Source organism: Cydia amplana, chromosome 3 (assembly GCF_948474715.1).
Source record: "Cydia amplana chromosome 3, ilCydAmpl1.1, whole genome shotgun sequence".
Classification (NCBI taxonomy): Eukaryota; Metazoa; Arthropoda; class Insecta; order Lepidoptera; family Tortricidae; genus Cydia; species Cydia amplana.
This window is the reverse complement of record NC_086071.1, coordinates 882,073-1,026,251: the sequence shown is the minus strand read 5'-3', so window position 1 is coordinate 1,026,251 and position 144,179 is coordinate 882,073. Positions and strand designations below refer to the sequence as shown.

The 144,179-nt window shown below is 39.2% G+C and overlaps 6 protein-coding genes across 7 annotated transcripts; 3 read left to right on the top strand and 3 right to left on the bottom strand.

Moving 5' to 3' along the window:
• The first annotated feature begins 3,425 nt into the window (after positions 1 to 3,425).
• LOC134662338 (circadian clock-controlled protein daywake-like) lies at positions 3,426 to 20,322 on the top strand. Its single transcript, XM_063518528.1, has 5 exons — positions 3,426 to 3,580; positions 11,324 to 11,552; positions 14,554 to 14,684; positions 15,862 to 16,011; positions 20,122 to 20,322. The coding sequence occupies exons 1-5, from the start codon at positions 3,511 to 3,513 to the stop codon at positions 20,283 to 20,285; spliced, it is 744 nt and encodes a 247-aa protein (XP_063374598.1). The 5' UTR covers positions 3,426 to 3,510; the 3' UTR covers positions 20,286 to 20,322.
• A 1,362-nt stretch (positions 20,323 to 21,684) lies between these two features.
• On the bottom strand, positions 21,685 to 35,059 carry LOC134662597 (uncharacterized). Its single transcript, XM_063518869.1, has 10 exons — positions 35,048 to 35,059; positions 34,706 to 34,956; positions 33,745 to 33,875; positions 32,722 to 32,976; positions 31,217 to 31,382; positions 30,077 to 30,252; positions 28,900 to 29,068; positions 26,364 to 26,672; positions 23,491 to 23,660; positions 21,685 to 21,944 (listed from the first exon to the last, which is right to left on the bottom strand). The coding sequence occupies exons 1-10, from the start codon at positions 35,057 to 35,059 to the stop codon at positions 21,685 to 21,687; spliced, it is 1,899 nt and encodes a 632-aa protein (XP_063374939.1).
• A 1,606-nt stretch (positions 35,060 to 36,665) lies between these two features.
• On the bottom strand, positions 36,666 to 41,699 carry LOC134662337 (TIP41-like protein). Its single transcript, XM_063518527.1, has 6 exons — positions 41,567 to 41,699; positions 41,333 to 41,490; positions 40,782 to 40,961; positions 39,421 to 39,634; positions 38,185 to 38,343; positions 36,666 to 36,789 (listed from the first exon to the last, which is right to left on the bottom strand). The coding sequence occupies exons 1-6, from the start codon at positions 41,579 to 41,581 to the stop codon at positions 36,679 to 36,681; spliced, it is 837 nt and encodes a 278-aa protein (XP_063374597.1). The 5' UTR covers positions 41,582 to 41,699; the 3' UTR covers positions 36,666 to 36,678.
• A 1,549-nt stretch (positions 41,700 to 43,248) lies between these two features.
• On the top strand, positions 43,249 to 82,737 carry LOC134662342 (dynamin-1-like protein). Of its 2 annotated transcripts, XM_063518531.1 has the most exons (15): positions 43,249 to 43,486; positions 43,768 to 43,912; positions 47,485 to 47,693; positions 48,207 to 48,417; positions 49,168 to 49,277; positions 49,663 to 49,800; positions 54,738 to 54,978; positions 58,088 to 58,233; positions 60,918 to 61,061; positions 62,717 to 62,893; positions 67,036 to 67,110; positions 68,815 to 68,895; positions 71,200 to 71,326; positions 79,448 to 79,659; positions 82,580 to 82,737. In XM_063518531.1, exons 1-15 carry the CDS (start codon positions 43,385 to 43,387, stop codon positions 82,634 to 82,636), a joined length of 2,175 nt encoding a protein of 724 aa, XP_063374601.1. In that variant the 5' UTR covers positions 43,249 to 43,384; the 3' UTR covers positions 82,637 to 82,737. The 2 variants fall into 2 exon arrangements, with proteins under 2 accessions (XP_063374601.1, XP_063374602.1); XM_063518532.1 differs by lacking the exon at positions 67,036 to 67,110.
• A 6,423-nt stretch (positions 82,738 to 89,160) lies between these two features.
• Positions 89,161 to 129,956, bottom strand: LOC134662340 (gamma-tubulin complex component 2 homolog). Its single transcript, XM_063518530.1, has 16 exons — positions 129,804 to 129,956; positions 129,558 to 129,725; positions 129,257 to 129,401; positions 128,851 to 129,037; positions 128,061 to 128,356; positions 127,476 to 127,604; positions 125,189 to 125,362; positions 124,299 to 124,476; positions 121,701 to 121,989; positions 120,613 to 120,728; positions 120,086 to 120,257; positions 118,513 to 118,681; positions 97,428 to 97,571; positions 92,413 to 92,490; positions 90,154 to 90,338; positions 89,161 to 89,285 (listed from the first exon to the last, which is right to left on the bottom strand). The coding sequence occupies exons 1-16, from the start codon at positions 129,872 to 129,874 to the stop codon at positions 89,201 to 89,203; spliced, it is 2,586 nt and encodes an 861-aa protein (XP_063374600.1). The 5' UTR covers positions 129,875 to 129,956; the 3' UTR covers positions 89,161 to 89,200.
• On the top strand, positions 99,115 to 116,208 carry LOC134662331 (transient receptor potential cation channel protein painless). The gene is made up of 2 exons (XM_063518518.1): positions 99,115 to 99,271; positions 113,350 to 116,208. Exon 2 carries the CDS (start codon positions 113,374 to 113,376, stop codon positions 116,182 to 116,184), a length of 2,811 nt encoding a protein of 936 aa, XP_063374588.1. The 5' UTR covers positions 99,115 to 99,271; positions 113,350 to 113,373; the 3' UTR covers positions 116,185 to 116,208.
• Positions 129,957 to 144,179: the final 14,223 nt, after the last annotated feature.

Here is a 144,179-nt window from a genome sequence, read left to right as displayed (position 1 = left end):
GTTGATCTATGACCATAATACCATGATGTTATTTTCCGTGATTAGTTACATAGTTACAATACCTAGGAATTACCAAAGTATTGGTTAATACCTCTGTAAAATCACGAGGAACATTAATACAATAATATAATACAGATATAACTTGCAATAGTTTTGCACCGCACAACTACTTATACCGACTAAAAATAATATTAAAAATGAAAAAAATACTGCGATGTCATCAACATTTCAAATGAGACTGTTTTAAACACACAATAGGGTTCATAATAGTATTTTATGCAAGCGTTGTTTAAGAGAGGTCAAAAAAGGCGAGTGTCGTGAGTAACAATTTGAGGCGATGCCGAAAATTGTTAATAAAGACGCCACGAGTATTTTTTGACTCAGTTAAACAACGTTGCATACAATACTTTTTCTACGACTAAGCACTTACTTTGAAATAAAATTGTAAAAACAGTGGTAAAAACAAATATTTTTCATTCAAGAAGTAGCAAAGAATGGAGGGTACGGGCGGGAAAAGAATGAATGAAATTAAAAAAAAAAATACTTTTTTGGGGAATAGACTAAATACGTGTCTTGATAAGGTAGGGCTTTAAAGATGTGTGCACGACCCTTTAAATGACAAATAAAAGTACGGGAGTAGAAAAAAAGCTATTATGATTCAGTTTTTGAATACGTATAAGTACCTACCTTATGTACAGTAAGCTGCAGAGATAATTGCCCCCTCCCCCCTTACATACAAACTTGTTTGCAGGGGGTCCGTTATCTTAATATACCTCCCTGTAGAGAATGTACTACCTATACCTAATACCTACTCTACTAAGATATATATTATATTACGAATCTTGAGTTGTAACCTACGGCGAAGAAGGTAAGTAAATGCAACCACGTACAGCAATTGTTAGTAAGAAACTAAATCTTTGTTAGGGTTCCGTAGCCAAATGGCAAAAAACAGAACCCTCATAGATTCGTCATGTCTGTCTGTCCGTCCGTATGTCACAGCCACTTTTTTTCGAAACTATAAGAACTATACTATTGAAACTTGCTAAGTAGATGTATTCTGTGAACCGCATTAAGATTTTCACTCAAAAATAGAAAAAAAAAACATAAAATTTTGGGGGTTCCCCATACTTAGAACTGAAACTCAAAAAAAAATTTTTCATCAAACCCATACGTGTGGGGTATCTATGGATAGGTCTTCAAAAATGATATTGAGGTTTCTAATATCATTTGTTTCTAAACTGAATAGTTTGCGCGAGAGACACTTCCAAAGTGGTAAAATGTGTCCCCCCCCCCTGCAACTTCTAAAATAAGAGAATGATAAAACTAAAAAAAATATATGATGTACATTACCATGCAAACTTCCACCGAAAATTGGTTTGAACGAGATCTAGTAAGTAGTTTTTTTTTTGAATACGTCATAAATCGCCTAAATACGGAACCCTTCATGGGCGAGTCCGACTCGCACTTGGCTGCTTTTTTTTATTTCACATTTTTAGGGTTCCGTACCTCAAAAGGAAAAAACGGAACCCTTATAGGATCACTTCGTGCGTTGTGTCTGTCTGTCTGTCCGTCCGTCTGTCACAGCCTATTTTTTCCGAAACTACTGGACCAATTCAGTTGAAATTTGGCACACATATGTAAGTTTGTGACCCAAAGATGGACGTGTAACGTAAATAAATGAATTTTAAATATGGAGGCCATTTTTGTGGGGTAAATGAGAAAATTAAAAAATACACAAAAGAGTTCTTTACCTATAGATGACAGGAAAACCTATTAGAAATGTGCAGTCAAGAGTGAGTCGGACTTAATGTACGGAACCCCTGGAACGCGAGTCCGACTCGCACTTGGCCGGTTTTTATCAATCGTCATTCGTCGCTTATTAATTATTCCCACAAGTTGCCCATTCACTTGATGCGTTAATTGTTCGAACGGTTTATTGACGAAGGATCTTGGGAGAGTATTTAAAATGATCGCTATTTGCCATTTTACTCGTCCGACACGTGTGACGCATTCACTGTCCTCGCCTCAAGTTCTACGACCTGCGGACCTGCAGAGACCGTGACCTCCGAATTCGCAGGTATAATATATATTATACGCGTTCTCCCAAATTTCTGAACAATCGTCCCACTATTAAATTAACTGATAGCTCGTAATCTTATTGCAAAATCATTACGCCCGGCGATGATTCTGAAAGATGAAATAAGTTATTCCATTGGCAGAAATAAATGTCAATAAGTATTGGAATTTCCCAAGGTGATTTTTTGGGCTTACATCCCTAATCTGTTAAACAAAAGGTATTGTTTGTTTTATGCTGCGGTCGCTGCTGCTACTGATTCCTTCATAAGTGAACGATAAACCCGTTAAAAAGCAATTTTAATTAAATTCACGTTAACAGCTCATTCCAACTAGTGAAGCTTCCCTATATCAATTTGCATGACAACTTAAGTGTCAATTGAAGTTACTTATCCCCAGCGCGAGCGCGAGAATGACAAGTCTGTGTGTTATCCTGTAATATTCGGCGGCTGTTAGGTATGACAAATAATCAAATGTGACACATAAACATAGGTACCTAACACTGATTTAAACTTTCACGATTTTTAGACATTATGAAATTGTACAACAGGACATAATCGTGTATGTAAGTTTTAAGATTTACCTCCGACGTTTCGAATACGGCGTTGTGGGGACAACGGGGACCACGGGGGTGGTCTCGGAGAAGACCACGAGAACACGGGGACAACGCCGTCCTCGAAACGTCCCGCGATTAAAACCCGTTGTACAATTTAATAATAAAGATACCTAATGTAATAACTGTAATTTAAGTAACACTAACAAGAAAAATGTTTTAAGCACCCTAGACCCTAGTCTAGTCGAGTCTATTCATCTTATTGAAATAAGCTCTTAAAAATATAAGTGAGTTCGTTAACTTTCGATATATTTTTAACACGCTTTTATTAGGTCGACCTGTATGTAACTATGTAATGGAATCTTGCAAGTTAAATTTGATCCACTTCCCGGTTTCTGATTGAGCTGAAATTTTGCAAACACATGTAAGTCGGGTGACAATGTAATATTATGGTACCATCGAGCTGATCTGATGATGGAGACAGGAGCTGGCCATAGGAAGTAATATGGAGTAACAAACATAAAAAAATAAATAAATAAATAAAAAAAAAACATACAACCGAATTGATAACCTCCTTCTTTGAGATTTGGAAGTCGGTTAAAAAAAAATCATACGTTTATTTCTAGTGCCAAGGTATCTAACCACACAGTTTTCGTCGAGACGCCGGGCCAACCGGGGTGACCCTGGATTGTTTTGAAGGCTTGTCAAAAAAACATATTCCTAGCGTGTCAAAAAAAGCTTTTAGGTATTTGCTGCCTTCGCAGCTTGTTTGAAACTCGTCAGCCACAGCTACAGGTCCATACATAAAGGTGGATCATCGCGGTTGCGACACAGTCTTCGCACGGACATCATTCGTCGCCGTTGTTCCGAGTGACATTGCTACGATGATCGCGTACGGAATAGTGTTTTTGGTTGCGGCATTTTGCAATGCAAACGGCGAAGACGCGTATTTGCGTAAGTACCTAACTATAGTTCGTTTTTTTAGCATTAGAAAGAAGGTAAGCGATCTTGACATGTCTTTTAATTGAAAAACGCTTTTTAAAAACAGTAACTTATACTCATGTAATCTTATACAGTAATATAGATGATCGTATTAGATTCATAATTGTTACATATTTCCGTGACTTATTTTTAAAACATGTTTTTCAATTAAAAGACACATCAAGATTGTTTACCTTTTTACTAACGCTAAAAAAATGAACTATAATTTGGATACTTATTCAATGACAGATATGAGTTAGAAGTAACTTTAGTGTAGATAAGGCAAATAACATTTTACCTTGACTATAATCAAGTTTTAAGGCGTGCGCTAAATTGTGGTGTTGAAATCTCAAATCACGAACCTTATTACTTTACAATGAGGGCTAGCGTTTTTTTGCTCACCAGTTGGCGCCACTGTTGATGGTGGTCCAGAAAAACGGAACTCAAAATTCTTCTATGCTTATTTTTATACAATCAATACGTTGTTATACATATAATACACAAAGGTATTTTTTATATCTAAATTTGCCGTTATTTCAACCTGTTTAATTTTGCATATATTTAAGTTGGCACTTTTTTTAAACCACTAACATACATTGATTGTGGTATATCTGTTGTTTACCATGATTATAATCAAAGATGGACAAAGATTTACCACACTTATGAATTAGTAGTGAAAAAAGTGATAAAAAAGCTTTGAACCCCCAAAACTTCATTGCATTCAAAAATGCATTTGACATTTTGAAAGACCTCCAGGCTCCAACTACACTAGCGCCCCTAGCGGCGAAATTACGCGCGGTGGCCCTCTTTGATGGTTCATATTGCAAAGCATGTCTCTTCTGTAGACATATTATAGTAGGTACAAAGTTAAGGGCTGTTAAATCATTTTCTGATTGAACCCTTATCCCTTATAAGGGGTAAATACTTACTCATTTTGTGAATATCTTTAATATCTTGGGATCTTGGGTGGACCTGGGGATCCGACCCTTTGGGTCCCTTTTTGGGGGGTAGGCACGGTACGATCTCGTGGCTACCGGGCCAAATCAGTTTTGTTTGACCTTAGGAACAATCGTGCCTAGCGGCATCGCCTGAGACAAAAGTGCATAGGCACTGCACTCACTCAATTTCAAAAAATTATAAATTTTGAAAGCCTTTATCTATAAAAATATTATATCTATAGGGACAATTCTAATCTCGTATTGTAGCAAATTTAGTCTTCTTTAAAAACGTCTTAGGAAGGTACTATCAAAAACTAGTCCTTTAGGGTTAGAATCGCCCAAAACTAAAAAATAAAACCCGAAATTTTCGCGGTTTTTTTCGATTTTTTACAAAATTGCGTTCGGCGCTCGAAGTCTCAAACTTGGATTATTCATTGAGCCAACATCATAAACAAGACTGCAAAATATCAGAACCACCGGATTAGACGCAAACGCTAAATGTATAAATTTACTGTATTAGCAACGCATGTAATGTAGGTACGCATAATTATCTATCTTGACGACGTAGACGTTGACGAATTTTCGACAGTCAGTAGCGGAAACATTATATGATTTATAAAGTGAAATTGATTGTAGGTAGGTACTTAGTAATATAATTATAATAAAAAAATTGGTAATCTTTAAACAAAAAGTAAAACCGACTTCAAAAAGGATAAAATAAAATATTATCTCTTTTTACATGCGCTAGAAACTGAAACGTTTGAAGTCGGTGCCAAGTCAAATAGTTACAATACTGGTTACTTATATATTATTTAATATACCTACTTACTGCATATCTGTCTGGGAAGGGGCTGCTAAAAGCCGTTTCATAGAACTTGAACGTGCACAACGAGCACTTTTAAAGATTATGTACTTACCCATTTAAAAAAATACATTCCCACCTGATCTATTATACGAAATAAGTTGACTTTTATCGGCCGGGACAGGATAGCGATACGTCCTAAAACTGGAACAAAATTTGCTAGCTTACAGTTCAACATACGATCGGCTCGTCTTTATATCTCAGTGAACCCTAAAACTGTGAACATTAATACATCATATAATTTTAATATTCAACGGCTTACTCATAAAATAAAAATATATCCTCGAAATTGTAAACAATGAAACGACATTGAAATGACATACCGTAATTAAAAACCGGTCAGACCGAACGTAAGCTAGCTTCATCCTCACATTTTGATGGCGAACACTTTAGGCGGAATAGTCTGGTTTTATTTTATAACTCAGATAGGTACTAAAATAAACAGTTCCGTTGAGATAAAATTTCATGTATTTAGATTTACAGTTTTTGTTTATTAATTACCTAAAAAAACAAGCAACAACGGTTGCACTCCGGGAGTGCCGATAGAAGTGAAAACTCACTTCACTATATTATCGACGCCCGGTAACACGATACATACGTTTAGCGGAGGTATTCTATTTATTTAATATATATTTTTATCATTCTCAAATAAGATCACACTTTTTCATTGACGTGTTTATTTACATACTGCCATGACAACGTCAAATTATTTGAACATAGGTAAAGAGTCTTGAATAGGAGTCCGCAACATAAATGTCAAATAACATTGAGTTTTTCTTTATTGATTTAAATGCCATCTAAATTATGAGTGGCCATCTTACCAACCTTACGCCCCTTACGGTCACGTGATCGCCTTACGCTGTCTCGAGTTTATCATTTTTTCCCCACCTCAAAAAGTGCCCAGCGCCGCTAAAGAAGTTTTCACTTCAAAAACACGTTATATTTCCAATAAATAAATAATGCCTAATAGGTAATATGAAGAAGGTAAAGAATTGTTAATCCACGGCATTTAAATTCAATATTTTCTTTGTATTTGTGTATTCTTTGTTGTGTCGTGGGTTCAATTCAAACCTCGGTCGTGCCGTATAGACCAGAACAAATTTTATTGTTCTAGAGAAAAATACAAAAAGTTTGCTAATAATTTGGTCCAGCGGGCTCAGCACGGTTCCATTTTTATCGACTACTAGCGACCCGCCCCGGCTTCGCACGGGTTAACAGATGAATTTTGAAAAATCCTTTCTTAGTGGACCTTATAAGGAACCTACTTGCCAAATTTGGACTTTCTAGTCCCAGCGGTTTGGGCTGTGCGTTGATTTAAGTCAGTCAGTCAGGTCTTTCACGTTTATATATATAGACACTATGCCCGTCACATTCGCACTTACATACTTGTTAGAACGTGACAGGCATGGTGATAAACGATAAAAATGCGACCGTGGTACTAGGGCAGATCCGTTATCAATCTTATCATACACATAATAGAGGTTAATAAAACTGAACTAGCAGCTGGCCAATTCCAACGTACACTAACATCCAAATGTGCCTCTCGCTCGCGCCAATACATGTACGGACAAGTACGAGCACTTTGGCCTAAGGGTAATTTAAAAAAATTACACGTATCGTAACGCGATGAGTGATGGATGACAATGACATGGAAATGTATTTCCTTGTAGTCAGTCAAGGTTTCAGTTCCCGTCTCGTGGGGCTATATGGAACCCGTGGGGGTATTTAACATGTTACACACAACATAAATCCTCTATCAGGCAAAAACCGCAAATTACTTCCAGCATAAATATATATATATTTTGTTAGTACAAATTTCTAGTCTTTGATAATGTTAAGAGCCCGTTAACGATTTTAGAGCCAACATGTAAAATTGATAGATTTAGTTGTTGAAATTGTACACCTTTTGTTACGTAATACATATCTAAATAACAAGTATTGGCTTCTATTAGCACCTCTTCTCATCTTGCCTTTTAATAATGAGGTCCCGAGCGTGCATCACCGGCAATATAATTATGACGAGAAGGGGCAGTTTTTAAAAATTCATCAAAAAATTATAGTGGTAAATTATACAAAATGATGTATAAGAACAGTTTCAGATTATTGAAGTATCAAAATTACGTTGAAATTAAGTCGATTTTCACGAAAAATTCTCACTTGTTTTGAAGTAATTTCTGGTGAAAATTGATTTCGTCTAACTTTCATTTACTCTTGTTCAATAGGTATCATATAACAAAAATGTAGTCTATTAAAGATGGAGTACAGGATATGTGTAATACAAAATTACCATTTTTAACAGTCCAAACTTTTCGAAATGTACAAATAAGATCGACAGATTCAGTAGTTTACGCGCATCTACCTAAACGTTCATCAGAAAAAAAAATATTACTAATTTAGTGAGTCTGTTTTGAAAAAATTATTTGTAAAAGTGCAAGATAAGAAGACGTGCTAATAGATACCAGTACTTGTTATTTCTATATTACGTAACAAAAGGTGTACAATTTCATTGACTAAATCTATAAATTTTACATTTTTGCGACTAAAATCGATACCGGCCTCTTAAACTATTGCGTAACAATGACGTTGATATCGATTTTATTATAATGACATTTATTAAATTTCGAACGTCTCTGAAAAACAAAGGAATTCGATTTGACCTTATTTCTAGTATCAGTACTATCAGTAGATGTCGTCTCATTCGAATTTAAATGTCAAAATGACAGATTGTATTCGAATATAACTTAAAATTTAAATCTAACATTTGTACGAAGTTTGTTTTCATCGCAATATTAATATGTCCCATCACGCTCCGCGATTGTTACCCATCAGCTTCCTAGCGAAATTGGTTGTTCAATACTTGCGCTATGGAATGCCAATTTAACTATAACCCCCAATGGGTCAACAATCACGGAGCGTGACTGACCTTTGATTCAAATGGCCTAAATGGTAAAGAACAATCGTACCGACTTTCTTACTTTTAACACCATTTGTAGCATATTACTGAATTTCGGGGTGTACCGCTAGGACTAGTTCGAATATCGTAAAGTACCTAGTTACAGTATACGTGGCCGAATTTCCAGGCAAGAGCTTATAATATTGTGGGTGAATGTTTCTAATAGATAAATTTAATTTTGTCTAATAGAAACTTTCTATTAGACAAAATTAAATTTAAATTACCACCATAAGCAATAAGATTTAAGTTAACAATGAACTAGGCAATTAGCTAAGTCTACCCATCTATGTTTAAAGGGAGTCCCCTCTGCCAACAAACTGTAAGTACTGCAGTTTGGCAGAAGAAGAAACTGTACAAATAGCGTTTATTTTGCCTGAATAAATGATTTATTATTTATTTTATTTACTAGTATTACATATTTGCATGTAAATAAGTATAACTAAAACATTTCTCGGAAACTATTACACAGGTACTTTATTACAAGTAAATCGTAAAAACATATTTCCATACCACAAAGTTCAAGCAATGATCATAAATAGCAATTGCATGTGACCTTGTAGGTTGTTTAGTAAATAGGACTTATGATATATGTACCTACTTGAGATATACTCAGCTTGGTGTATTTCCTAATGTGGGTAGGTACTTACTTCTATTAAATAAGTTCTTAAATAAACTCCGTACGAACAACCCCGTGTTCCGTTACTTCATCCCTCAGCAACTACCGTGTACAGTCACCTGCAATAATATGCTACTCTTCGAAGGCCGCAAAAATAATGTGACACGCTCTTATGGCTCTAGAATTGAAATCATGTCAGATATTATTGCGGCCTTCGTTGTGTAATATATTATTGCCGGTGACTGTACCATAGGACTAATAAGGGTTCATTTAGACGGTGGCCCGTAGAAAAAAATGTTCTATCACATAAGTAATCTACATAAAATTTTCTACAAAAAACATTCAGTAATACACTTTTTCGCTAGGATCAATATTTTAAAATATATTAAGTCACGAATAATTTGTTCTAAGGTCGTTTTTTTTTTAGTTTTTCGTAGGTAAATAACTCGTAAACGGTAGCCCACAGCAAAAAAATCTCTTTTACGTAAATAATCTATTTGAGATTCCTTATAAAATAAACGCTACTTAGATTACTTATGTGATAGAACATTTTTTGCTAATACGAGCCACCGTTTGTTATTTACGAAAAACTATAAAAAAGGGACTTTAAACCCCTCCTACCCGTTAGCTTCACCCCCACCCCCCGGTACTTTTAGTATCTTGTTTAATACACCATTACCTACACCCATGCTAAAATTGGCTTACACATGTATTATTTCCCCCGATTGGCAATTTTTGGTGTTCGTTTGGTGTACTATGTCGCCTGTGGTATTTCCGGACCAATACGACAACCAATACCAACTAATTTTTATTTTTTTTTTAAATTATTTCAGTTTTATTATACCTACATGTAGTTTAGTTTTATTGTTTAGTTTGTCTTTTTGTCTCCATAAACGTGTAGAATGTTTTACAAGAGGAGCTGTATTTTTTTTTTCGGAACAATGCAACTCTGAGAACAATTGGAACAAGCTAGCATCTACATACAACGTGTGGCTACGTACCTACGTAGGTACCTAAGTCAAACGTAGCTTAGACGGACACATTTTAGCTACGGTTTTCCCAGTTTCAATGTAATTCTGTTATATTTTTACTCGTATGTTACAAAAAAAACTGGTTTGTTAATGAATTGTCATACTTTTTGCTTCATACTTATCATAAATGTATACGCAATTAAAATATGACGATAAGTATCTTATTCACTTTTAGTCTAATGACTTAATACCGGTTTGTGCAACAATAGCACCTATAAAATGATAATGGCAAACGCTTAGGATGTATTATTATTATCGGATATATTATACTTTTTTACGTCGACGTGATTAACTACTATAATGCTATGCTATACCTAAGCATTACGGCAAGTCACTTGACGTGCGTCCGAAATTCAAAGCAAGTTTTTATTTATTTATTAGTATTCAAGATAACAACAGCCGTAAAATAACTAACACATATTAAAGGATGACTCACGCTAGAACTCTCCGGGCCCGGGACGAGGCTTCTGACACTTCTTTTTCTATGACAGATGATCGGTGGTCACGGATGCTTCTTATAGAAAACTGAAGTGTCGGGCGCCCCGGCCCGGACCCGGACCGTTGTAGCGTGAGTCATCCTTAATACTTAAGTACATAAAAGAAGGCAAATATTAATCAATAATCATCCATTCAATAATTTATTAGTGCATACAAACTTAATATACAATACATACCTAGAAACGAAACATAATTAAATACATAACCTACAAAACTTAAAAACTAAATCTAACATGAACGCTGAAAACAATACACTCTTTTTTTTGGGCAGTCGTGTAAAAATAAATGAAACTAATCTTAAAATAAATTATTACAAACTATCCCCCTGCGGAATGGTGCCGTATAGATGCTGGCATGCTCCATTCAATTACAATAGGTAATAATACAAAAGAAACAAATGAAACCGAGTGTCATAGCTGTGGTTAAATACATCAAATTGCGCAAAAATATTTTCTTTAATGTTAATATCCAGAGAGGAAAATGGGTAGGGTGCATTGGGGTAATTCCGAAGACGGGGTAATTTTGAAAATTGCAAATATCTACTAAACTAGAAACACTTCATACTTTAGCAACACTTATACCACTGGCACGCTTACATGGCATCTTGCGTACTGTTGCTACACAGTAGAAAGCTTTTCTAGTTTAGTAGATATTTGCCATTTTCAAAATTACCCCGTCTTCGGATTTACCCCAATGCACCCTACTATATTTGTATGGAGAAGCGGACACGTGACTTCGTCCCCTTTCGTCTTAAACCAGAAACATTACATTGAATATCAGAAAATGAAGACTTAATGATTAATTATGTTTGTTTCCAGCATCATACATCAAACAATGCAGCTACAACGACGCCGAGTTCGCGTCGTGCGTGAAGCAGCAGGTGGTGCTGTCGCTCCCGCAGTTCACCAAGGGCATCCCGGAGCTGGGCGTGCCGTCGATAGACCCCATCGACCTGGACGACATCATTATAGACGGCAACGGCCTGAAGCTGTCCTTGAGAAAGGCGCAGATGCATGGTCTTAGCACCGTCCACGTAACAGATCTCAAGTAAGGATATATTTTAATACTTAATATACCTAACTATACATATGTATAACAGGTACTTTTGATACTTACTGGTAAACCCAACCCATTCATTAGAAAAATGGTTTACTATAACACCGAAAAGAGGCGCCCTAAACGCAATCAAAACTATTCAGAGGCTAAATTAACTGCACGAATCAACGAAGACCCATGCATTCCCACTAAGCCATTGACATATATCGCAGGACTGGCCTTACGGGCAATAAGAATGGGGCCAGTACAGTGGTATGACACCGTTACAACGCGATTGGTTGATGAACTCGCATCTCGCGCGCGTTTGGTCGCATCTAGTTGCGTTAGACTGCACGATTGGCTCGAATTCGTGAGTGACACACTGACACCGCTGAACTACCATGTACCATTTTTAGTGCCCGTAAGGCCCGTCCCGAGATATACGTCAGTGCACTAAGCGCTTCCCACATGGCATATCTTGCGAAGTTGCGACCGATGAGGAATTTGATTCAATTTCAAGAATGGGGCCTCTTCATGCCCCTTAATAAATTTACTTAAATTTACCTTAGTAAGTACTAGGTACTTACCTACTCTGTAGTTTGTATTTGGTATGGTTCACATCATAAGTATTATCTTGCAATTTAGCGAGGATCTGCTGCCAGTATCTTTGGTATGTACCTACCATGCCATAGATTTTTAGTTTTCCTTTTTAAGTAGTAGTTTTAGTCTTGCAGATAGTTTCATTTAGGTTACTTTATTGTTAATTTATACTTATATTGTTGTTCAATAAAGTATATCTGTGCAAATCAACATAAACCAAATAATTTAACAAGGGGCAGTTTCTAGCAGCATGATCATTAACTACAGTCTAGATACAGTGTACTAAATGGGGTAAAATTGATAATAATTAGGTACTTTAAAGGTGCACTGCGAAATTCCAAGTATTCTTCGTCTGTAAATATGTAGTATTATTATTTGGTGGCTCGCAATAAGTAGTCTGTAACCTTTAGATGATTATGTACCTTCAGATGTTCAGAACCTACTCAATTACGTTATAATTAGGGTGTATTTTCCTTGATACAACAGTGTTGTAGATTATAGAAAATTATTGAGCTCATGAGCAAGTAGGGATACTTATTAGGTACCTACTGTAAATTAGGTGCAGCAAACTGAACCCCTAGTGTAAATTTCAATCGATAAGTACCTAGCGTGCGTGACGTGCGTTCGCGTTGCGTTAATGTCTGTTTTTGTATGGGATTTAGAAAAGCGCGTCAAGCGGGACGTTTTGAAAACTCAAAGTCCTACATAAAATGACATTTGACGCAAACGCGACGTACGTCACGTGACACGTCACGCTATCGAATGAAATTTACACTAGAGCACAGAATAAATAATAGTACTAAGTACAGAAGACTCACTCTCTAACAAAACGCGTCTGTTACGATCAGCACAGATATGGCCGCTAGGCGGCGACAGCGCCACGCGCGGCTTATGGCTTTCCCCAAAATTGGGGCCGAACGGATGTACTTTTAGCTACCTGTAGCAAAGCGACGAAATCGCGGAGTGAGACACGCCTGACTAGAGGTACTTACTGAAAATTGATTTCGGTTCCAGTTAGTTATTCATGAAATATAAATAATTTAACGGATTAAGTCGCTTATAATGTATTTAAAAAATATCCTGACGTTTCGGACCCTTTACAGCGTTCTTGGTGAACGGATAGAAATGGTTTACTTACTTACTACAACAGTTTTTTTTTGTTAATTTTCTTGCCTTTCTTAGCCGTAGCACATGCTTGAATGATATAGGTACATTAGGTAAGTAACCGCAAAAATTAAAGATCTACATATAATGATAGCATGATTATAATTGTCGACTGTTTGTGTTCTTATCCTTGTTTGTGGTTGCGCAAACTATCGATTCCACATGATTCACAAACAATGAGTAACCAGTCAATCATATCGACGTAGATGCTCCACAGTCCACTCCAGTATACTTACTCATTGTATGCAAATAATTGCTCTGCAATATTGTTGTTACGTTATTAAGTAAGCATTAATGAGTAACTCGTGTACCTCGATCTGCAAGTGATCCAGTAGGCTTAAATTAAATGGAAACCATAGAGTAACTTATAAATATATAACTGTTGGAAACTCACTTGCGTTGAATGATTCCCGTATGAAAGTTTCTTTAAGTATCTTTTGGTTGGGCTTAATTTAAAAGATAATTTGAAGAAATATTATTATATGTGGAAAGGGAGGAGAGGGGACCCCAACAGCTAGACTCAAGTTAAAATAAAATAAACACGGCGGCATACCACCAGCTGACGTATTATCCACCACTTTTAGCCAGTAGACTTTTTTTAGGGTTCCCTACCTAAAAAGGAAAAAAATGGAACCCTTATCGGATCACCCGTGTCTGTCTGTCCGTCTGTCATAGCCTAGTATTTTCCTGAAACCTACTGGACCAATTAAGTTGATATTTGGTAGGTAGGTACTATGAAGGCCACTTTTTGGGGGTAAATGAGAAAGTTTAAAATAAAGTTTTTCAAACTATTTCGTGTTATATATATATCAAATGAAAGAGCTCATTTTGAGACTTTCAAATATATATATATTTTTTTAATTTTATAATATGTAGGTACATAGGTCAAAAGTTATTTAAGAAACAAGACAAAATTAAAAATTTTGAAAAAAATACACAAAATATTTCTTTACCAATAGATGACAGAAAAACCTATTAGAAATGTGCAGACAAGCGTGACTCGGACTTAATGTACCTACGGAATCCTTGGAACGCGAGTCCGACTCGCACTTGGCCGGTTTTCAGGAAATTTTGAGAAAATGTCATTTTTTTATTTCCTTAATATCTACCAACGGAGCGGTAGCGATGTTAGCGTAGTCCATAACCATATTAATAAACCACTTGGGAAGAACCTTATATGTAATAAAAATCTGTTGCTTTCTCGCGGTTCATTCGAGTAAATTCAAGATTTTTAACCCTTTTGTTTCAGAGTAAACTTAAAAGACGAGAGTTTTACCTTGAAATTTGTTGCCAATATGAGTGTCTCAGGAGTTTACAACATCGATGGGCGCATCCTCGTGCTGCCCATAAAGGGAGATGGGGATTGCTTGATATTAGTCGGTAAGAATATTTGTTAACATTCTCCTAACCCACAGATCTCTTTAGTGGAAGAGAAGAGAAGAGTCTTGGAATATAAGGGTACCGACACATTCTATGACCGTTCCCTTACCGCACAGACTCTATACCTAATAGCAACAAATATAAGTAAATATTTACGTTATATCACGTACCTACAAGCCTACCGGCTGGTGGTGGCTTAGCGGTAAGAGCGTGCGACTTGCAATCCGGAGGTCGCGGGTTCGAACCCCGGCTCGTACCAATGAGGTTTTTCGGAACTTATGTACGAAATATCATTTAATATTTACCAGTCGCTTTACTCGCTTTTCGGTGAAGGAAAACATCGTGAGGAAACCGGACTAATCTCAATACGGGCCTAGTTTACCCTCTGGGTTGGAAGGTCAGATGGCAGTCGATTTCGTAAGAACTAGTGCCCAAGCCAATTACCGGGATTAGTTGCCAAGCGGACCCCAGGCTCCCATGAGCCGTGGCAAAAATGCCGGGACAACGCGAGGAAGATGATGATATCACGTACCTACAAATATTTTCTGTGAGTACGTAATAAACGTGAAATGGCGAAATAAAATTATTTTACAGTACCTACATATGACCCTACTTTACCGCCCTAGGGCGGGATTAAGGACAATAAGTGCCTATGGCAAAAATTGAAAGGGCCATATGTACCTACTGTAGAACGTTGTACAATAACTACACATGCGAATTTCCTACTTTTCGTAATGTACTATAAAAATATAAGTAAGTTTATTTTTATCTAAACAAAGTTTTTGAACATACAAACTCTTTGGTGTGGACGTACTTATGATTACCTACGGTTAAAAAATTAATATCTGGGCGACCGAGCTTTGCTCGGAAAACGTACAAAAACTCAAAAATGCGCGTTTCCCCAGAGATAAGACCTAGCTAGATCGAGTTTTCGCCCCCCAAAACCCCTATATAGCAAATTTCATCAAAATCGTTAGAGCCGTTTCCGAGATCCCCGAAATATATATACATATAAATAAATAAATAAACAAGAATTGCTTGTTTAAAGGTATAAGATATGTATTCTTCGGTCTCTCTGTCTTTTGATAAACTGTCAATTCTTTTTAATTAGGTAGTTAAGTAATTTAAATTTATGGTTAACTGATGCTCTCAATCTAATCGTTTATTCCTCCCACAGATAACACTGAAGTAGAAATAAGCAGCAAATTGACTCCCGTAAAGGGCAAGACGGGGGAACACTTGAAACTAGTCACCCCGAACTACAAGTACCAGATAGAGAAGACCACCTTCCAGTTCAAGAACCTGTTTAACGGCAACAAGGAATTGTGTAAGTAAATTACAGTTTTATTGAGATATAATTGCTATTTTCTCGACTAATATGTCGCACGTGGCTAATTATAATCTGTGTAAGCCTCTGCTACAGTTGTACATACTAGTCTCTTCAAACAATTAAACAACGCAATAAACAAGTGAATTCACACGATACAGCGGCACAGGGAGCCTAGCCAAGATGACAATATATCTGTACAACACGAATATTATATCTGTACACATCGACATAAAAAAGTTAATTACCACTCGGTAGGTACTTTAGAGGTTAGAAAAAATCTAATCTAAAAAAAAACGGGGTATACTCCGTACCATCTGGCATGCCAATAGATTTATTTACATTTTTTCTTTTCGTTTGGCGTTTGTCGATATACGATTGTCATCTTGGCTATGCCCCCTAATTAAATAGCTTCGTAACCTAGATTAGTTAAGTGTGTATGAGCAGTCGTTGTTTCCTACACACGACTCGCCCGGTATATTATGTCCGAGCGAAGATTCGGTTTCGGTTTCGGCCAGTTTCGGCTATAAAATCATGTTTCGGCCGTAGTTTCGGTTTCGGCCAAAAACTGGCCGAACCTTTCGGCCGGGCCGAAACTTACGAAATAGTACTTCGTATTATGAAACTAAACTATGTGACAACGACCGAAAGTTGGGGAGCAAGTAGGGCAACAATATTTATGTATACAGAAATTAATTGGTTTATTAGAAAACACAATTCCCCTAATGAGGGCGCCTCTGGACGGTCGACGCTGTCATAATATGTGTTTAATGAAATTTTTTCAACGACTTTAATAAGTCTACAAAAGTTTCGGTTTCGGCCGAAACTAGAGCCAACCCCGAACCTTCGGTTTCGGTTTCGGCAAAAAAACATGTTTCGATCGGACACTAATTATGATTTACGAACGTAACATTTCTAAATGTTTAGAGATAATCGTCGTTATTTAAACTCTTTTACTGCGGGCTACAATGCTCGATTAACTTCTCAAAAGTAGAGGTAATTATTTATACCTAATCAGATTGTGGATTATAAACAATAATACTGCTAGTAGGAAAACGGTAATACAATGTACTTCCATTAGGAAACGTCATTCTTAAGTCTATTTATTAGGTAGTTACTGATCATTATTTCTATTGTGTAGTACAGGTACTAAAATTAATGATTGCACTTTAGGTTATCGACCGAGTGTGAGTCGGAGAGGGTAGCGTTACGATAAAGAAATCATCACAGTTTTTTTTTATGGAAATGTCCCTAATACGTATTCTGAATATGGGAATTGTATTTTATTTCTACTCAGGATTACGATTTTTTAAGTGAAAACTTCTTTAGCGGCGCTGGGCACTTTTTGAGGTGGGGAAAAAATGATAAACTCGAGACAGCATAAGGCGATCACGTGACCGTAAGGTTTAGATGGCCACTCATTTAGATGGCATTTAAATCAATAAAGAAAAACTCAATGACATAATTCAATAAAGCTACATCTTGATGAAATCGCTAATAAAAGTGATACTAGAGTTCAGTACTGGTGAATAAAACTCAAAATATCATGACCAAATATATTTAGATGCGAGGTCTGCAAGGTAACTTTACAATTTCTATTCGAATTTTAAACAATTAACGCTACAAATTTGAATTTCGAATTTTAAACAAGCTCACTGACCAGCAATTTCGGAACTAAAGTTTTTCAATAGAAAGGAGGATGGGTCAATTATACATAGTGCTGCAGACATTTTGGACTAGTCATTGAGTTTTCATTTCTGTCGGCACTCCCGGAGTGCAACCCGTTGTTTTTTTCGATCTATTCTCATGTTGTTGAGTTGAGTTACTTAATTTTTTTTCCAAATACTTGGTTCAGAATTCAACAAAATAGGTACCTACCTATACATATTTATTCAAGTAGGCCTTAGTAGCAACATGCACTTTTGAATAGTCCTATACATAAATCATCTTAATGAGATGTCAAATTAAATATCGGCAATATTAACTTATTATTAGCTCTTTCAATAAATGTTCTTAACCTAACGTTTAAATGCGTTTACTCGTATCATATAATTTGGTATAAATCGAATAATTTATACATAAAATATGAATTTAATGTAATTGTTTTCGAGGCTCTACTTCTATAGAAGTAGAGCCTCATTTTAAACTATAGTTTAAATGTTTTATTTGACCTTACAGTAGGTACGTCGCCAGACAGCGTTAATTATCAGTCCTTTAAGAATTAACAGTTTATTGCGATGAGACATAAAAATATTGACGCGGAAATCGTTTCGTATATAAGCCCAAGTACACAAAGAATCAAGGCAGCCTTGGTTATTGGTGCTTTATTATTTTTTTAAAGACAAATTAAAGTCGTGTTTGACTCTGACCGGTTGCTGATTCTGTTTTAATAATTTTAAATGGTTTTCTTCTCATTTTAATACGACCTTGAGGCGTGTTATCAACACAATTCAGGTTTTGGGTGCGGGAATGTTTTACACTAGTCAAAAAATAGATAAAAATTGTAAAAGCTGCATTTTAACATTACTAAGCACATTCGGAACTTACTACCTATTTTTAATTCATAGCTTGGTAACTATTTTACAATAAACAAAGTTATAAATAACTAGGTACCTACACGAAATAATTCCCGTACCCAAAACCCCGGGGTATGGTTAATTGGTTATTAAGCACCTCAAGCGTACCAATATAAGTGCGTGAGAAATGCCTTATGAGATACTAACTCCAGTACCTAGCTTTACCGTGAGATTTAGGTACGCGTCTTTAGACGCTATAGCGACTGCGTCAACCCAAACGTAGTGCATCTCGCTCGCTGAAATATATAACCTACAACTACATGAAAAAATAAATACCAAAGAGAACTGCAAAAGAATCCCTACCAGTAGGTACCACGATTGTAAGGAGATAATGATGGCTGTCCACAACCCTTCTAAATGAAATACAATAGGGAGCATGCATGAACTAGGTCTAGGGGGCAGCATAGGAGCCGTCAGATTTTTGGCGCGAGGCGTAAATGTGATGTTTATGCTTCCGATGTACACAAAGTCGCAGAACAAGATGGCAGAACCTATACTATGCACAAGAACGATAGATGATAGCCTACTTTGGCAATGTATTCTATTATGTTTCTGATTCAGGCCACAAGATGGCACACCCGCCTCCAATGCACACGGGCGCACGGTCCCTATACCTATATAGTACAAACCTAGTATAGAATTAACCCATCTTTTTGGATGGCGTTAAACACTATGTAGTATGTAGATAACTAATTGACAATTAAGCGTCTGAATGTTAAACTTTGTGACTAATGTGAAGGCTGCAAGAGCAATATTTATTACGTTATGTCGACCTTAGTTGCTCAAGGCCGGTCGAGGTCTATTCCTAGACTTGTTGACTACCGGTCCTGTCGAAGCTAGTGCTGTAAACGTACTCACCTCGAAAACCTATTTCGCCGTTATTTTGTAAATAACAGAGCAGAAATTCAGTACCTACAAGTACAGTCAGCAGCAATAGAAAGTAACTTATTTACCTTCGGTACTCGTTACTCGTGGGTACTTACTTTTAAAAGTATCCCGAACTAAGCATTCAATGGGTACAGTTGATAATTTGGACACAAAAAATTATGTTTTTTCGACGTTTATTTATCTGTCAGTGCCCAGTGGACTCTGTCGTGAACTCTTAAACTCAATACTTATTCATTTTGCCGCTAACTATAGTAGATGTCATTCACGAAAGAAAAAGTGACTAAGGCCTCCAGTGCCCAGGGTTAGAATCGAACCAGCGACTATGCATTATGTCGCAGGGAAATGATCAAAACAGAGATTTGAAAGGGATATGATCAAATCACGCAGGATGTTAAAATGGCGAATCCATATCATCATTTCCCTAGAAAAATTCAGTCGATTCACTAGTAGGTATATAGAAAATGATTATTTGGAGAGCCCGCGCTCGCTATTTGCTGTGCAAATGTAGTATATGAAACAACGTACAACCCTAGGTACATGGTTCTGATCCTGTCCTCGTCTTAATAGGTAGTTTGCTGTTTATAATTAGTTTTTTCTTTTCTTTCTTTATACTTCTTAGGTACTAAACTATTTGTCTTGTCAACAGCGGACTCCATGCATCAGTTTGCGAACGCGAACTGGAAGCAGCTCATGGACGACCTCGCGCCGCCGGTCATCAAGCAAATCGTGCGCACGGGCGTCAAGGCCATCAACAAATTCTTCAACAAAGTCACCGCTCAACAACTCATTAATGATTACCCGCTTGATTAATGATTAGGTATAAAAAGGAGGATCCGTCAGATGTTTCGTCTTCGCAGTGTCTACATTTTGTTGAGGACACTAACAAGAATAAGGGTAAAAGATGCAGTGTAACGGATGTAAAAAATCGTAATAGTCCAACAATTAAGTACTAATTAAAGTCTATTTTTTAATTCGGTAGGCTAAAATGACATTTCTTAGTATGAAATGACATTTTATGTTCATACTATGAACTGTCATTTCAGTCTACCGAATAAAAAAATAGATTTTAGGGTGTCCGCTTGCTGGCGTGGGTGCACATCACGGGGACGCACGCGGGGTCAATGTACCTAAATGTATATGGAAAGCGTCTCTTCTTTAGGCCTACTTATATCACATTAAGTAAAATAAAATTTAAATTAAGTTTAATTAGAACTGAGTTGCATTTGTTTTGTTTCGTTCAATTTTAAAACAAAACAAAACTAACTACATTTCCTACAATACTTATAGGTTCAAATTTCTCTAACTAATTTTAGATTTTGTACATTGCGGTATCACTCGCCTTTAACTCGATTATTACAATTAGGTGTGCAATAGCAATAGACAACAGACATAGTAGAGATTAAGTATTAATAACTATTACTAAAGTTCTAGACTTTAATATTCTGTGCTTACTATAGGTACGAGTACCTATTTATTGTAATATTGTGCAAGGAAAGGATACATCGTAATGTTTTATTTTGTTAATTATAATTAATTATTGTCGAATATACCTGCTTCTGCTGCTGAATATTGCGGCTGTTGTTGCTTTGCCCAAAGGTTGACTGATAGAGAAGTCCGCCTTTTTCTTTTGTGCATTAAGGATTAAATAAATAAATAATGTACCTACCTATAGATAACTTTAAGCGTTGTTTGGTTCCAATATCGATATCGATGTCATTATTTTATTTAAGAGGAAATATTAGCAAGGAATAAGCTTTTCAAAAAGATTGTGTTGGGGAATTATTTTGTATATAATGTAGATATTATATGTAAATACTTACTTATAACTAAACATGTGTATGTTTTTCAACCTTTCAAAATACCTATTATTAGGTAATTGATAAAATGACAATATAATAATAATACGCATAACTACGTAGTTTTTTGCAATATACCCTAAATCAAGAATTATACAACATGTAGGTGTACCTTGAGGAATTATGTGAGCAAATATGTGTTGAGAATTATTAATTGATCCATAAAATATAAATCTTAGGAGAGAAATTGATAGTGAGAGTTAAATGACTAGTACTTGTGAAGATATAGGGAAATAAGCCTAAAAAATTATTAAATAAAATAAATGAAAATATTGAAACAAAAATAAAAGTTGATCCATTTAATCCATTGGTAGGTACCAGCAATGTTTTAAATTCTTTATGCAACACGTGCACTATGTTCTTTGTGAGGTTATTGTAGGCAAATCAAAATGTTCTAACACACTGCTGTTCGATGACCCACCGCTGCTAGATGACATGTTACGGCGACTGAACGCGACTGTCGGGTCCGTGGATCTGTTGGACCTCTTGGGGGGGAAAAGGGAGTGCCGTTTGTACCACACGACCCCCCCTAATGCGGCGAGCACAGCTACTAGGCCTATCGCCATGCCCGCTATGCCGGCTTGAGAGAGGCTCCGAGCGTTGAGCGCTGAATCTGGTAAACAAAGATAAAGAAAAGTCAGAAACCGGCTAAGGGGTTTTCCATACCAGCCGTGCAAGCGCATTTTATTTCATGTATTGGCTATATCTTTTCAACGTTTCAACTCGATGATTATATTTACTGATCAGTTTTCACATCCATTGTGACAAAATAAAATCGTCAGTAAATTCGCGCTTGTACGGGACAACGAACGGTAGACTTATTCGTGGAATGCTCCCAACCCAAGTGTATGTTGGACTCGTGCCTTCCTTAGCTTATGCAATAACACATGTTTTTACGTTTCAATATAATGCAGGCGCGGCTCGCCTTAAGGAGCGCTTGTGCGGTGCACTCCCATAAATAATCAAAATGAAATTATACCACCTATTTAATATATTACTATTTAAGATCTATCGTAAAAAACTCAATACCAATTAAATAATAACCTTTATTCATTATAAGTTTATTTTATAGACAGCTCACCACTACCTACTCGGCGTAATTTCATAGAAATCAAAGGTAACGCGCGAAGCGGAGCGCTTTGGATTGCGCTCCTATGGAAAAAGATTTAGTACATTCGATCAATAGGAAATTCAATAAGAGCGAAAGAGAAGTTTCGCCAGAGCTCCCCACGTGAAACAGAAAATTTTCTATGAGGGAACAGGCAAAATCGGACATCATTAATTTATTTGGTAATAGGATTTAGAATAAAAGAAGATCCGGGAGGAACTATCTATTGCTAAGATAAGATAATAAAAGATTACTATCTAATGCTCTTCAATTTTCACGCAAATGTTATATCGTTGTATTAAGTAAATAGGAAATGAAATGAAATGAAATTTATTATTCGTAACATACAGGTAGGTATAGGTATCATGATTTGTGCGTGGTGGAGATGCCGATAAGACTGAAGGATTTTTTTACCTGATAAGTGTTTCAAATTATCTGCCAATAATTGTGTAGCAAAATAATTATAATTATAAATAATAATAAAAAACGTATAAGCAAGAAAAAAACCTAAAAATTAGCTGTCAACGTATTTTGCGCCATCCTATAAAAGAGTGAGTCCATTTTATGAACAAAAGGCCGGTTATTCATATCCCGGCTGAGGTCAGTATGGTGATAAAAAACTGCATGGAGATACAACCAATGAAAACCTTTAAATTCATTGATCGACGCTAGCAATGTTGTACGAAAATCCATTGCCAGCGCGCTCTGCTTATTAAGCGGGTGCAACACTATGTTTCGCACAAAGTACCTACGAACGTAATAAATATTTCCACGCATGTTTGCGAAAAAGCTAAGGGCTCATTTAGACGGTGCCAGAACTCGCATGTGAGTAGTAGTAGTAGTAGTAGTAGTAGTAGTAGTAAACACTTTATTGCACAAAACAAGTACATAACACAGCAGAGTTTCATTACATTGCGTCATTTGATGGGTCGGCTGAATTGATGTAACGTCAATGGTCCGCAATGTAACTAAAATCGTACACGAGTTCGCACGCCGCGCCGTCTACCGTCTATATGGGCCCTTATGAATGTCCAAAATGTTATAAACTCACCGCTAACATACAGAGTGAGTGTGTCCCTCGCTTCTTCGGTGTCCCCGTCGACGACCGCGGCGCATGTCCAGACTCCTAGGTCCTCGGCCCGCACCGAGCTGATGGTCAACGAGCAGTCCCCAAGGTTCAGCTCGCGGCCGGGGGTGAAGTAGAAGCGATTTAGTATCGGACTACAAGTAAAACAACTAATTTAGCTACTAATTTTCACCTACCGAAACTGTCTTCAGTCTTCACAGGAAAAAGCCGAACCCATATACAATCAAAGTTACGCTATACAGGGTGCTTCCTGTAACAGGAGCAATAAATTAAACTAATGATATATATGAATAAATTAAATTAAAATAAATAACAAATGTTGGTCAGTTTGAGGAGTACAGCTTACAGTTTAATTTATTGCACCTGTTACAGGAAGCACCCTGTATATCTCATTTTAAAACGATATGTTGAAATTATATACCACTGTCCACCATGTAGGTATTGACCACTATGTCTTCATTTTTCACCTATCAATAGAGTGATTCTTGAGGAAGGTTTAGGTGTATAATTTGTTAACCCGTGCGAAGTCAGGACGGGTCGCTAGTATTTTATAATTTGATGTAAGTATGTTAACCATATCTATGTCCTTTCATTTGAATATATCAATATTTAAATTGTGGCTTTCCAATACAGAAGGGTCCGTATGCCTCAAGTGCAATTATAAGGACGTTTCTAAAGTTAAATTCTATGGAACTTGCTAACTACACAAAACAAAAGTCGCTACTAAATTGACATTCAGAGACAACTTTACTCGTAATATGGCGGTTTGTTTACATAGTTAGCAATTTCCATAGAATGACACTTTATCTGAAATTCCATCAGAAATTTCTTAAATACAAATCGTCCTTATTGCAGATACAAAACAATAATGATACTCTGACTAAACAATTTTCTGAAGGGCGCTCATGTTTTACGTGACGCGTTATGAAAACGATCAGGGACCGATATCATTGCAATACAATCTGATAGGTAATCATGTATTATGTAAATCCTCATAAACTGATAAAGGCCGTTAGCTTATATAGGTACTTAGTTATTGTTGCATATAAATCAGGTGTTTCTTTTGTTATCGAATCATCATTCACACTTAATCATAATCAATTAATCAAATTTAACCTTTCTACTCGTAGCCTAAGGTCCTATATAAGGCCCAGCCGTAAGTCTATTGTAAACATTGGACAATACAAATATCAATCGTCTAAAATACTGAACATTGAGAAAACTCTTCCAAAATAATTATCGCCTAGCGGCTCGGGATCCATTCCAATAAAATAATCTGCTCTATGACCACAGGTACTTACTTCTCTTCCGTAACCGTTTCATCGACGCTGAGCCCGACAAAACTGGGCGTCATGAACCGACAATAGTCGAGCGGCCGGACGCCGTTCGACGTACGGCAATAAACAGTGACCGTCTCCCCTACTCCGGTCTCTATCTGCTGATAGTTGGCCGCCAGGGGCCCCGTGACCCTCACGTTGACTACAGGTACTTACTTCTCTTCCGTAACCGTTTCATCGACGCTGAGCCCGACAAAACTGGGCGTCATGAACCGACAATAGTCGAGCGGCCGCACGCCGTTCGACGTCCGGCAATAAACAGTGACCGTCTCGCCTACTCCGGTCTGTATCCGCTGATAGTCGGCCGCCAGGGGCCCCGTGACCCTCACGTTGACTACAGGTACTTACTTCTCTTCCGTAACCGTTTCATCGACGCTGAGCCCGACAAAACTGGGCGTCATGAACCGACAATAGTCGAGCGGCCGGACGCCGTTCGACGTCCGGCAATAAACAGTGACCGTCTCCCCTACTCCGGTCTGTATCCGCTGATAGTCGGCCGCCAGGGGCCCCGTGACCCTCACGTTGACTACAGGTACTTACTTCTCTTCCGTAACCGTTTCATCGACGCTGAGCCCGACAAAACTGGGCGTCATGAACCGACAATAGTCGAGCGGCCGGACGCCGTTCGAAGTACGGCAATAAACAGTGACCGTCTCCCCTAGTCCGGTCTTTATCCGCTGATAGTTGGCCGCCAGGGGCCCCGTGACCCTCACGTTGACTACAGGTACTTACTTCTCTTCCGTAACCGTTTCATCGACGCTGAGCCCGACAAAACTGGGCGTCATGAAACGACAATAGTCGAGCGGCCGGGCGCCGTTCGACGTACGGCAATAAACAGTGACCGTCTCCCCTACTCCGGTCTCTATCTGCTGATAGTTGGCCGCCAGGGGCCCCGTGACCCTCACGTTGACTACAGGTACTTACTTCTCTTCCGTAACCGTTTCATCGACGCTGAGCCCGACAAAACTGGGCGTCATGAACCGACAATAGTCGAGCGGCCGCACGCCGTTCGACGTCCGGCAATAAACAGTGACCGTCTCGCCTACTCCGGTCTGTATCCGCTGATAGTCGGCCGCCAGGGGCCCCGTGACCCTCACGTTGACTACAGGTACTTACTTCTCTTCCGTAACCGTTTCATCGACGCTGAGCCCGACAAAACTGGGCGTCATGAACCGACAATAGTCGAGCGGCCGGACGCCGTTCGACGTCCGGCAATAAACAGTGACCGTCTCCCCTACTCCGGTCTGTATCCGCTGATAGTCGGCCGCCAGGGGCCCCGTGACCCTCACGTTGACTACAGGTACTTACTTCTCTTCCGTAACCGTTTCATCGACGCTGAGCCCGACAAAACTGGGCGTCATGAACCGACAATAGTCGAGCGGCCGGACGCCGTTCGAAGTACGGCAATAAACAGTGACCGTCTCCCCTAGTCCGGTCTTTATCCGCTGATAGTTGGCCGCCAGGGGCCCCGTGACCCTCACGTTGACTACAGGTACTTACTTCTCTTCCGTAACCGTTTCATCGACGCTGAGCCCGACAAAACTGGGCGTCATGAAACGACAATAGTCGAGCGGCCGGGCGCCGTTCGACGTACGGCAATAAACAGTGACCGTCTCCCCTAGTCCGGTCTCTATCTGCTGATAGTTGGCCGCCAGGGGCCCCGTGACCCTCACGTTGAGCCGGTCGGTGACCTCCACGCCCACTTGTTCGCTGGGCCCCATGTGACACGTCCACACTCCGGCGTCTCCTTCTGTGGCGTGAGAGAACGTTATGCCGCAGTCGCCCGCTTGAAAGTTCTCGCCGGTGTACCTGTTGCGAAACAAATTATAAAGCGAAAAACGGAAAAAACCGGCCAAGTGCGAGTCGGACTCGCGCACCGAGGGTTCCGCACCATCAACAAGAAATAGAGCAAAACAAGCAAAAAAACGGTCACCCATCCAAGTACTGACCCCGCCCGACGTTGCTTAACTTCGGTCAAAAATCACGTTTGTTGTATGGGAGCCCCACTTAAATCATTATTTTATTCTGTTTTTAGTATTTGTTGTTATAGCGGCAACAGAAATACATCATCTGTGAAAATTTCAACTGTCTAGCTATCACGGTTCGTGAGATACAGCCTGGTGACAGACGGACGGACGGACGGACGGACGGACGGACAGCGGAGTCGTAGTAATAGGGTCCCGTTTTTACCCTTTGGGTACGGAACCCTAAAAATTGTTAAGGTGCAGTAGGTTCAGCCAGGAGAGTTTGTTAGATCACAGTGCTGTTGCCAAACATTTAACCAATAATCTTGAGGCCTACCTTTAGTAACTTCATCGATTCGATACCTGACTTCTTGACTTTCGCTCGATAGAAAAAAATCACGAAAATTAACATCAATTAAATATCAACTAAACGGCAAATTTGCATTTCAATAAATCACGATGGCGCGTAAACACAATAGGCATGGCGTTCAAAGGGTTAACCACTTTATGATAAATGTGGGGAAGACGTATAAAATGTATTGCAGGAAAACCGTCATATGGCAAGAACTCCCGTATTTGTATAGGTACGTAGCACTGCAGACGAATATTGGGTTTGCAGTCACTTGGGCGCACAAGCGGGCGGGCCAGCTCAGTTCCCGCTACTAGGTATAATATAAGAGAGAGACAGTTGTATACGTAGGTTTGCCATTTGTTATCCAGAAAAAGATAATTAGGACAATGGCGAGAGTTGCCCCAGATACACCTGCCCGCCAACTTTTTATTAATTTCCGCATTCTAACACTCCCCTCCTTGTATATACAACTTATATATACTCGAGGTGGCAAAGTACGTCCGAGCGAACTTGACTTTGTTCCCCAAAAAACAGTGGAACAGTAAAAGATTCCAGGACAGCCGTCAGCATGACTTGGTACAGCCCACTCATCGCCTTAGGAAGACTGGCAATTGTATACATGTGGTTGGAAGTAAGATTTACAATAATATTCCATGTGACATTAAAAACATGAACACCATTTCGGGTTTTAACTCGCGCTTAAAATGTTTATTGATTCGGAAGGCCTATTACTCCGTAAATGAGTTTATTAATGAGAACAATGAGACAAAAATATGAACATTCCATCACAATGCAAATTTAAATGTAAATTTTTATTTATTTCTAATTTCTATACCTTATAATATTATCCTTAGCTCACTAAATGAATTGTAAATAATAAATGACGATGTATGACTATTACTGAATAAATGATATGATATGATATCATATGATATGATACGTGAGGACGTATCATATCATATGATACAGAGCGAGTGAGGACTCACTCCTGCTCTACCGACCATCTGTAAGTGGAGTATGTGTACAAACGCAATACAAGAGTTAAAAGCGACGAAAGAGCTTGTAGACGGTTTTCTCCAATAATATTATATAACCATAGATAGGTTATACTCATACTTGAGGAGCACAAAAAATACTTCCATATTCATTTCTGTGCCTACGAAGAAATCTGTTATTTTTGATTAGTTTTCTCATTACATCCATCTTTGTCACACTCGTTGTTAAACATAAGGTCGTCTTCTCTTTCGGTGTGCGGGAGCTCGTTAGCACGTGAATATTTCTCGCTTGTCCAGCCGCGTCTAAAGGAAACTTGTCCAATTTGTCACAAGTTAAGCGCTTCAATTTTGGAACGCCTATAACCTATAACGAGGAAGTGCTGCGAATTGTTGGAGAGAAGAGAAACCTACTGAGGACCATAGAGAATAGACGAGGCAGAATGATAGGTCACTTGATAAGACACGACACTTTCTTTAAAACTATATTAGAAGGCAAAATCGAAGCTAGAAGAAGAAGGAAGACCACGAGCAAGCTACACACAACAACTAAAAACAAAGGCAAATGTCGTGTCTTACAGGGACCTAAAGAACCTAGCCGAGGACCGCGAAAACTGGCGCATACTCCACCGACAAGAGCCACGCTCTTAAATTATGATGATGATATAACCTATCTTGACTTATAAATCATTGGTCTTCTCCAGATTGAACTTATCTAGATAACTTACCAAAACTGTTGGGTGTCATCAGCAAGCGGCAGCGGCGTGTATTGCGTCCCGTTAGGGTGCTGAAACCAACAGTATCTGAGCGCGCGGTCCGCGCGGCACGTCACAGTAAACTCTTTGTCCACTTGTGTAAACACCGTCTGTATCTCTGTCTCCTCGAGAATACGTTGTGCTGCAAAAATATTGATAAATAATACAATAGTAGCGACATATCGTAATAAAGTGGAAACTTAAAAAAAAACCTCTGTTTCATAATTTGTAAAAAAAATGATTACATTTTATCAATAAATTAATTTATGAAAACTATATTTCAGTCAAAATAGGTATCATAATTATTTCTTGTTATTCCATACATTACAACGGCTGCAGTGCTGCATAGTTACAACAGGCGCATAGACTAGGAATCCTCTAGACGGAGTTTAGAGCAATTATTTCATGAAACCGATGCTGCCGAAAATACGGGGGTGCGGGGGGACGAGGTGAGCGAATCCCGTGCCGTGATTGGTCCGTTCAAAGACACGGACCAATCACGGCACGGGATTGACTCGAAGATGGAGTAAAACTACCGTATATAGTGGCAGAGGGGGTAGCGTTACTATGCTCAGTCTAGAGGATGTCTTGTCTGTGCAACAGGCGTCACGTCCCACCCAACCTATAGGTACCTACATCATTTAGTAAGCGTTTTGAGGATCGAGTTGGAATGCTCTCAGTTCTGAGGTTTGTATTGCATTAATACGAATTGGTCCCATAGAGACATTTGAACAACCATTATCAAAAGTCAACTAGCCGTCCTACCTACCTTTGTCCTGAGTCTTTGTATTTATTTATTTTATTTATTTATTATTAACCAACTTTGCATTGACAGTTAAACCAAACATGCAAGTTATGGGTTACAAACGTATGTATAGTTTGTAGCTTTCTAGTAGAGCCCGAAGGCTTATCCTATTGTCTATTGTTCAGTAAAACCTTATACTTAAAATTAATTACGATATGCTTATCACTAAAATTAATTAATGTTAATAGTTGTGGGCGTAGATATTGACTCTAGATAGCGGGCTGCTGTGGCTAGGAATTTCGGTTCTGTTTGTGAGAATATGTCAAGAGTGGGATTATGTAAAATAATGTTTGTATGTGTGTCGTCGGTGATACGATGGGTACAGTACCCTGCAAGATTACTTACAGAGTCTATTATTGGATGAGACACTGATGAGAGCCTGCAGAGGGGTCTGTGGCTCTATGAAGGCACCCACCCACGCTTGTACGCCCACAGAGCAGCGCCACGTGCCGAAGTCTTGAGCTGTCGGATCCTCAATGGTCATACCGCAGTGGCGTTGCTCGAATCCATCCCCGTAATAACTAAAAGACAGAACAGTTACATTATGACATTGTAATGTACTTTAAATCTGTTACTTTATTCCTCAAAGTTTTCTAACTCTCAGATTTAGAATAATTTTTGAAGATTTTTCAGTGAAAGATATTACTCCATATTTTATATATATATATATTGTACCAATAAAGCTAAAGCTAATTCATAATAATGGAAGTGCGGTGTCTCTTGACACAAGTATCTCGATACTTAAAAAGAGACACCAACTAGAACACTGTAAAACTGTTTGGTTTACTGAATAAAATATTTTTTTTTTATTTTTTTTTTATGACATACAATGATGGTCAATTTGAAAAGGTGCAATTTTTATGGAACTTTTAATAAGATAATAAGGCCAATTAAACTTAAATGATAAAGCTGGGATTGTGGCCTATATATTAGGTACGTCTACATACTCATAATGGGTCCACAGACTACTAATTCGTTTGATTGTCTGTGATTAAGTCCTGTCTTTGTGTTAAACACTTAAATAGGTAATTTACAGGATTTCTGGTTTACCTACGTTTCATTATTGGTGCCACTTCACAGACAAGACATCCTCTAGACTGAGCATAGTAACGCTACCCCCTCTGCCACTTATACGGTAGTTTTACTCCATCTTCGAGTCAATCCCGTGCCGTAATTGGTCCGTGTCTTTGAACGGACCAATCACGGCACGGGATTCGCTCACCTCGTCCCCCCGCACCCCCGTATTTTTGGCAGCATCGGTTTCATGAAATAATTGCTCTAAACTCAGTCTAGAGGATTCCTAGTCTATGTGCCACTTCCACTAGGTGCGTAGCCAATGTGCAATCGTTAACGCTCCGTAGCGAACGAAACGCAACTGTCACTGACGCACTTTTGGGGAAGATTAATAGAAAGAGATGCTTATGATACGCCACGGAGCGTTAACGATTGGCACGTTGGCTACGCGCCCTGGGATATATACGATACCTATGTACGCCATCACTCAGCCCATCCATAACGTTGTAGCCAGATGCAGCATTCGTTCTTTGGAAGCGACAGAATGTGATGTTTTTCTCGGTGACCAGGATGTTACAGTACAAATGGATCTTGTTAGCATTCGAGTCGTGAATAAAGCCGACATCTAGTCGCTCCGCTAAAAAACAACGTTTCATTAATACTGGCTGTTGCCCGCAACGTTATCCTAAAATGTGTTATTAGTAAGTAAGTATTTTGTCTAAAAACTAATATGATAATTGTTAGGTATATTATTTCCAAAATGTTACCTATTTTATTTTACTTCAAACACAATCTTGTATTGTTGATGAATAAATATGATATGATATGATATGATACGTCTTTCGCGTGGTATTTTATTATTATTATTAACAAGCTTTTATTAGGTCGACCTGTACCTATGTAACTATGTAATGGAATCTAAGGTAACTAATATAACCATCTTCCAAGGATCATAGCATGAAAATTGGCAGCTGTATGTAGTTCTGATGTCAATACGATAATATGGTACTGTCGAACTGATCTGATGATGTAGACAGGAGGTGGCCATAGGAACTCTGTGATGAAACAACGCAACCTAATTGTGTTAGGGGTTTTTAGAATTGTCTCGATGAGTATTAGTTGTCTGTCGTAAGAAAAGTACAGTCAGCGATAAAAGCTTGTACCAAAAATTAAATTTTTGCCAAAAACTTATTATGCTCTACCGACGTCTATGTTCTTAATAACTCATTGAGAAATATGTATAAGTACTTATAATATGAGAACCTACTTACATATTGTCAGCCGCTCGTAGCCGTATAAGGAGCGTTAATAGTCTGACGCAAACCATAAAGCGTGCAACTTTCAAACCGGAGGTCGGAGGTTTGAACCCAGGCAGGTAAATAATGAGTTTTTCAATATGACCCCACAGGCTTTTTAGGTGAGCCATGCCGGGACAATGAGGAAGATGACGTTCAATTGCTCCTGTTAAAACGGAGCCTTATCCTTGGTGGTTTTAGCCTGCCCAACACTCCCAACAGACACATTTTGTCATACCTACCAGGGATGTTGCGAACATCCGCATCCGCATCCGCAACCGCGGAACATCCGCATTATTTTCAACATCCGCATCCGCATCCGCATAAAATCGATGCGGAGCTTATGCGGATGCGGATGTTGAACAAGTCGGTACAGGAACGTCTTAGCGGCGGCGTAAGTGCTAGGTAATTTCGTCATTACCTATAACGAAATCGTCTAGATCCAGAAAAGTCGGCGAAGTTACTGTTTATTAAATATAACGCACCTATATTCTTGCTCAAATACTAAACGTTTGGTTTTTATAATAAAAAAATACTAAAAATGTAATATTTGACGTTTTCTAAGTACCTAATCTTGACATCCGCATCCGCATCCGCGGATGTGAGGCTTTAAAAATCCGCATCCGCATCCGCATCCGCGGATGTCAAAAAATCTGCATCCGCAACATCCCTGATACCTACCTTCAACAGCGACCTGTCTCTGCACATGCAGCTCGCTAATCTTCCCCGGCAGAGCCAGAAAAACGTCCCAGTTGCCGTTAACAGCGCGAGTTATCCGGTCTAACGTCACTTCACAATGGCCGGCGACTAGCGAGCTATCTGAAGCAGGCTGGGCCACCATACAGTACAGGTTGTCTAGCGTAGTGAGCTCGACGTTGGCGTGCGTTTGGCCGTCCTGCAGCGAAATTGGGGGCGCAGTGTAAGATGTTCTGTCATCTAAAACAAAACAAATGTAGTGGACGATACGATTTAAATCAAGTTAAACAATCTGCCCACAGACAAACCAACCTCTAGACATAGCATAGTCGCGCTACCCCCTCTGCCACACATACGGTAGCGTTACTCCATCTTCGAGTCAATCCCGTGCCGTGATTGGTCCGTGTCTTTGAACGGACCAATCACGGCACGGGATTCGCTCACCTCGTCCCCCCGCACCCCCGTATTTTTGGCAGCATCGGTTTCATGAAAGAATTGGCCTAAGCTCAGTCTAGAGGTTGGATTGTCAGTGAATCTGCCAAGTGTTTACTGTGTCGAATAGACGAATAACACGTTATGTAGAGTTTAACCAAAATAGCTGGTGCGATAGTGCACGACACCTTGCATGTTATGACTATGCGGTGAAACTTGGCACAGTTGTTTCTTAGCTGGTCTTGAGTAGATTCAGACCGGCAGCCATCGAGAGCCACCGCACATTTAGTGGGGGACGGGGGGAAATTCGACGCTGCCGCGCTTCTATTGAATCAACATTTCTCTAAAACTATAGGTATTAGGGCATGTGATATATCATTTTCGGATAACTAAATGTGCGGTGGCTCTCGATGGCTCCCGGTCTGAATCTGCTCAAGACCAGCTAAGAATCAACTATGCCAAGTTTCAGCACATAGTCAGAAAGTGCAAGGTTCCCATACAACGGCGTGCACTATCAAACCAGCTAAAAGGGCTTATCTTCGCAGCATTTCTTGTCGAAAACTCAAAAGGTCTTACCTTCGACGTAGACCTCGATCCACCCTGAGATGGAATCGTTCCCGGCGGTAGCGGTGAGCCTCCAGCGCCCTTCGTCGGCTAACACCACATTCCGGACTCGAACACCACAGTTATCACTCCAACTCTCAAATCTGATTAGGAAACATTTAGGTAATTTAAGCATTGTCATCGACTACTTTACGTCAGTTATTGATGGTAATACAGAGGTCAAATCTAATAAAAAACGTGGGGACTTGGCGGGGCACAGTAGTTTGACAGCCGAATCAGATGGCGCTGTACTTCGCTATAGATTTTGTGGTGACTGAATTGTCAAACATCGATTATTCTTGACAACCAGAGTTACCGTACAATGTTCGGAGCCGTACAAAGAGTATAATAACCTCTAGCCGCCCAGAGACCTATAAAAAGGTCTCCTGTTCCATTCTAATTTGAACTTTGTGTTGACGAAATAAAATTTCATTTTGCTTGGCAAGGTTTGACGTATGGGCGGCTAGAGGATAATATATGGAGCCGTACAACACCAGCTACATCACCTGGTAAATTCGAGTCATGAATTTGTCTTAGGCATTGATGTACTTAGGCCTCCAGTAATGCTTTGTAAAAACTTCCTGTTATAATTATAATCGTCTGGGAGGGCACCAAAATTGTAGGGAATTCCTATAGATATTAACATTATTGAAAATATTTTGACACAATTTGATGTAGAGGTATATCAACCACAGCTGTGCAGGTGCAATTTAAAATTTGATATCAAATTTTGAATTATTGTAAGAGTAGAGCATTTAAAAATTGTATGTAGGTACCTACAAGATAGTTACTACCTATTACTTATTCTGTGACTGTACGAAATTAAGTAAAAATATTTCTCATAATGTCAATAGGTATCCAAAGAGGAAAATGGGGACTACGTTTTTATGGAGAAGCGGTCGTCCCCTTATTTCCTCTTACCAGCAACACTTGCCTGTTGTCGGGTGGAGTCCGAACATCGAAAGTCACTCCCATAGGTGTAGTGACCGTACACGTGTATGGAGTAGGCAATACCCTGCGAAGTTTCATAAGTGCCTCGTGCCCTGTAGCCACCTGCAGCGAGTGCGGCGAACCCAGTCCTTGCTGCATCGATAGGAGATTATCCAAATGTATATCGATTACGTCCTGCGCGAATACATTTTGTATACTGAAAGCTGCAAATAAGTGAAAAATAAAGTACGTAGCCTGAACAATTCCCTGTTTGCATTTTAAAAGTCCTTCGTTCTGTCGCACCCGATTTATACATACCGCCAAAGAATAAGCTTAACACAAGTACTTTCGTAGTCATTGTAAAAGATAGTAAATGATTCAAAACACTAAAACATATCGTAATGCGAACTGCAGTCCTGATTATCGGGGTAGATGCGACAGACTGACTTAATTAATCATTTGATATCATTATCGAACATGAATTAGATTGATCGACTTACCTATTGTTCCTTTATCAATTGATGCAAGCAAGTATGTAGATACTAGGTAGGTATACCTACCTAATAGGAACTCAATAGTATTATTCAGGTATCGTTACAAGCGAGCCTTTTTTTTAACGATGTGGTAATGCTGTTACTCATCTGAGGCGTCGGGAGTTATATGGGACTAGGGTTGCCAGATCGACAGGCGCTATTATCGGGAAAAAATAACAATTTTTCGGGATTCTGAGACTTTAGTCGGAAAAAAAAAACATTCAAATTAATGTAATTGTATTCAAAACAACGATATTTTACATTATTGGCACTACGTCAGCTGCTCTGCCCATAGACGTTTTTATAACGCTGACGCGCTCGACACCGGTCGCTCGCTCGCTCGACGACAGTTCGGAACTTGAAATTGTTTTATAACGTGCAGCTGTTTTTCGGGACAATTTCCACTTTGTCGGGAATCGGGAACACGTGCTAAAAATCGGAAGAATCCCGCCAAATCCCGACCATCTGGCAACCCTATATGGGACTCCCATCTCCCATTCCTTTCTCTTTGCGAGAAGAGGGGGAGAAGTCCTACCCACTAAACCCACATCGGCTTTAGCCGCATTGCCACGTATCGCCGCTATACTTACTCAACCTCGTATCTGTAACACTCATTTGATGACAAAAACACCCGTATTCCGAATGAAAGCGACATTTCCATCAAATGTTTGTTGCAGATATGAGGTTGAGTAAGTATAGTGACGGTATGGGAGACGTCTTAGGATCTCGATCAGTCTGCCATGACGCCCGTTACAAGGGGGCCTAGCTAAGATGACAAAAAACTTCATTTAACTAATGAAAATAGTGAGTTTACGTAGTATCTGTCAGCCTATTCATCCCAATACGGCCCCTGCGCGTTGGAGGGTCTGCCACCCATTTAAATTTTACATTGACATTTCACGCAATGATTTATAACTCAAGATAGGTTATAGGCGTTCCAAAATTGAAGCACTTAACTTGTGACAAATTGGACAAGTTGCCTTTAGACGCGGCTGGACAAGCGACACCTTATTTTTAACGAGTGTGACAAAGACGGATGGATTGAGAAAATTAATCAAAAATAACAGGTTTCTTCGTAGGCACAGAAATAAATATGGAAGTATTTTTTTGTGCTCCTCAAGTATGAGTATAACCTATCTATGGTTATATAATATCATTGATTTCACGGCAAACAGCTCACGTATTTTATCTTGTGCATTCCATGCGTGCAAGCGGCACAAGCACACATAAGTACAAACATGCTTGTACCGCACAGTGCCACACACTGGTAGAATCTCTCCTTTACATTTACTTTTCGTAAACATAACGATCTAAATTCTACCATCGTCCAAATTATTTTCAAGCGAATTTACTTATTTATTGGGGAAAACAGATGTAAAAACGTTTTTATACAGACATACGCATGCACTTTATTAGGTAGGTACATAACTTATAATATATATTGTTATGAGCTACAACTGGAATCTGAATAAACTATTAGTTTGTGGAGAGTCTTCTCTCTAACTGGAAGAATTGGAATAACATCGTCTGCCTCCTTCATCTGTGATGCAGGAATCTGAAAATAAAATAAAAGTAATAAAAGTAGCGCCATCTCTCTCGCTAACTCGGTATCACCTGAGATGATCCAGTTATAGTTTGTAGCTTTCTAATAGACCCCGAAGGTTAATCCTATTGTCTATTGTTAAGAAAAACCGCTCGTGCCACGTGCCACAACCACCTGCATAAAAAATCGGTGCTTCGGTCACTGAGTGCCGGCGAGTCGAACGCTACAGAACCAGTCTAAAATGTGTCATCGAGATGCGTAACAAAGGCGCGTTATTGGAGAGCGCACCTACACTGGTTTTTTGAGCGTTGGACTAGCCCGCGCTCAGGTGCCAAATAGAATAATTAGGACCCTTTTTTGCAGGTAAGTAGCACGTGCGGTTTTACTGAACAATAGACAATAGGATAAGCCTTCGGGGTCTACTAGAAAGCTACAAACTATAGAAAGGTCGAACCATACTGTTCTACCTTAGAGGTGGCCAGGGGGCGCCATAAGCCTTCAGTAAGAAGTGCATATACTTGGAAAAATTCGACCTATGCCGCTGTGGCCCAGTGGCCGAATGGCACAGGCACCTGCCGCGATAGCAGAGGACGCTGGTTCGATTCCAGCCTGGGGCACTGGAGGCCTTGGTCACTTTTTCTTAGTATATGACATTTATTCAAAGTTTAAAAATAAAAGTACTTAAAATTTCATCTGCCTCGCACAAGTCGCACCCTTCAAACCTTCAAGAAAGTGCGAACTCCCATCTTTAACGCACTTACAACCCCAGAGGGGTTGCGGGTGTCAATGGGCAATGGTAAACGCGATTCGTCTGCTTCTTATATCATTAAAAAAGCGGCCAAGTGCGAGTCGGACTCGCCCATGAAGGGTTCCGTATTTAGGCGATTTATGACGTATTAAAAAAAAACTACTTACTAGATCTCGTTCAAACCAATTTTCGGTGGAAGTTTACATGATAATGTACATCATATATTTTTTTTAGTTTTATCATTCTCTTATTTTAGAAGTTACAGGGGGGGGACACACATTTTACCACTTTGGAAGTGTCTCTCGCGCAAACTATTCAGTTTAGAAAAAAATGATATTAGAAACCTCAATATCATTTTTGAAGACCTATCCATAGATACCCAACACGTATGGGTTTGATGAAAAAATTTTTTTTGAGTTTCAGTTCGAAGTATGGGGAACCCCAAAAATTTATTGTTTTTTTTCTATTTTCGTGTGAAAATCTTAATGCGGTTCACAGAATACATCTACTTACCAAGTTTCAACAGTATAGTTCTTATAGTTTCGGAGAAAAGTGACTGTGACATACACGGACAGACAGACAGACAGACATGACGAATCTATAAAGGTTCCGTTTTTTGCCATTTGGCTACGGAACCCTAAAAACCTTAGTAATGGTACCTGTATATCTTCAGCTTTCGATTCCTTTGCCGTGTACTCTCGTATGACATAGTTTGTGTTTGACATGTGAAACATTCTAGTTTCGTGAGATCTCACCATGACATCATCAACTCTTAGGAAGTATCTGAGTAGTACGAACCAGTAGCTCGGCATAACTCTCTGAAAAATATTAAATACTTTTTTATTTTTAAGTAGGAGAAACATTAGTGTCGACTTGTTTATACCAATTTTAAACACATGGAGCATTCAACAAGTCAGCCTGTTACAAGTGTAATAGTTATTTGTTTACAGGGGGGCAAAGTTGTTGTTTAACTCTACGCGAAAGCGAACGATTCCAAAAAAACAGACACCTACCCTACCCACTTACATGAAATTTGTTTTCTTTACGGCAAAATTTCAATGGAAATCTTACAAACAACATTGTACGAGTAATTAAAGTTTAATGACTATGAAACTATGTATCATCACAAAAGGATTGGAAATACAATTCTCATGACCAGCTGTATTTTATGATCGGTACTTGATTAACAAGTTTAATAACTGTAGATCCGGTCTTTTGATTATGATGCAAAAAAAATCTCATGTATCAAAATTGTCAAGTCTATTCTAGTTGTGCTAATAAAATCATTAGGTATTTTATTCATTATAAATATAGGATATAAAAAGCGGCCAAGTGCGAGTCGGACTCGCCCATGAAGGGTTCCGTATTTAGGCGATTTATGACGTATTAAAAAAACTACTCACTAGATCTCGTTCAAACCAATTTTCGGTGGAAGTTTACATGGTAATAATGTACATCATATATTTTTTTTAGTTTTATCATTCTGTTATTTTAGAAGTTACAGGGGGGGGGACACACATTTTACCACTTTGGAAGTGTCTCTCGCGCAAACTATTCAGTTTAGAAAAAAATGATATTAGAAACCTCAATATCATTTTTAAAGACCTATCCATAGATACCCCACACGTATGGGTCTGATGAAAAAAAAATTTTTGAGTTTCAGTTCTAAGTATGGGGAACCCCAAAAATTTATTGTTTTTTTTCTATTTTTGTGTGAAAATCTTAATGCGGTTCACAGAATACATCTACTTACCAAGTTTCAACAGTATAGTTCTTATAGTTTCGGAGAAAAGTGACTGTGACATACGGCGGACAGACGGACAGACAGACATGACGAATCTATAAGGGTTCCGTTTTTTGCCATTTGGCTACGGAACCCTAAAAAACATACTTACAATTTTGACAGATAGCTTGGATATGCCATGGTCGTGCAATTCATCCTCAAACAGCGTGAGGTCATGGTAGAACAGTATTTGGTCTTTCTGCTTCAACAACTCGTAGTTGATTTTCTCGTCGGTGGGTTCGATACTGATGTTGTCGGTGAGGGTGCCCTTGTAGTCAGTGGAGAAAGTCCAATCGAAATTTCTCTTTTTCTTTGTTGCATCTGGTCTGTAAAGAAAAAAAAAAAATACAAATATTAAATGTGGATTAGAGTCCGTCTAATAGTAGTTTATGCAACAGTGATATAATAAGGGTTCTTAAAATTCAAGGGTCGAAGTTACAAAACGAGACGTAGTCGAGTTTTGTAAAAAAAGACCCGAGAATTTTAAGAACCAATTATGAGCTGTTGCATACATTACTTTTTCTATGACAGCTGCAGCAAAAAAAAAGAGTTATTATTAAAAAAAAAGAGTTATTATTTAAAAAATATTGAGTTATTATTTAAAAAAAAAAGAGTTATTATTGTAAATGAAAACATACCTCTTTCAATCAAGATGATCGGAACTTGTATCTTTAAAAAAAATAAAGCAGTTGTATTATACTCATAAGATGACTGCTACCAGTCATCTTATGAGCCTATAGACAAATCATTCAAATGACATTGCTTTAGATATCACTGTCAGTCATTTAATTGACACATTTAAGTGCTGGAGTAGAAAAAATAACTTTGCGGCAATTTGAACAGAACAAATAAAAGGAATGTTGTAATATAGAAATTTGAAATTAATAAAGACATTGCCGCACTTTGACATTGCAAATGGTTTCGGTTTAAAATGGGATGACATAAAACAAAAGCATCTCTCTTCCATATAATAATGATTTTAATATACTAGACAAATACCAGTATGTAAAAAAGAAAAGACATGTAACAATTGTTATCAATAAAATTTTCATTTTCATTCATTTTCATTGGAGGTAATTTGTAGTAGTATTAGGGCGCCTGTACACGGTGCCGCCGCCGCACCTTCGCGCTATGTACAGGAGACGCGTAAAGCCCGCCGCGCGCCGGAATGGAATGGATTAGGAATGTCGGACTAGAAGTTAAGTGGACAAGCTCATAAAAACTATAAAAAAATGTGTATTTCGAATAGCTTAATTGGTATGCAAAGTTTACTCTGTAACTGGCAATAAAGTAGGGATGTTGAGCATGAAGAATTTTGTACATTGACCTGCTTGTTCCATAATGCCAACAGTCAATACCACTGAACGAGCGGGTCAGCAATATAATGTGTGTGCAATAGAGATAGGAACCGGCAGGTCAGTGTACGAACTTATCCGTGCTTAGCGACTTTACTTTAGGATACCTACAACCCACCTTGCAACTTGCCAAGCCTCTGCACAAGACACTTCTATAGCTTCAGTAGTACAGGCAACTAGTTTTAAAGCATCCAGAGGGTTAAAACTGATTTTAGCTCCATTATTATGTGTCAGTGTTAAAATATTCTTTGGAAACACCATATCAGGAAAATGTGGGATAGTCAGCTCTTTGCAGTATCTGAAATTAACATGATGGTATATAAGTAGTTATATTGAAAACTAATAGAAGTAAATGTAAAAAGTAAGATTTCGCCTGAGTGAATGGTATTTTTATATGCCTATTTTTTTTGTAAGGAGTAGGTACCAGCTACAAAAACATTATACAGATTTAGGTAACAACACAAAGCCAAATGCAGGTACTCACAGATAGAAATGAAATAAATAATACTACTTATATCAAACTTTGCTCACAATGCTATCAGCTATCACTATTTGTACATTTAAAAATACAAAAAACTCGATTTTATACAACTCAAAAGTTATCTAAAATATAGAACTGCATCCTATGCTACAATAACATGTATTATCCTGTTTACCCTATTTACTTACACGCAAAATTGACAAAACTGATCATCATTCCTCTCGCAAACAACCTTTGTAGAGCAGACGCTGGGTAAGATACAGCTTATATCGTAGGATATATGCCATGGTCCAAATTCTATAGACTTCGAGTTACTAGTGAATCGCCTGGCGTCGACGTGAGACTCCTGCAAACCAAGCGTTTACGTTATAGATTTGTAACATACCGTAGATTACCGCAAGGAGACAACTTTCAATACAAACCTCTAAAGTCAGCATTATTGGGATTTCAGAAACACAAAAATTATTGTGAACAAGTAATTATAAAGAGAAAATATAATAATGCTATAGATGTAAAACAAGAAATCGAAGTCAAGACCATTGACCTAAGGGCCAAGCCAAAGTTTGACACTTCATTGACATTGACATTAAATTACAGGTAACGTTCATAATTCACAATATACGATTCCATGTTGAGCGAAATATAAGGTACAAAAGAAAAAGTCGACTAAAATATATAACGCTTGACAGTATTTTATATGAATATGTGTTAAGTTTTTTTATTATTTAAATTTTTATCTTTTGATCACTTTGATTTAGTTAAAATATGCTATAAATATTAATAATTTTGAACGACCTTTATAAATTTCTCAAATGACAGTAATGTTTCAATTGACGCATAATGATACAATGAGAATATAAGTGAATGAATGTGTGAATCAAGCGTGAAAGTTATATTACAGGCCTCTACAGACCTTGCAACAAATATAATCGTCGTTAATTATATAATCGTCAACCAAATATTGTCAGTAAAAAAAGGCGCGAAATTCAAATTTTCCATGAGACGATATCCCTTCGCGCCTACATTTTTCTAATTTGCCGCCTTTTTCTACTTGTATACTTGGTCAACCAGATCTTGACAGTAGAAAAAGGCGGCAAATTAGAAAAATGTAGGCGCGAAGGGATATCGTCCCATAGAAAATTTGAATTTCGCGCCTTTTTTTACTGACAAGATTTGGTTGACCAGCTATATATACAATTTTAGATGATGGCCGGTTACCCCGGCTACACACGTTAACTATAAATCGTAGCGATTAATCTGCGCAAATCGGACTGCACAGATTAATCGCTACGATTTATTTAACCAGGTTAACACATCTTTGCGCAAGTGCGTAATACATAAAGTGGAGTCCAGACGAGAAAATTTTCGCCAATCTGATGAAATTGTGCGATCGAATCAGGCCGTGCGGACGCAAACGCCAATTTCATTCCCCGATCAAATCAGCAGGTGCGGACACAAAAATGCCAATTTTCGAAGTTAGTGTCTATGATGCAAATTGCTGATTAAATTTGTGTACGTGTGGACGCTAGATGAGATTGGCGCCAATTATTTTCCTGATCAAATCGGTCGATTTGCCCAGCTCGTGTGGACTCTACTTAATTCATTCGCTAATTTGATTTCCTAAGGCCTAAAGGCCCCAGTACACAATGGGCCATCGCCGACCACTCCAAGGGACGCATTTATGCGTTAGAGGGAGCAAGTGATATTGCTATCTGGGACTACTGCATGGCTGCGTCCCTTGGAGTGGCCGGCGATGGCCCATTGTGTACTGGGGCCTTAAAGAATCACGTTGTTCGCTCAATTTAGATTTTTAATATTCTCACTATAGCTGGTCAACCAAATCTTGTCAATAAAAAAAGGCGGGAAATTCAAATTTTCTATGGGACGATATCCCTTCGCACCCACGTTCGCACCTACATATTTCAAATTTGCCGCCTTTTTCTACTGTCAAGATCTGGTTGACCAACTATAGTAGGCCTACTAAACACGCGTTTTATAATTAAATTACTGAATTATCATTAAAATATGCGTCAGTCCCATAGTGTGAAATATTCTTAATAATACATATTTTTTGCAACAGCAACACTGACGTCAAATCCTGAAATCAATATGGCCGATTTTTACCGGTCGTGTATTATTGTATTTAGGTAAAAGTTCGTTATTAATAATTTCGGCCCGTAAAGTTCTTAAAATCACTCTATAATCGTATTTACTGTGTGTAATAGAGCTGATAGACAATTATGGAAGCACTTATACCAGTTATCAATAAATTGCAAGATGTATTTAATACGGTCGGAGCAGATGCCATCCAGTTACCACAAATCATAGTTTTAGGAACACAGGTAGATATTATTCTTATTGTTGCGTAACCATAAATTTGATGTTTTACTGAAGAAGTTATTGAAAAGAGCCATGTGCTACAGTGTCTAATAAATCGGTTGTTATGTCACGTAGAGTTCTTTGTCCCCATTTCATTTCTTTGAACTGGGTAACCTGTCATTGACCATTGTCCAGTCTCATTAGCGGACGTTTCTAACGTTACATGAAATTTGAACTTTCTCTGCATCTTATGTACAATAGTAGATTGTATTTAAAGATTGTAAACTTTATCTGTATCCTACAGAGTTCTGGCAAGAGTTCAGTGATAGAGAGTCTGGTCGGCCGTTCATTCCTCCCCCGCGGTCCCGGCATCGTGACCCGACGCCCGCTGATTCTGCAGCTTGTGTACAGCCCCAAAGATAGCAAGGAGCATCGGTCTGCTGAAGAAGGTATGATTGCTTTTCCTTTCACTTAATTAAAATTTAAATGTTCACCTTTTTTAAACAATGCTGCTCAGTATACAAATTCCAGAAAATTGTGCCACTGCCATTTATTGTTCTAAGTAAACTAACACTGTGCCCTTGAAAAGAATGCAAATCATGTTATACTTCACTAGTTTTGTTTACACTTTTTTATTAGCATGCAACATTGGTTTTTATCATTCCTTTGTAGTGAATCTTCAATGTTAGCAATGATTATGCATTGATCATGCTATTGTGTGTAACAGCTTGCAATTTAATTGACCTCAATCTGTTGTGGGAAGTCTGCATTTTAATTATTACTTGTTTTTTTCACTGACTAAATGATCTATTTCCTTGTCAAGTAATTCTACACACATTGATAAGTACTAAGAAAGGCTTTTACTAGGTGACTGGCACATGTATACCTAATATTGAACTGAAAATAAATCAAGGATTGAAAAAGTGATGTAGTCTGTTAGTACATTATGTTTTTATCTTTGAACATAGTTTATGAGCTATAATCATTGTATAAGAGGCCCTTTTAAATGTCATAGGTTTGATGGTAATATAACTTTCAAGTATATTACTCAATTTTTTTAGCATTGAAAATAGCTATCACTTATCAAATCAAAAGAATGTAATTGATCATTAATACTACATATATAATTTTTATATATTTGCTGTGGCTTATTTTTCAGAAGTGTCTTTTTTAATAAAAATACATGTCAAGTTTATTTTACCCTTTTTGTAACACAAAAAAGAAAACGAAGTATAGAGATAGTTAATTTATTTTTTTTAGATATCCACATGTATTTGCAAAGTGTCTATTGATTGCATGGCTAGAAATAGATGATTTACCATTATGTTTACTATTATATTTATACATAGAGCTAAGACAGCAGATACCAGTGCCAGCATCATGGAATCCAATATCTCAGCTATCCAAATCAATGTTTTCTTCAGGTTGGTATTAGATAAAGTAATGTTGATGCCACTTATGGCTTGTATCTGCTAATGTTATGTTTATTCAAATTCATTTTCATGTTACTAAATATTTGTTATCCTCTCCTATTGTTTACTCTTTGTAAATCTTACTGTTTACAGTTTTCTTAATGAGAACTTGAGTCTTTTCATATTACCATTATACATTCTGACTGTATAATTTACTTATGATCATCCTTCACATGCTTATGTAAACTGTGCCTGCGGCGCACTGGCTACAATTGACACATTAGTCTACTGGCGAGGATATTGCTGCACGAGACAGCTCGGGCCGTGTAGACTTGCCTTAGCCGTATTGCCTCGTAACTTAAGAGCAGCAGCTCGGTTAATAGAGACGTGCCTCGCGCGGCAATTACGTCGCGCCGCGGCTGGTTTGTATGGACGTGGCCTACTGACAAAAATGTTTTAGAGTTAAAATGGGCTTCTCACCAGTCAGATCAGCTACTCTTAAAGTTACTATAAAGACCAAGAAATGTACAGTCGGCTGCAGAGATAATTGGTCCCTCCAGCATAATTAGGAATTTGTTTGCATAGGGGTCAGTTATCTCTGCAGGTGACTGCTGTACTTCAAAGTACAATATTTCTTCTTCTTCCTCGCGTTATCCCGGCATTTTGCCACGGCTCATGGGAGCCTGGGGTCCGCTTGACAACTAATCCCAAGAATGCTTGACTTTAAAGTACAATATAGTTACTGAAATTAGTTGGTATGAGTAATGGAACCGTGATGCACTGTGATTCAGCTCATACATGTTAGTAGAATTTAATTGTTTTGTAGGAAACTAGCCTGTTTATAAATAGGTTGTTTACACAGACTTAAATATACCTAGATGACGCAAATGCATCTACTTTGCGTGTCCGAACCCCTACCAAGCGTCGAGGTTGGCCGTCGCTATTGACATTCCACGCGCGCCAGTTGTTGCAGCCGGTCCGTAAAAAATTAAAAAATGCTTCGTTGCGTGATAATTAACTGCAACAGCCCAAAAATTGCAAGCACCCAAGGGCAAGGAAATATTTCCTATCACAGGTAAGTAATCTTAAAATGATATTATGCGTAAATTCATTTTAAAACAATTTTTTAAGTATTCCAATAATATACCTAAGTAACTGTAGATTAACGTTACAAAACTATATTTACATTACATTGCGCGTTTGCTTTGAGCGTTGATCTGACGTTGTGAGTTAAGAGACGATGAATATCGGAACTAGCGATACTGTCGCGCATCGCTTCGACTTCGTGGTACAGGCCGCGTAGCCAACGTGCCAATCGCTAACGCTCCGTAGCGATCGAAACGCAACTGTCACTGTCGCACTAATATAGAAGAGTGACAGAGAGACACAAAGCGTTTCGTTATCGAAGCGATAGCGATTGTCAGCTTGGCTAGGCCGGCAGGCCGTTTATCATTCGTCCGTCAAATTTAGCGACTAGTTTTGTTCGTTCTACCGATCGCTTCTAATAATCGATTTTAATCGATATCGGACAGATTAATGATATTAACTATTAAAAAAAAACTATTAGTAGTTATTGATAAAAAAAAACATGTCCTAATTTTACACCACATTTTTAGAAAGAAAGGGTAATTTAACCACATACGATTATATGTTTGCCTATACGTTTAGTAGGGTTATAAATTTCTATTGTGTTAAAAAACTTTCATTATTTTTAAAAATTGTACAACGGGACTTAATTAATAAACGGGTCTTCTCCAAGACCACGGGGACAACGCCGTCCTCGAAACGTCGGAGGTAAATCTTAAAAAATTTAGATACGCGATTAAGTCCCGTTGTACAATTTAATAATGTGTAAAAATCGTGAAATTTTAAATCAGTTTCATTATTTTTGTTTTCCACACGATCCAGTCATAGATTTTGAAAATACCAGTTTCATTGAAGGGAAAAGTTGGGAAGAAAATCATTTGTCTGTTTTTATTATTTGTCTGTCAGAAAATCGATGTCATTCATGACAATCGATTCGTGATTTTTGGCGTGGTTCGCGGGGGAGCGGGGAGTGAGCGAGCGAGACAGCAGATATAAAATCTATGAGTATGAGCAAGACAGTTGAATCGTAGCGGGGCAGAGGGGCATCGGTGTCATTGAATCGGTTAGGATTTCCCATCACTAAATTGCGGCTGTGACGTCACAGTAGGTGGTAAAAAGTCGACACGCTTGGTTTCAATCAAATCGTGATATTTGCTTGATCTATGGTATATTTAAGTCTGTGGTTGTTTACCTGTTTGTAGGTGGCAATTGGGGAATATATTGCAGGGGCTTATTTTTGTTGGCAGGTTACAAATTTCACTTCTAAATATTAAGCCCTTGCTACACGGTCGCCGACAAGCCTTCTAACCGTCTGACCTTGGTCAGTTTTGGTCAAATTTTGTTGGAAACAACTGTCTACACGGTCCGTCCAGACCCAGGCCACGCGGTCTGAGGGGCTTGTCGGCGACCGTGTAGCAAGGGCTATATTTGTATTACTGTAACAGGCAAGCAGACTTGGCTAATAAATCGTGCTAACGTGCCTAGACTGAATATCCACCTATGTTGTTTTTCCATTGTTCCAGGGACTGTAAACTTAGAAGAATGGGGCAAGTTCCTGCACACAAAAGACAAGATTTACACAGATTTCGACCAAATCAGGCAAGAGATAGAGCGTGAGACGGACCGGATGGCTGGCAACAACAAGGGCATTTGCCCGGAGGCCATCAACCTCAAGATTTACTCCACCAAAGTTGTCAACCTTACCCTTGTGGATTTACCTGGTATCACCAAAGTGTGTTGCTCATTTATATTCAATCTTATATAGCTTAGCAAATTTATATAACCGACCGACGACCGGTCTGGCCTAGTGGGTAGTGACCCTGCCTGTAAAGCCGCGGTCCTGGGTTCGAATCCCAGTAAGGGCATTTATTTGTGTGATGAGCACAGATATTTGTTCCCGAGTCATGGTTGTTTTCAATGTATTTAAGTATTTGTATATTATATATATCGTTGTCTGAGTACCCACAACACAAGCTTTCTTGAGCTTACCGTGGGGCTTAGTCAATTTGTGTAATAATGTCCTATAATATTTATTTATTTATTTATTTTATATTTATATAAGCTACAAAACAGGCACTTCCTGCTTTGCACAGCTAAACTGTGGAATGAACTGTCGCCTGCGGCATTTCGTAAAATGTTTTTAGACATTTCGTGGAACTATTGTACATCTATTTATTTAGAATTATGTTACATTTAAGTAATATTAATATGTATGTTTAACTAATATTTCTTATTCTATTTTTAGGTACCTATCGGTGACCAACCAGAGGATATAGAAAACCAAATCCGAAACCTGATAGTTAAGTACATAGCTAATCCAAACTCTATAATTCTGGCCGTGACCGCAGCCAACACAGACATGGCAACCAGCGAGGCTATTAAAATGGCGAAGGATGTGGACCCGGATGGAAGACGGACCCTGGCTGTCGTAACTAAGCTTGATCTCATGGATGCCGGTGAGTATATAAAACAAGTTTTTTTTTTTCATTTCATTTCATCGCATTTATTCGTGATAAACTATAACATACACAAGTACACAACAAACAGAGAAAATTAAACATAATATAAATACATAGTTTACCACGAAATGGTCCCGCCTCAGCATAATGCTAACCCAGAAGTCAGCGCTGATCTTCCGGCGAGGCCATTTGTGGTACAAAGTACAGTCAAATGAAATTTTATGATGACGGGACTATTCCCAAACACAGTCATGCTAAAGTTTCTTAGTTCCATGACAAGTAAAAAACCTTAGAGATATATTAAGTTTTATTAATGGCTTCAAACACGGCAGAAGATACGGATTACAGATTACCTCAAAATAGAACTTCTCTGAACTGAATCATGTGGCTGTTTTGTTTGATTTTAAAAGAAAACAAATTTAATTCATTTTGTAACTCCAATGATTCAAAGTAGCCTGCCAAGTTTTCTTATATGGTGCGCTAGAGGTTAGATTAATTATAGAGTTACTTGAAATCATATCTTGCAAGGAGGAGGCACATTGATTGCTGGTGTAACATATTGTTGTATGTAATGTATGTTCCTGTATTGCCTATCAAGTGCATGATATAGTGTATTACGATCTCTCGCTTACTGAGCTTACTGTGGGACTAGATTGGTTTGTGTAAGATTGTCCTTTAATATTAATTTATTTATTTATTTATTACCTATTATTTAATCTTACTCGTAAAAATGTCCTCATGTTTCAGGAACGGACGCAATAGATATCTTATGCGGGCGTGTGATCCCCGTGAAACTCGGCATTATCGGGGTCGTTAACCGATCGCAACAAGACATTATCGACAAGAAGTCAATTACGGTAAAATTATCTTTTGATTTTACAATCTTTTAGTAGTTTTAATTAACTTGCAATATTTGTATGTCTGTATGTTCGGACCAAATCTGGCAAGCTAAATTGTACCCACTTCCCATTACTTGATTGAGCTGGAACATCACATATAATAATATGTAATTATAATGTAAGTTGCGTGACAATACAATATTATGGTACTATCAAGCTGGTCTGATGATGGACACAGGAGGTGACCGTAAGAACTCTGTGATAAAACAATGCAACCTGGTTGTATTTGAGTTTGTTAGAATTGTCTTGAAGAGTATTAGTTGCCTGTTGAAAAAAAAGTACAATCAGTGATTCATATATGTCAAAAAACGTATAATTAAATAATTTTAATATAATAACACAGGATGCTCTAAAAGACGAAGCCACGTATCTCCAAAGGAAGTACCCGACGATTGCGACGAGGAACGGAACGCCATACTTGGCCAAGACCCTGAACAGGCTGCTCATGCACCATATCAGAGATTGCCTGCCCGAACTCAAGGTAATCATACTAATAATTAGAGATGCACCGGATATCCGGTTACTATCCGGTATCCGGCCTATCCGGCCGTTATTTTAGTATCCGGCCGGATACCGGATAGTGACCTACTATCCGGCCGGATACCGGATAGTAAAATTAACACATTTTGGGGTAAAAAATGGAATCTAAAAAACAGTCACGGTCATAATCGAATCAGTTTATTCTTTTAAAAGTGATAAAACTCATTACGATCCTAGAAATGTGTCCGCGCGAACGATCACTGCGTAACAGGTCGAAACCTGCACGACGCGCACCTGCAAAACTCAAAATATAGGTATAGTTCCGCCGGCCGAATATCCGGCGGCCGGATACCGGATATTCGGCCAGTGTCCAGGCCGGATATCCGGTATCCGGCCAAACAACTATCCGTTGCATCTCTACTAATAATATATACTAATAAATAAACCGGTTACTGTTTTCTGTGCATCGCACGTGTCGTTATAGTAGTTTATGCAACAGTGATATAATAAGGGTTCTTAAAATTCAAGGGTCGAAGTTACAAAACGAGACGTAGTCGAGTTTTGTAAAAAAAGACCCGAGAATTTTAAGAACCAATTATGAGCTGTTGCATACATTACTTTTTCTATGACAGCTGCAGCAAAAAAAAAGAGTTATTATTAAAAAAAAAAGAGTTATTATTTAAAAAAAATTGAGTTATTATTAAAAAAAAAAGAGTTATTATTGTAAATGAAAACATACCTCTTTCAATCAAGATGATCGGAACTTGTATCTTTAAAAAAAATAAAGCAGTTGTATTATACTCATAAGATGACTGCTAGCAGTCATCTTATGAGCCTATAGACAAATCATTCAAATGACATTGCTTTAGATATCACTGTCAGTCATTTAATTGACACATTTAAGTGCTGGAGTAGAAAAATGTTATATATATAACTCGTAGTTTGTACCGACCATATAACTATCTTGTTTTATAGCGTTGACAACGATAAAACAAAAGTAGTATTGCCTTATTACCTGAACCTATAGTCCAAAGACGATTTAATTTATTTATTTTATTTTAATGGAATTGCCTATTGTTCTGAAATTAATTATTAGAGTCTATTATCCTTATAAAAAAACCGGGGACTAGGTTTATATGGAGAAGCGTCCTTTTAAAGGAACATCGTACGCTTAACGCTACACTTGATACTCATCTGCTTCATTTTGACATGGAGTGATGAAAGGGTCGGCAACGCGCATGTCACATCTATGGAGTCGTCGCAGGCGCCCATAGGCTACGGCGACTGCTTACCATCATTCGGGCCGTGTGCTCGTTTGCCACCGACGTGGTTAAAAAAAAAACAACGGTTGCACTCCGGGAGTGCCGATAGAAGTGAAAACTCACCTCACTATGTTACCGACGCCCGGTAACACGATACATACGTTTAGCGGAGGTATTCTATTTATTTGTTATATATTATTATCATTCTCAAATAAGATCACACTTTTTCATTGACATGTTTATTTACATACTGCCATGACAACGTCAAGTTATTTGAACATGGTAAAGAGTCTTGAAAAGGAGTCCGCAACATAAATGTCGAATAACATTGAGTTTTTCTTTATTGATTTAAATGCCATCTAAATTATGAGTGGCCACCTTACGCCCCTTACGGTCCTTACGCGGCCTTCCGCTGTCTCGAGTTTATCATTTTTTCCCCACATCAAAAAGTGCTCAGCGCCGCTAAAGAAGTTTTCACTTCAAAAAACCGGCCAAGTGCGAGTCGGACTCGCACACGGAGGGTTCCGCACCATCAACAAAAAATAGAGCAAAACAAGCAAAAAAACGGTCACCCATCCAAGTACTGACCCCGCCCGACGTTGCTTAACTTCGATCAAAAATCACGTTTGTTGTATGGGAGCCCCACTTAAATCTTTATTTTATTCTGTTTTTAGTATTTGTTGTTATAGCGGCAACAGAAATACATCATCTGTGAAAATTTCAACTGTCTAGCTATCACGGTTCGTGAGATACAGCCTGGTGAATACAGCCGGACGGACGGACGGCCGGACGGACGGACGGACGGACTGACAGCGGAGTCTTAGTAATAGGGTCCCGTTTTTACCCTTTGGGTACGGAACCCTAAAAAATGGTGTTAGTATCAGATCTTAGATCCCGTTTTCTAAGGGGACCTTGCATTTTGGAGACAAAGCAAACCGCTTGGAACAGGTGTTCCTGGGGGTGATCTGAGCTGATTAAGCCCGGTTGCCGAGAGGTCCCCCCCAGCAGGTGGGCAGGGGAGGGGGGGGAAAAGTGCCTCCGGCGCGCCTCACTCTAAATTTTATATCTGCATACATTTAGCAGCTATATCAAGTTTGGTGTCTTTTTCGTGTAATTCGAGGATAAGGAATTCATTTCTGTGACAAAATTTTCAACCATTTTCAATTTTCGGCAACCGGGCTAAATCAGCTCAGATCAACCCCAGGAACACCTGTTCCAAGCGGTTTGCTTTGTCTCCAAAATGCAAGGTGGTGGACCTAAGATCTCTTGCTATGTCGTCGTTCAGGTCCGCGTGAACGTGATGATCTCCCAGTTCCAAACGCTGCTGAACTCGTACGGCGAGGACGTGTCGGACAAGTACCAGACCAAGTACTGACCCCGCCCGACGTTGCTTAACTTCGGTCAAAAATCACGTTTGTTGTATGGGAGCCCCACTTAAATCTTTATTTTATTCTGTTTTTAGTATTTGTTGTTATAGCGGCAACAGAAATACATCATCTGTGAAAATTTCAACTGTCTAGCTATCACGGTTCGTGAGATACAGCCTGGTGACAGACGGACGGACGGACGGACAGCGGAGTCTTAGTAATAGGGTCCCGTTTTTACCCTTTGGGTACGGAACCCTAAAAATAAATAAAAATTAGACACGTTTTCGTTATTTTCTTCTATCGAATCAACTTTAACCTTTTAAGGATCTTGCAACTATAATCCTATAGGTTCCTTGTGAAATTTTTATGGCATTGGCCCTCGATTGAAACGTGTAACCATCCCTACAATTTGGTATGGAGTTAGTTTGAGGCTGGGGAAGGACGTAGGATAGTTTTTATCAATCATCATCATCATCCCATGCAGACGAAATCGCTGGCGGAAGCTAGTTCATATAAAAGCTGCAATGTAGCTAGGGTTGCCAGATCGAAAGGCGCTATTATCGGGAAAAAATATCAATTTTTCGGGATTTTGGGCCTTAAGTCGGGAAAATAAACCATTCAAATTAAATTAATTGTATTAAAAACAACGATATTTTACATTATTGGCACTACGTCAGCTGCTCTGCCCAATACCGCCACGCGCGCCCCGCGCGCGCGCTTACGGGCTCGACGCGGGTCGCTGGTTCGCTCGACGACAGTTCAGAACTTGAAATTATTGTTTTATAACGTGACTCAGTTGTTTTTCGGGACAATTTTCACTTTGTCGGGAATCGGGAGCACATCCTAAAAATCGGGAGAATCCCGCCGAATCCCGACCATCTGGCAACCCTAAATGTAGCCCCTTTGGGTACGGAACCCTAAAAAATGGTGTCGTCGTTCAGGTCCGCGTGAACGTGATGATCTCCCAGTTCCAAACGCTGCTGAACTCGTACGGCGAGGACGTGTCGGACAAGTACCAGACCAAGTACTGACCCCGCCCGACGTTGCTTAACTTCGGTCAAAAATCACGTTTGTTGTATGGGAGCCCCACTTAAATCTTTATTTTATTCTGTTTTTAGTATTTGTTGTTATAGCGGCAACAGAAATACATCATCTGTGAAAATTTCAACTGTCTAGCTATCACGGTACGTGAGATACAGCCTGGTGACAGACGGACGGACGGACGGACGGCCGGACGGACGGACGGACGGACGGACGGACGGACGGCCGGACGGACGGACAGCGGAGTCTTAGTAATAGGGTCCCGTTTTTACCCTTTGGCTACGGAACCCTAAAAAAATGGTGTCGTTCAGGTCCGCGTGAACGTGATGATCTCCCAGTTCCAAACGCTGCTGAACTCGTACGGCGATGACGTGTCGGACAAGTACCAGACCAAGTACTGACCCCGCCCGACGTTGCTTAACTTCGGTCAAAAATCACGTTTGTTGTATGGGAGCCCCACTTAAATCTTTATTTTATTCTGTTTTTAGTATTTGTTGTTATAGCGGCAACAGAAATACATCATCTGTGAAAATTTCAACTGTCTAGCTATCACGGTACGTGAGATACAGCCTGGTGACAGACGGACGGACAGCGGAGTCTTAGTAATAGGGTCCCGTTTTTACCCTTTGGGTACGGAACCCTAAAAATAAATAAAAATTAGACACGTTTTCGTTATTTTATCCTATAGGTTCCTTGTGAAATTTTTATGGCATTGGCCCTCGATTGAAACGTGTAACCATCCCTACAATTTGGTATGGAGTTAGTTTGAGGCTGGGGAAGGACGTAGGATAGTTTTTATCAATCATCATCATCATCCCATGCAGACGAAATCGCTGGCGGAAGCTAGTTCATATAAAAGCTGCAATGTAGCTAGGGTTGCCAGATCGAAAGGCGCTATTATCGGGAAAAAATATCAATTTTTCGGGATTTTGGGCCTTAAGTCGGGAAAATAAACCATTCAAATTAAATTAATTGTATTAAAAACAACGATATTTTACATTATTGGCACTACGTCAGCTGCTCTGCCCAATACCGCCACGCGCGCCGCTTACGGGCTCGACGCGGGTCGCTGGTTCGCTCGACGACAGTTCAGAACTTGAAATTATTGTTTTATAACGTGACTCAGTTGTTTTTCGGGACAATTTTCACTTTGTCGGGAATCGGGAGCACATCCTAAAAATCGGGAGAATCCCGCCGAATCCCGACCATCTGGCAACCCTAAATGTAGCCCCTTTGGGTACGGAACCCTAAAAAATGGTGTCGTTCAGGTCCGCGTGAACGTGATGATCTCCCAATTCCAAACGCTGCTGAACTCGTACGGCGAGGACGTGTCGGACAAGTACCAGACGCTTCTGCAGATCATCACTAAGTTCGCGAGCGCCTACTGCTCGACCATCGAGGGCACGGCGCGCAACATCGAGACCACAGAGCTGTGCGGCGGCGCGAGGATATGCTACATATTCCACGAGACCTTCGGTAGAACTCTGGATTCTATTCACCCGCTAGTAGGTAAGTTGCTTTTATTTATTTTTCTCGAAATGGACGGCAAAGTCACAGTACACTAAGAACAGTAGTGAATCTAAGGCCGCTCGGCAAGTTATTTACCTACTCTTGCGTTGGCGCTTAGGGTTGTCACTTTTATTTTTAGTTAAATATGATTTGCGTATTATGAGTAGCACTAGGTTTCTATTTATATAATATAATGAAATGTTCTATCAATTCATAAATTAGGTATAAATTAAGGCCGGTAAGAGCAGGCAAATGCGAGCGAAATCGAATGCGCGCGGTCACAGTCGCGGCACGGCCCACACTGCCGCCACCGTATTCCCCCGTATATGATGCGAATGTGTGCGTGGCAGCGCGTGCGTACACGGCGCCCGGCGCGCACGCACACATTCAAGCCGGCAGCGGCACATTTCTATGAAGATTCACTACTGTTCTTGTACTGTGGCAAAGTCGACGTTGCCGGTTAAAAAATAGGTCGCGAAGTGCGTAGTTTATCTATCTAATAAAACGAACAATTCTTGTTTATTTATTTATTTATATATATATTTCGGGGATCTCGGAAACGGCTCTAACGATTTCGATGAAATTTGCTATATGGGGGTTTTCGGGGGCGAAAAATCGATCTAGCTAGGTCTTATCTCTGGGAAAACGCGCATTTTCGAGTTTTCCGAGCGAAGCTCGGTCACCCAGATATTGATTATTAAAAAAATTAAAAAGTTAAAAACATTGCAGTCTCGATTTCGGGACTGCAATGTTGCATACAAATTCCATTATTTAACGAGTTCCAAACTTTTTAAAACTTTAAATGGCCATATCAAATGAAGGCATAGGTCCATTAAACAGCCAAACAGATGATCAGCACTTATTATTATAATGTTGGTAGCGCGACTATTTAGGTGTCTCAAATACGTTGGCGTATTTTCAGCAGAAAAATACACTTCTTTTTTTTTTAAAGGCGGCAAGCAAATCTTTTGAATGGTTTTACTTTTTTCTGTGAAAATTAGAACGTTGCTTCTGTAAAATATTTCTATTTCTTGCACCATTTTTGAGAAAAGCACTATATATGACTCGGCTGGAAGGCTACTTGCTGGCTTCGGATTCAATTAAACGGACTCCCAAGGTCGTCCGTTTAAAACGAACCCTCAGCCTGCAAGTAGCTACTTCCGAACCTCCACAATAATGTACTATGTATAACCCTGTACGTAGATAATAGTCTGTGCATAAAGTGAGTCGGCCATTTACTGAATGTCGGATTTACGGGAACGCCCACTTGCCATCTCCATCTTACTCCGTGGTCATAAGATGCAAGCTCGTATGCAAGTTAAAAACCGGCCAAGTGCGAGTCGGACTCGCGCACGGAGGGTTCCGCACCATCAACAAAAATAGAGCAAAACAAGCAAAAAAACGGTCACCCATCCAAGTACTGACCCCGCCCGACGTTGCTTAACTTCGGTCAAAAATCACGTTTGTTGTATGGGAGCCCCACTTAAATCTTTATTTTATTCTGTTTTTAGTATTTGTTGTTATAGCGGCAACAGAAAAAAAGCGCTGGTGGCCTAGCGGTAAGAGCGTGCGACTTGCAATCCGGAGGTCGCGGGTTCGAACCCCGGCTCGTACCAATGAGTTTTTCGGAACTTATGTACGAAATATCATTTGATATTTACCAGTCGCTTTTCGGTGAAGGAAAACATCGTGAGGAAACCGGACTAATCCCAATCGGGCCTAGTTTACCCTCTGGGTTGGAAGGTCAGATGGCAGTCGCTTTCGTAAAAACTAGTGCCCACGCCAATTACTGGGATTAGTTGCCAAGCGGACCCCAGGCTCCCATGAGCCGTGGCAAAATGCCGGGACAACGCGAGGAAGATGATGATAGCGGCAACAGAAATACATCATCTGTGAAAATTTCAACTGTCTAGCTATCACGGTTCGTGAGATACAGCCTGGTGACAGACGGACGGACGGACGGAGAGCGGAGTCTTAGTAATAGGGCCCCGTTTTTACCCTTTAAGTACGGAACCCTAAAAATAAATAAAAATTAGACACGTTTTCGTTATTTTCTTCTATCGAGTCAACTTTAACCTTTTAATGACCTTGCAACTATAATCCTATAGTTTCCTTGTGAAATTTTTATGGCATTGGCCCTCGATTGAAACGTGTAACCATCCCTATTAATATTATACATGAGATAGTTACTCTGTCCGTCACGCGTAAACCTAGTGATTTAGATGAAATTTGGTATGGAGTTAGTTTGAGGCTGGGGAAAGAGGTAGGATAGTTTTTATCAATCATCATCATCATCCCATGCAGACGAAATCGCTGGCTAAAAGGAAGCTAGTTCATATTAAAAGAAACCGGCCAAGTGCGAGTCGGACTCGCGTTTCAAGGGTTCCGTACATTAAGTCCGACTCACGCTTGACTGCACATTTCTGATAGGTTTTCCTGTCATCTATAGGTAAAGAACTATTTTGTGTATTTTTTCAAAATTTTAGACCCAGTAGTTTCGGAGATAGGGGGGGGGGGGGGGGATGGTCATTTTTTGCCTATTATCTTGAATAACTGCGAAACTATCAATCCTAAAATAATAAAAAAAAAATATTTGAGATTCTTACAATGAGCTCTTTCATTTGATATGTAACACGATATAGTTTGAAAAACTTTATTTTTTAATTTTCTCATTTACCCCCCAAAAATGGCCTCCATATTTAAAATTCATTTGTTTAGGTTACACGTCCATCTTTGGGTCATAAACTTAATGGGTCCAGTAGTTTAGTAGTTCAGTAGTTAGTAGAGTAGTTTAAAATAGTCTGTGACAGACGGACGGACAGACAGACAGACGCACGAGTGATTCTATTAGGGTTCCGTTTTTTCCTTTTGACGTACGGAACCCTAAAAAATTACAATGTAGCGTCAGCCCCCTGTTGAAATTTGTATTGTACTAATTGTTTTGTTTAGGCGCATGATTCGATTAGTTAAGTGAGCGCTTCATTCGCCAACAAACTGGTTACAGTTTGGCGATATCATAAATTTTGTTTGTGAGCATGTACCTTTAGTGTAAAAAAAAAAAAAAAAAAAAAAAAAAAAAAAAAAAAAAAAAAATGGTTGTGTATGTCAGGTTTGACGCGCATGGACATACTGACGGCGATCCGCAACGCGACCGGGCCCCGGCCCGCGCTGTTCGTGCCCGAGGTGTCGTTCGAGCTGCTCGTCAAGCGGCAGATCCGCCGCCTCGAGGAGCCGTCGCAGCGCTGCGTAGAACTGGTAAGTGAGGGGTGCATTACCTTTTTTTTTATAATTACTTTTCATATATTATAGTTTCAATTTTTCAATTTCAATTTCAATTTATTTTCTCATGTAGGTATACAAGATACACTTATGTCCGTCAGTTATTGCACATTTTTGCCTTAAAACTATTACATACTTAATTACCTACTTAACTAATACAATTATCCCATACATCTTTTTCATCCAAATAATCTGACACTTTATAGTACGATTTTTTCTATTAATTTATACTTGACAATTTTCTTAAATTTATAATCTGGCAAATTTATTATATAATTAGGAATCTTGTTGTAGAAATGTACTGCCTGACCAATAAATGATTTTCGAGCCTTAGCAAGACGTAAGCGGCGCACAGCAAGTTTGATATATCGTTATTTTGAATAACGTAATAAATGGCATACTACCGCAATACCTAATTAACGGTACACATAATGTTATTATTGGTATAATGGTCATAAGGTATATTTACACTTCGTCTAATATACATTGCCATAATTATTACATACTAAAAAGCATATTATTTGTTATAACAAGTGATATCACATAATTATTTGTGTGGCATAATAGTTGCATGACATAAATGGGTTAGGTTAGGTTAAAACTGCGACTCCGCACAAACGAATAACTAACTAGCAAAAGGAGGGTTAGGTTAGGTTAGAACTTTGAGGGGTGCGGGCTGAGTAACCTCCACGTTGGCCTGGGTGCTGCAGTTTCCTTGGACTTTGGTCTGTGGAAAGGGCAACATCTGGGCCCTTACAGCCCTGAGTCCCACATAACCGTCCGGGTTTCTCCCCGGCCCGGCGGTATGCGTAGAAGCATTCCCCATGTAAAAAAAAAGGTTAGAACTTTGACCCTCCGTAGAATAAAATACCTAGCAAAAAAATGGTTTAGGTTAAGTTTGAACTGCGGCCCTCGCAGAATTGAAAACCGTGAAAAAATAGGTTAGGTTAGAACTGCGACCTCCCTAGAATAAAAACTTAAAAAGTTTGTAAAACTTTACGTTATCATTAAATGAAATATGACAAAAAATGTTATACAATATATGTATTTATATTTGATAAAATTGTATGAAGTATTACGTTATACAAAAATATATTATAACAAATGTCATTATAAAACATGTATTTATACTAATTAATAATTATATTACAATAGGCATTATATCAATGACAGTTTAGATGAAATCACAATATAACAAAGGAAACGTATAATAAAAATTACATTATAACGTATAATAATATATCAAATGGCGTTATGACAAATGTATGATAGTTTTTTTATAATTATATTAAGCATTACACACCCCGACGTGAGAATGTCTCACTGTACATTGAAATAGATGTAAAATACTAAATAAAATACTAAAGAAAAAGTTGCGGAGGCCCGGAGGCCGCCGGATTCGAACCGGCGTCTTCGGCTAAAAAAAAAGTCAAGTCACAATATACTTTATTCATGTAGGCCTAGCAACAAGCACTTATGAATCGTAACATACTTATAAATTATCTTAAGGTAATTATCAGAGCAATTTATTGATGTTATTATTCCATAAGAATATTGGATTATTATACAAATCAAATTAAACACAAATTAAATTAAGAATTTCACAAAAGGATCGTCAAACATGAAAAAAAAATTGTATAAAAAATACTAGTCTAGAATGTTTCTAGAATAAAATCTAAATGTCAAATAAATAAATAAAAACACAAAAGAAGTATGTACATCGGAATACTATCGCGGCTAACGCCATGAACCTGTAGGTCGACCTGTAACGGCGGTGCTTATCCCGATTTCTCGATGCCATCTCAGTAAGACTAGGCGTCTCTGACCAACTCTGAGGGCTCCTAACGAATCCCTTCCCACTTCACTCCCTCAGTTACTCTTTAGCATATGAGATCTGTTTCAGTTTATTATTTACATATATTTGTTTAAAAAAAAAACACCACAAATCAAAACGTTTAATAAAATAATTTGATGGGTCCCAACGTCATATTTTGACTATCATCATAGAGAAATAAGTAAGACAAGAGTGCTCACTCCATACATCAGTTCAGACTATTAATTTCAGTGTCTACATCTAAATGTTGTAAGTATAGTAGGCACTAGTATTTTTGAGTATCTTCTCTTGTTCACTCATTTGTTATGTACAACTATAAGGTTACACTTTTTTATTATTTTTTTAATTGTACCTCGATACAATTTGTAGATAATTTATTTACAAACAAGATATATACAGTGTATTACTAAAATAAATTAAAAACTAGCTTAAATCTAAAATAGGGAACTATAGGTCTATAAATAAATCAATTTGTAGCTATTAGCTAAGTTGCTCTTATGTTTATTATAAGACTGTTTGTTTCTCAATAAAAAAAAAAAATCTAGCATCGAGTAGCGGAACTATCAGTACTGCTACTTGACAATAGATGTAGCACCGACCGGAAAGTCTTATGCTGTTGAGATAAGACTTTCCGGTCGGTGCTACATCTATTGTCAAGTAGCAGTACTGATAGTTCCGCTACTCGATGCTAGATGCTAATAGTCTTTTTGGTACTAAAACTGATGTATGGAGTGAGCACTCTGTGTATTTTTTTCTCTATGCTATCATGTACAAAACGGGGGCTCGAGTGGTTAATACAAATGAATGTAGGATTGTTGTGTTGCAGGTGCACGAGGAGATGCAGCGGATAGTGCAGCACTGCGGCACGGAGGTGCAGCAGGAGATGCTGCGCTTCCCGCGCCTGCACCAGCGCATCGTGGACGTGGTCACGCAGCTGCTGCGCACCAGGCTGCCCGCCACCAACGCCATGGTCAGTGCCGCATATTTAGTGCAGCACTGCGGCACGGATAGTGCAGCACTGCGGCACGGAGGTGCAGCAGGAGATGCTGCGCTTCCCGCGCCTGCACCAGCGCATCGTGGACGTGGTCACGCAGCTGCTGCGCACCAGGCTGCCCGCCACCAACGCCATGGTCAGTGCCGCATATTTAGTGCAGCACTGCGGCACGGATAGTGCAGCACTGCGGCACGGAGGTGCAGCAGGAGATGCTGCGCTTCCCGCGCCTGCACCAGCGCATCGTGGACGTGGTCACGCAGCTGCTGCGCACCAGGCTGCCCGCCACCAACGCCATGGTCAGTGCCGCATATTTAGTGCAGCACTGCGGCACGGATAGTGCAGCACTGCGGCACGGAGGTGCAGCAGGAGATGCTGCGCTTCCCGCGCCTGCACCAGCGCATCGTGGACGTGGTCACGCAGCTGCTGCGCACCAGGCTGCCCGCCACCAACGCCATGGTCAGTGCCGCATATTTAGTGCAGCACTGCGGCACGGATAGTGCAGCACTGCGGCACGGAGGTGCAGCAGGAGATGCTGCGCTTCCCGCGCCTGCACCAGCGCATCGTGGACGTGGTCACGCAGCTGCTGCGCACCAGGCTGCCCGCCACCAACGCCATGGTCAGTGCCGCATATTTAGTGCAGCACTGCGGCACGGATAGTGCAGCACTGCGGCACGGAGGTGCAGCAGGAGATGCTGCGCTTCCCGCGCCTGCACCAGCGCATCGTGGACGTGGTCACGCAGCTGCTGCGCACCAGGCTGCCCGCCACCAACGCCATGGTCAGTGCCGCATATTTAGTGCAGCACTGCGGCACGGATAGTGCAGCACTGCGGCACGGAGGTGCAGCAGGAGATGCTGCGCTTCCCGCGCCTGCACCAGCGCATCGTGGACGTGGTCACGCAGCTGCTGCGCACCAGGCTGCCCGCCACCAACGCCATGGTCAGTGCCGCATATTTAGTGCAGCACTGCGGCACGGATAGTGCAGCACTGCGGCACGGAGGTGCAGCAGGAGATGCTGCGCTTCCCGCGCCTGCACCAGCGCATCGTGGACGTGGTCACGCAGCTGCTGCGCACCAGGCTGCCCGCCACCAACGCCATGGTCAGTGCCGCATATTTAGTGCAGCACTGCGGCACGGATAGTGCAGCACTGCGGCACGGAGGTGCAGCAGGAGATGCTGCGCTTCCCGCGCCTGCACCAGCGCATCGTGGACGTGGTCACGCAGCTGCTGCGCACCAGGCTGCCCGCCACCAACGCCATGGTCAGTGCCGCATATTTAGTGCAGCACTGCGGCACGGATAGTGCAGCACTGCGGCACGGAGGTGCAGCAGGAGATGCTGCGCTTCCCGCGCCTGCACCAGCGCATCGTGGACGTGGTCACGCAGCTGCTGCGCACCAGGCTGCCCGCCACCAACGCCATGGTCAGTGCCGCATATTTAGTGCAGCACTGCGGCACGCGGTACGCTGTCTACAAGCACCACCATGAGAGCTGCTGCGAAAATTGCTAAGTGCTCCGGCTCCACTTTTCAGGGACGCTTAATAATAAGTCGGTCGTCCGTCTCATGTTTTACTAAAGTTTAAAGTTAGTTTCTCAAATAAAGTCACTTCTATTTTAAAATGTGACTCATTTTGACAGGTGGAAAACCTAGTAGCGATCGAACTGGCATACATCAACACCAAGCATCCAGACTTCCACCGCGAGGCGGCGCTAGTGTCGGGGTTGCTGCAGAGCACAGACTCCATCATGGACGACAGTCCCATGTTCCGGCACAAGGCAAGAGCCACGCCCTCGCCGGTATCCACGCTTTTCAAAGTAGATATACGCTTTTGATTTTTGCATGTGTGGCTAATTCACAAAGCTCATAGAGAAATATAGTAAGACAAGAGTGCTCACTCCATACATCAGTTCAGACTATTAATTTCAGTGTCTACATCTAGCATCGAGTAGCGGAACTATCAGTACTGCTACTTGACAATAGATGTAGCACCGACCGGAAAGTCTTATCTCGACAGCATAAGACTTTCCGGTCGGTGCTACATCTATTGTCAAGTAGCAGTACTGATAGTTCCGCTACTCGATGCTAGATGCTAATAGTCTTTTTGGTACTAAAACTGATGTATGGAGTGAGCAATCTATGTATTTTTTTCTCTATGCTAATGTAAAGTAAGTCGATTCGAGACTACATTCAAAGTGGATGCCTCGCGCGAGGCAAGTCTCCACCGGCCGAGTTGCCTCGCGCGGCAATATTCACGCGAGGCGGCTCGTTCTGTGTGGACCCGCCTGATGGTGTTGGCAACTGTCAAAGGTTTGCATGTATGGCGCCAGCATAGGTTTTACCTTTAGTTTTGTTCTATGACATTCGGCTTAAATACCAAAACTTCCGTGAGACAAAGACATAGTAAATATATTAAAAACGGGTCACTCGCGTATTTTAAGTCGAAAAACGCTCGACATGTTTCACTTCGTACCGAGAAGTGTCATCAGGAACTTGCGTTTACGGTGACGGACCGGCGCAGACTCACCGTAAACGCAAGCTCCTGATGATGACACTTCTCGGTACGAAGTGAAACATGTCGAGCGTTTTTCGACTTAAAATACGCGAGTGACCCGTTTTTAATATATTTACTACGGCTTAAATACATACAAAATAGACAAAAAAGACTAAGGATTCATATTAACTCACATTTATAGACGGGTCTAACGCGAAATTTATTCAATTACCTTTATATACCGACGTTTCGACACAGGTTTCACTGGTCATGGTCGCGGCCAACTAACTACTATTTTAATAGGGAGGATGGATTCAACTTATCGCCAACTTGGGAACCAGTGATACAGAAGTTAAAGCCAAAGGATCTATCTTCGGACGTGTGCGTGGATATTGTGAGTGTTGCGTGTCGGACTATTGACAATAATTAACATTATGTGTAGTGGGTGGTTTGAAAATGTGATGTCTACCCCAAACTTTTTCATACACTTTTCGTCGGGTAATTGCACAAATCTCTGTTTTGACATTTTGCTGAGACTTTAGTTGGCCGCGACCATGACCAGTGAAACCTGTGTCGAAACGTCGGTATATAAAGGTAATTGAATAAATTTCGCGTTAGACCCGTCTATAAATGTGAGTTAATATGTGTTCAAAACGCGAAGGTTTTAAATATTAGACTAAGGATTGACAAGAAAACCTAAGCTGATGAGTGGTGCCATCTGTAAATTACTTCGACCGGCCAACCCCACTGTCGCCTCTTTCTGCAGGCTGATTCTCTTGAACGTAGCTCTGACGTTGTATTCTTGAAGGCGACTGTTCGACTACTTTTAAGAAAATCACACAGAATGCAAAATGAGTGTGAGTTCATTCCAGGTTATGAGCTGGATATAGAAGACTAGAGATGCACCGGATATCCGGTTACTATCCGGTATCCGGCCTATCCGGCCGTTATTTTAGTATCCGGCCGGATACCGGATAGTGACCTACTATCCGGCCGGATACCGGATAGTAAAATTAACACATTTTGGGGTAAAAATGGAATCTAAAAAACAGTCACGGTCATAATGCTAACGACACAGTAGATAGAAATGACTACGTAACCAATGTCACACAATACACTTATTTGTTTACACAAAAATACGCGCGCGCACTTGTAACTATAAACGAACTTACTACGTATTTACGTAATGACGTGATAAAACTCGTTACGATCCTAGAAATGTGTCCGCGCGAACGTTCACTACGAAACAGGTCGAAACCTGCACGACGCGCACCTGCAAAACTCAAAAAATATGTATAGTTCCGGCGGCCGGATACCGGATATTCGGCCAGGGTCCAGGCCGGATATCCGGTATCCGGTATCCGGCCAAACAACTATCCGTTGCATCTCTAATATAGACCCTAAAATTGCCTAGACGCGTCCAGTTTGAGCGTAAGGTTCTTAGCAGCATAGAGAAATAAGTAAGACAAGAGTGCTCACTCCATACATCAGTTCAGACTATTAATTTCAGTGTCTACATCTAGCATCGAGTAGCGGAACTATCAGTACTGCTACATCTATTGTCAAGTAGCAGTACTGATAGTTCCGCTACTCGATGCTAGATGCTATTAGTCTTTTTGGTACTAAAACTGATGTATGGAGTGAGCACTCTATGAATTTTTTTCTCTATGTTAGCAGTGACTAAACATACTAGTTGGTGATGGGTTTTCAGAAGTGTATTACTCCCGGGTATGCTTTTTGCCACCGTTCCGTTTCGCTCAGCTACTGCCTATGCATTCGCTTAGTCGGCATGGTTAAGGCTCCGTTAACGATTTTAGAGCCAAAATGTAAAATTGATAGATTTAGTCGTTGAAATTGTACTCCTTTTGTTCCGTAATATCTAGTATTGGTTTCTATTAACACGTCTTCTCATCTTGCCTTTTAATAATAAGGTCCCGAGCGTGCGTCACCGGCAATATATGACGAGAAGGGGCAGTTTTTAAAAATTCATCAAAAAATTATAGTTATAAATTATAAAAAATGATGTATAAGAACAGTTTCGTGTTCTAGATTGTTTAAGCATCAAAATTACGCTGAAATTAAGTCGATTTTCACGAAAAATGTTCACTTGTTTTGAAGTAATTTCTGGTGAAAATTGATTTCGTCTAACTTTCATTTACTCTTGTACAATATCATATAACAAAAATGTAGTCTATGCAAGTTGGAGTACAGGATATGTGTAATACAAAATTACCATTTTTAGCAGTCCAAACTTTACGAAATTTACAAATAAGATCGACTAAATCAGTGCTTTACGCGCGTTTACCTAAAAGTCCATCAGAAAAAAAATCATTACTAATTTAGTGAGTCAGTTTTCAAAAAAATGATCTGTACAAATGCAAGATAAGAAGACGTCCTAATAGATACCAGTACTTGTTATTTCTATTACGTAACAAAAGGTGCACAATTTCATCGACTAAATCTATCAATTTTACTTTTTTGAGACTAAAATCGATACCGGCCTCTTAACTCCCAAAACGAAGGTGTGAGTTAGAACCTCGACTCATACAAATGAGATTAGGTACATTCGTTCCAGACCTAATTAGTGCACTAAAATTTGGTTACAAGTCGTAACTTACAACCCATTAGTTATTTTAGTTCGCAACGTAATTTTGCCTTCATGCATTTGTAAACAAATGATAAATTCCAGTTTTCTACAAATTGGTAACTTTGGTAGTTGTAGTCTTGCTTGGTAGTGCACATTTGCTTTAAAAGTCGTTGAGTGTTTGCTGTTTTTTTTTGCGAATCTTTTGAACGAAAAAGTGCTATTTATGTATGACATTACTTTCTAAGTACACGCGATTATTAAGTATATATAAATATATTGACTTACATGTTTATTTTTTAATTATTAAACCATTTTCGAAAAACAACATCATTTTCGCAATTGTTAATTTTCCTGCCTCTACAATAATGTTTGTCAAATTGATTCCTAAGCAGTAATTTATAATTTAAAGAATTATTAACATTTGTTTTTGTGGCTATACTATACTAATACTAACTATACAATAATAGTCTAGCCCTTTTAAATACCCATGAAAACTTTGTATTTTTTGTAATTGCAAGAAGGCTGAAAGTCAAAAAAAACTGTTAAGCCTTTTTACTGGCTACTCACGTCAGTCGATCCGAACAATGAACTATAATAATGTATTACGATTGAGATTGTGCGCTTTGGCAATCTTGCTGTTTGTCGTTGCAAATATTAAGGATGAAGTGACTGTCTTTTTACGGAAGATCTGCATCTTATAGTCGAAGAATGCCAAGGGTTAACCCTTTGAACGCCACGCCTATCGAGCGCGGCGCGTCACCGTGAACCTTGTCGGAATGCAGGGATATTGTGGGCTGTAACCGCGCGCGTCGGTTGGCATCTTTGGCGGTCAAAGGGTTAACTGAAAGTGTAGTACTGTAACTTTTGATTGTTTGTAGCTGCTTCTGCGCCAAATGGGTGAAAGAGGGTCCATCCTAGTATTCATGACGAATGTCTGGGATGCGTACAACCAGGTAAACTAGTGACCATAGCGTGTGAGCTAGGACATGTCCAAACTCATCATAGCAACACATCTCATACGCAAAGTGGCCATTGCTTGTGTATAAATACTATGTGGGCTCTCTTTCAACCAGCATCGGTATAAAAGATTCGATTGCTAAAATATCCAACATTTTCCTAAGATCAATCACCTAAATATAACACATACGTCGCTTTTATATTTCTGACGTACTCTGCACGTTTTATATACCGTCTCGATAAAGAGGAGGCCCTAAAGGTAAGTAAGTATACATGCACTCGCTTTTAAACTACCTCTTATGCTGTTACAGTCTACGGTAAATTAATATCATCTGCGTACTATATTAAACATTTAGTACCCCAGCAAACGGACCGTGGCCGTGGAGATACACGAGCGATTACGAAACGAAAACGACCTAGTGCTAAAATCATGCATTTCATAATTATAACATTCTTGATTAAATAAAAAAAATGTTTACAAGTTTTTGGAATTTGAGTTAAATACATACATAAATACTCAGACAACGATATATATATAATATACAAATACTTAAATACATTGAAAACACCCAAGACTCGGGAACAAATATCTGTGCTAATCACACAAATAAATGCCCTTACTGGGATTCGAACCCAGGACCGCGGCTTCACAGGCAAGGTCACTAACTAGGCCAGACCGGTCGGTCAAAAAAATAGTATTTAATGTATTTCTCAAAAAGCTATCCCGTTAGGAAATTGTGTTACTGAAGTTTTATTCACCAGAAACATAGTTTTGTGATAACAGGGTAACATTTTGATAACTACTTAAGTATTTATACATATATCCTGTCATGATATTGCAGTTTCAAAATTCAACATGAACTACAGTCGAATTTAACAAGTGACAACACGAGTAACAGTTTTAAGTGACTTAAAACAAGTGAGTCTAAACCGTAAAATTATTCAATGAACTACAGTGACAAAATTTACTCAGGGATTTGGCTATTATGAAAATAAGACATTGTATTTGGATATTAGGTAGGTTGATCTTCTATGTTTTGGATATTTTATTAAATGAATCATCGGGCCCGACCATGTGATTGCTAATAATTTCACTAGAAACCATATTACATTTTTTTTTATGTTTTTATGTATAGGTATCATTGCCTGAAATAAAAGATTTGATTGATTGATTGATTGATTACCTTTGTGGTAAAATGCATGCGCTTCGCCGTGTCTTGCTCTGGGCATAGAGCGGTATCTAAAGCAGGGATGTTGCGGATGCCGATTTTTTGATATCCGCGGATGCGGATGCGGATTTTTAAAGGCTCCCATCCGCGGATGCGGATGCGGATGCGGATGTCAAGATAGTACCATAAAAAACGTCAGTTATTACATTTTAGTAATTTTTATTTCAAAAAACCGGCCAAGTGTGAGTCGGACTCGCGTTCCAAGGGTTCCGTACATTAAGTCCCACTCACGCTTGACTGCTCATTTCTAATAGGTTTTTTTGGTTAACGACTAAATTACCTAGCAGTCTAGCACTTAGGCCGATGCTAAGACGTTCCTGTACCGACCTGTTCCACATCCGCATCCGCATTAAATCCGCATCGATTTTATGCGGATGCGGATGCGGATGTTGAAAATAATGCGGAAGTTCCGCGGTTGCGGATGCGGATATTCGCAACATCCCTGATCTAAAGTGGTATATGCGGTTTCAGCACGTACCGGCCATCACGGACGGCCAAGAGCACAAAACTCCGACACAAAATCATAACAGTGAATCTCCCGTCACAACTCAGGTAAACATTGGAACAAGTCTAACTACATTTTGACTGTTGTATGCCCTTTTAGATTAATACTAAAAAAATATCACGAAGTGATAATTATTAATTAGTTTATGTGTACAGTATATTTTTTAAGTTGTGACTTGACAAGCATTTCATTCGATAGTATCGTAGTTCATTTGGTTTTCTGTATTTATTTACTTAATTCATAATATGTATTGTGTGTCGATCACCGTTTGTTGTGTGTCTACATTAAGTTTTAATCATTTACAAGCAGCGAGCGCGCCTGTGAACAAAATACTCAATACATCATACTAAGCCATCAGTAAATACAATACAACTAGAAGTTTTCGCTTTGATAATTGTGCTTGCCTTGCAGAATGGCTTTCATTTTCGATTAGGCTACTAGTACTTATTTGAGTAGTGCTGGGTAGGGTGTTTCACTTTTGTATGGAGAAAAAAAAGTTGTGATATTTTTCCTGACTTTGCTCACCAATCGAGTCTCCCCACTCTAAAAACTATCTATTTCAATTTTCATAATAATCGATTAACGTTTAAAGGTTGCACAAATTGAAAATGTGGAGGGAGAACCCCATACATTGCGTGAAAATTAACTTTTTTTTAAATAACAAAATATAATGAACTGATACTAAATCTAATGAAAAAACTGAATTTTGCATCTAAAACACGATAAAACCACTTTTCCTTTGGAATCAGGTGGAAAAACTGAAAAAACTTAATTAGAACATTTATCGAGTAACCAAAATCCATGTTAACTACTAATTTTAAAATTGATTTATATGTAGAAGGTTCAGTATCACACTACTCACCGATTTGATGGTAGCCGCTTAAACCATTTTTTACCCTCCGATGTAGAGTCGTTGGTTATTTAAGAAAACTTTGTTGATGTGCACCGTAAATATTCACCGATTTTTTTTGGTATATACCTAATATTTTTTATTCAGGAAGAACCAGAATTCGAGCAAAGTCAGATGAAAATCGAAAATTCGGAAAAATTAAACACCCTAGTGCTGGGCTTGATAAAAAGCTTGTTTTCAGATAGACTTTGTGTGATGTGTCCAAGTTATTTTGGTTTGTAGTGGTTACCTATACTTAGGCATTGTTAAGCATGTGTAGTCTTAAATTGCTTACCTGAGCAACATTATGCTTATGTGCCGGTTAATTTTTGAATTCATATTCTTATAATTACTGAGATCAGTTCTAAAGTGAATCTGACCATAGAAATTTATATAGTATATAAAATAAGGCCATACAAAGTGACGCAGTTTTCTTAGCTGACGTAGAACGCGCTGTATGGTGTTTTGAAAGAACGATATATTCAAACGATAGCGTACGGCACCAAGATCCAAGCCTGTCATCGTTAAAGCATTTCCACATTTTTTGTGTGGGATATTTCATGGTTCGCTGCCGAAGGACTTTGATCAGCTATTTATGGTTGGTGCAACCGGACCTTAGTATTCCTTTGTACATGCTTATTAATAAGTACCATTAGATAGGTACCTGCTGATGTGTCGATGGAAAGTTAGAAAATTTGCGAAATTTTCCAACTGGTCAAGTTTCGGATACTTCTAACATTTTGGTATGAGGAATGAAATTGTATTTTCAAAATGTAAATTTCCTTTGTTTCGTACGAAATTTTGCAACGTTTTTTTAAGTTTGTGCAACTTGCAGGGTTATTCCCACTAGTTATCACCAAGTTCTTACCAGTGGTAACTACTGGGATTTTTTTTCCCATCTTTTACCACTGGTAACTACTGGGAAAAATAATTCCCAGTAGTTGGTGGTAACTAGTGGGAATTTTTATTCCCAGTAGTTACCACCAAAATTTTGTTAGAGTTAAATACTACTAAAAACAGTATAAAAAAATAAAAAGTAAATATAGAGTGATATAATAAATCATTATTTAGTCGATTTAGTAAACTGCCTTAAAAGTGACGAAAAAATATTGAAACAGTTTAACAGGTACTAGTACAAAAACTATAATATATGCAAGGATAAATTTAATAATCCATTTAGATTATTTTTAAGTGATTTTATTCGGTAATTCAAAAGCACTCTATATTTATACTATACTATTTTATACTGTTTTTATTAGTATTAACAAAATTTTGGTGGTAACTACTGGGAATAATTTTTCCCAGTAGTTACCAGTGGTAAAAGGTGGGAAAAAAATTCCCAGTAGTTACCACTGGTAACTAGTGGGAATAACCCAACTTGCACATTTTGTTGATAGGAACCGACACGTCCTCTGTGCGACTTGCACATGTGTTGTCAGTAACGGACATGTCCCTTGTGCAGGTGAACGGCGGGAGTCCGGCCGAGAAGGCGCCGACGCCGCAGAAGCCGGTGAACCTGCTGCCCGAGGTGCCGAGCCAGCAGTCGCGCAAGCTCTCCGACCGCGAGCAGCACGACTGTGACGTCATCGGTCAGTAAAGTTTGTAGCTTTCTAATAGACCCCGAAGGCTAATCCTATTGTCTATTGTTAAGAAAAAGCGGCCAAGTGCGAGTCGGACTCGCCCATGAAGGGTTCCGTATTTAGGCGATTTATGACGTATAAAAAAAAAACTACTTGCTAGATCTCGTTCAAACCAATTTTCGGTGGAAGTTTACATGGTAATGTACATCATATATTTTTTTTAGTTTTATCATTCTCTTATTTTAGAAGTTAGGGGGGGGGGGGACACACATTTTACCACTTTGGAAGTCTCTCTCGCGCAAACTATTCAGTTTAGAAAAAAATGATATTAGAAACCTCAATATCATTTTTGAAGACCTATCCATAGATACCTCACACGTATGGGTTTGATGAAAAAAAAATTTTTGAGTTTCAGTTCGAAGTATGGGGAACCCCAAAAATTTATTGTTTTTTTTCTATTTTTGTGTGAAAATCTTAATGCGGTTCACAGAATACATCTACTTACCAAGTTTCAACAGTATAGTTCTTATAGTTTCGGAGAAAAGTGGCTGTGACATACGGACGGACAGACAGACGGACAGACAGACGGACAGACAGACAGACATGACGAATCTATAAGGGTTCCGTTTTTTGCCATTTGGCTACGGAACCCTAAAAACCGCTCGTGCCACGTGCCACAACCACCTGCATAAAAAAATCGGTGCTTCGGTTACTGAGTGCCGGCGAGTCGAACGCTACAGAACCAGTCTAAAATGTGTCATCGAGATGCGTAACAAAGGCGCGTTATCGGAGAGCGCACCTACACTGGTTTTTTGAGCGTTGGACTAGCCCGCGCTCAGGTGCCAAATAGAATAATTAGGACCCTTTTTAGCACGTGCGGTTTTACTGAACAATACACAATAGGATTAGCCTTCGGGGTCTATTAGAAAGCTACAAACTATACTCTCTGTTATTACACACTCGAAATGACACATTCCTGATTACACCAGTTTAAAAACTCACGTTTCGTACACATTTATGAACGCCTGAATGGGTCTGCATGCGAAATTAAATCAGACGTTTCAACTGGGTTGCACCAGCTGTGGGCACGATGACTGATGTCCCAGCGAAATGTCAATGGAGATATAGGTAATAAAAGTACCCGAAATAACTATATAAAAATGTTTAGGGTAGACAAAGAAATTGAGTCTACCCGTTTATGTTTATTATCCACGGCACGACATATATACAACACTCAAAATATCTGTGCACTGGTCCGAAGATAAATCCCCACGTCAGTCATCCGTGACCACAGACAACCCAACTTCTAGACATAGCATAGTCGCGCTACCCCCTCTGCCACACATACGGTAGCGTTACTCCATCTTCGAGTCAATCCCGTGCCGTGATTGGTCCGTGTCTTTGAACGGACCAATCACGGCACGGGATTCGCTCACCTCGTCCCCCGCACCCCCGTATTTTTGGCAGCATCGGTTTCATGAAAGAATTGGCCTAAGCTCAGTCTAGAGGTTGGATTGTCAGTGTCCGTGACCATAGCGGGTGCAACCTAGTTGAAACGTTGGATTTAATGTAAAATAATGAAATGATATCGACCCGGTCATATCATTAAATACATTGCTGATTACTTGGAGCTAGAATTGAATAATGATTACTAATACTTGTCATGAAATTTGATTTTGAGTTACTATCAAGCATTCCTAATATATCTCCGTCATGGCTATCGTTTTGACAGTCCGAAAGAAGTTATTATCATACAAAATATTCTTAAATCCTTATGCATTGTTCATAAATTATAAATAATTGACAGTCTAGGAAAAAAACTATTGCTGTCGATGATTCCACTCAACAATGACTGATGCATTCATAGAGTCATGTTATTATTATATGTATTTTCAAATGTCTATATTTGCAATAGCAGTAGAATGAAGTGTTACTTAAAAAACTTTTTCTACTCCCGTACTTTTATTTGTCATTTAAAGGGTCGTGCACACACCTTTAAACCCCTATCTTATAGTTGTCAAGACAAGTCTTTAGTCCATTCCCCAAAAAAGAATTTGTGCATACACGCAGTATCTTTTTGGCGATTTTACGATACTTCGTGTAATAACCACTTAAAAAAAATTGAATGAAATACAGTGTTGCCAACCTTATTTTAAATGTCATCTCTGACAAATAAGTGAACCATAGACATGTTTTTTTTTTAATTTCATTCATTCATTCATTCTTTTCACGCCCGTACCCTCCATTTTTGCTACTTATTGAATTAAAAATATTTATTAAATTTACAATTTTATTTCAAAGTGCTTGGTCGTAGAAAAAGTATTGTATGCAACGTTGTTTAAAACGTTCGGCTTCGCCTCAAATTGTTACTCACGCCACTCGCCTTTTTTGACCTCTCTTAAACAACGGTTGCATAAAATACTATATCGTTTCTCCCCTAGTTTGTTTACGTGCTAAACATGTTTGTTGTTAAGCTTAGAATAAATTTAAAAGTGGAAAAATTACTGTCTTGGGTGAGACTTGAACTCACGGCCTCTGGATCGATACTCCAGCGCTCTGCCATCTGAGCCACCAAGACCTCATCCATGGCCAGCAAATCTTTCCACCATGTATCGATCCAGAGGCCGTGAGTTCAAGTCTCACCCAAGACAGTAATTTTTCCACTTTTAAATTTATTCTAAGCTTAATAGCATCGTTCGCAGACGTTTCTGCTTGTTAAAAAATTAAAATTATGTTTGTTGTTGTTTCACGGTGACAGGTGGACGGATCGACAAAACGGCTAACGATATATATTACTCAAAGGTTGAAAGCATCAGCATGATGCACTTGAACTCTATGGGTGACTTAGCTGAGTCGGTGAGGATAGCTGTAGACCATCAGTTTGTCACTGACATAAACGCCGTCGAGAACGTAATTTACTTTCTATACATCTCGCTCGCACTCGCATATTCGTGCAAACGGGATGTATAGAAAGTAAATTACGTTCTCGACGACGTTTATGTCAGTGACAAACTGATGGTAACCGTACTGTAGTGGCCATGTGCTGGCTGTTTCCTTTGCCACCTTTGCTATAGCTCGTTTGACACTTGGCTCGGGCAGGTTGCGTATGAGTCACACGAACCTAGCCGCCGCCATACAATCCAAGGTGCGCTCTCATTTTAAAACGACATTCTTGAATAACATGATATTATTAAACATGAGTGATGTTTTGTATGTAAAACTTCTACTCATTTTCTTTGTATATCTTTTTGAAGTGAAAACTTCTTTAGCGGCGCTGTGCACCTTTTGAGGTGGGGAAAAAATGTTAAACTCGCGACAGATCACGTGACCGTAAGACGGACGCGTGGCCTGATCGAAAAACTGTTACAATGTCATTGAGTTTTTCTTTATTGATTTAAATGCCATCTAGTGAGTTTCCCTCTAACTGGTAATAATATAACTCGAGTACTAACAGTGATGTGCTTAGGGGTTTCAAGTAATGCGACGAAATAACGCTAGATGGCGTTAACCTCAATTATACATAGTGCTGCAAACATTCTATGACTACATTGAGTTTTCACTTCTGCCGGCACTCCCGCAGTGCAACCGGTTTTTTTTTTTACCAGAGAGTATGTCACGTTAATGTTCGTGCACTTTAAGTTTCTTGTACTTTAAGCATGTCGTTTTAAATTTAGAGCGTGATTTCGATTATATGGGATCGGCTTTTTGGCGGAGGCTTCGTGTGACTCTTAACACGTTCACATGAGACTAAAAATGTTGTCTTACTATTTGATTATCATCGTGTATCGGTGCCATTGGCTGAATGGCCGATTGACGTGGTTTAGTTTCGCTGTACGATAATACAGACCAGGGATGTTGCGAATATCCGCATCCGCAACCGCGGAACTTCCGCATTATTTTCAACATCCGCATCCGCATAAAATCGATGCGGATTTAATGCGGATGCGGATGTGGAACAAGTCGGTACAGGAACGTCTTAGCATCGGCGTAAGTGCTAGATTGCTAGGTAATTTAGTCATTAACCAAAAAAACCTATTAGAAATGAGCAGTCAAGCGTGAGTGGGACTTAATGTACGGAACCCTTGGAACGCGAGTCCGACTCGCACTTGGCCCCGGTTTTTTGAAATAAAAATTACTAAAATGTAATATTTGACGTTTTTTATGGTACTATCTTGACATCCGCGTCCGCGGATGTGAGCCTTTAAAAATCCGCATCCGCGGATGTCAAAAAATCGGCATCCGCAACATCCCTGATTCATCACATCACAGACCACTGCCCAGACCAGGTGCCGAATAGAGCTAACTGTCGCTGAGCACATGCTTCACTCATCTTTCAGTAGTTTTCCGCCCACCTGCCATCTATCTGTTTGTGATCTGTGCCTTGACCTCTCGTATATTTTACTATACGTTTAAAGGAAATAATTGTTTTTGTAAGCGAACGGGCCCAACATAAATTGTGACCCATATTAAAGAAATGCGTTGTAATTTTCAAATTCACGATAACTAACGGAATATTCAGTAATTATAATTTAAAAGTTGCATTTGTTATTAAAATTAAAATATTTAATGTATATTTGCGAATGATATCTACACGGTCGATATTTGAACCATGGTATAAAATATAAATCAAGGAAGTAGATCGTGATACGATACTGCAAGATCCAAATACTCGCTCGATAAATGTTATGGTGAAATTATCCAGCGTTCAACATTCGTCACCGGCACACAGACTGTATAAAAAACTAATAAACAGCAAAACACGTAATTTACCATTTTTATGCCTTATTTCGTTGCAATAAGATATACGAATAGGTAATAAACCTTACCTAACGTAACGTTGCAGTTAATTTATTAAAATATTACTTATGAAGTAGTTGATAAGTTATGAATCATAACATTTGAACATCTTAAAAAATATGTCAATTAACAATAGGTACGAATTGATCTGCCTCTGCCTACAATGGTAACACAATAATGATTGGTAATACAACGGCACAACTCATCTAGAAGACAGCTAATTGCATGCAAGGCCTGTGTATTATATATCCCGTCAGGATTTATTTATCGCGTTCTTTAAAAATGGGTTTCATTTATTTAACAGCATGAATAATAAATATGCATCGTATTTTTGTAAGGGCCTTAACCTTTTCGACGCCGTGTCAAACAGAAAAGCTGTCACTCGGACGCCACGTCACCGAAATGTCAAAACTAAAATTGAACTTTATGCATATATGTACGTAGGTCTATGTTGCTCTGTGGTCTGTGACCGATTAATCCGTCTTTGGCGTTGGACCTGCGGTGCGGATATATTGGTCATTGGCGTCCAAAAGGTTAAGATTAACTCGTATATTTAAGACAATTTTAAAGGTAGTTGTATTGTTTTAAAGGTAGCAATAAATAGATGACAGTACGAATCTCGTCTTAACCCTCTGAACGCAAGGCCCATGTATACACGTCAGGACAGAACGGTTAAATTCTCCAATGAATAAACTATGCAAAATATCTGGGTTCTGCCAACACATACGTGACGTCTGGGCACGTTTATTGGGACCTGGGCTTGACGGTCAGCGGGTTTAATAAGCTTTCTACAATTTTACATAAGAAAATCGAAAACTCTCGTTTTAAATCATATGAACAGGCTGGTCGAAAATCTTCGTGCTTAGCCCCCTTACTTTAGTCATAGAGAAATATAGTAAGACAAGAGTGCTCACTCCATACATCAGTTAGACCAGCGGTCGGCAACCTTTTAGCAGCCAAGGGCCACATAGTAGTTAACGAAGTTGACGCGGGCCGCACTTTGTTAATATCTATGACTTTATCAGACATTGTCGTTTGTCAATATTACATATAAACTAGTAGTTTGCCCCGAACTGAGAACTCGCGGTTCGCCAAAATGTTAGATCATTATTTTAAAATTGTAAATTTAAAAACTATATTATAAATGTATAAGCCGAGCACTTTCATTTGATACCAAACTCGACCATACTTTCTTGCAAAAAAGATGACCAGAATAGCAAGACCCCTCACAAATAGCTTTTTAGCCTTCTAAGCTCTTCTAGCTCAATAACCCCTTGATCGAGCCTGCTCATAATTTAATGACGAAAATATAATGTCCTCAACTACACGTTTACCCAATTTAATTTAAATTAGAACAAATTTACTTAAGTTATTGTGTATCAAACTATCCTCTGATAGTTCAGCTTAAAAACATCGAAATGCCGGGACGTGCCCCTAGCCAGCCGTGTGCTCCAAGTTGAATGTAAGAACTTCACTTCGCTTCGCTCGCTCGTTCGATAAAATAGCCAGGGAGGCTCGCGGGCCGCAAGTGACAGGTACACGGGCCGCGGGTTGCCGACCGCTGAGTTAGACTATTAATTTCAGTGTCTACATCTAGCATCGAGTAGCGGAACTATCAGTACTGCTACTTGACAATAGATGTAGCAATACGGATAGTTCCGCTACTCGATGCTAGATGCTAACAGTCTTTTTGGTACTAAAACTGATGTATGGAGTGAGCAATCTATGTATTTTTTTTCTCTATGCTTTAGTGATGAGACGAGGGATGATGGTTTTAACTATTTGATTTAACTTTTGTAAAGTTGTATAAATGCGTGTTGTGTCTATCATATCATCAGTAAACATGTATTTGTTTTGCATGTATTTGTCAGTGGATTTGTAGAAAAAAACATAGCGCTGCTTACTCTATCTTATTCTTATCACATGCAATGTTGTAAAATGAAACTTTGCACACACCTTTCCAGCATTAATAGCATAGAAGGGGCCTTTGTTGTTTTTAACTGTGTCGTTGTGAGACAAAACAAACCGTCTAGTCAGTTGTCTGCAAGAGCGTTCGTTTCCACGACAATTTTCCTCGCTTATTGTACTAGGACTTTGTTATTTATTGTTGACGTTGACTACTTGGTTTGTTTACTTGCTTTAGGCTCTGGCGACAGTGCTGCCCACTACAAACCATTAACTTATTTTTAGAAATTATTTACTGATATTACTATATTAAATACACTGCTATTATATTGCACACAACTAACTGTATCAGAGCGGCCGAGGTGTTCAAAAATATCTAAACCAAGCTTCTATTATCAACACGTTAAATGCATGTTTAGATACCTTGGCCGCTCCGATATATGACAGCGACTGAACTTAAAACGGTAACGAGAAAAAAACCCGTTAAGCTTTGGTTTCCTCCGAAAGCGGTGCCGTCATATAGCGGCCGTTTCCATACAAATACTACGACATCCATATTTAGCTGTATTTAGTATGGAGACGGCCGCTATATGACGGCACCGCTATCCTAGGAAAACCGATCTTTACCAAAGAAACAACTTTGCTAGACGCTTGTCGCTACAAACACTAAGCGTCGGCGGTGGGACAGCTGCCTCACTTTTATTTATTTAGACGACCGGTCTGGCCTAGTGGGTAGTGACCCTGCCTGCTAAGCCGATGGTCCTGGGTTCGAATCCCGGTAAGGGCATTTATTTGTGTGATAAACACTAATATTTGTTCCGGAGTCATGGATGTTTTCTATGTATATAAGTATGTATTTATCTATATAAGTATGTATATCGTCGCCTAGTACCCATAGTACAAGCTTTGCTTAGTTTGGGGCTAGGTTGATCTGTGTAAGATGTCCCCCAATATTTATTTTATTTATTTATTTATTTATTCCATATTTGTTCCCAATCCGCTTTGGGCTAGCATGGGGACTATAGCCCGAGCCCTCTCGCGCATGAGAGGCCTGTGCCCAACAGTGGGACGTATACAGAGTGCTTCCTGTAACAGGAGCAATAAATTAAACAGTAGTCTGTACTCCTCAAACTGACCAACATTTGTTCAGCAACTTTTGAAAATAACTCATGTTTTGATTTTTATTACACTTTAAAGTTTATTCTAAGACGCAATGTATTGCAAATTTTGTTATGTTTAAAGCGTGACAAGCAACGTCAAACACACCGATGTCAGCGTACATTGAAGGCAATATTTATTTTGTATGAAAAAGAGGAAGTCTAAAGGATTCATAATTTTGGTCAGTTTGAGGAGTACAGCCTTTAGATTAATTTATTGCTCCTGTTACAGGAAGCACCCTGTATAGGCTTAATTTTTTTTTTATTCCAGAGCGTCTAATCAAGTCATACTTCTACATCGTGCGCAAATCGATCCAAGACTCTGTTCCCAAGGCGGTGATGCACTTCCTGGTGAACTACGTGAAAGACAACCTGCAGTCGGAGCTGGTGACGCACCTGTACAAGTCCGAGCAGGCCGACTCGTTGCTCGACGAGTCCGAGCACATCGCGCAGCGGCGGAAGGAGGCGGCCGACATGCTCCGGGTAACCACACACCACATTCTAATATAGTGATGGGTAGGACATCAATTTAAAATGAGTTTGTATGAGTACCTCATTTTCTAAAATGAGGTGTTACAATGTCTTACTTCAAATGAGGTGAGGTACTAGCATATTTTCAACGTCGACTATTCCATTAATTCCAACGGCGACAAAAATATTTAATGTATATACATATTTATGTATTCATCACTTCCTTTATAAATAAATAAATAGTAACATTTAATTGGAGTGCAATTCTGGAGGTTAAGAATAGAACTTTTAGGAGAAAGATAATTTTAGAATCAAGTAAAATGAATAGAGGAGTGAAGTAAGACATTTTTGCGGTACGAAGTACTGCGACAAATTAACAAAATGAGTGGTACAAATGAGGTGCCTCACGAGTGAGCGACTCAACACTATTCTAATAGGCTAAAGTTGCCGTCATTAGAACTTGAGAACTATGTAAACAAACAGTGTAACTTTGTTTTGTGACTGTCCTTGAATTTTCACACCCATCAAACACAATTCAAACTATACACATATACACTATTGAAACGGTCCGTTCCGTAAAATACATAAATATATAACTGTATCTTGGATATTTAATTAAAAGTTTAAAATGGTTTCATAAGTTAGGTTATTAGGACCTGATGGAATGACGTTTTTGTTTCTTTTAAATTGTACAATTGTCTATGATAGGTAGTGTTGTGACTAAAGTTTGTGATATAATCCCGTTACACACTACCCAACTCACGCTCTGTACCTACCGCCGCGGTTGTAAAATACATCAATACATCATTTTTAAGTACCAATTTGTCTTCTGATCGTGATTAAACAAATTAAAAATAAGTAACTACTTGTTTTTTAATTTTGGTATTTTATTACTCGATATGGTTTGACAGTGAGTAGTAAGTAAGAGTCTTGCCCATCACTAGTAAATTCATCATTCAGAGACAATTTCAATATGGCGGTTTGTTTACATAGTTTGCAAGTTCTAATGACGGCGAGTTTACATGACTAATTTTCATTTAGGGTATCAATCGATCGGGTTTGTTTTTAGGATCAAATGTCTATATGGGACACATTGCATTAAAGTAACACAAAAGTCAGAAATTGTAGTCAAAGGCCGACTGTCGCACTTCGCTCGCGAAACGCCCTAAACAAAACGGTAAAGGAACGTGACGTCAAGGTCGGGAGCCCATCTTGTAGTATGGACAAAACAAGAAAATTGCGTTTTTGTCGATGAAATATTGTGTTTATGTATGTAGTTGCTATACAATATTTTTTTAAATGAAATGTAAGGAATCGAATGGTACCCTTACTTTTATCGTTTTTGGAAGTTAAAAAAAAACTTAAATTTTGAAACTTTCAGGTCCTGTATTTTTGTAATTTTTCAATATTTTATTTTAATATCCACATTATTGTGATAAATTGCTCGTTTGCTATCTATTTTACTAGATTTTGTTATAAAATTCAACATGTATCATCATCCCTATTGCATATTTGGATCAAAAATGCCTTCGCTGGGTTTAACCAACTTAAGATCTGAAATGTTGAGTTGACAGGTAAAGTCAGCATCATATATATAGATAAGTGACGCACCAAAGTGACTAAAATATATAACGGCCTCCGAGCCTCGTCGGCAGTGACCCCGCCTACGAATCAGGAGGTCCCGGGTTTAAACCCCAGCAAGGGCTTATTTGTGTGTTCATCGCAAGTATTTGTTCCCGAGTTATGGATGTTTTCTATGTATTTAATTAAGTACCTATTATCTATTTATCCGAAACGGTGAAATTTTCCACTTTTAATTAATTAATATCGCAAAACACCTTTGTTACCATAGACATAAGGTTGTGTACCGATATATTTGGTCACTGGCTGTCAATATCTATTTGATGCTGACTGTACCTTTCCCAAGATTAAATAGTTTAATAGCATAGAAGGTAACATCCTATAGAAGTGGTCTACGCGTGCCTCCGTGAGGGACAAAACATACGCAATGCGACGCTGTAATTGGTCGAATTTATTTGTTATGGTAAGCAACAACTCAATTCGATCAATCATGCATCTAATTTACGGTGGGGAATAATAAACAAAGTGAGGATGTGACAAGGACAAACAATAATAGCGCTTTCGCTGCTACTCCTACTGAAAGATACATAAGACTATCCCGTTCTGTCAGTTATCCCCACCACTCATGCCCAATCCAGTTTAATACTAGATTCATGTTGGGTTATTCCCACTAGTTACCACCAAGTTGTTACCAGTGGTAACTACTGGGAATTTTTTTCCCACCTTTTACCACTGGTAACTACTGGGAAAAATAATTCCCAGTAGTTACCACCAACTCGGTTTGGTGGTAACTAGTGGGAATTTTTATTCCCAGTAGTTACCACCAAAATTTTGTTTGAGTTAAATACTAATAAAACAGTATAAATAGTATATAGTACAAATATAGGCTGATGTTAAATTACCTAATAAAATCACTTGAAAAATAATCTAAATGGATTATTACATTTATCCTTACATATATTCAAGTTTTTGTACTAGTACCGGTTAAACTGTTTCTATATTTTTGGTCACTTTTAAGGCAGTTTACTAAAACACTAATCGACTTATAATCATTTATTACATCACTCTATATTTATACTATACTATTTATACCCTTTTTTCATTAGTATTTAACTCTAAAAAATTTTTGGTGGTAACTACTGGGAATAAAAATTCCCAGTAGTTACCACTAAACTGAGTTGGTGGTAACTACTGGGAATATTTTTTCCCATTAGTTACCAGTGGTAAAAGGTGGGAAAAAAATTCCCAGTAGTTACCACTGATAACAACTTGGTGGTAACTAGTGGGAATAACCCTTCATGTTTAACAGTGACGGGGAATGAAATAGTAATAACGTATAAATGTTGTCCAGGCCCTGCAGCGAGCCGGGCAGATCATCAGCGAGATCCGCGAGACACACATGTGGTGATGTTTCGCCGACACAGAGGACTCTAGTCTGAATTAGTTAAATGAGCGTTGCTGGTGTTGTCCCGACAGTCCCCGCCGGCCACAGGTGGGAATGGCCCCATCTATGGTGGCGGTCACGTGGGCCGGGGACAAATGGGAATACACCGCGATCACAGTACAAGAACAGTAGTGAATCTTCATAGAAATGTGCCGCTGCCGGCTTGAATGTGTGCGTGCGCGCCGGGCGCCGTGTACGCACGCGCCGCCACGCACACATTCGCATAATATACGGGGGAATACGGTGGCGGCAGTGTGGGCCGTACCGCGACTGTGATCGCGCGCATTCGAGTACGCTCGCATTTACCTGCTCTTACCGGCCTTAATTTATACCTCATTTATGAATTGATAGAACATTTCATTGTATTATATAAATAGAAACCTAGTGCTACTCATAACACGCAAATAATATTTAACTAAAAATAAAAGTGACAACCCTAGGCGCCAACGCATGAGTAGGTAAATAACTTGCAGAGCGACCTTAGATTCACTACTGTTCTTAGTGTACTGTGCCGCGATGCTCCGTACTCTGTACATACTCCTAGCGTAGGTGACCACGTGACGTGCATTAGCCTTCATACTTACAGATGCTTTTACTACAATCACAATTTGTGTAGCTCTCTTTGCTAAATCATAAGCAGAGATCGGACAAATTTGCGTCATTGCTCGCAATAATGTGGACATGACTCCAAAATTGATTAAATAATTAATCATTTAAGTAATTTCTTACCTGAGGATTAATTTTGATTCCTAATCAATAAATAACACAAAGAGTTCTTATAATGTAAATGTATTAAAAAAAAACAGTATGTTTTCCAAATTTTCTGTAGGTACTCATTTTTTTATATCAAAAATATATTTAAGTGCTATTTATTGACTAGGGAACAAAATTAAATCTAAGGTAAAAAATTAATTAAAATAATTAAATGATTAATTATTTAATCAAATTTGGAGTCATGTCCACATTATTGCGAGCAATAACGCCAATCTGTCCGATCTCTGATCATAAGTATTGTTAGTGATGCTATCAGATCCGCAAGTATTTGATTTCAAACCAAAAATGGAACTTTTTAAACTAATTTTTAGACTGCATATTAGTCGTATTGATGTGCACTTACTTATTGACAGGGATCGGATACCGGTATTTTTTGTATGGGAACGGAAACGGTATTTTTTCGTTCTTTGCTAATTACTTCATTTCTAATTGGGCAATCTAATAATACGAAGTCGTAACCTAAAAACACAACTGAGACCTACATTTCGAGTATAAAATAATTCGAAAAATATGGTTATTTCTAAGTTTTTGCAAAAAACCGGTTCCGATCCCTGCTTATTGAATGTGGCACTGTATATCTGATGTCCGAGCTGTTTTATTTGTTGAACAAAAACGTTTCTGATTATTGTTGATTGTTTCATACGTGCAAGTGTGTCTGATAATTTTACGTAAATGTGAAGATGGGTGATTTTATACGTGTCTGTTATAGAAGTTTTAAGATGTAAAGTGCCAATAAAATTCGAGTTATTTAGTCCCGCTCACAACTTCACAATATTTAAACTGAGCGGTAAACGAATCATTGTAAAGTATTTAAAACTGGTGATAAGTGACTTTGATCAATCCATACATCAAGTGAATAAGCTTTTTAAATAATTATGTCTTCACGTCCATTTCAGTGCTATACTGTGATTGGCAAACCTTACCATAATTGATAGTTATTTGCACAAATCGCTTTATCAGTTACCATATTTTGAACTACGCTAATACATTAGGTAAATTAACATCACAATGTAATTAACTTAATGTTTTTGTACACGGTGATATTGTGTACTAAATGTACTCGTATTTTAGGCATGTATTGATATTTTTATTCTTAGGGCTGTTGAATTTTCGATAATGTTTTTGCTATTGTGCGTGACTTATTTGATACCAGTCGTGTCCGCTTGTGTTTACAGTTTGTGGGTTTAGAAAGACTGTTGAACTTGTTTTGCATACTTACAGGGTTAGTTTAGTGATGAGACATGTCGTTTTGATCATAAATGTATGAAGTTATTCTTAAAATGAGTTCCTCGTTACAATGTAGGTATAGTGATATCGTATGCTGTGTGAGCTCCGCACGGTCGAGTCATTCAGTGTCATGTCTACACGATTCGTAATTTATTTGTTTTACTTAAATGTAGCGTAGCAAGTATTCCATTGTATTTATTGTTATATCTATAGACAAGTGTGATTTGCTGTATTATCGATAAACAATTTGAATGTTACGCGAGGTAAATTGTATTTAAAAGTCTGTTATACATAAAAATAGAATAATTCAAGGTCCAATTGTTGTTTCATTGTGAATTCCACAGGTAAAAATAAAACATACTAGAAGGAATTAGTTTGGTTTATTAAAATGCCAACGAAGATGTGTATTTACATCAGGGATCGGAACCGGTTTTTAGCAAAAACTTAGAAATAACCATATTTTTAGAATTATTTTATACTCGAAATGTAGGACTCAGTTGTGTTTTTAGGTAACGACTTCGTATTATTCGATTGCCCAATTAGAAATGAAGTAATTAGCAAAGAACGAAAAAATACCGTTTCCGTTCCCATACAAAAAATACCGGTATCCGATCCCTGATTTACATATTATGGTTTACTGTATACCAGATAGCTCAGTGAATCAACACGTTTGTTACACACTAACTCTGAGCGCATGAATGACGAAACGGTGTCAACTCCGAAATATTGTCCAGAAGACAGCACCTTATACAAAAACAAGTCAATAAAATAAAATAAGACGAATATACATGGAGCCACTCACTTCTGATTAATAGGTAATTCCCAGAAGCATTGAAAGTGTTATTATATCATAATTTCACGAGTAACTATCGCGGTAACCGAAGACTATTAAATTCAGCCATTTATACACCAATTACGAAGACGGGAAATAGACTACACTCTACTTGCGTATTACAATCTAACGAACAACAAACAATGGCACATACGGTCAACGGACATAAGTAAGCTGAACAACAGACTACGAGTATCTACCTTAGAGAATCAAAATTTAATGGAAATAGTTATTTTAGATACAAGTGCGAAAAAGAGGAAATTCGAAACGAGTGGCGATAAATTAAAACACGATCGAAGGGAGTGTTTTAAATCGACACAAGTTGCGAATGACTAGCACTAGTGCGTAAAATACTAGCACTAGTGCGTAAAATAGCACTTTTCGTGCGTATGTCGAAATACAGATACGTTGTTCGATACACGTGCGAATAGGTCATTCGCAACTCGTGTCGATTTAAAACACTCCCTTCGGTCGTGTTTTAATTTATCGCCACTAGTTTCGAATTTCCTCTTTTTCGCACTTGTATCGAAAATAACTATTGAGCGCCACGGCTATTTTAAATAACACGCAATAGTCAACCGTATTGGAATGCTTGGGGGATCATTTTGAACTATCCGTGGTCTGTGGCGGTCAAAAGTTGGGTGTATTCCCATTTGTCCCCCGCCGCCATGCATGAGGCGGGACAAATGGGAATACACCAAAAGGTGGACATTACATTGAACATACGAATCTGGAACAACATTTCACAACAGATCGATAGGTTTATTTATTACTACTACATACTTACCTAATGTCATGGCCTTTATTATAGGTATTTATAAATAAACTACAATGGCAAGGTAATTTGTGACTTGATAATATCGATTAATGTGTGTAGGTACCAGGGATCGGAACCGGTTTTTTGCAAAAACTTAGAAATAACCATATTTTTCGAATTATTTTATACTCGAAATGTAGGACTCAGTTGTGTTTTTAGGTTCCGACTTCGTATTATTAGATTGCCCAATTAGAAATGAAGTAATTAGCAAAGAACGAAAAAATACCGTTTCCGTTCCCATACAAAAAATACCGGTATCCGATCCCTGGTAGGTACTACACTACTAGTGGGTATATACCGCTAACACGTAATGATAGAATACTGAATTTAATATCAAAAATACTGTGATCGCTGTCAAATTGAAAATTCATTTTATCGATTACGGGAAAGACCTGATTTAGTTCATTTCCGTGAAAAACTATTTTACTATAAAAATATTGCAATGATTGAGAGATTCTAATACGATTAATTTGTACTGATGTAACTAGTTTTTGTGTACTACATTATTGCTGAAGTTATTATATTTAGGAGATTCAGTTATTTTACATTTGACTATTATTTATATAGTTAATAATTATAAAAATTCAGATTAAAAAAATCGAGTATTTAGTCATGTCTAAGCTTATTGTTATTATGTGGTTAGAGTTTATATTTCAATCAGATAATTTTGCCATTTTTCACACTGCAGCTGCTGCTGATCTGAATTCTACCAAAACACATTAGACTACAAATAGTTAGAAAAAATACGGTCACTAAACTACCGTTAATTTGAACGTGCAATATTTTTGTTATGTGACAATTTTAATTGACCCTGACTATAACGGGCCTTTTTTATAATTGGCTATTAGAGTTAATATTGCCAACGACGCTGTTTCTGACATTTTACAAAATGCCCACTTAAACTTACGACAAAGCTACACCAAACCATAATTTCTGATCTAACAATACATATACAACAATACTTGTGTTCTAGTCATGTCTGACCCGAACGGTATGGATTATGGACCACGGTATGGATTATATTATAAGTAGGTAGTGTCGGCCTCTCTAGCAAGTTGGTCATGATGCAAGAAAATACAGCATACTATCCAGCATTAGGTAGAGTAAATTGACAGTTACTGGCGTGTATTTAATAAGAGTACTGCGTCAACGTTTAAATCTTATACTTTTTAGGACTTACATAAGTTACTTTTATTTATGTTGCTCCTGAATAAAAATATAAGTACGTTTTCTAACTACCTACTGTCAATTTACTCTTCCTAATGTAAGGTATCTATTTAGAGTTTCTGCAAAAACACCTAAACGATTTGTACAAAACGCAGCTCGCAGTCGAGCGCTTCAAACCACACTAAATATTGGAAATTGCGCACTCTGTGACACACTTGTAATTTGTTTAATTGAATGGCACTAGTCGAATGACAAAACTTCAAATGCTTGGTTGCCTTATGTGGCTTGTTCATTTTGTTCCGCTTATGTTATGTTATCTCTGATTTCATAATAAAAAATGAAGATATCATTGTCATTTGTCAAATTAGGCATGTTTCCTCACCAGTCACCATCAGGCGCAGCGCAGTATCGTCCACGTGGTCAATAGAAAAAAACACACCACTCTTGCTTGTGGGTTGTGTGGTGGCACACAAATACGTTGACAAATAATATTTACTGCGGAATATTGTTGATCATTTTAACAAACGTTTGCGTTTGTGTATCAAAACGAAAGGAGAATATTTTGAAGATAAGATTAATTTAAATTCAATGATTATAGTTTTGTATAACGGCTTTCTAGCCTAGTCGGTACTTGGTAGTGACCCTGCCTACTAAGCAGGATGTCCCGGGTTTGAATTCTGGTAATCATTTATTTGTGTTTTTATTGCAGAGTTATGTATATTTTCTATGGTTTAAGTGACTAATTTATATGATATCGTCGTCTGGTACCGACAACACAACACAAGTTTTATTGAACTTAAGATTGTCCCATAATATAATAGGTATAATGACATTTTGTAAAATATGTCTAAGTATATTTTTAAACAAGACCAAGTGCGGGTAGTTCGAAAAACTCGCGCGGTTAGACGATGCTGATGTCAACTTAAGCCAGGCTTCTCCGAGACCACGGGGACAACGCCGTCCTCGAAACGTCGGAGGTAAATCTTAAAACTTAGATACGCGATTAAGTCCCGTTGTATAATTTAATAATGTGTAAAAATCGTGAAAGTTTAAATCAGTGTTAAGTATATTTTTGTCAACGTATCTCCGAGTCACGTGTAAAGCCTAACATACACTGAACACCAGTGCCGGTGCCGGTGTGAGCGCCGTGAGTCTACACTAGAGATGCACCGGATATCCGGTTACTATCCGGTATCCGGCCGTTATTTTAGTATCCGGCCGGATACCGGATAGTGACCTACTATCCGGCCGGATACCGGATAGTAAAATTAACACATTTTGGGGTAAAAAATGGAATCTAAAACAAACAGTCACGGTCATAATGCTAACGATACAGTAGATAGAAATGAATACTTAACCAATGTCACACAATTCACTTATGTATTTGTTTTGTTTACACAAAAATACGCGCGCGCACTTGTAACTATAAACGAACTTACTACGTAATGACATGATAAAACTCGTTACGATCCTAGAAATGTGTCCGCGCGAACGTTCACTAAGAAACAGGTCGAAACCTGCACGACGCGCACCTGCAACTCAAAATATAGGGTATAGTTCCGCCGGCCGAATATCCGGCGGCCGGGTACCGGATATTCGGCCAGCGTCCAGGCCGGATATCCGGTATCCGGTATCCGGCCAAACAACTATCCGTTGCATCTCTAGTCTACACCGGCGTGATGAGCTTGCTGCGCGAGCGCACGGCCCGCTGCTAGGAGGCGGCCCTCTTGTCCAACATCTTGTCGTCGCTGCAGAACTTCTCCAGCTGTTTCGCGTAGTAAGTGTTGAAGTTCAGTCTGGAAATATTTACGATGATATTTGCATAAAGCGCTGTGATGTAATGACAGTTTTAATTGTTTTATTTTATTTGCTGACATGTCCTATATCCTAATATATTTTATTTATTTTAGTTAAATTATAAAGCATGTATTAGTTTATAATTTTGCTTATACATGCAACTCGGTACATATAAATAGACTTTTTATCGTACAAAAACAATGCATACGCAATATTTGTGACGTAAGACAACATGTTTCTTGTAAACCTTTATTCAAAGAGCTTAAACTTTTAACATTGCCATCACTGTATATTTATGAAATGTGTGTTTTTGTAAAGACAAATCCAAACTTATTTAAAAAAGTGAGTGATGTGTGGAGTTTTAATACTCGTTACCCAGATAACTTGTACCTGCCTAGAATAAAAACAAAATTATTTAAGAACAGTTGTTATCCGATGGCCATCAGATTATTTAATGCTCTTCCGAATAGTCTCAAAAACTTATCCTTAAGGGAATTGAAAAGAAAACTCAATATGGTTGCTAGAGGAATGCTTCTACTCTGTTAACGAATTCCTGAAGAGAGATGAAATTGCTCGTAGCTATTAAGAACCTATGTTAAATGTTAATGAATGTATTGAATTGTGGTTTCCTAAAGATAGTTTAGTTACTAGAATAAGTGTGAATATTTGCATGTCTCTACTGACAAAGCATGTGGAACTTAATACCTCTGTATACCTTTGTACTGACCGTGTTTTAAGCAAATAAATTTCTGATTTCTGAGTACGTTTGTATGGAGAAATGACCACTCCTGTTGCCTCTTAATGTGTGGTGACCTCGATTGTCTATTGTGCTCCGTCTAGTGGTGGAGGTCTGCGGAGGAGTCATACCTGGAGGAGATGTTGAGGAGCTTGTTGGCGTTGGTGTCGCGCACCATCTGGTCGGTGATGGCGAGCACGGACAGCAGCGCGGCCGTGAAGCGCAGCGCGTAGCGCGCCACCGAGCGCGAAAAAGAGTCCGCGCAGCCCCCGCCCCCGCCCCCGCCCCCGCCCCCGCCCCCGCCGCACCCCGCCTCCTGCACCCGACCACGACATTACGGTTGGGTTCCCAACATTCAACATTAATTGTAAACTGAAATAAATGTCATGTACTAAGAAAATTTTTGGAATATGTCGAACTAAATATGCGCAGCAAGCGTACATTAAACGCGCATGCAGGTTGTATAATGAAAAGTGTATGAACGCACATATATTTGGCAGTTCGTTAGGGTTATTTAAAAGGAAGGTCTATTCTTTATTAAATTCGTGTGAAAGTTAGGTTAAGCTATCTCATTATTTGTTACTTTTTACAGTTGTTATACCTACTCAGATAGCGTTTCATAGTATTAAGTTTATTACAAAATATGTTTTGCATATAGGAAACTATAGGTCTACATTATAAAAAATTCTGGTTGTTTAGCTTATTTACCCACATGTTTATAAGACTGTTTGTTTCTAAATAAAAAAAAAAAAAAAAAGAAATTAGCCCGAACCCTAAAGAAAAAGAGCCGAGGCCGGAAACGAACCGACGTCCTTCAGCTTACGCGGCTAACGTCTGCTTAAGCTCCCGGTCACATTCCGGCCTCGGCCACCGGAGTTAGTTTGCTTGGTTAGTTGGTTACTTTTCCTTTAGTACAGTGGGCCAAGAAAGTGGTCTACCAGTTTTGACAAAAGTTTCTGCGAGATCTAACGATCGCTAAGGTTAACTTTCCTAACGGAGTTTAAAGTAAATCGACCTTGTTGTCTTATGACGTTCAAACGAACCTCAACCGTAGGGTGGTAAGATCACTTTCTTGGCCCACTGTACCTATGACATCTATTTCAGTTTAATAATTTTATTTATATATTTAGGTCACAGTCAAACCGACATTCAAAGTTACAATTGCCTTTTAAAACCAGAAAGTGAAGGCCTTCAATTATTATTTTATAACCGACCTTCCTTACAGAAACAAAAGCGATTCATAATTGATAAACCGAAACTTACGAATTTACACTTAACCTGGATTCACATACCCCGGAGTTTTAGGTGCGGGAATGATTTCTAACTGTGTTTATTATAAGGTAGGCAAAATAATTACCAAACTATGAATTAAAAATATGTATTTAGTAAGCTTCAAATGTGCTTCAGTATATTAAAATAGTTTTTATTTTTACAGTCCTTACCAATTTATTGGCTAGTGTAAAACATTCCCGCACCCAAAACCCCGGGGTATGTTTGCGAACATTAGTTGATGAACATGTTTATATAGGATGAGAGTAAGGCACATATATGGAATCTGTAAAAGTAGTCACACTTACCGCGGAGGTCTAAGGGCTGATTTAGACGGCGCGCGAACTCGTATGCGATTTTAGTTACATTGCGGACTGTTGGTTACGTCCAATTCACCCGACCGATCTAAACCCGCAATGTAATGAAACTCGCATGCGAGTTCTCGCATCGTCTAAATGGGCCCTAAAACAGAAAAGACTTGAAAGTATAACAAGCATGATTTCGACATCAACCACAAATACTACATGGAAGCATTACACGTGACAGAGCTCTAACAATTAAAGTGAACACAGCCGCGGATGCGTGTGAAATCGGAATCATATTTACAACTATATTATACTATCAATATACAGTCTTCGGCTTTGTTACCTATATTTAATTATGTAGGTAAGGTTAATTAGATGGTGTAAGACCGTAGTGGGACAAGACAAACACTTTTGAGGAAAGTAAAAAGTAAGAGATACTATGAAATACATATTAATATTAAAAACTAAATTAAATTAAATACTGAAAATAAAACTTTACGTAGAAGGACTTTCCTCATATCCTGTCTCTTGCCCCGAGAAAAATAAACTATGTTTCTCTTATCCCACATGACCTTATCCAAATCTCAATCCGTATAATATAGAGAGATAATAAATAATGCATCCCTCACTGAAAATGAAATACAACAGTTTAAAAAACTCTTTCGATTCACAATTTCACAGCAAACGGTACGAATAATAGTTTTCGGCTGCGTTCACAGTCACACTGTTGTCTATGAAATGGTCTCCAAACTCGTGTAAGTATATAGAGTGCGTGTAACTGTCGAGTGCTAGTGACATGGGCAGTACCTCGCTAACCTCGCTATAGTCTGAACTGTCACACGATGATCCGAGCATACTGTTAAGCTCTGCGTCCACGAAGTACTTGTGCATCTCCTTGCCAATATACGTGTATCGGTAGCGTTAAAAGAAAACACAAAATAATATGTTAGAAACGGCATCTACGTAATGGGTGATAGACATACGATATTCGAATTTCCGCAGGGCAACTGGATGCTATAGGTATACCGTTTAAGATATGGGATTGGGGGTTGGTAAGAAACTGTTATGGTCAGTTACGGACTTAATTTAAGGCTTTGCCCAGCTTCGTGTAGAGCTGTTTCGAATTATATTATTACTATTATTAGGTGAAAAATATAAACTAGTTTTAGCCCCAAAACTCAGCTTCCTTCAACTAGAAAATCACCGCACAACGAATGTTAAGCTAATTTTACGGTTTAACTCACGTATTTTAGTCACTCGCGCGACAAGTTTCATTATAAACCGACCTAGGTCTTCATTTTCAAGCACTAACAGTGCATGAGTAGCGGTCACGATAACCGCGTGCCGCGTAGCTATGTATACCGTTTTTTTTTAAAGATTAGATTTTTTCTAACCTCAAAGGTTACTTTTGAAAAAAAAAAACGGTATTTATTTATTTATTTACATAAGGAGATCCAACAGCTAACTAAATGACAATGGAATCTTAAATAGATATATAGAGCCAATTACAGGAACTCACAAATAGATATGTAATAAAAACATATACTTAAGTAACACGCATCACATACACACACACACACACACGCACACATTGCAAACATGAAAGAGATAAGACTCAATCCAAAACTAAACAGAACTAACAACATTCACTTACATAAACCAAACCTACTACCGGTGACAGGACACCAATATTGTAAAAACTACGAACAAAATAAGGATTGGATACTACATATACAAAGCACTCGCTTACAAGATAAATACAAAATGCCTAATTGAAACACATTTCCGTCAATTTGCGCCTCACGGAGGGAATGTCGCAATTAAATATATCAATATCAAGCTCTTTCGTTAGATTATTCAAATTAATCCGGTATCCGAAAACAGTCGTGCGTTTGACTAAAAATACTTGAGCTAAACCGTAAAATTAGCTGAATATTAGTACGACTCACGACAGTTTAAAATGTTTAAATTCGATTACGCTTCAGACAAGTGGTGGACCTATGTGGCTAATGGCTACCACGTACCTTACTTTCTATGCATCTCGCTCGTATTCGCATATTAGTGCGAGCGAGATGTATTGAAAGTAAACGTTAGCGTATTAAGTATGTCAGTTTTGACACTGTCAGTGACTCATGGTATCTAAGGGTACTATAATATAAAGATCTCTTTAAATGAGCTTTATAGGTTCCTGCAGGATATGTTTTCCCATTAAAGTTTACAATTTGTCAGTCAATAGCTCACTAGAGCGTACATAAGGTCAATGTGTGGAAAACCGGCATATAAAATTATTGGTTGGAAAGACCGTCATAGGGCAAGAAATCTCGTACCTATTTGAATATGTACAGACACAGTCATCAAGGGCTCCTTCTGTAAGTGGAGTACGCAAGTGTTAGAAGCGACGAAAGAGCTTGTAGACGGGGTTTACCTGATAGACGGTCTTCTCCACATTGACCTTACTCGTACATCTATCATCCATTTAAGCAACTATAAAAATACACATAATAAATATAACAGAAGTGAATTTTACTCAGTAGAGACACAAAAGGATATTTCAAATTTACAAATACGGAAACAGAAACTAGGGGGTAGCTTTAAAGGGGCCCACTGATTAACAGTCCGCCGGACGATATCGACCTGTCAGCACAGAATAAATAATTGTACTAAGTACAGAAGACTCACTCTCTAACAAAACGCGTCTGTTACGATCAGCACAGATATGGCCGCTAGGTGGCGACAGCGCCACGCGCGGCTTATGGCTTTCCCCAAAATTGGGGCCGAACGGATGTACTTTTAGCTACCTGTAGCAAAGCGACGAAATCGCGGAGTGAGACACGCCTGCTGTCAATTAGAACAAAAAGTTGACAGTTCCGAACTTCCGAACAACTGACAGGCCGATACCGTCCGGCGGACTGCTAATCAGTGGGCCCCTTTAGACGAAAAAATTGTGTTCGTCACGTGTTAGGGCGATTACAGACTAGCCTAGCGTTTTATATGTATATGAGCGACATGAGCCTACACGCACGCGCGTGTAAGCTCGTATAGACCAAAATTTGGTCACCAAATGTAGAGAAAAGTAACACGCGTGTATAAGCCAGGGATGTTGCGGATGTCTCGATAGGTACATAAAAAACGTCAAATATTACATTTTAGTAATTTTTATTTCAAAAAACCGGCCAAGTGCGAGTCGGACTCGCGATCCAAGGTTTTCGTACATTAAGTCCCACTCACGCTTGATTGCTCATTTTTAATAGTTTTTTTTTGGCTAATGACCAAATTACCTGGCAGTCTAGCACTTACGCCGATGCTAAGACGTTGCTGTACCGACCTGTTCCACATCCGCATCCGCATTAAACTCCGCATCGATTTTATGCGGATGCGGATGCAGATGTTGAAAATAATGCGGAAGTTCCGCGGTTGCGGATGCGGATATTCGCAACATCCCTGGTATAAGCTCGTAAAAACCAAGGGAAATGAAACGCGCGTGTAAGCTCGTAACGCCGAAACGACCATATAGCGACGCACAAAAAAATGCACTAGTCTGAAACCGGCCTTAAAGGCAACCTTAGGGCAGTTGACGCTAACTCGTCCTAAATAAATAAAAGCGCGACTCTGTGTGACCTGAGGGCCTAGCAAAGATGACAATAGTTGATAGAAAACGCCAATCGAAAGTTAAACAATGCATGGAAATGATCACGTGACTTTTCGTTGCATTTGTAATCATAATCTTTATTGTCATCCCGAATACAATTTTTATATTCGATCGGCGTTTGTTGATGTTCGATTGTCATGTTGGCTAAACCCCCTGAACTGACCTAAAGCCCCTTTTTAACAGAACAACCATTTTCAGTGAAATTTAGTCGGGGTGCAAATAAGAAATAATGGAAGAGTCCTTAAGTAAGTTAACTACCACCAACCGCCAAAAAGTTTAAAACTCTCATTTATTAGGTCCTTATAACCCTGAGAGTTGCATAGAGTAGTAGAGATTAATATGCTCTACGATTAGTTGGGTTGGGAAGTGTATAATTTCGTTCGCAAAATGTCCCTTTCGAGCCAGGAACCAGGAACATTTCGCAAACAAAAAATTAAGCCTCTCTGAAAGATTCCCATCTATGCCCGGCGGGGACAAATGGGAATACACCCGCGATTAGGATGCACATGACGACTTTATAGTGCTGACTCCTTTGATGGCGTTGATAGTGCAGCTTGAACGTAAATCGTTAACTATAAATACAATAAATAATCTTATTAAAATGATCTGAGCAACAATTTTGTTATTAACGGAAAGAGCGTGTGCAGATTAACTTGAACACCTCACCCGTTTAGCTACTTGTGCTAACGCTATGATCCACCATATCCACATATGATATATAATATATTATGATATGATTACTTAGGGATCATCCATTAATTACGTCACACAAATTTCTAGGTTTTTTTACCCCTCCCCCCCTCCTTGTCACACTTGGTCACATTTTGCAAACCCCTCCCCCCTGGTGTGACGTCAGATTTTAGGCAATTTTGTTTTCAACGAAATCGACAATATTAACTCGGCATTATTTTTTAAATAAAAAAATATTTTTGATATATAAATATTAGTAATTTTATAACACTACGAAAGTTACATCCAAAATCTCATTATTTAACTGTACAGTGAATAAAAAATATAAATTAATTTTCGGTTACTGATGAAGTTAAAGTGACATCACAATGTTTGTGACTCCCCCCTCCCCCATGTCACAACATGTCACATTTTCTTGACCCCCTCCCTCCCCCTAAACGTGTGACGTAATTAATGGATGACCCCTTATATTATAACCTATCACATGTAAAATGTATCATATACACCGTGGGCTTGTGAAACCCGACATTTTCGGCGTAAGTAGAGTGACTGAGAAAGATGCCCACAATTTGCGAACTTCGGTGTTCACGGTAGGCTCTCAGGTCATATTCGGCGTTTTTCACCGCGTGCGTCGTAAAGCATGAAACACACAGCATACCTGTATGAAACACACAGCATACCTGTATGAGACATACAGCATACCTGTATGAGACACACAGCATACCTGTATGAGACACACAGCATACCTGTATGAGACACACAGCATACCTGTATGAGACACACAGCATACCTGTATGAGACACACAGCATACCTGTATGAGACACACAGCATACCTGTATGAGACACACAGCATACCTGTATGAGACACACAGCATACCTGTATGAGACACACAGCATACCTGTATGAGACACACAGCATACCTGTATGAGACACACAGCATACCTGTATGAGACACACAGCATACCTGTATGAGACACACAGCATACCTGTATGAGACACACAGCATACCTGTATGAGACACACAGCATACCTGTATGAGACACACAGCATACCTGTATGAGACACACAGCATACCTGTATGAGACACACAGCATACCTGTATGAGACACACAGCATACCTGTATGAGACACACAGCATACCTGTATGAGACACACAGCATACCTGTATGAGACACACAGCATACCTGTATGAGACACACAGCATACCTGTATGAGACACACAGCATACCTGTATGAGACACACAGCATACCTGTATGAGACACACAGCATACCTGTATGAGACACACAGCATACCTGTATGAGACACACAGCATACCTGTATGAGACACACAGCATACCTGTATGAGACACACAGCATACCTGTATGAGACACACAGCATACCTGTATGAGACACAGCATACCTGTATGAGACACACAGCATACCTGTATGAGACACACAGCATACCTGTATGAGACACACAGCATACCTGTATGAGACACACAGCATACCTGTATGAAGGCGCAGAACTGCACGCAGACCTGGCACAGCGTGGTGACGGCCTTGAGCAGCTGCGGGCTGGTGAGCATGCAGTCGCCGAGGCACTGCTCGAGGAAGTCGCTGTGCCGCTCCAGCACCTCATCCACGTTGTTCACCTATGGGTAACAATTTTTATTTCAAGATAAAGGCTCGGCTTAGTTTGGGGACCACTGACAGTTTGTTTTGATTAAATGTTTTTTTGCCTCAATACACCTTAGGTATCTTACCACCAATGTGATAAGATAGAGCAATACTTTCTCCAGGCGGGTGTTGTGCCTTGGGACTGAAGTCCGATGAGAGTTGGTCAGTTGTACTTGTAGTTCCTGACATTTGAAACTCCGTAAGCGCGATGTAGGGTTCTACGCACTTGCGTTCTAGCATGCTAACGCCATCTGTTAGCATATTGTAACACGACGTTGGCAGTGACAGAAGAGACGCCACAATGTAGATTTAAGTTATTAATGTACAATCTGACATAGGTATATGGCAAGATCGCGTCCCAAACACTGAAGTACTTCGCCGCTGCAATATATGTACCTGGCATGAAGGCGCTCATGATAAAGGGTCAGGTAAGGTAATATAAATTGTACATGTCATGATTAGATGTAAAGTAATTGTAAGTTAACAAAGTGCAGTATTTAATTGATATGAAACGACATTAAATAAATACGATGGTTGATGGACGGTCGCCAGTGTTCGGAAACCGTCGTAGACAGCCTTACCCAGTCTCTTTCCAAAGACTGATTAGTCGGGGCTGCACCGTTCAAACGGTATGAAAGTGGCACAGTTTGTTAGAAAATAATGTTATCTATCTAATACCTTTAAATGAGCAATTCTTGTTTATTTATTTATTTGTATATATATATTTCGGGGATCTCGGAAACGGCTCTAACGATTTCGATGAAATTTGGTATGTAGGAGTTTTCGGGGGCGAAAAATCGATCTAGCTAGGTCTTATCTCTGGGAAAACGCGCATTTCTGAGTTATTATATGTATTCCGAGCGAAGCTCGGTCACCCAGATATTATGACGTTATACTAACACACTTAGTAGATGACCAATTGTGGAAATGGCTAATAACAATAACTACCACAAAATTTTAATTTACGAGTATACCTTAATTGTAGGTACCTACCTATCGCCATTTGTGAATTTAATTGGTAATGAATCTGTGTTGTTTTCACACGTAAGACACAGGCTCACTGGTTAATTTTAATAGAACAAGTATCCTGTAGAACAAGTGTAAGTAGCTTACAGAGATTCTTTGTTTATGTAAGAAAAGCATTCGACTTATTAATCTGTGCAATGAGTAACGTAACCTTGTGGTTGTGACGCCACTGTCAGGGGTAACGCCTACGAATTAACAACAGTACGCTCCGCCTACTGCAAAAACTAAGGTTCTATCTTTATGATAAGTATGTAATAATACAAGAAAGAAATGTGACTGGCAAATAATCTCACTAAATCTTTCATTATAATCCTTGTTTGTTATTTGAAACAAGAAAAGAAGAAGTATTCAATTAACAAAGTAATTAAGTAGTTTTTTTCATTTGCAAATAAGTTTGATGGTAATTTTTGATTTCAACAAAGTGAAACAAACATCTTAACAAAACAAACTTTTTTGTTAATGAGTAAAGCTGACCATTAGCGACGAGACGGTCATTAAAGCAGCATGGCCGGTAATTGGCGGCGGTGGCAGGATCAGCGCCCACGGCGCTCACTCCGACGAATCAGGCCGGCGCGCGCGCACCGCCATGCGAGCAAGTGAACATCAGTGACTGAGTTATTGTGAACAGTGGAATATTGTGAAAATTCAGGTGCGTTAGGTATTATACAATACTGGAAATACGTATAAAACAAAGTGGTGTCAGCCAATAAGTTTGTTGACGTATTATTATTTGTACATTGCAATTTGAAACCTTCGCTACCTACTGTCCAGTGTTTATCAATTCGAATACTCAGGGTACCTATCAAAGTTTATTCCAGAAGCATCAGTTTATTGGGCTTAGAATTACGAGATGCGAAATCCTCTCCATTTTAAATTTAGATAGATAACGTAAACGTTTCCATAAACTGGACAAGGGACATACGGTGAACGTTAGCGAGTAGGTATTCGGAAAACTTAAAGTTATTGGCTATTAGAATGATTCTATTTCTATTTATTCTATGTTTTCGCACGCTCGTTAATATCTATTCAATCAAACAAGGTTAAGAGTTTATTTATTATTCGGAGAACCAACAGCTATCACTTGTACAATAGTTATATATGTAAATAACAGAAAGCCAATTATAGGTTCCCACCAATAGCAACAGGTCCCCCTATATTTCCCCCTATATTTCTATATTTTATTTTAGGCCCTATATTTCCATGTAATTTTGACGTTTAATCTCATGTTTAGACTTTAGGTACTCCAGATTAATCAAAACTAGTCTAGAAACGAAAGGAAAGACTAAACTAAATTATGTCTGTTTCGTAAACACAATGTAGAGCCGAGCCGTCCTATTTCGATGTCATGCCCGGTCAAAATATAAAACATATTGTGTGTGTAAACACTCGAAAGAGTCCATCACATGTGTACCGTGCAGCCCTCAGACAAGGTCGGCGAGGATGACGTCACTCACAATGATGAGGACTCGGTACAGCACGGGAAGTTGTGTCACTATGAGAGTAATTGATAAATTGTCACAAGTTAAAATGTAACAGGCACAGGCAGACGCATATCCGGTAAAGGCCTATATTTGTTTTCAAACACTGCACGAAGTCGTTTCATTGCGAATGGGTGTTTAGCAATGCAAGCGTGTAGGTTGGATAGGTACTGGAAGTGCTAGAACTGGTTTTTCTGTGAACGAAAGTCTGTTGCAAACACTACCCGAGATCGACTAGCCTAGGACAATCCGTGATATTATGAACGCGAAAGTATATAGTCCTGTCAAGTCCTGTATTAGAATGGCAGTGGAAAAATGGAAAAAAGTATTGGGAGTTGGGGACAAATCCCAAATATTATTGAACTTAAAAATATGAGTGACTATAAGACCGATATTGAACAAATCCATTTAGGTAACTAATGTTCATGCTACGTAATGAAGCGTAGGTGCAACCGAGGTCATGTCTAGCTTATTGATGGTCAGATAACTGCACAAAAACTATTGAAAAACTGAAGTTGACAGACGCGATGCGACCCGCGGCGACCTCATGTCGCATATCATCAATAAAAATCAGTTTAATCATATAAGGTACTCGTCTACTGGTCAACCTCAAATAGGTACTGTTATCTAATGTGCTCAAACTGGTCGGCAGCCTGTTTGTTAAGTTTAAAACGAAAATGTGTGAAACAACTATTAAAATATGCGTAACGAATACCATAGAGGATGTACCTAGTATGCGTATCTAAAATGTAAGCACTCTACTTTTACAACCTTTTGTATTTCCAAGTTGACCGCATGAATGCAGTCCGGTTTTCGCGTCGCGGATTATATTACTGGCGGGAAGGAAAGACGATCTGCATATTTCCATATTCAATAACTGTGGACTCTTATATACAAACATCGGCGCTAACGTTGACAAAGTGATGACGACATTCGCCTACACGTCCCGGCGTCGTTCCGCCAAGTAGGGACCTCCGGCTGACTCTTACACCTTAATGTATGCACGCCGGTCTTTCAATCAATTATCGACTTCCATATACACTCGGCGAACGGTTTCTTGAATATGGACGTAATTTGGCAGGAATTACTTATCGCCTCGTGACAACTGACCAATTGCTTGTACTGTTTTGGATGTGTCAATTAGCCCGAAAATTTGAGTTCAATATAGTTAACAGTGTTATAATAACAGTACTACTAACTACTACTAGTAAAACTAGAAAGATAACGAACATACATATTTCAAATAAGTAGTCAACATTTTTGAAAATTGTTATACTTATTAAACCCGACCTTCCTACTAACAGCATTTTAAACTATATAGATAGAGACGTTGATATCGATATAATATTGTAGCGCTCGTGTTTTAATTTCGAAAACCTGTTTACAAAATCGACTTCACCCGGGTTTGGAATAGTTTGGATATCAACGATGCAAAAAGGTGATCATGTCAAATCTCCGACGTGCGTAACAACAGCCGTGTCAGAAAGTGTTCTAGTTCATAATAAGAATAAAACAGCAAAGATCAGCAAAAACTGTTAATCACAAGTACCCGAGTCGCGCCGCGCCGGTCCAGCGGGTCGAAATAGCTCAAAGAGTATTAACGCTCTCTCGTACCTTACCTACTCCACTTCAGGGTGTCGTAAATGGAACTGCAGATTGCTCGATCTTTATGAGCCATTAAGTACTTATTATAGAGACTTAATTTGAAATAACGCCATTAATACAAGATTTCCGGTCTTACTATAAACATCATGTTTCAACTCCTTTCACATTTAAAATTGTATGCTTTTATTTGTAGTGTCAATTATATTATATACTTAGTAAAGAAAAACAAAATATTATCATGCCGCGATCAGAAAGGGATTAGAAATAACAGATTTCCATACACTTACGTCAAAATCAATATGGATTGACAGCTATCTCAATCCCTTTCTAATCGCGATTCAGTAATACCTACATACAGAGTCGTATATGGGCAAATATTTCAAAATAATAAAAATCTTTCCTTTTAATAAATAACTAGAGACTTAAAATTAATAAAAATCATTAAGTTACAGCAAACAGTAAACGACTCAACTCTCTTTTAACTGTAAAGCAAATTAAGTACGAAGATGATAAAAAGCCTCTTACATTTCCAAGTTGGTTATGCGTTTTGAAATGGAAATGTGTGGAACGGAAGGCTTTTTTCTGTTTAGTTGGCCAAGCACCGGATGTCTAGAAACGGTTACTTGCACGCCGCTGATTCTCTATTACTGTACTGACTTATATATATACATTCATTCATCATAGTAATACTCGTATAAAGATTTTGACCTCATGACAGATTGCATATCACGATTTAGACATAAACATAAAGTCGTCTTTACGCATTATGTTCCAAGAAAAGTATACGTGAAATTTTATGTTTTGTAACAGTACGGTTGTGCCTCATTAATCCTTATGATTTATTTACACGGAAACTTAAGTTAACCATAACAAATTAAACTTAATGTAAACATAATTAAGAACATTAACGTAAACTAGTTTGTTGCTACTACTAATATAAACGAAAATATTTTACTTAAACACTTAGCACAATGTTAGGGTCTATTACGATATGATTTAAGCGTTAATGTATTTTTTTTAAATAATCAATTAGTTTTATTATAAAAAAGAAAATTACACAATATTACTGTGGATGGGAATACGTGTTTTTTACTTACAAACCTGACTAAATTAATAGATATACGTGGTCAACCAAATCTTGTCAGTAAAAAAAGGCGAGAAATTCAAATTTTCTATGGGACGATATCCCTTCGCGCCTACATTTTTCAAATTTGCCGCCTTTTTCTACTGTCAAGATTTGGTTGACCAAGTATATTTTCATTTGAAGAAAATGCAACAATTACATAGGTACTTATTTAAGACGTGGCAGTAGAAAATATTTAGGTATAATGTAAAGACGAAAATATTATTTTCCTTGTAATATTTACTCTACTACTACAACTATGTACTAAGTAATCGAAAACTGAAGAGGACACTTCACTGAGTCACATTCATGACAACACGAATTAATATACTTTGTGCGGTTAGGCATATACAAATTTCAATAATAAGGATTTAGCAAAACACATACGAGTATAAGCATAATCTCCTTGCGCTCAGATCCCGATAGCATCGTTATTCGTTGGTCAAGGCAATCTAGATGCAATGAAGTTGACTCAGAGAGCTCAATATTTGCACATACATAATGTTCCATTGATATCCAAAAGCCGGTGTACCCACGCATTAATCACCGCCAGTCACAGTATCGATTCATTAGCGATCTGTGCAGTTTGCTAATCTCAAATTGTCACTTTTGAATCATAAAAATTACGTCACATATGTAGTTGACACGCATTATATCAACGAAACGCTCACTCTATCACTCTTACATATTAGTACGAGAGACAGATAGCGTTTCATTGTCGTAGCGCAAACGATCGACATATTGACTAGGCACCCAGTTCTATCGACGGTGGCTTAATCGCCAGGACTACGTTTGCAACAATAGTTAAAAAACTGGGTGCCAGTGACTGCCTTATTATTAGGCGCCACCAATGAATAGTTTTACCAGCAGAGAAAGGGAACCATCGCAGTCAAAAATATCTATTTCAGATTTTTTTAGAGCTACAACTGTTACCAAAAAGGGAAGTATAGGTATAGCTATCTGCTTGACTGATAAAGTAATATAGGAAGTCTGTAAATGTTAAATTGGCAGGCTTGCTAATTAAATAACTATAAAATCTAAACTCAAAATAATTAGGTCTCATATTTGGGATACCTAATAAATAAGTTTTGGGATAATTTGTTCGTAAAGCTCTGTATATATAGCTCATATTATGAAACATTAGCAAACAAAATCTAGTTTATTATCTGTGTTTGGTCAAGTTAGTTCATATGTTAGTTACCAGCCCAGCAAAGGCGTGGTCACGGCCATTAAACGGTAGTCAACAAGCGGACTAACGCCAGTAACGCATAGCTAACAAGACTAACGAACCACGTTTACTTACAGAGATGACTCCATCCATTTGAACTAAAACAGTAGGTATATTACGAGCACGTTTGGGACAATTTTCTCGATTAGTTACTCGCATTATAGTTGACATTTTCTGCTTTTTGGGCTTAAACCCCTAATATATTAAACAAAAGGTAATGTTTATTTTATGCAGCGGTTACGAGTACTACAGGTACTGCTACTCTATTGACTCTGTCATAAGTGAACGCGTACAAGTCCGTTTTGAAATCAATTTTACCACCCTGTTTATATGGGTCAAATTAATGTAACAGATCATTCGAAGAACAATTTTTTTGTACAAGCTACTTTGAAAATGCTCATCAAGCGTGCTTCCGAATACAAATGTGCCGTCGGAAAATGTCAACATTTCGGAAACTTAGAATTTTTTGTATACGGATCGAAATTTTCCGTTTTCCAAAATGAAACTAACTCCTTTAAAAATGTCCTGAAATTTACGGGAACATTTCCAACATTTTTGAAAATGTCCGCAACCTGCATAAACTAAATTACAGAATCGTATTGAATCACGTCCCTGCTGCAATTTGTACAAAACGTGCACTCGTTTACGCTTATTATATTAATTTAGGTGTAGGCTTTCACTTCCTCGGATGATATATCACTAAATATATCTCTGGATCTAATATGAGTAGGTATGATTATTAGCTTATATGAGCAGGTAATAGAAAGTTGCGAGTTACAGTAAATCAAACTTATTATAAATAGCAGCTACCAACGCTGCTAATAATTATAACTGACTATTTTTCTTACAGAATTTATCAAAAAATAGTTTTTTGTCAAACATTTCATTTCTGATACTTCAAGCGTTTACGCTAACTGTAGGTACTAATAGTACCCTTACCACGAGTCAATGATAGTGTCAACACTGTCTGTAACTCGTGGTATAAGGGTAGGTCGTACTGGCATCTCTCTTACTTACATATCTTTTACAAAATGTCATTAAAACTTAAAACTACAATAATTTAATTATACAAAACGTGTTACATATCTTAAAAATATTCTTCTTTAGCTTTGATACACAAACGCAAACATGTATTAAATAAATGATTATGATATGATATGATATGATATGATTAAAATTATCAACAATAAACCGCAGTAAATAAATGCCAACGTATTTTTGGGCCAACCTGTAATTTAATTTAACCTTTTCTTTCTATTCAAAATAATCTGCAGAAGCCTAATTCACATCACCAAACTCGTACGAATATTATTCAACAACGTTAGCGTCAACACTTCAGCTGCCACTGTAGGTACCTTTAGTTTTTGTTAATTCATCGAAGCAATTCCATGGCGGTTTGGAGGCGTGTTGGACAATTAGGGCGTAGCGTAGCGCACAGACCGGTAGCCGAGATAAAACCCGCTCACAGATATCGCGGAGAAACAACGGAAGAGCCTAATTGCATGTACCATTCAAGTTCTTACGTACGACGATTAACAAAGGGATCCATCAACGTGGAGAGAGTTGAACGTGTAGTAAATACACTTTTATGGTTAATTGCAACTATAAACTTACACGGATTATTCAAAAATGTACATTTACAGTATTTACACTTCGTATCCATGGATAAAAATTTGAATACTTCTCTGTTATAAACGAGCTACTTGTTATTGCCACCGAGATAGTACCAAAGAGAATAGATAGTATAGAGCAGCCATTCTCAAAGTGTGTTCCGCGGAACCCTCGGGTTCCGCGACACCCCTGCAGGGGTTCCGCAAGAATTTAGAATAATTTAGAATAATAAAATAAGCATAATTATTATGCTTATTAATAAAAAAATACACTTCAAAAAACTATTGTTTTATTGTAGGGTTCCATCAAGTATTACGCTTTCCAAAAGGGTTCCGTTAAAAAAAAAAGATTGAGAACCGCTGGTATAGAGGGGTCCTGTCATAGTAAATTTGTAAATGTGAAAAATACTATAACCCCACTGATGATAATACCATTCAGAAGGATGTCTAGCTGACACAACTGTAAAGTAAAACAGATTGCCTAAATAGCCAAACACAAGGACTCCAAATAATAGAAAAAGAAGAGATTGAATAAATTGTATAAATAAAAAGGGAAGGAAAGAAATACCTAACATATTTGTAGTAATTTTTACGAGTATTTTTCATAATACAGAATTGAACATCGTTTAGACTTGAGACATAAATCAAACAACTATGACGTGTTATATAAACACGTTGGCTAAGCAAATGAAAGTGGCTACTGATAGATAAATATCGTTTGGACTAAGTACCTACCAGCGAGCCCGTTTTATTTATTTATAGTAATAAATATCGACATATCGACGCATCTCTTAGTTATGGCGCTGCAGACGATACTTGAGAAGCTTTGATCAATCGTCACGTCAAATCAAATGGTTTACTAAAGACGAAAGTTACCGCAAGAGGATAGGAGATGGTCAAAAACCGGTAGTTATTCGCTAAATGAAATGCTATAGTCACCTTTTACATTACACTTGTTACAAGAAAGGAAAACCTTACTTACACTCCAGCCCTGTCCGATCGCCTGGAATGGTATCTATGTACTTAATAAATATTAATTTTGGTTCTTAAAACAAGCGACTTCTAAAACATAGTGAATAACTGTATGGACTCATAAGTGTTGTAGAGTAAATGAATCATGCAAATTAATTTTGAACCACCTGTGGTCATCAATTTAATTAGAAACGAAACATGACTTATAAAATCTAAACAATGCAGCAAAAAGGTCAAGTGTCGGATACCTATGGAGACACCCGTGGCTAGCATTTGTTCCATTATTGAAGGACACGTTTAAATGCTTTTGGGATTGCATAGTCCATTTCAAATGCCATTTATTACAAACGATTTAAGTAACATTTTGGCAGTAGATAGAACACATTTCTCAAGTGCTAGCAATATACTTGGCTCTAACAAATCCCATTAGCGTATTGTTATCGACTTTATCGACCGTTCACGTCATAATGCGCTGATAATCTATTCGCCTTATTGTATCTATTCATTACCATGTTTGGTTAGCAATTGTTAAGATGTTACTGAAATCCTGATAAGATAATCTCAAATCTGTATGGAACGGAGCAACTCACATTCCAAATTTAGTTGCTACGCCTCTGTGCTCTCAACAGAAGCAATACAACAACAACCAATCAACAGAAAACTGTGTCACCAAAATGATTTTTTAGCTTTTATGATATTTATTATTGTTTGTAAATAGGTATGTTAGTTTGTAACGTATTTATGGGCCTTTTAGTTGGTTGAAAATAAATTATATTTTGATTTGATTTGAATACATGTTATCAATAATTATTTAATAAACAGAAGCATGCAGCCACTTATTCCTCGCTTATTTACTTAGTCAGTTATACCTACTAGAGACACGTTTTCGTCGCGTATGCAATTACTGGCTCTGATAAGTTATTTTAAATTACCAAATTGTTCTACCGGACAGCATCAAATGATGCGTGGGCTGCGTGGCGCAGTTGTAATATTGTAAAATGATGGGTTTATTTTAAGTAGGCACTCCCTGTAAGCCCCACTTCCCTGAGAAGTCACATTATGAGAAGTGACATTATTCGTGACGAGAAATCCAATTACGATTACCATTAAATTGTGATCAAGAGCCCTAGAGAGCCCGCATGTTTATTCAATCAGAACTTTCGTCAGTTCGTCGTGGAATCATGAGCGGCTGCGCTACCACGGGAGTTATAACGAGAGAGCAATTGTTCCGAATTTCTCCTAGGCTATTAAATTAATACTACTCACGTGCCTCTCGGTTGCTACTAACGAGTAATTGGACCGATTTACGCACAACATTATGTTATTTTTTAACTATGACAAAGCACACGCAAACCTGAACCTTGAGAACAGGGGAACGAGAAAACAATTGGTAATTTTCGCTTGGACGGTTAGAAGCGGTTAATTTGGATTTTATAGCAGTATAATTGTTGTTAGTGCAGCGTTGATGAATCGATGAGATACTATGTGCTCTGTTGTTTTACAATTTGCATACTAAGCACCCACATGTGTGGTTGTAAAAGGTAAAACTTTCAATTTTAAATGGAAGTAATTTATTGTACAGTCACCATCACTCCATCAGATATATCGGAGCAGCCAAGACGCTCACAAATATCTCAAAACGCCTCTATTGTCAAGGCACTAGAGTGCGTGTTCAGATAGTTTGAGCATGTCGGCCGCCCCAATATATCTGATGGCGACTGTATATTAAAACCCCTCAAAAAAAAAACGGTGATTCACTTCTCTTATGTAATTTGTATAGGTACGTATAGTATAAAACCGTGGTAAAAGATACCAGAATGTTTTGCATAATCTTATGCTCCACGCCACGGCATTAATTCGCCACACTGGTCGGCTTTGGTAGGATAATATTTGTTTTCGGTTTTGCTGGGTTAAGTAGACAGTGATTCGGTGACTAACCATTAATCTGGGATTACGTAGTATTTCAAATATGAATACTTAAATAACATAGTACTAAAATTATAAACAAATATTACTCGTAAAAGCAGCGAGCGAGCCATGTAGTAGTAGGTACGAATTGTGTAGAGTTTTCATATTAAATTTTTCTATTGTATTTTAATTTGTTTGGTATTTATACATATTTTAAAAGAAGCAGGAGAAAATAAAATAAAACAGTACGAAGTAAAAGGCGTTTTCGCTTCAACACGCCATATGGTTCAGAATGAAGATGAAATGAAAAGTTCAAAGAGGCAATACTCGTAAGTGGCCGCTGCAAACAATACAAGTGCTCGGTCATCGGGCGATGAGGTGTTGCACATGTTTGGCCAAACGGTATTGCACTACACTTCCAGTATAGTATGTACTTTATACTGTGACTTGGTATTAGGGTTGCCAGATGGTCGGGATTTGGCGGGATTCTCCCGATTTTTAGCATGTGTTCCCGATTCCCGACAAAGTGGAAATTGTCCCGAAAAACAGCTGCACGTTATATAACAATAATTTCAAGTTCCGAACTGTCGTCAAGCGAGCGAGCGACCCGTGTCTAGCGCGTCAGCGTTATAAAAACGTCTATGTGCAGAGCAGCTGACGTAGTGCCAATAATGTAAAATATCGTTGTTTTTAATACAATTACTTTAATTTGAATGTTTTTTTTTTCCCGACTTAAGTCTCAAAATCCAGAAAATATTATATTTTTTCCCGATAATAGCGCTTTTCGATCTGGCAACCCTATAGTAACAGCACCAGTCATGGGACATTTAAGAGGAAATTTGGAGTATTTGTGATATTTCCCTGATACCGGCAAAAGTTCTACCGCTTAGCGTGTTTAAAGATGAAAATCCTATCCATCTTTTATGTTTCAGGCGTGTTATATCAAAGATACTGCAATTAGTTTCCACATAATTTACAAATTAAAACTATGCCTTTTTTCTCCAGTCATGGACACCAAAGCTCCAGTAATGGTACCCCGGTAATGGACGTGGATCCAGTAATGGGCCCCCTATAATGGACATACCCTATCAGTATAAGATATTGGAACAGGGAATAAATTTTTGGCAAAAAACTAGTTATTAGTCATATTTGGTATAAGCTTTTATGTAAGAATGTATTTTTCTTTTCACAGCCAACTAATACTCATCAAGACAATTCTAACAAACCCAAACACAATAAGGTTGCGTTTATTACAGAGTTCCCATGGCCACCTCCTGTCTCCATCATGAGATCAGGTCCATGTTATCATAATATTGCATTGTCATCCGATTTGCTTACGTATCCAAAATTTCAACTCAATCGGAAATCCGAAAGTGGCTCAAATTCAACTTCCAAGATTTGAACCACACTAACTAACAGGCATGTTAAATAAAATTTTGTAAAAACGATATTAATTTTTTCTACTCCCGTACTTTTGTCATTTAAAGGGTCGTGCACACACCTTTAAACCCCTCTCTTATAGTTGTCAAGACAAGTCTTTAGTCTATTCCCCAAAAAAGTATTTGTGCATACACGCAGTATCTTTTTGGCACTTTTACGATACTTCGTGTAATCACCACTTAAAAAATATTGTATGGAATACATTGTTGCCAACCTAATTTTAATTGTCATTTCTGCCAGATGAGTGAACCATAGACATGTTTTGGTCACATCATCATCATCATCATTAGTTTTCATCTTTATAGGGCTGTATCTCCTAAACCGTGCGTCGTAGCGCAAAAATAATCAAATTTTCGTTCCCCTTTGAATCCCGTAAGTAATATTTAAAAAACACGAAAAACAAAAAAAAAATTATAAAAAAGAAAGAAAAATGTTTATGGGTTGTATCTCCTAAACCGTGCGTAGTAGCGCAAAAATATTAAAATGTTCATTCCTCTGTAAGAAGCCCCTAATTAATATAAAAAAAACACAAAAGAGAAATAAAAAAAAAAAAAACAAAAAAAAAATTATAATGCTGTATCTCCTAAACCGTGCGTCGTAGCGCAAAAATAATAAAATGTTCATTCCTCTGTAAGAAACTCCTAATTAATATTAAAAAAAAAACACAAAAGATAAATAAATAAAAAACAAAAAAAAAAATTATAATGCTGTATCTCCTAAACCGTGCGTCGTAGCGCAAAAATAATAAAATGTTCATTCCTCTGTAAGAAACCCCTAATTAATATTATAAAAAAAAATAAAAAAAAAAACAAAACAAAACTTTATAATACTGTATCTCCTAAACCGTGCGTCGTAGCGCAATAATAATCAAATTTTCGTTTCCCTTTGAAACCCCAAAGTAATATTTAAAAAAAACACGAAAAACAAAACAAAATAAAAAAAAAGAAAGAAATGTGTATGGGTTTACATCTCCTAAACCGTGCGTCGTGGCGCAAAAATAATAAAATTTTCGTTCCCCTTAAGAATCCCACGCACTGAACAACCTATCACATTAGGACATTAAACAATCATCATCATCTATTCTTATTATTATTTCATTGCATTTCAAAGTAAGTGCTTGGTCGTAGAAAAAGTATTGTATGCAACGTTGTTTAACTGAGTCAAAAAATACTCGTGGCGTCTTTATTAACAATTTTCGGCTTCACGCCACTCGCCTTTTTTGACCCCTCTTAAACAACGGTTGCATAAAATACTATATCCGAAGTCCGAGAAGACTTCCTGACATAGTTCGTAACTACATTATACCTACTTCTGTATTATTTAAACATGAAATTACGCCATGGCAAGCATCATTATGTAAATTGTAAGTTATCCCATCATAGGAGGTATGCAGTTTTAGAGCTCCTATAATGGGATTGGGCAAAATACCATTATTTTTTATACATCTCTAGAGACACAAAATAGTGTGTTGTATACCTTATTTCATGGTAAATTCAATTAATAAAACACATTCTAGTTTACACCAAGTTATAATTAATTACAATTTAATATATGAACTCACCTCTCTTAGCGAAGTTGTTAAGAATTCTTACTAGTTATATTTTTCGGTGACACGACAACTTTTGGGTTGACGCCAATTTCTTAAAAAGTAACCGAAATTAATAAAAATTCAAACTTAAACAGCTCTATGACTCTTATTTATGGTAAAATATTGCCAGTGTTCGTAAACTACTTTTAGATACTTATTTTAGAGGATTTGTGGTTTTATGTCCCATTACCGGTTCCACGTCCATTATAGGGTCCATTACATTACTTGGTATTCGAAAAACATGAATTTAACGAGTCGAGTCCGATTTGACGCAACGGGGTTAAGGATTGAACATGAGATTAAAAGTCAATATTGTAAGCATGTCTAAGTCCAGTTTTGGTATATAAGCGTAACGCCTGAATCTAAATACGAGTAAGATTAAGTATGTTAAAGTCAGTTATTTAGTTAAATCATATTAGAAGACATTATTCAGAATTTGACGCTAAAGTTAGCTGTGAAACAAATCAAAAACATTCAACGTATTAGACTATTTATTTTATTTTATTTGTAAAAGTTTAATTGACAAAATATTAAAAACGGTAAAGATAACCGAAACTACAAGAGATGTACACTTGTGACCAATACCCGTGTGATTGTATTTGCTTTCATCAGATTCATGCGAGAGATACCTACTGCATTGTGTTCGGCGGTACACCTGCTCGTAGTCACGGCGGATAACTGACTTTTATACGATTGATTAATCGCCGAGACCGGTCCGAGAATAAAACATGCGTTAATTTGCTGGAAGTAATTCCATTTGTATTCGACCCGTTAAAGATAAAAGTATGTACCTACATGTTTTGTTCGCCGTCGATATATTTTTTAATGATAGGTGAATTGGTCTTAATTTGATAAGTCATAGTTAAGTAATTATTTTTTCACCTCAGCAGCTCGAACAAGAGTACTTTGCTACTTAAAAACAGTGACCAAAATAGCATTTTGCTCACTGAGTGAGACAAAATGAGCAAAATGCGATTTTGCTCACTGTTTTTAAGTAGCAAAGCACCCTTGTTCGAGCTGCTGAGATGAAAACTTAATTGTTGGTATATCTTAAGAAAACATGAGTGAATAGAGGTAAGTGATGAAGAAGGAATACATTTTTCGGGTTCTCTAATATGTTCTCACTGCTGAGGTGAAAAGTTTTGTGAACTACACGAGATCAAAGTTATTTACATCTCGTGCGCTTTTGAGTCCCTTACTACGCTCAAGATTCTAAATAAGTATAGAATCTTTCGCTTGCACGGGACTCAAAATAAGCACTCGAAGAAATATCAAACTTCGATCTCTTGTTGTACAAATAACTATTTTATGTTTCTGAAATAGTTTGTACACCTCCGTTAACATATAACGATTGACGTTTGCATTTTCAAGTACCTAGAAAATAGTTCATAAACAAACAAGGAATATTTCAAAAAAGTGTTAATATTTAGTGTACATTCGTTGTTAGCACATTCTACAAAAGATTATAGACGACTAACGATACCGCCTCAGAACGTCTCGGTCACTTCACATGAATGTTTGTACAACATTTTAGCATTTTTCATTAAATTTCCGTTGAATCAACAAACTAACAAACCTTTAGTAAAGACTAAATATGGCAACGTATTGCAACTATGAGAAAGTTTACCAGATGTGTCGTTTGAATTAAATTCAATTAAACAATCGATGAAACGAGCGTTTGTAATTGTAATACTAAACTATAGTGTCGAAACAGTTTAGCTCAATGAGATAATAGTTCGATCAATTATTATATGGAGCTGTGTGTGTCGTTCCAGATGCCAGTGCGTGAGGCGTGAGGCATGCCGCGCGACTCGTACGAAATGAACTCCCGGCAGTTGTCCCGCGGGAGCTCGCTCTTCGGCACCGACCCGCAGATCCAGCTCCGGACCGCCCTGCGCACCAATGACTTCCCCACCTTCAAGAAACTAGTGAGCTATGGGGCCGTCGACCTCGAATTCGTCAACCCCTACCCCGACCACAAGACCTGCCTCGAGATAGCTATAACGGAACCGAACAAGAACGAATTCGTTAAACTGTTACTTCAGCACGAAGTCCAAGTCAACAGAGTTAACGAAACCCATGCTTGTGCTCCTATACACTTCGCCGTTGAATACGGCAACATTGAAGCGCTGAAACTATTGCTGGACGACGACAGAATTGACGTCAACATCAGAAGCAAAGGAAATACGGCTTTGCTGATGGCAATAAAGAAAATAGAAGATTTAGAGGACGACCGCGAGCGAGACCTCGCCACCTACGAAGACATGATAGAGCTTCTACTAAAAGCGGGGTGCGACGCCAACGCTCCAGACCTTAAAGGAGTAACACCTGTATATTCCGCAGCAAAACAAGGGCTGGAGAGGGTCATCACTTTTATCATAGATTACGCACAAACTCCCGTCGACATTGATACATACAAAGACAGACGTGGCAAAACAGCTCGTTATTTCTTAAAAGAAGCGTTTCCGCATTTAGTTGATAAATTCGATACGGAGGTAGAAGTGATCAATGTTGACAAACTTTTCTCGTATTTAAGTCGACATGATGAAAACGGATTTATTCGCGACTTTACAAAGCTCGTTAAAAAGAATGACCATCGCCAAGCATTAGCTTCTAATAATGGAATATTCACAATGTTACAGTTTGCAACGGATAAAGGGTTGGACAGAACAGTTGAAACCTTGCTTAACGCGGGCGCAGACCCTAATGCCACGTGTGCGAGTGAGACCATGAGACCCGTAGCACTCGCTTGCAAAAATGGCTACTGTAAGATTCTGAAAATGTTTGTCGACAACGAATCTACCTTATTTGAACCAGTCAACGGCGAGTCATTAGTACAAATCACGGTAAAAGGAATGAGGTCGTATTCAAACAATCCAAAAGCAGATTTTAACGGATGTTTGGAACTATTACTTAAAAATCCTAAAATTAACATAAACGTCAACTATGCAGATAATAAAAACAACACGGCACTCCATTACGCCGCCAGGAATGGCGATAACGAGACAGTGTTGGAGCTGCTGCGGCACGGGGCGTGCGTCGGCCTGCGCAACGCTTTCGACGAACCGCCTCTAGCGGACATCAACGCCAAAACCCTGGAAACATACCTGGACGAATGCATCACAACCAACGGGGAACGACCGAGCGACGACGACTTCGAAATTCATATGAAATACAGTTTCTTAGTGTACCCTAACAATTCTGTAGAAAACGAACTCTGTAAAGTTCCTTTAATCGATGCATCAAACAATAACGTGAAAGAGTGTGACGCCATCCTGGCCCCCGAAACAGATGCTCTCCTTTACATGACGAGAAACGAAGAACTGAGGCCGCTGCTTAAGCATCCAGTTATAACCAGTTTTCTCTACTTGAAGTGGCAAAGAATAAGCTGCCTTTTCTACGCTAACATAACTTTTTATTCTCTTCTATGGTTGTGCTTGATTCTCTATATCATACTAGGATATGGTGCGGAGAAAAAACAATCCGGTTCCATTGAAGTATTAAACGTCGTTACACATGTCGGCGCGGCTGTTGGATTGATACTTTTAATCATACGAGAATTATTTCAATTGTTAGTATCTCCCTCAAGATATTTGCAAAGCATGGAGAACTGGATGGAAATCTTTCTGATATTTGTTACAGCGGTGATCGTGTGCGATAACTCCGCCGCAGAATCAACGAAGCAACAACTCTCCGCTGTAGCTATCTTATTGTCGTCTGCCGAATTGGTCCTTCTAATCGGCCAGTTTCCGACGCTATCAACGAACATTGTCATGCTTAAGACAGTATCTTGGAATTTTTTCAAGTTTTTACTTTGGTACTGCATTTTGATTATTGCGTTTGCATTGAGTTTTTACACATTATTCAGGAACGAGGTGAAAGACGAAGACACAGTAGCACCCGACCCAAACAAAACTGGCCAAGAAGACGATTTCTTCGAAGATCCAGGAAGATCTCTGTTTAAAACTATTGTCATGTTGACAGGAGAGTTTGACGCGGGTTCCATTAAATTCGGCCAATTCCCAGTAACCAGCCATATTATATTCATGGTTTTTGTATTCATGATTCCAATTGTTCTATTTAACTTACTCAACGGTTTAGCCGTGAGTGACACACAAGAAATTAGAGCGGATGCCGAACTAGTAGGTCACGTTTCTAGAGTCAGATTAATATCTTACTTTGAGAGCGTGCTCATCGGAAACACCAGGCCATACTCTAAGCCGTCCGCCTGCTTAGCTTGTCTGCCCGCCTGGATGCAGGATCTAAGTATAATAACGCCAAAGACACTATGCATGAGACCTTTTGCAAAACGTATATCTTTATTCCCGCACTTTTTGCCAAAATATAGGATACTGGTAAAGCCGAACAAAGATAATATAATTGAGATACCGCACGCAGAGTCACTCGGGAAAATCGGTGATGACTATGAAGACATAGAGGGTGGCGGTTGCTGTCTCGAGAGATGCCAGAACTACAGACTCGATAGGAAGATTGTGAAAAACGCTAAGATTGTGATAAGTAAGAAAAATGATGTCTCAGAAATTGATGTACTGAAAAGTAAAATAGATGAGCTACACAAATTGCTGAAAGAATCGTTGCAAAAACGCTAGTAATTGTAACTTTAGTACGTAACCATATTCGCTGTAAGTTAAGAAGTGAATTTTGACAGTAAGTATTTAACTTATTTACTGATAGCCTTAGTGACATGTATATAAGGGTCAATTCATAACTGTCAAACCTGACTTCTTAGCTGCGTTAGACTATAGCACAACTATAGCTTCACATGAAATACCTAACAAACAGCATAGTTTTTGTAAGCTTATATATCTTGTATTAAGTTTATAATTGTATTGCCTAATAGAGTATATTATATTTAAGAGCTTGCTATATTTGTATTTTTATAAAACGACAGTGTCTTTAACAGTATAATGTAACTTTACGAATCTCATATTTAAGCTGCCTTCCACTAAGAATAAAAAAATAAAATAAAATATAATCTATCAAGTTTTACCTTTTTTTATACACCTAATAATCTATATCTTGATCCAACTAAAAACTGGTCAGTAAATATTTATTATAAATACGTAATCATTTTGAATCTGTATTTGTTATTTTTGCTAAAATCATATTCAAATAACAATATTTGAAATGAAAAAGACCGTAAGACGGACACGTGACCTGATCGAAAAACTGTTACAATGTCATTGAGTTTTTCTTTATTGATTTAAATGCCATCTAGTGAGCTTCCCTCTAACTGGTAATAATATAACTCGAGTACTAACAGTGATGTGCTTAGGGGTTTCAAGTAATGCGACGAAATAACGCTAGATGGCGTTAACCTCAATTATACATAGTGCTGCAGACATTTTGCACTAGTCATTGAGTTTTTACTTCTGCCGGCACTCCCGGAGTGCAACCCGTTGTTTTTTTTACTATTTTAGTACGTACAAACAGCAACTGTCCATCGGTAGACCTTAAGGCTTCGTCACACAGGCGCGTTTTCCGGGCGCGGCGTGAGCGAGGCGCGCCGCTTTTACATACAAAATGCTCACGCCCCGCCCGGAAAACGCGCCTGTGTGACGAAGCCTTTATGCCTTTAGTAACGAGGTTTACGAACTGTCAGTTAACAGTGTGGGCGATGGTACAAATAAAGAACATCACGATTCATGATTTATAAGCACACAGTAGGCATGGTAATGGTATTCGCAGTAATTTTCCATTAGTCGCATTTCTTGTTCATTAAGATTAAAGGGTTCCTTCTCTATATAAGAAACGACGCAAACGACATCTACAGTGAGCTCATAGACAGCTACAAATCATATATTTACAGAGTGTGTAGAATAGCTATCAATCGAATAATTATTGGTCCTTTCCTAAATTTTGCTCGTAAGATACTATAGGCGTTTGATTTATTCTAGTGGGTGAAAACAAAAACTCAGGTAAACAGTCTTTTCCCGGAAATAAGCTGGACCCACATCTCTTCTCCTCATACAAGAAATGTGTGTTTTTTCAGAGTATTTTTTTAGCATACTTACTTACTAATATAATATATACGAGTCGTTTCTGGTGCAAAGGCTATCCATAGCCATCCAGCGCGGCAATGCCGCGAGTATTATGGGCACTTTTGCACCGAAAGCGTCTAGGAGCGGCAGCAATGTTTAGTTAGTAACTACTAACTAAACATTGTAAGTATGACTGACTGTATGTATGTCTTTTTAATTGTATTTTAACCTGTCTTTTACTGCAAAAAATTACTTTTATATAATACTTGAACTGGTGTTCATGCGACTACTTTTTTGATTACGTGACTTATAAAACTACGAATATACTTGGGACACTTGGGTAGATCCAAATTATACAGGTTGTTATGTTTCGTCTGACCATACTCTGAGGGGTCAAGAAGTAGGTAATACTGAACTACTTTTACTATGAACCTAACATTGAAATGTATGTGGTATAGTACTGCAGGTGCTGGATGCAGCTGAGCATGAACGTTGCTCTACTGCGTGTGCGATGCACCTACCTTCTCCAGGCTGTGTATGAGCATAGAGAAAAAAATACATAGAGTGCTCACTCCATACATCAGTTTTAGTACCAAAAAGACTATTAGCATCTAGCATCGAGTAGCGGAACTATCAGTACTGCTACTTGACAATAGATGTCGCCACCGACCGGAAAGTCTTATGCTGTTGAGATAAGACTTTCCGGTCGGTGCTACATCTATTGTCAAGTAGCAGTACTGATAGTTCCGCTACTCGACGCTAGATGTAGACACTGAAATTAATAGTCTGAACTGATGTACGGAGTGAGCACTCTATGTATTTTTTCTCTATGGTATGAGCTAGGATGGCTCGATGACCTCGACGCACATGTAGTACTGCAGGTGCTGGATGCAGCTCAGCATGAACGTTGCTCTACTGCGTGTGCGATGCACCTACCTTCTCCAGGCTGTGTATGAGCTGGCACCAGGAGGGTTCGATGACCTCGACGCACATGTAGTACTGCAGGTGCTGGATGCAGCTGAGCATGCGCTGGCGCAGCGCAAATGCGTCCGCGTACAGCCGAGCCTCCGAGAACCGCTTCACCACCTTGTTGTACAGCCACACTCTGGAAATAAGGAACAATTAATAATACTTAAGTATATGTTTTTATTACATATACAGTGTGTAAATCCAATACGGGCGAATATTTAAACGGTGGTTAGCATAGGACCTAAAAAGTATATTGAGATAGATTTTACTTAGAAATGCATTGAAAATTTTAACCATACAAAATAATTCGGCCCGCAATGTAATACACCACACAAGTTACGGGATACGAGCTTTTTAAAGTAACTGTCAACGCTTGTTGGCAGTTACTATAAAAAGCTCGTATCTAGTAATGTCATGTCATCTTCTGTTTCTTAATGTTTGCAGTACATTGCTGCTCGGTACATGTGGAAAAAATTAATCACGGGGTCATAATTAAGTGTAACTTAAATGGGGGAATAGCACAGATGCAAACGAGTTGTTTATTCTCCAAAAAACATGCGTAAGAATATTAGCAAATATCTATTGCCCTGACAGTTGCCAACCCTACTTCATAAAATTTAAACTCTTAACCTTAACTTCAATTTATATCTTTGAAATTTGCAAATTTGTACGTAAATACCCCGCTCTATTTAAAAAAATTGCTGACCAACCTAGACGATACGAATCGAGATATAAAAATAACCTTATACAGACAACAAACTCAAATCTGAAACTACATAGCACAAGCCCACAAAATATGGCCATAAAAATTTATAACAATTTACCTAACGAAATAAAAGACATCGAATTGGAAAAAATATTTAATAAAACTTTAAAACAATACTTAATCAAAAAATGTCATTACAGCTTACAGGAGTATTTTAATGAAAATGAGTAAACAGCAAATAAATATTAGGTACGCTGGTCTAACTTCTAGATACCTACTTGCGAGTAAATATAGCTGATCCATTTTACATAATCGTACTTGTGTGTACCACGGTCTCGGTGCGAAAGAAAAATTTACATACCTACTTATTTGTATAATTCTAGAATATTTACTATTCAACCACCCTGCAATTGATGAAATTATGCTCGAAACGACTAGTATTGTTTACATATCTACCTGATTGCTGCGCCCAACAGGGTTTCATGTGTCATTTGTGTACCTACCTATACTCTTAAGTACTTGGAAAACCTGTAATGTACATGTGAATTGCAATAAATAAATACAATACAATACAATAAAAAAACATTTTAATTAATGATAAGACGGGTAAATTCTATATCTGGTTTAATTTATTGCCCGTATTAGACTTACACACTGTATATTTGTGAGTTCCTGTAATTGGCTCTATATATCTATTTAAGATTCCATTGTCATTTAGTTAGCTGTCGGATCTCCTTATGTAAATAAGTAAATAAGGATATACTTTGTAAATTTTAAAATTAGTCTGAATAAAAGGCTTATTATTATTATTAATGCTGAAACAAAACGGCTTACTTGCAGAGGAGCCTCTCGACGTGTTTACAGTAAAACAGGTGGCGGAATATCATCTGGTAGCAAGCGATGGCCTTGTGGTTAAGGATCAGAGACACTGGCCATTTTACCTCCAGCCCGAACGTAAACGTCTCTATGCCCGTTAGGGGCGGACTGTCCTTGTTCTGTTTATATTCTACAATTAAAAAAAACGTTAAGTTAGAAATTAGTTCATTCGTTAAGCGCATCTTGCACCATCTCACTAACCCGGGGTTAACCGTTTAAACCGTTAACACAGTGTCAAATTATACTGGTAATCATGGTATTTCTAGGTTTAACCGGTTAACCACGGGTTAGTGAATTGTGCGGGTTATTCCCACAACAACAACAGTGTACAGCAACAACATTTATATGAGTATACGTTATTATTAATAACAGATGTCTATGTCAAAATATGTCCAAAAAGATCCTTAAAGATGATTTTAAGATGTATTTTCTCAAAAGCAGCTGGCAGAAGCTAATGGGATATAAAAATAGCACTTATCCCATACCTTTCTCGTCTTCCGTCTCTATGTACAGAATCTTGAACATTTGGAACTGAAGGTCATACGGGAGCAACTCTACTCGCATGTCCTCGTTGTAAGGGTCGTGGCTGGCCGCTGAAAGCCTGAAATTAAAAAAAAAATTATCCTACTTTACGACTTTAATGGTTAAATTAAGACCACCTTGACTTAACTTTTCACCATGATTAACTATAATTACTTCATTACGAAACGCTTTAGTGAACTATAATGAACTTGACCAATCACCTCTCGCCGCGGTCAAGAGAACGAAACCAAAGGATTTAACTTAATTCTAATGTGTCCCATGTCCGCCAGGGCGGCGCCACGGTCACGCACAGATTAGCAAGCCAGGAAGGGACAATAGGGATGATGACAGATGTTGAATTTTATAACAAAATCTAGTAAAATAGATAGCAAATGAGCAATTTATCACAATAATGTGGATATAAAAAAAATTATGGAAATAATACAAAAATACAGCACCTGAAAGTTTCAAAATTTTAGTTTTTTTTTTAACTTTCAAAAACGAAATAAGTAAGGATACCATTCGATTCCTCACATTTTATCCAAAAAAATATTGTATAGCAACTATATACATAAACGCAATATTTCACCATGCAATTTTCTTGTTTTGTTCATACTTCAAGATGCGATCTCAGTGACCTTGACGTCACGTTCACATAGCGATTTGTTAGGGGCGTTTTGCGAGTGAAGTACGACTGTCCGACTTTGACTATCATTTCTGACTTTTGTATTGCTTTAATGCAATGGGTCCCATATAGACATTTGATCCTAAAAACAAACCTGATTGATTGATACCATAAATCAGCGGTCGGCAACCTTTTAGTAGCCAAGAGCCACATAGTAGCTAACGAAGTTGACGCGGGCCGCACTTTGTTAATATTTATGACTTTATCAGACATTGTCGTTTGTCAATATTACATACAAAATAGCCAGGGAGGCTCGCGGGCCGCAAGTGGGAGGTTCGCGGGCCGCATGCGGCCCGCGGGCCGCCGGTTGCCGACCGCTGCCATAAATGAAAAGTTGTCATCTAGCCTATTTTAAATAAATCTTACCTTAAACAAAGCCCCAATAAGGACTCCAATTTGGACGGAATGATGTCATCAATCTTCTTTGACAACTCCTGCTCGGTCGCATCCATGAACTGCACAATAAAGTCTCCCTGACACATGAAGAAATAGTTTTTGACCGACTTCAGGCGACCCATGAGGTCGTACTCTTTGAGCAGCAGTTCTAGGAGAGATTTACTGGCGAACGCGAAGGCTTTTTGGACAACGCCGCTGTAGTTTTGTTCTATTAGGGAGTACTTTATTTCTTCTACGTTGGTTTTCATTATTGCGTTGCCTGTGAATTAATAAAGAATAATTAGTACCTAATATCTGCACTCAGACAGTTTTTAGGGTTCCGTACCCAAAGGGTAAAAACGGGACCCTATTACTAAGACTCCGCTCTCCGTCCGTCCGTCCGTCTGTCACCAGGCTGTATCTCACGAACCGTGATAGCTAGACAGTTGAAATTTTCACAGATGATGTATTTCTGTTGCCGCTATAACAACAAATACTAAAAACAGAGTAAAATATAGATTTAAGTGGGGCTCCCATACAACAAACGTGATTTTTTACCGAAGTTAAGCAACGTCGGGCGAGGTCAGTACTTGGATGGGTGACCGTTTTTTTGCTTGTTTTGCTCTATTTTTTGTTGATGGTGCGGAACCCTCCGTGCGCGAGTCCGACTCGCACTTGGCTGGTTTTTTTCACTTTTATACAGATCGCTGGTGGCCTAGCGGTAAGAGCGTGCGACTTGCAATCCGGAGGTCGCGGGTTCGAACCCCGGCTCGTACCAATGAGTTTTTCGGAACTTACGTACGAAATATCATTTGATATTTACCAGTCGCTTTTCGGTGAAGGAAAACATCGTGAGGAAACCGGACTAATCCCAATACGGGCCTAGTTTACGGGGTTGGAAGGTCAGATGGCAGTCGCTTTCGTAAAAACTAGTGCCCACGCCAATTACCACGCCATGAGCCGTGGCAAAATGCCGGGACAACGCGAGGAAGATGAAGATGATGATACAGATGTAATGCATAATTATTTTCCATCGTATTTTCACGGAGACGTACGAACTTGTCTTGCTATTTCAGTCAGTCTCGGTACAAAGACAAATACTAACGTTTCCGAGAAAATACGATGGAAAACTATTATGCACTATAAGAAGAATAACAATTTGTTTATTGTAGTTATATCTGTAGCGAGGTTATAAATTTTAAACATGACCTAACAATTTGACTTTGTGTCGACTACCGAACTAACTAAACTGACTAAATTTAATAAAATGTCTGAAATAAACACTAAATAAAGGCGAACAAAATACATTAGTGACAGGTAAAGAAAATTTTAAATAACGAATTTTTGAATTTACGAGTAGAAATTTGTCACTTAAGCTTTGGATTCCTCCGAAAACGATGCCGTCATATGACGGCCGTCATATAGCGGCAGCAAAAGACGGCCGTCTTTACGGTGGCGTCATGTGGAAAGTACCACGGCGTCATAACACACCGTCATCCACCAAGGTCAAAGCGGCAAATTTGAAAAATGTCGGCGCGATGAGATAACGTCCCATAGAAAATTTGAATTTCGCGCCTTTTCCTACTGACAAGATTTGCTTGATCATCTATAATTTACTTGGAGGATGAAATATCATCAGAAGAGGAAAATAATCGTAGTACGGAATCATTTATTCAAAATGGCGTCACCGCTATCTAATAAAACGTTCACGAAACTATCGACACCGTCATGACGGCCGTCATCTTACGTTACGTTGACAATCAACGTAACGTAACGCCGTCTAGGAAACCGCGCCATCTTGTTTACATAGACAACGTTCTAGTGACGTCATTCAACGCTATATAGCGGCCGTAATATTACGGCACCGTTTTCGGAGGAATCCAAAGCTTAAGACTTTCCGGTCGGTGCTACATCTATTGTCAAGTAGCAGTACTGATAGTTCCGCTACTCGATGCTAGATGCTAATAGTCTTTTTGGTACTAAAACTCATGTATGGAGTGAGCACTCTATGTATTTTTTTCTCTATGACATGACCTAACAATTTGACATTGTGTCGACTACCGAACTAACTAAACTGACGAAATTTAATAAAATGTCTGAAATAAACACTAAATAAAGCTGAACAAAATACATTCGTGACAGGTAAAGAAAATTTTAAATAACGAATTTTTGAATTTACGAGAAATTTGTCACTTACCACACTTAAAGGCTGAAAAGGTGGCAAATACTGCGACTAGACCGGAGGCACTAAGTGGCACTAGAAGATAAATACTATCAAAGTCAAGAGAGAGTATTTAATGGAATACCTCTCAAAACCCTCAAAAAAGACATAACATCTGATTATAAGGTCTAAGGTTCTGCGAGTTGATGGATGACAGGCTGTCTAGTACTTGTATTTAATTTATTATCTGTTAAATGTTTTATGTGTTTGTATACCTACTGGGTATTCTGTAATGTTTTAATTTCTCGGTGTATTGGCTTGTCTGTAATGCCGTGTAAATATATTGTTAAATAAATAAATAAATAAATAAATAAATTATGGCTAAAACGGCCGATTGCAGATAAAAAGAGAAAAAAAAAAAAACTCACCACACTGGCTGATGACGTTCAAGTATTTCCCGGTGCGCAGTATGATGTCGGTGTACTTGTCGAGGAAGCGCGGCCCGCGGTCGCGCTGCACGCTGTAGCGCTTCTCCCAGTAGTCGGCCGAGTAGTCCACGGGCAGCTCCTCCTTGTTCACCAGCTCGTTGTCTTCTATCATGAACTCCTGGAACGACACCAATCTTTACATCAAAAAAAAAAAAAAAAAAAAAAAAAAAAAAAAAAAAAAAAAAATTCAAATCAGACAGTTTAGGGTCGGTTGCATCAAATTAATTTGTAATCGTTAAAGAGTTCGCTAAATTTGATTGTATGGAAATATATCGCATGATAAATCGGAACTTAGTGGGTGAACATTAGTGCATTATTAGCTATTTCTACCTATATATTTGTAACCTAAAAGGACAAATTTATATTTAAGTAATACATTTTAAACACACACACGGTGTTCTTAAATTCCCTTTCGATAATAGTTATACATGGGACACAGACAAGACATCCTCTAGACTGAGCATAGTAACGCTACCCCCTCTGCCACTTATACGGTAGTTTTACTCCATCTTCGAGTCAATCCCGTGCCGTGATTGGTCCGTGTCTTTGAACGGACCGATCACGACACGGGATTCGCTCACCTCGTCCCCCCGCACCCCCGTATTTTTGACAGCATCGGTTTCATGAAATAATTGCTCTAAACTCCGTCTAGAGGATTCCTAGTCTTACAGGAGGCCGTGTCAGATCGCGATCGGTGGAGGGGTACGAAAGGTCGTGAAACGACAACTGGATGGATTCACTCGTCCAGGGTACAGAAGGGTTAGGAACGGTCTCCTTGGCATGTATCACCCAGTGGTTTGGTGTAGGACCGTCAGCGCAAGTGTTCTAACCTGAAACGGGTCCACAATGACCCCCTTATGGATCCACTGGTCCAGGATACAGAAGAAGGGTTTGCAGGCCCGCTCGGTGAGAAACAGCGAGATCTCCTGGGCGCGCGTGTCGCCCAACAGCTTGTTGGTCTTGTCGTGTAGGGCCGTCAACACGCTGCCGCCGCGAAGCTCACTCTGAGGACATTTCATAACTTAACTATAACTTTTCTATATTTTCCTAAATGATAAAATAAGGAATTATGTGCATCATGGTAGGCAGCACGAAGTACCACATCTTCTGCAGCGTCAGGCCCGACATGTGCTGTCTCCAGCTGGCCAGCATTGTCTGCAGCACTACTCACCTGGCCGATGTGCGTCACGACGGCCGCCAGCACCTGCATGGTGTGCATGGTGGGCAGCACGAAGTACCACAGCTTCTGCAGCGTCAGGCCCGACATGTGCTGTCTCCAGCTGGCCAGCATTGTCTGCAGCACTACTCACCTGGCCGATGTGCGTCACGACGGCCGCCAGCACCTGCATGGTGTGCATGGTGGGCAGCACGAAGTACCACAGCTTCTGCAGCGTCAGGCCCGACATGTGCTGTCTCCAGCTGGCCAGCATTGTCTGCAGCACTACTCACCTGGCCGATGTGCGTCACGACGGCCGCCAGCACCTGCATGGTGTGCATGGTGGGCAGCACGAAGTACCACAGCTTCTGCAGCGTCAGGCCCGACATGTGCTGTCTCCAGCTGGCCAGCATTGTCTGCAGCACTACTCACCTGGCCGATGTGCGTCACGACGGCCGCCAGCACCTGCATGGTGTGCATGGTGGGCAGCACGAAGTACCACAGCTTCTGCAGCGTCAGGCCCGACATGTGCTGTCTCCAGCTGGCCAGCATTGTCTGCAGCACTACTCACCTGGCCGATGTGCGTCACGACGGCCGCCAGCACCTGCATGGTGTGCATGGTGGGCAGCACGAAGTACCACAGCTTCTGCAGCGTCAGGCCCGACATGTGCTGTCTCCAGCTGGCCAGCATTGTCTGCAGCACTACTCACCTGGCCGATGTGCGTCACGACGGCCGCCAGCACCTGCATGGTGTGCATGGTGGGCAGCACGAAGTACCACAGCTTCTGCAGCGTCAGGCCCGACATGTGCTGTCTCCAGCTGGCCAGCATTGTCTGCAGCACTACTCACCTGGCCGATGTGCGTCACGACGGCCGCCAGCACCTGCATGGTGTGCATGGTGGGCAGCACGAAGTACCACAGCTTCTGCAGCGTCAGGCCCGACATGTGCTGTCTCCAGCTGGCCAGCATTGTCTGCAGCACTACTCACCTGGCCGATGTGCGTCACGACGGCCGCCAGCACCTGCATGGTGTGCATGGTGGGCAGCACGAAGTACCACAGCTTCTGCAGCGTCAGGCCCGACATGTGCTGTCTCCAGCTGGCCAGCATTGTCTGCAGCACTACTCACCTGGCCGATGTGCGTCACGACGGCCGCCAGCACCTGCATGGTGTGCATGGTGGGCAGCACGAAGTACCACAGCTTCTGCAGCGTCAGGCCCGACATGTGCTGTCTCCAGCTGGCCAGCATTGTCTGCAGCACTACTCACCTGGCCGATGTGCGTCACGACGGCCGCCAGCACCTGCATGGTGTGCATGGTGGGCAGCACGAAGTACCACAGCTTCTGCAGCGTCAGGCCCGACATGTGCTGTCTCCAGCTGGCCAGCATTGTCTGCAGCACTACTCACCTGGCCGATGTGCGTCACGACGGCCGCCAGCACCTGCATGGTGTGCATGGTGGGCAGCACGAAGTACCACAGCTTCTGCAGCGTCAGGCCCGACATGTGCTGTCTCCAGCTGGCCAGCATTGTCTGCAGCACTACTCACCTGGCCGATGTGCGTCACGACGGCCGCCAGCACCTGCATGGTGTGCATGGTGGGCAGCACGAAGTACCACAGCTTCTGCAGCGTCAGGCCCGACATGTGCTGTCTCCAGCTGGCCAGCATTGTCTGCAGCACTACTCACCTGGCCGATGTGCGTCACGACGGCCGCCAGCACCTGCATGGTGTGCATGGTGGGCAGCACGAAGTACCACAGCTTCTGCAGCGTCAGGCCCGACATGTGCTGTCTCCAGCTGGCCAGCATTGTCTGCAGCACTACTCACCTGGCCGATGTGCGTCACGACGGCCGCCAGCACCTGCATGGTGTGCATGGTGGGCAGCACGAAGTACCACAGCTTCTGCAGCGTCAGGCCCGACATGTGCTGTCTCCAGCTGGCCAGCATTGTCTGCAGCACTACTCACCTGGCCGATGTGCGTCACGACGGCCGCCAGCACCTGCATGGTGTGCATGGTGGGCAGCACGAAGTACCACAGCTTCTGCAGCGTCAAGCCGCCCGACATGTGCTCCGTCTCCAACTGGGCTAGCATTGTCTGAAACGTCAACAAATAATTCGGTATAGGCTCACACCCTGGAACCCTAATGGGGTTCGCAACTGTCAAAGGTTTGTATAGATGGCGCCAGCATAGGTTTTACCTGTCTCTAATTTTGTTCTGTGAGATTTGGACTAAAAGGTTAGCATCCAGGCAATGAAATTCTAAAATAAAAACAATATTTTGACAACATTTCTAAGACAGACAGGTAAAAACTATGTTGGCGCCATCTGTAAAATATTTCGACCAGCCGAACTTATTGGTCACACACAAGGAAATTCTTCTGAAATCGCACTCTATAGATTTTCTCAAACGATTACAGTGGGGTTTCAAAAGAGTGTACAGGTTCATTAAATTTTTCAAAAGAGCATAGTTTTCATCCTTATAAATTATCATCATGAAATGCATACCACCAAAAAATAATCAACCAAAAGAACTTGCAACATAAGTACTTACATAATAATCTTTCAGCAGTATTTCAATAGCAGCAACTAAGGCATGGAGCACTTGTCCCGACCACATGTCACAGTGCTCAATGAACCTCCTCACTATTGAATAATTAGACGCAAGCGGCAGCATCTGTTGCACTATCTGCTTCAAGGCATCATCCAAGTCTTCAGATATGTTGAAACTCCTGGGCTCATAAGTGTCTTTTGTTGGCTGGTGGACTATGTAGTTGCCGGGGACCCCGGAGAATACGTACAGGAGGTCATCTATTATCATGTTCTCCTGTGAAGCCAGAGGAACGCCAGCTGGAAATTATAAAAACATATGTAATGTAAGTAGGGTAGGGCGGTTCAAAAAACACTTTTTCTTCAGATTTTTAGGGTTCCGTACCTCAAAAGGAAATAACGGAACCCTTATAGGATCACTCGTGCGTCTGTCTGTTTGTCCGTCTGTCACAGCGTATTTTCTATCTATAGATAGATAGTTTCCGAAAAGAAAATATACAGCCATTTATTTCCGATCCTTGGGTACAATGGTTATTAAGTCGATATTATAATTTTTTTATGTTCCCAGTCAGATTTAATGTACAGAACCCTTGGAACGCGAGTGCAACTCGCACTTGGCCGGTTTTTTTTTGGGCACCCCTCAATTTTGTTACAAGTCACTACTGTATTACGGTCCTAAAATTTTAACTCTATAGCAAGGGGGCACCCCCTTAGACATCACCTAAGGGTGCCAGTACACAACACAACCTTATTGAGCTTACTGTGGGGCTAGATAAATTTGACAGATATCTTACCCAACGAAGCAGTGAGAGTGACAGGCTCCTTGGGGAAGTCCCACGACATGGCAGGATGGTCCTTCTGCCAGTTAGGTAAGTCCAGGCTGTTGTACCAGTTTGGTCGCAGCCGCGCCTCTTTCTCTTCAAATGACTTCATCACATACTTTTTACTTTCATCTACTGCTTTGAGTAGCTTGTCTTTGATCTGTAATAATAATATTACTTAGTTATTAAAAGCAGTGGCATATTTTAAGATTTGAAGTCTGGAACCCTGTAAAGTTTTGTCACTCTACCAAACTGCACACAAGGTTTAGCTTGTGCCGCCCCTCAATCTCAATTGTCATATTTAACTCCACTATAGGTTTCTATATAATCAGGGCATCAATACTCATACACAGATTGACAGTAACATGTGTGAAGTTACCTGAGGAAGGTCTTCTTTGGTGATTTGGTGTTTATTGTCCCCTAGAATAGGCTTTGGTGCCACTTTTGGCTTTGAAGCCTTAGTCCGTTTCTCATCAAATACCAGTTTGTAGAACAGCAAGATAATATCTGGTAAATTATCAGTGCTGAAATTACAAATAAAAAGCTTAGAATCGTGAAATAAATAACATATACACAAATAAACCAAGGCACAGGCGTATGAAGCCTGCTGTGCCTGCAATATGGCCCCATCTCAAATTGGCCGTGCTGCAGACACCATACGAAATGATCAAGAGCATTACTTTCGATTCTTGAGCTCTTCATACTTCTTGATGAAAGCTTTTGTATTGGAAGCTTTCAGAGCTAATCTCTGAGCGTACTCGTTCACTTGTTTGGACGAGAGATTGCTGTTGCCATAGTTAGGATCGTTCTGAATGTACTCAAGCACCGTATCGGCGTCTAAACTACATCTGTAAACAAATAACAAACGTTAACATTCGTATATGCCAATATTATCAATCGCACTAAACTCACCGGTTTATACATACCCAAGGGCATCAAGAAGCTCCTTGATGGTAGTAAGCATTTTTTCTTTGGGGAGAATCCAACTCTGATACATTTATGGCTTTATGTGAAAATAATTTAAAATTACAGGCTCGGGAGCATTATCAAGCAGTGACACAGATATGACAGCTGACATTTATAAAATTAAAAAAAAACACACGGTCCTAAACACGCTGTATTTATCATCTTTAGAATTTGTTTAGGATTTAAATTAAAAAAACATTAGCTTTGTTCAAGGTTTACCAATTTGCATTTTTAAGTTTGCCAATTCAATAATAATAAATAAAATACATATGTTCTTATAAATATAGTCTGTGGATGACCGTTAACAACGCTCATAGCGGTGAGTAGTATACGTCCTACGTTATACTACTCACCGCTAGATGTCGTTAAGTAATGCTTTTTGTGCGGTCCACGCAAGTCGTTGGGTGGGACAGGCGTCACAGGCGGCCTAGCCAAGGTGACAAACGCATGCGCTTCGCTATCGAATCGCTTTGTCTCTCTATCACTCTTCCATATAAAGTGTGATAACGCGCGCGCGTGCGATACAGATAGAAACAGGCGGGTGGGTCAAGACATTGTATGAATTTCTTAGTGCGTAGCGTCCTTACTTTAGGCATAGGTTTCACAAAAGTTAAATGGCCGACAAGCATGTGTAAAATAAAATTCAGGCTTTTAGCCCATAAAACACTGAGACAGATTACACAACAGATAATACAAGTAGGGGAGATGCGTGTATAATGTTCCCTCAAAGTGAAATGATCCCCCTCTTATCTGAGCAACTACTGATGCCATCTATCTAAATATGCATTAAACGTCTTCCCCGTGGCCACGCCAGTTGCCTCTTAAAGTGTCATGGCGGTATGAGCACGTAGCGTGATTTTATTAGAAAATAATTAAAACATATACTTATGTCTAATCTACGGTAGCCTATTTTCCATTCCATTACTTTTAGCATGTTGCGTTTTATTCAAATTATGTTTCACTGTCGGATCTTAATGATGTTTATCTATACTTTAAGGATGTTTATACTAAAGCAAGTTGAATTTGAAAGTTATATTTTTGTCGATATTTCAGGTGTTTGAGGTCAAAATGATCCCTTTTCGTAGGCGTAAAATGATCCCTGGAATCATTTACCCCCTAAGTAATTTACTATGAGCATTTCCTGTACAGGGGGCCGATTTTTGAATTTCGATCGCTCGATTTCGTTACTCGAAAATCGGTAGAAACCGGCGAAATGCTGATTTTTGAAATACGAGCGATAGACATTTGGAATCTAGTGGTATTGACCACTCGTTTCCAATTCTATTAGTGGAATTTACATGCCTACTAGTACTAGATATTACTGAACGAAATACACGAAATCGAGCGGTCTAATTTCAAAAATCGGCTCCCAGGCCATAACATATCATGTCGCGAATTTATGTGCGCAAAGCCACTTCCGAAAAAATGACCTTAGGAGGGCTAAGGGCTCTTAATGCGATTAAATTATGGATTGCCTTTTAAAATTGCAAGCAAAATCTGTGCCCCTGACGGCGTTAAAAATAAGGCCAAAATAGAACAAAAAAATAGTACTCATCTTCTGAAAATAAAGAAACGTTGGAATCGACTGACGTCGCTCTCTTGCGCACGGTGGCGCAAAAGCAATCCAAACGCGCCTCCGCAAACATTCCCATTTGGAGTGACCCATTAGAATAGTTATTTGTACAACAAGAGATCAAAGTTTGATATTTCTTCGAGTGCTTATTTTGAGTCCCGTGCAAGCGAAAGATTCTATACTAATTCTATACAAATAATTTAGAATCTTGAGCGTAGTAAGGGACTCAAAAGCGCACGAGATGTAAATAACTTTGATCTCGTGTAGTTCACAAAACTTTTCACCTCAGCAGTGAGAACATATTAGAGAACCCGAAAAATGTATTCCTTCTTCATAACTTACCTCTATTCATTCATGTTTTCTTAAGATATACCAATAATTAAGTTTTCACCTCAGCAGCTCGAACAAGGGTACACTAGCTGCTACTTAAAAACAGTGAGCAAAATCGCATTTTGCTCATTTTGTCTCACTCAGTGAGCAAAATGCGATTTTGCTCACTGTTTTTAAGTAGTAAAGTACCCTTGTTCGAGCTGCTGAGGTGAAAATAATATTACATTACTCCGTGGCAACGTGAAATGGTACCTCTAGTACTTACGAGGGCTGTTTGATAAGTACCCGTTTTCCAAATGTATTAATATCACGGGCCGAAAATATGTATACAATCGTTTTAAGCCATTTTTCAGAGGTGGGAAAATTTAAAAAAAAAACAGCATTCTTTTGTTTTTTTCTCATTTGACAGCGATTCAGTGAAAGCGTGAACTTAAAATTGTGAAAATGGAGAAAGAGCAGTACCTATCGGTCTGTAATTAGATTCTTGTTTTTGGAAGGAAAAACATGTGATGAAATAAAAGTAAGAATGCAAGCGGTTTACCATGAATGTGCTCCTTCTATGACAACCGTCAGATACTGGTTTAACGAGTTTAAGCGGGGGAGAACAACCGTCTTTGATGAGGATCGCCCAGGCCGCCCAATTGAGGTGACTACAGACGATATGGTTAAGAAAATTGAAAATATCGTTTTAGCCGACCGCCGAATTGAACTTCGAGAAATCGTTGATGCTGTAAATGTTCCAATCGAGCGGGTACAAAACATATTAGAAGAAAAATTGGGTATGAAGACAGTATCGGCGAGGTGGGTGCCGCGTTTACTCACGGAGGAGCAAAAACGGAACCGACTGACTACTTCGGAGCAGTGTTTGGCCGTGTTCAAACGTAACCCGAAGGAGTTTCTGCGTCGTTTCGTGACCGTAGACGAAACGTGGGTCACCACTACCCCGGAAATGAAAGGGCAGTCGAAGCAGTGGATTTTACCGGGTGAACCTGCGCGAAAGATAGCAAAAATCGTTCCATCGGCTGGAAAGGTCATGGCGACCGTTTTTTGGGATTCGCAGGGTATTATACATATTGAGTTCTTAGAAAAGGGGAAAACGATAACAGGGCAGTACTATGCCAATTTATTGGATGAATTTGACGCTGGGTTGAAGGACAAACGACCCCATTTAAAAAATAAAAAAGTATCACGACAACGCACCAGCTCATTCGTCTAGAGTTGTGATGGCTAAATTAACACAATTACGCTACGCCCTATTGCCTTACCCCCCGTATTCTCCAGATTTGACCCCATGCGATTTATTTTTGTTTCCCAACCTGAAAAAATGGCTCGGTGGTAAGCGATTTGGATCAAATGACGAAGTCATTGCCGCCACAGAGGCCTATTTTAATGACTTTCCGAAATCATACTTTTTGGATGGTTTATTGAAGCTTGAATATAGGTGGAACAAGTGTATAGAGTTAAAAGGAGACTATGAAGAAAAATAAATGCATATAAACAAAAACAACTGATTATTTTTTTCATAAACGGGTACTTATCAAACAGCCCTCGTACTAGAAGAGAAATTGCACAAAAGATTTTTTTCTCGATAATCCGATTTCATAAAGAAATATTATAACAAACCGAAACGTGGGTATCTGGGTATAGGAAATGGCGTAAAAAGTGGTTTCTCACAGTTAGATAAATGTTGTGTCATAAGCACACAAGTTTTTTCAGTGTCGTCGGCACTTTACAAAAGACCAACAAAAGTTCGGCGGCCGTTTGTGCTCAGAGAGCAACTCGAGCTTTGTTGTGATTGTTTGATAGGAAAACTAAAGATTCGGCACTTGTACAATGTCGATTGATGATAGAAATAATAATGTTGTGATTGTGTTGTCAAACAAAGCAGTCGCCATGTGTGAAATACGAATCATTCTTTGGGGCTCTAATATCAGATGTAGCATGTTATAGGTGGTAGTGAAAATCAATCCATGATTGGCAGTTAGTTTTTATAGTTCGTTGTAAATTTTCTTTCTCAGGCTACGCTTTTTTACAATATTGGATATAAAAATAAAATACAAAACCATATTATAGTGCAGCCAGCAGCGTGGCAGGGCCCAATCTGCCGGTGGACATATATAGTTAAAAAGTAAACTCAATTAGTTTTTTATGTATTTTTATAAAAGTTAATTCTTCATTATTAATAAACCCAAAAATATGACGTCTCCCATAAACACCTGAGTTTATGGACCGAATGAAAAACGATGTCTTAGAAATCCGCTCCTCTGATGTCGGACAGGGATCGGGCCATTCTTTTGCGTCAGATTTATGTGTTTTAGTCGGCCAGTCTATAAATGCCGCATTTTTATTAGCCGCCAGACGTTTACTGATTAATAAAGTGGGTGAAGACGCGGAAGAAGCGACAGCGCTTCCTAGAAGAGGCAGATCATCTCTTCGGAGAGCTTTTAAAACGGTAAACAGAAGTTTTCCTCTTAACTTGATTTAAATACCTATAATGAAACCACAAAAGCGCCGTTCTGTTATTTATTCAAATACAGAGAGGCTTTTTCGAAAGCCAGCAGGAGCGCGAATATATGGCATAAGTAGGTAGGTTTAGTTTTTTAGTAGGTATACTAGGTACCTACCTAAGCAGTCAAAGTTTGTACCTACTTATATGTACGTTAAAATGAGCCGAAGCATCCGCATTGTCGCATGCCGAGCCGTGCGTTTCGACATACAATCTGAATTACAATGTACGGAATTTACCGAGTCCAGCCCAGCCGGGCCCTGCCGGAGCCTCCGTGTCCGAGCGGAATAAGAAGCAGCTATACTGTTATTCTATTGTTCAGGAACATACCGAACAATGTATTTTTGCCCAATATGGAGAGGCGATTATGTCAACGAGTGTGTTTTGTTTTTAAATAATGACCCCTGACGCGCGCATCGGGCATTTTGAATCGCGCAGGGAAGCTATAATATATGCTTTCAGCATTTTGATTATAATGGTACCTACCTACGTCAAGATAACTCATTCCATTGTTCATCGACTAGTTATATTCAGAACCAGCGCTTGCATATTTCTTTCTAATACCTACCTACCTCTATTCATTCTATATACCACCATGAAAGAAACTCGAGCTAAGAAAAACGTCACTCTATGGGTTAACCTGTTGTGACAGTTAAACATTATACACAGGAAGACAAATCCCAAAACTCTTTGTTAGTAAACATTAACTATACAGTCTAATTTATACGTTTCCTAGCGCATCAGAGTCCGCGGGTGATATATTGGAGATTAAAAATAAACTGGAGTCATTTGTAAGCTTTATGATGCATTCGTACGTTAGACAACCGTTTGTTATTCGTGTTTAGAACCACGTAATAGTGTAATTATTTCCGCATTGGCCTGTATCGCTGTCGGGTGTCAGCTGACAGTATTTAGTGTGTTGGCAGTAGGAGCAGCTGGATATTGCGTCAGCGGAAAGTTGCGGTACTTGAGGTTACATCAAACGGCTTTACCCAACGCCGCCGTTTAAACGGGGAAGGCAGTAAGGATGTATGAAAAAGACGGATAAAATGTCTATTACCGTTGGTTGGCGAACGGTTACCCAACCCGAAGCTCGGAGACTCCTCGATCCCACTTGCACTCGGCTAGAGCAAACAGTGTTGCGTACGCTTGCAAGTATTATCTACCTAAGTATTATACACTTGCAAGTATTATCTACCTACATAGCTACCGAGTTTTTAATGTGATTGAGCTTTCCAAGCGCTAACAGCCACACTATATAATACTTACCTACCTATACCTATTTGCGGATCTTAGTATCATTGCGTTTTAAACTCGCTCAGAAATTAACCTAGTAGAGTAAATCGTCTATTACTGATGATGGCCAATTAAATGGACACCTTATACTTATTAAAAAAGATCCTGTTTAATATTCACACAATGAAACTAAATCTTCTGAACGAATATTATTTGTTTTACTTGAAATGTGTGAATACTTAAATAAATATATTTAATGGACGGTGGACAGTAACAGACGATTTACCCTACATACTTTAATTATTACCTACTGGCAGGGTTGGGCAGTATTTCAATTACATGTATTTGAAATACGTATTTGAAATACAAATTAGTATTTTGTATTTGTATTTCAAATACTACCTCAAAAGTATTTTGTATTTGGTATTTCAAATACTGCACTCACATGTATTTTGTATTTTGTATTTCAAATACTTCAAGCTTCAAAATACATTTCTATAAATACATTTTATTAAATTCTATAATCCTAAAATGTCTAATCTCTCGCACAAGCTGTGAGCCGAGCATTGGCTGGATACTGGATCTATATTAGGTCAACTTCTGCGTGGAACTTTTCGTTTAAATCTAGGGGATAGGGTCATTGCAGTAGTTTCCGTCCATGCACTAGTTTTCGACGACTTGACGGATTATCAAATATATATTTCATTTTTAATTTACTACTTTTTGCGAAATCTTCATCTTCCTCGCGTTGTCCCGGCATTTTGCCACGGCTCATGGGAGCCTCGGGTCCGCTTGGAAACTAATCCCAGTAATTGGCGTTGGCACTAGTTTTTACGATAGCGACTGCCATCTGACCTTCCAACCCAGAGGGTAAACTAGGGCCGTAATTGGAATTAGTCCGGTTTCCTCACGATGTTTTCCTTCACCGAAAAGCGACTGGTAAATATCAAATGATATTTCGTACATAGTTCCGAAAAACTCATTGGTTCGAGCCGGGGTTCGAACTCGCGACCTCCGGATTGCAAGTCGCACGCTCTTACCGCTAGGCCACCAGCGCTTCCTTTTTGCGAAATATCATTGTTATATGTAGACAGATATATTGCTTAGACGCCTTAGACATAAGGATTGAAATCAGTCCAAATTTGTGCAGGAATGTAGGTATATATTCAAATTTCGTCAAGTGGACGTAAACTAGAGCTGGACGAAAACTAGCGCAATGACCCTATAAGTTTATATGAAAGAATATTCGTTAACGTTAAAACTAAATGCTAAACAAAAAAATAAATAAAGGTATATTTTGTAATTGAAATACATTATTTTAAACACTGTAATTTGTATTTTGTATTTCAAATACCCGTCACCAAAGTAGTTTGTATTTTGTATTTCAAATACTTTTAAAAATGTATTTTGTAATTTGTATTTCAAATACGTGGAAGCCAGTATTTTGCCCAACCCTGCCTACTGGTGACCGCCGGGGTAATGAGGTTCTTTAGTCACATCACATGTATCTACTGCCTACCGTCAACGTGCAGCGCGGGAAGGCCCCCATCAGCCAGGCGCTCCGACAATCCGGCCGAGATCACAGGAAACCGAGTAACGAAGGTATCGCACGAATGGTCGTTGTTTAGTTCCGTTGAGGCTTTTGTCCAGCAGAACAGAACATGTAGGACTATAACATACATCTTTGCGCTGACATGGCGATGGTAAAGTAGTATCAATAGGAACCTATACTTATTATAGGAGAGTATATACTCCTAGGCACATAAAGTATTAGGTAGGTTTATTTATTTAGTCGTATGGCATTAATAAAATTCATAGTCGCTTTCTTTACAAATTAATATCTAGGTTCTTCACCCAATGGGCTGCGTTTCCGCTTAACTTAAGTAAGTCCAGAGGATCTCCTGGGTACTTTCTTTTTGGGCACTCGTGGACAATGTGGGAAATGGACTGTACAGGTGCTCCGCAATCGCACTTCGGAGTATCTCGCCACCCACACTTAAACATAAATTCTCCGCATCGCCCGCTTTCAGTGCGGAGTCTATTTAGTTGGCACCATTCCCGTCTCGGAGCCGAAAAACCTTGCGGTTTGTGGGTGGGATCGTATGAATGAATAGGATGGGATGCCCTGGGCGAGTTGGCAGTCCAGTCCTCTCTCCATTTATCCTTGATGTTAAAGCTGCTCTCTTTAAGTTCCTGTGCCGTATTGTAAGGTGGATGCCGGGATTTTAAGCGTAGCCTGGGCGGACAGAAAAATTCCGAGTAGACGGGCAGCTTTGGGTTTGAGGCAATTTTGTTTGCTTCCTTTAGCAGGGCTTGTTGTCTCCTAAGATGCGGCGGAGCAATGTGGCTCAGAGCCGGCAGCCACTGTGTCGGAGTTGACTGTATGGTGCCGGTTATGCACCGCATGGCTTTTCGCAGCTGGACATCGACCTTCTCTACGTGCGCGCTATTGAGCCATACGGGTGCGCAATATTCGCCAGCGGAATAAACTAGACTGAGACCCGTCGTACGGAGTACGTCAGCGCTGGCTCCCCAAGTAGTTCCAGTCAGCTTGTGCAGAATATTATTACGGGTTCCTAGTTTTTTGCTCAAGTTACAGAGATGGGAGCAATATGTAAGAGAGCGGTCTAAGGTTACGCCGAGGTATTTTGGCTGTGGATTGTATACAAGGGTGTTACCGTCAAAGTTTACTGAGGGGGTGTATGAGGCCAGTCTGTTGTTTAGATGAAATGTGGAAATTTCTGTCTTGCTAGCATTTGGTACCAATCTCCACCTTTTAAAGTACAAGTTAAGCAATTGCAAATCTGTGGTGAGTTGCGTTTCCGACGATTTGAAGGTGCTGTGCTGGTGGGTTAAAGCAATGTCGTCAGCATAGACAAATTTTCTGGACGCTGTTTCTGGAAGGTCGTGGGTGTACAGATTAAACAGTAGTGGTGCAAGTGTGGATCCTTGTGGAAGGCCGTTGTGTAGTTTTCTTGGACGACTCTGCTTATCACCTAGATGGACGACGAATTCCCTATTACATAGCATACTGATTATTAGGCTCGTGATTCTTCGGCAGGGGACAGCTTTCATTAATTTGTAGTGTAGGCCATGCCGCCATACTGTGTCGTAAGCTGCAGATAAGTCCACGAAGACAGCCACAGTTTTTAGTTGTTTTTGGAATCCTGTCTCAATATGCGTCGTGAGGGACAGTACCTGATCTGTGCAGTTACGACCCTCTCTGAATCCCGCCTGCTCCACTGGAACGACTTTTTCAATAAGGGGTGTGATTCTGTTAGCAATCAGCTTTTCTAATAGTTTATATAGAGAGCTAAGCAGGGCTATTGGTCTGTAGCTTTTTGGGTCATCTGCTGGTTTGTTTGGTTTGAGGATGGCTACTATTTTGGCGTAGTTGAAAGTAGAAGGCAGTTTATTTCTAGCCAGTATGTTCGCATAGAAGCTTGTCAGCCATTTTCTACAGTTGGGCCCCAAATTCTTTATAAATTCGTTGTATATGCCATCCTCTCCAGCTGCTTTGCCTGGTTTAAGGAGTTTAATAGCGTAAGTCGTTTCATCTACTGTGAAGGGTCTCGAAATGATGTCGTCAACAGGAAGCTCTTTCTTCCGGTTTTGAGCCTTAGGTAGGTAGCCACTTTTTTTACTCGTTTCCGCCCGTTCGTAAATTATATCCATACGAGCGCAAAACGCTTACTGATAAGCATTTCGGGTTAAAGACACTCGTAAAATAAGAATGCGGCGAGTTCCGGTAGCTTCGGCGAAATGTCCATTTTCGCGGTATATAGTGCTTGCACGTGTCGGCGGTGCGCGGTGGCGATGGCGAGGCGAGTCGCTGACCGCGGCGCCTTACGAGCGACCGTTGTATCATGCAATGTATCATTGTATGCCATACAGTAGTAGCGTCGTGTAGATAAGAAAATACACAACAGTTTTTCTGTATTTTTTATAGTAAAGTACCCTTAAACCTTTAAATTAGGAGGTGGAAGATTGTCATAAGCAACTTACAAAAAGAAGTGAAATCCCACCAAAAACATTTCATGTAAAATGTTGCCAAGACGAAACCATAAGGCTCGCACTATCAAAAAGTTATCAGATCTCTTGTAGAGCCAAGCTTCTAACTCTACAATCCCTAACTTCACAAACTCTACACCTTGTTAAAATATCTATATGTGGCTTGGCCGATTCGTTACTGCGATGACATTGTAGAGGTAGGTACAGTCAGCTGCGGTGTTAGAAGTTTGTATGCCTGGCGGGTTACTCTGCAGCTGACTTGACGTCTGTATCTACCTCCTACACGTCACCGTAGGTATGAGGGAAGTCCTTCTACGTTAGTATTTTTAACTTATTTTTATTTATACATTAGTTTTATTTTTAGTATTACCATTTAATTAGTTTTTGATATCTTTAAGAATGTATTTTCTGTAACTGTTTATTTTCCCTACAAGTGTTTCTCTTGACCTATAGTTCCTCTTATCCCACCTAGCCTTGCAGTGTTCGAAAAAACATGTCTATGAATGAGCTTTTATGATTAGTCATAGCTAGAGTCCACGACTGGCAAGAATGGCGCGAATGTTGACACTCCTCGAATACCTGTTAACAATTGACTTTTTTTCGCCATTGTCGTAGGTATCTATATTCATAGGCGCCCCTTAAAAGTTCTACGAAATTATTTAGTATTCCATTCGTGTGTGTAATTAAACTCGTAGGTATTTTATTAGATACAAGCAAAGTTACTTTAAATGATGACTTAGGTTAGAAACGGCCTGAGACGTCCGACCCTTCAGTTTTCTATAGAAAACATCACGTGATCACACGTCATCGAAAACGAAGAGTGGCAATCGCAAGCCTCGGCCCGGACCCGGATCGATCTAACGTGAGTCATCCTTAAGTTTGTTTTTATATTCCAGATACCTACTAAAATGACAGTTCGAATGGCTAATCTGCTTCCCAATCTGTCTGGTTTTGTTGTACCCACGTAAACTGTCATTCAATAGAACTTGCTAACTATGTAAACAAAAGTTACTAGTAATTTGACATTCAGTGTCAATTTTAGTATGGCGGTTTGTTTACATAGTTAGCAAGTTCTATTGAATGACATTTTAGTACCAATATGACAGTTGGGTTGGCAGATCGGGTAGGTTCGCCAATCGAACTATAATTTTAGTGACTGAAATAAAGCTTAGTTCGGAGGCTTCTTGTCGACCGCCATCTTGGTCACATCGGGTCGTGATTAATTTCTTTGTTTTTGCCCATTAATGTTGTTTAAAGTGTAATACTGATAGCTTATTATACAGTAAACTAATATGGAAGTGTGCGGATAATGAAGAATTAATCTGGATACGAGTTTAATCGCCATTCTGGCGTCAACGCCAGGTAACTCCACGTGGCCCTTATAAAGTCCAGCTATCGCCTTACAAGAGCTCATAATACAACCGAACAACGTCGTGCTCTACGAGCATTTGGTATTTCTACCTCTAACCGTGGCTGGCTAGAGCCCTAATAGAGGCCATAATTTTATAGTTTTATATACCGTACACTGGCTGAATTTTATTACAAATAATATTAATTCGATCCCACGTGGGATCCACTTCGACGTTGGCGAAATCATCGACAGTATCGATGGAGCCATATTACCCAAAGATTGATTGATTGAAAGCTTAGTTCGGTAGTATGACACCTGTTAACAAATTTTTAAAAACCTTGTAGGTGTAGAGGTGTGTACCACCTCTTCTATCAGGTTTGAGACACCCAAGTTCACTCTGTGTGCTTACTGTTTACATAATCGCATTGATATGGCGGATCGCTAAACAACAACGGAAGCTATGTTTAGTCTAAAACAAAATCACACAAATCTAAGAATATTACGTTCCCAATGGAAATTCTATCTAACGTCGCGACCTACTTCTCAGATTGCCTATTAAAGCGTCCACACAATTTAACGTCCTCCGTTGACATGGGCCGTAAATGTAAAGTGAGGCTTGTCGCGATTACTCAAAGCGACAAATCGTAGTATCTGTATGCGGCAGTCGCACTCGCTTCCTGCTGGCCGCGTTCCCGCAGCCGCTATGGTAATTTAATTGTATAATACTTACCTACGAATGAACGAAGTAAGTTGCAGCTACATATATACTGTGGAAGGGGTAATCCCTCAAGCTTAGGTTTTACGCGATTATTTTTTCCTTGAATGACGGTGGGTGGAAAATTAGATCACCGATTCACCGACTTCAAACGTTTCAGTTGCTAGCGCATATAAAACGGGATAATATTTTATTTTATGTTATCCTTTTTGAAGTCGGTTGTACTTTTTTTGAAAGATTTATATTATTCGTGACACTTTAATATATATATGATGTCTATGTTGTATTCAAGTTTGTTATGTACTTAATTGGTCGTGGAAGGGAAGACCCCATCAGGTTTACATACAGAACAGGTACATTTTTGACTCCATTTATTAAAACGTTGTAAATTGAATATGTGTTACCTACTTGTATAGGAGATAGGAGTTACTATCTTGAACTTAATCTGACAATTCGGTTTAAGTTTTTGTAAGTTGATAACATTCTGCAATCATTCCCTATGAACTTGAGCAAAATAGCAGGTTTCCAAAGGAATGCAAATGCATCTCATCTGAGCGTCAAACTGGGTTTCCCCAAGCCAAGTGACGTGACAAGCCCTCCGACTCCGAGTCAACGACCCCGGGGCTGTGCCAAATGTGAATAATAACTATGTAAGGAGCATGTGATGCCGCACAGGTACTTCCAAGCATTTGTATTGTATCCTTGTATGACGATTGAATTCAAATGCGCTTAAATGGTACTCGTAAAAACTATTTATACGTTACGGAGAAATGTTGACGAAACTTTTCAACGCGTTGTTACGTTAGTAGGTATTTACAAAATGTTCATAAAGTATTTGGCGCCTATTTTATTTAGAGATGGATTTTTGGGGGTGACCCTACGGGCAGGTAGGTAATTATATCTAATACACATTTGTCTTTAAAAATTAATTTGTCTTTTGTCGGTGAAGAAAAACATTGTGAGGAAACCGGCACTAATCCCAATAAGGCCTAGTTTACCCTCTGGGTTGGAAGGTCAGATGGCAGTCGCTTTCGTAAAAACTAGTGCCTACGCCAATTATTGGGACTAGTTGCCAAGCGGACCCCAGGCTCCTATGAACCGTGGCAAAATGCCGGGACAACGCGAGGAAGAAGGACACATGTATTGTCTTTAAAATAATAAGGTAGTTACCTACCTACTTATAGTGTGATGCCTAATATTGTTAGCGAGCGAACTATGAAGCCCATAATTATATTTTTGGGTCTATACCCGCATAGTTTAATTTGTAGGTACCTATGCCAGTTCAGTGTTCACTAATGGTCACCCAAATCCGACAGGGATTAGCATTCAAATTTATTACGCTTGGATATCTCTGTTCGTCATATTTGGAACAAAAAACAATAGTAGCAGTTCAATATAGGTACATACTCCCGTTGAAAAGGAATATGAAGTGACTAACTCTATAGCCGTTCTTATAGTGGTCAACATAATAAAGGTAAAAATATGCATGCCTAATAAAAACAATTTGCATAGCATAGAGTATGCCCGTTTAGGCTGCAGGGGACGACGCAAATATAATCTAGACACGCGGTAGCGTGTCCAGCCAAGTTCAAAGAAAAAGGAACTGGCGACGCAGCAACCGTGTGTAATCTAGACACGCGGTAGCGTGTCCAGCCAAGTTCAAAGAAAAAGGAACTGGCGACGCAGCAACCGTGTGTAATATTACACGAACCATTTCGAGCTACTTTTGACCCCTTCACAACTTGAAACCTACTTAACCTACACACATGACATTTGGCACATATATTCAAGTCCCTTAGCTTGTACAAAATACAAAATTTCATAAACATAGCTCAACCAGTTATTGATAAATTAACGTTTAAAAACCGGCATTTTTGTGACTGTCTGACATATAGATCAAAAACCTAACCCACTTCCAGATGACCTAGAAACGTGAAATTTGGCATCACGGTACACTATTAGGTGTATATAGAGGGAAAAATCTGAAAACTGGGGATTATTGATATTTGGATAGAAAAAAATTAATTAATACTTATAGACCAAAAACCTAACCCACTTCTAGATGACTTAGAAACTTGATATTTGGCATCAAGGTAGACTATTAGGTGCATATAGAGGGAAAAATCTGAAAACTGGAAATTATTGATATTTCGATGGAAAAATAATAATGAATACTTATAGACTAAAAACCTAACCCACTTCTAGATGACTTAGAAACTTGATATTTGGCATCAAGGTAGACTATTAGGTTCATATAGAGGGAAAAATCTGAAAACTGGAAATTATTGATATTTCGATGGAAAAAAAATAATTAATACTTATAGACCAAAAACCTAACCCACTTCTAGATGACTTAGAAACTTGATATTTGGCATGAAGGTAGACTATTAGGCGTATACAAAAGAAAAAATCTGAAAACTGAAACTTTTTGACAATTAACCGCGCGTTAGCGAGGGTCTCCTTTTCAGCTTAGGCAAACTGCTTTCATGATGAATACTATAGAAATTATTGTACAAAAAGTAATGATATCCCAACAAAAACATAAATGTGAAATGAGAGCCAAGTTCAATATTAAGAATATGTGTCGTTGTTGACTCGCCGACAAAAGAATTGA

Coding starts and splice junctions, on each gene's coding strand:
- LOC134662338 (XM_063518528.1), top strand. CDS start 3,511: ATGATCGCGTACGGAATAGTGTTTTTGGTTGCGGCATTTTGCAATGCA. Junction 3,581..11,323: donor CGGCGAAGACGCGTATTTGC/GTAAGTACCTAA, acceptor GTTTGTTTCCAG/CATCATACATCAAACAATGC. Junction 14,685..15,861: donor GGATTGCTTGATATTAGTCG/GTAAGAATATTT, acceptor TTCCTCCCACAG/ATAACACTGAAGTAGAAATA.
- LOC134662597 (XM_063518869.1), bottom strand. Junction 32,977..33,744: donor GATCGAGGTCTACGTCGAAG/GTAAGACCTTTT, acceptor GTTTTGTTTTAG/ATGACAGAACATCTTACACT. Junction 30,253..31,216: donor CTGAGTGATGGCGTACATAG/GTATCGTATATA, acceptor TCTGTCTTTTAG/TTATTACGGGGATGGATTCG.
- LOC134662342 (XM_063518531.1), top strand. CDS start 43,385: ATGGAAGCACTTATACCAGTTATCAATAAATTGCAAGATGTATTTAAT. Junction 47,694..48,206: donor ATTTACCTGGTATCACCAAA/GTGTGTTGCTCA, acceptor TTCTATTTTTAG/GTACCTATCGGTGACCAACC. Junction 68,896..71,199: donor AATCTCCCGTCACAACTCAG/GTAAACATTGGA, acceptor TCCCTTGTGCAG/GTGAACGGCGGGAGTCCGGC.
- LOC134662331 (XM_063518518.1), top strand. CDS start 113,374: ATGCCGCGCGACTCGTACGAAATGAACTCCCGGCAGTTGTCCCGCGGG.
- LOC134662340 (XM_063518530.1), bottom strand. CDS start 129,874: ATGTATCAGAGTTGGATTCTCCCCAAAGAAAAAATGCTTACTACCATC. Junction 129,726..129,803: donor GAGCTTCTTGATGCCCTTGG/GTATGTATAAAC, acceptor ATTTGTTTACAG/ATGTAGTTTAGACGCCGATA. Junction 120,258..120,612: donor AGAGACGGAAGACGAGAAAG/GTATGGGATAAG, acceptor TTTTAATTGTAG/AATATAAACAGAACAAGGAC.
- LOC134662337 (XM_063518527.1), bottom strand. Junction 40,962..41,332: donor CAGTTTTGTCAATTTTGCGT/GTAAGTAAATAG, acceptor TGTTAATTTCAG/ATACTGCAAAGAGCTGACTA. Junction 36,790..38,184: donor CGAAAGCTGAAGATATACAG/GTACCATTACTA, acceptor TTTTATTTTCAG/ATTCCTGCATCACAGATGAA.